At 41.5% G+C, this 121896-nt stretch overlaps 1 protein-coding gene and 1 long non-coding RNA gene across 3 annotated transcripts; one reads left to right on the forward strand and one right to left on the reverse strand.

The window, feature by feature from the left end:
- Window positions 1-13497: 13497 nt before the first annotated feature.
- Window positions 13498-107980, reverse strand: ITGB2 (integrin subunit beta 2). 2 transcript variants are annotated; one of them, XM_075180254.1, is made up of 16 exons: window positions 107894-107980; window positions 77869-77929; window positions 70047-70135; window positions 64821-65004; window positions 63926-64096; window positions 59774-60015; window positions 56548-56703; window positions 54126-54221; window positions 52596-52685; window positions 51438-51578; window positions 44702-44886; window positions 42612-42856; window positions 29785-29998; window positions 26305-26513; window positions 24109-24275; window positions 13498-13737 (listed from the first exon to the last, which is right to left on the reverse strand). In XM_075180254.1, exons 2-16 carry the CDS (start codon window positions 77924-77926, stop codon window positions 13666-13668), a joined length of 2319 nt encoding a protein of 772 aa, XP_075036355.1. In that variant the 5' UTR covers window positions 77927-77929; window positions 107894-107980; the 3' UTR covers window positions 13498-13665. The 2 variants fall into 2 exon arrangements, with proteins under 2 accessions (XP_075036355.1, XP_075036354.1); XM_075180253.1 differs by lacking the exon at window positions 107894-107980 and adding an exon at window positions 86373-86497.
- Window positions 28938-69686, forward strand: LOC142097961 (uncharacterized). The gene is made up of 3 exons (XR_012678283.1): window positions 28938-29020; window positions 56025-56108; window positions 69602-69686. It is a non-coding gene; the product is annotated as an uncharacterized LOC142097961 (long non-coding RNA).
- Window positions 107981-121896: the final 13916 nt, after the last annotated feature.

The following is a 121896-nucleotide window of genomic DNA, read 5'->3' on the forward strand; positions in this document are numbered from 1 at the left end:
CTCTATATATCTATATCTATATCTGTATACATCTATATATCTATATCTAGGGGCCCCGGTGCACTGCTTTGCCCGGGGGCCCATAATGTTGTTAAGATGGCCCTGCTTCCTGCAACCTTCTAAGGTGACCTATCCATGTCTATTCCTCTCCCATCAAACGCAGCATTAGCAGACCTGTACATAGTGATCTGGTGAGGAATGCTCTGTCAGGACTCTCTGTACTGACTTCAAATGCTGATAGTCCCTGGATGCAACTCTATGCAATGACACCATGGTGGTCTAAAGTAAGTACTGTGACTATTGATAGTGATGTCCTCATAGTTATCGATAGATAGTTATTTTGAGGTCTGCTAATGTTGCGTTCACAGTTGTAACCACAGTGTCTGTGACTACAACTGCCAGTGAGCAGGGGCACCAAGAGAGGGGTTGGGTGGGTACAAAGTGCCCGGGCCTGAGCCTCCCTTGAAGGCCGGGCAGCAACAGATTATGTCAGTCCCAATCTGTGATCCCAGCTGAACCTTTTAAAAGTCTGGCAAACTGAATGAGTATTGGAAATACATCCAGGTGATGCATTACATCAGTTCAATTGGGGGTATTGGATCACTAGGTAGAATAACATCTTCTTTTGTGGCCATGTGTTTATCTAAAATCACCTCCACTCATACTATATCAGGGATCTATAAAGTCTTAATAGATGATCTGTTCCAGTCATCACCCTCATACACGGGTCTCGGGGAGCGTGATTTAGCACCTTATATCTCACAATCTTCGTGGCCCAAAATCTATCAAAACATCCATAGCTGCTCTTGTGTTTCATTTGTGGAAGCACATTATAAATTGTTGAGCAGATGGTATAGGTGCCCCTCCACATTACATAAATGTCATCCACAGATGTCCTCAGTTTGTTGGAGATGTAATGGAGCCCCTGGCTCACTGATTCATATATGGTGGGAATGTCCGCGAATCTCGTCCTTTTGGAGTGAAGTGATTAGACTCTCGGAGGCCATAGTTAAACACGAGGTCCTTAGGGATCCTGCCTTTTGGTTGCTGTCTCTCTTATATTCCTACATCTAAATACAAGAAGTCACTTTTAAAGCATTCAAACAATGCGGCCAGAGCAGTCATAACAACATGTTGGAGGTCCTGATTCCCTCCTACGATTAAGAACTGGCTTAATAGAGTGGAGTTTAATATGTCCATGGACGATAATATTTTTTCTGCAAATGACAAATATTCAGATTTCACAGCCACCAGGTTCAGCTGGATGGAGTTCAAGAAGATTTGGGCAGCACAGTGGCCTAGTGGTTAGCACTTCTGTCTGACAGCACTGGGGTCATGAGTTTGATTCCCGACCATGGCATTTTCTGTGTGGAAATTGTATGTTCTCCCTGTGTTTGCGTGGGTTTCCTTCAGGTTCTCTGGTTTCCTCCCACACTCCAAAAACACACTGGTAGTTTAATTGGCTGCTATTAAATTGACCCTAGTCTCTCTCTCTCTGTGTGTGTGTGTGTATGTTAGGGAATTAAGACTGTAAGCTCCAATGGGGCAGGGACTGATGTGAATGAGTTCTCTATACAGCGCTGCGGAATTAGTGGCACTATATAAATAACTGATGATGATGATGATGAAGAATTTAAGCTTCCTTCCTCCCACCTCCCCCAAACTGTCGATAGGTATGCATAGAAAAAAATAATAACTTTTCTCTTTTATTTAGCATTGGGCTCCGTCAGAGATAGTCCTACTGGTTGCTCATTTGCTTGTTCGTTACTGCAGATCCCTACATTCCCCTCTGAAGTGTTTAAAGAACCTTAGAAAGCGTTCCCTTTACCCCCTTATTTTCCTCTTCTCTGCTTATGCTTTTTCCATTTTCTTTTATTTCCCTTCCCTTTTCCTGCTACCTCTCTACTTGCTGTGATTATTTTTTTTTCTCATTTATAATAAAAAAGAAAAAGGAGGAAGTGTTTTGTCTTTACTATAGTATAATTACCTATACCTAGACTATTGGTATATAGTTCTCGCATCTTTCTTGACATGTTTTCGATATGATTGATGTAACTCAATTTACAAATATTCTGTTCCTGTTTTACATCTGAATATTTCCTCTTTTCAAAATAAAGAATTTATAAAAAAATAAAAAAGTCTGGCAAAGTGACTTCACGGACCAATAGGTTTCTGGTTTGTGCTGAAGGTGCGTAGGCAGCCTAAGGGGGGGTCCACGTGGTCACACACCCCAAGAGCCTGTGTAGCCAGGGTTGCCCTAGAAGCAGGCGTCTCTGCCTGTGAGTATGTAACCCAGTGACTTGTCATTATTTGTACTTGGATTTTGTACAGGCACTTCTGCTCTCCACTCTGCTGCTGGGTTCATGCTCTGTTGCCTCAGATACAAGATCAGGTCCTGGGAATGGGGGGTGGGGTGAATAGTGGAGAAAGCTGCAGGAAGTGTATGCAGAGTTTGCATCATATGTGGTTGTGAGGGTCAGAGTTTCTCATCAGTGGGTGTGGGGTGCAGCAGTGTGACTGTATCTATACGAAGTGAAAGTATTGTAATATACTTTGTATTAAAGAGAAAGTACACTAAAAAAGTAAGCATTGGATAGCCTCAGAAACTTTTTCTCTCTAGGGGGTAAATGTATTAAGCTGCGAGTTTCCGGTGGGTATGAAAAGTGGAGATGTTGCCTATGGCAACCAATCCGTTTCTAGTTATCATTTTGTAGAATGTACTAAATAAATGATAGCTACTTCCACCACTTCTAACTCTGCTCTCCAGCTACTTAGCCCTCCTCCTCAAAGGTCCTCCACCCCACGTCCACTTTCGCTCCCTCCTCCCCCCTGGGGGTCTCCCTGTCTTCCACACCCCCTTCTTGGGCCCCGTCATTTTCGGATCTTCCCTCCCCCTTCCCCGCCCTCTCTAGCTGTGCATTGAGCGTACTGAGTTGCTGTGTTTACTGTACTGTGCTGTCTCCCATTGTATTGTGATTTTGTTTGTCTCTGTACGGCGCTGCGGATGCCTTGTAGCGCCTTATAAATAAATATTAATAATAATAATAATAATAGCTAGAATCTGATTGGTTGCTAGAGGCAAAATCTCCACTTTTCAAACCCACTGGAAACTCGCAGCTTAATACATTTAACCCCAGATATTTTTATTGAGTTAATTTGCAATCTTTTCATAATTATATAGTTGCCTACTTTCACGAGATGTGTGGGAAACTCCCGATTTTTTGGGAGCTCTCCTTGACTCCCGGGAGAGCAGGGCAACCTCCAGCAGCCTGCCCTCTTCGTTGGTGAAGTGGGTGCGGGTGGGACTAAATGCATCATCCTGGCCACAACGCATGTGGTAATACTCCGATATTGGTACTGTTTGAGAGGGGGCAGAGCCTAACGACACAATTCACGTGACCACACCCCCAATACGGAGTACCCTCCCGGACATCATGCTGCCAAAGTTGGCAAGTATGCTTAATTGCAGTCAAAGTGATTATAATATCTGAGATGTCACTATATCTTGCACTGGCAAAAGTCCCTAATTTCCAGGAAATTAGCGACTATGGGCCTGATTCATTAAGGATCTTAAATAAAGAGTTATCTTATTTCATTCTCCTGAACAAAACCATGTTACAATGCAAGGGGTGCAAATTAGTATTCTGTTTTGCACATAAGTTAAATACTGACTGTTTTTTCATGTAGCACACAAATATCAACTTTAAATTTCAGTGTACAAATAAGCTATCAAGTATTTGTGTGCTACATGAAAAAACAGTCAGTATTTAACGTATGTGCAAAACAGAAAACTAGTTTGCACCCCTTGCATTGTAACATGGTTTTGTCCAGGAGAATGAAATAAGATAACTCTTCATTTAAGATCCTTAATGAATCAGGCCCTATGTGCTTTTATCTTCAGTTACTACTTTCCTGTACAATTTTTAGCATATGCCCTTATTCTGCATGATGCATGCATTTTTATTAGAGATTTGCGCTGACCTCTGTGTTTTGGTTTTGGATGTGGTTTAGTTCTAAAACGTCTTCGTATTTTAGTTTTACAGATTTTGCCCCCAAAAAACTGAAAGCTTTTGGTTTTAGTTTTGGTTCTGGTTTTGGATTGAAATAAAAATTGTGAAAAAATAGGAAAAAATATGTGTTTTGAGCTGTTTTTGTTCCTATATTACTATTTATAGTATTAACATTAATTTACAGTAATTTACAGTCTATTTTATAATGATCTACTCACAACTATTCAAATTTTCATTAAAGTCTGCAGGGAGCTGGTTGGCTAAAATTAGTGACAGTGTAGAGGCAAAAATTCATGCCACCACCCTTTTTGCTTTCATTTTTTTTTTATTCAATTCTATATCTCACATTAAAAGTCAACGTTTTGGTCCTACATTTGGACTTTTGTCAAGACAACCACATAGAACAACAGAAAAGACAGATATTACAAAAACATGTAGTTACCTGACTTGTTATGCAATCCCAGATTGTCTTCAGCTGCAACTCATATCAAAGATTAATCAAAAGGTGATAGTCTGCATATCATTGCAAAATATATGAGACAATGGCTCCCTTGTATCTTCTATGAGGCACTCCAAACAATATGCATTCTACCCTGCAATCCATAACCGGAAGTGCCAAACCCGGAAGTAAACAAATCGGTTTGTACACTGTACAAGCTCCGATACGCAATGAACTTAGCTCAGCCGCGAGGTCTATTTATAGTATAAGAGGTTTTCCCATGACAGCGTGTCCCCCTGCTATAGTGCCACCCACCCTGGCTGGTTTGCCTAGAGCTGGTTATGTGGAAATTGGGGGGACCCCATGCAAATTTCCCCCCCCCGATTTTCGCGTAACCAGCAGTAGGCCGGCAGCACTAGGGTTAATAGTGGTCAGGCGGGGGGACCCCACAATTTTTTTTAAAAAACCTTTTTCTGTTTTTAAACTATTAACAGCCGCGGGGACCTCCGGCTCTATAGACAGACAGTATAACAGTGATGTGTTTACTAAACACGCTGCTAGGATGCAGCGCGTTGTATCTAGCGATTTTCCAAGCAAACTCAGGAGAGTTTGCTTAACCGCAGCTTCATACATTTGAGACTTGTATAGCTGGAGTGGCAAACAGTCATTACTTTGATCTGTATAGAATTGGGAAATAGCGATTTTGACCGAAACACATCTCTGGCGATTTTACATGAAATCTCAGGTTATACATCTGCGAGTTTCAACTCTCTCTCGAGAAAATTGTTGGATTTGAAGAATCGCACCTTGATACATTTACCCCCTAGTGTCTAGATCAGACACACTGTCTGCACCTACAGTGTAACTCCCATAATTCTGTCACTCTCAACAGTACATGTATCTACTGGGCTGTTGAAGTGGACAGACAGTGCTAGGTATGTTCATATAAAAATATCTGACCCACCTGCACATTTTGCGTACAGTGCTACTAATTATAATAAATACATTATGATGCGGTGGCGGAACTACCATTGGTGTGGCAGGTGCTGTGCATCGGGACCCATGAAGATAATGGGGCCCGCTGCACGGCAGATGCAGAGGGTTGGAACTAGCGAGCTGTGGGCCCTGGTTCCCTCCTCCCCGCTTCCCTGCACCGGGGCCCACAGCTCGATAGTTCCGCCTGATGATGTACTGCATGAACTTTATTAACATCCCTTGTGATATGGCTTTGCAGACATCTACAAGTATTTTACACCTGTTTAAAAGACTGGCAAAGTAATGCAAAACAGAAGACCGTTTTATAACCTGATTTGAACTGTTGCCCAGCACGAACACCAGTCTCTACTATCTCCACAGTGTCCTGGCAAGACATTGGCACTTCAGTTCTCTATAAAACCATATAAATAAATAATGCATACTATTATATTCATCTACTCCAGGTATATATATGGAATCTGTACTTGATAAAGACATTAACCAATACAAAGGTACAGAATTGCATAACACAACATAGGAGCACCACTTAATTATTGAAAAAATATTATTTATTCCTATTAACCGACTGCAGAGTTACGTAATTGCAGTTACGTAATTTGGTGAACCAATTTGCATTTTGTCTCAAAAGCAGCACAAAGAAGACAAGGGAGAGAAGTAGAAACATGGAAACATTACAGTGAGGTGAAGGGGCACAGGAGTTATGAGGGAAAATGTAAGTACCCAAAGAGAGGTAGGAACACGGGAGGCATTAAGGAGTGGTGAAGTAGCACAGGAGAGGTGAGGGTGAGGTGGAGGGACACATGGGGAGATATAGATAGAGCTTACTTGCCTACTTTTCAAACTTCTCCCCCGGGGGGTCATGGAAGGGAAGTCATGTGACAGGGGATAGGAGGGGGCATGGTGACACCATTGCATCACCATAGATCCGCCCCATGTTAGGAAATGCCAATATTCATGGCATTTCATAGCAGGGATGGGGCATGATGATGTGAAATTGCTCCGCCTCCATCACGTCCGTGAGGTTGCCTACTCTTCCTGGGAGTGCAGGAGGACTCCCTGAAATTTGGGAGCCTACAGTAAATTGCGGGAGAGTAGGCAACTATGAGATAGACAGAGGGTGATTAGCCTTGCATTATGTATTATGTTTTATATCAGGGGTCAGCAACCACCCGGCACATGTGCCAGACATGGCACGTGGACCACTGCTGTCTGGCATGCCGGCACTGCAGCTGCTTCAGTAAAGCAGTCGTTTCGGCTGTCATTGGCTGCTTTACTGAAGCAGTTCCCAAGTCTCTGGCATGGAAGACGTGTCTCCAAATGTAAGTAAGAGCAGCACTAAAAATTGAGGGGCACATCTAATTGGCATACTATGAATAGGGGGGACAACTATGTGGCATATTATGAATAGGGGGGGCAACTATGTAGCATACAATGAATAGGGGGGACAACTTTGTGGCATACTATGAATAAGGGGGACAACTATGTGGCATACTATAAATAGGGGGGGCAACTATGTGGCATATTATGAATAGGGGGCAACTATGTAGCATACTATGAATAGGGGGGACAACTATGTGGCATGCTTTGAACTGGGGGGACAACTGGGGCATACTATGAATAGGCGTCAACTATGTGGCATACTATGGGGGTATTCAATTGTTAGCGATTTTTTTTATTTCTCCGCCGTGTAAAAAAAAAAAATCACCCGCAGGTTTTTGACGACAATAGCGACCGTTTTGAATTAGCGCAGCGGGAAAACTCGTGCAATTCAATTAAAAAAGAGGGAACGCTGCCCCTGCACATTAAAAATTGTGTTTACGAGATTTTAGGGGAATGAAGGGGAGATTTAACGCGGTCATGTATAACACAAAACAAAGGTTTTGCATACATTTCCATACATTAGATTGCATTTCACATTGATAATATCTAAATTACAGTACTTTCTTTAGCATATTTTTTAATTGAACTATTTTTTACAATACAATCAACTATACCATGTCAAAACACATTACTACGTTCATATTTGTACCAAAAACATACATAAATATAATTAATTAGTGATTTATTTATTTATTTTTTTAATTTCATTATTTTTTCACAAGAAAATCAACTTACACAAGTTAGGCATTAGTCATATACATAATTTTAACATTTGTTCCACCTTTTTACATGATTTCAAAAACTTTTCAGAGGTTTTTTATTTTTAACACACCCTAAGGAGGTGTGAGATAAATCAGCATATTTTCCTGTTTTACCTGGCACTTTAAAAAACAATTGAATAGCTTTTAACGCAGCTGCCTCTCGCACACCGTATACTTTCAATAGACCTTTTACTGGAGCGCGAGAGGACCGCTTGATGAAAAAAAAAGTAGCGTTAAAAATGGAATTGAATTGCGGGTAAAGTTAACATGCTCGAAAAAACAGTGTTAAAATGACTTAACATAGGCACAAAAAAAAACTTGCTGACCATTGAATACCCCCCTATGAATAGGGGGGCACCTATGAGTCATACTATGAACTGGGGGGACAACTGTGGGGCATACTATGAATTGGGGCACATCTATATGTCATGATATGATTTGGGGGCAAAACTATGTGTCATGATATGATTTGTGAGCAAAACTATGTGGCATGATATGATTTGGGGGCACAACTATGTGGCATGATGTGATTTGGGGGCACAACTATGTGGCATAATATGATTTGGGGGCACAACTATGTGCAATAATATGAATTGTGGGCACAACTATGAGTCAGAATATGCATTGGGGGCACAATTATGAGGCATAATATGCACTTGGGGCTCAACCATGTGGCATAATACAAAGTGGGGGCACCACTGTGTGGCATAATTTGAACTGGGGCCATACTGTGTTCCATAACATGAATGTTTATTTGCTGTTCCCATTACTATTAATATGATATTAGCATCATAAAATAAGACATAATTAAATAAATATATATATCTTGTGCAAAGCGTGCAAACAGATGGCACTTCACACAGGTTTCTGCTGAACCACTTTGACGTTTATTTACTTGTCAGGATGGATAAACAGTCTTGGCAGTGGCTTCAGCAATCAAATTAAACATAGTCCCATAGCCCTAAACACTGGTCCCTAACTGATCACTGGCCAGTTGTTGGCTTCAGTCTCCCACACACAGCTCAAACCCAGCTTTTTAAGCTTACTGTCAGGCAGTGCTCTGGCTGATTGTTTAATTGACTTAGACCAGGTGCTTCACGTGTGTGTGTGTGTGTGTGTGTGTGTGTGTGTGTGTGTGTGTGTGTGTGTGTGTGTGTTTGCATTCATATGCTTGTGGGAACATTGACCTGTTTACACACCAACACTGTGGTAGCTCTGACTATAGTACAGAGAGCAGTGGAGATGAGTATGCCCCCGACACTTCGGAGGAGTGTGGTTCAGACACCAACAGTGATGCCCCGTTGCTCACCAGCGCAGCAGACTGCAGGTACCCAGAGATGAGTTCTATGTACGACCATTCTCGACCTTCTGCTAGCCGTGCTTTAAACACAGAGGCTCGGAGAGACAACGCGGTGTCTATCCAAACGCTATCCAGAAACAGTGATGGCTCCAGGGCATATAACAAAAAGCAGTACTGCCTGTACTGTGAGGAGCCCTCTTAAAAGTTGGCCAGCACATGGAGCATGTTCACAGTACTTTATGCAAAGTCAAAGTGTAAATCTCATGTGGTAACTCTGGTGACAAACCACTCCTACACATAGCCCTATGATTGTTCTGTCGACAGGGCATTAGGAAAGGGGTGTCCCTATACACCATGTTCCAAACATGGGTTCTCACTACACACATATATATATATATATATATATATACAAATCCAACTGCCACACCTGGGCCTGACTAGATTTTGGCTGGCACACTGATAGAAAAAGGTTGCCGACTCCTGTTTTATATTATATTAAATAGTGTTAAAAAGCACCTAATATTAATTTCTTTTTAACAAATCTTTTGAGCTTTGGGGGTCAGGATCACGACCATTCGCTTAAAATTTTCTAATCCACACTTTGAGCACTGTATATAAATATACAGCAACATGTGGGGACCATTTTTTCTTCAATAGTTTTATTGCTAACACCCTTTTTTTTTTTAAATGTCTTTATGCTATTGCTTAGGGTTCCCATTTCTGTTGTGAAAGATGTATAATGTCTAGAATGGTGCAACTTGAACTTTTCTCTTCTGTATTTATTAATGGCTATCACAGCACTGCTAATCTTCCCTCTATAAAACCAGTCTACTCTACAAACATTACCGATGGAAATAAGAGTCCCATATAAATAGGATGAAATTGATTGCCCATTGATAATTGATTAGTAACCATATAATTGTCAGTGTGGCATGTTTGTTTTAAAAGTGTCTGGATCGCCACCGTTGTGAAATAGATTCATGTATTATAACCTGTTTATTAATAGTGGCATGGAATCCATTAGGTAGCAGGTTATGTTTTTATGCCTGTTTTTTCTGCAACATAACTGTTCAGTGTGATTTTTGGTCAGAGTTCAGGGTAATAAACAGTTATGCTGTAAGGAACTGTGTGTGGCCTATGGCTAAAATATTAAATCAATGTAGAAAGCTAGAGTGAGTGAGAGAGAAGAGATAGATAGAAAATAGAATATTTTTTTATGTGGACTCAACTGTTTACTCGTGGTCCCCAGTCCCTTCTGCCAGCAGTGTATATCATACTTGTATTAAATATAACTGTTTTGAATGGGGAAACCCCTTCCTTCACCTCAAGTAACCCTATATCCTTTAGACCTCCCTAGAGCCTCCTGTAGCCTGCCCTTAGTTGCAGACATTAATGGGTATATTTACTAAACTGTGGGTTTGAAAAAGTGGAGAGCTTGCCTATAGCAACCAATCAGATTCAAGCTGAGATTTTGTAGAATGCAGTAAATAAATGAAAGCTTGAATCTGATTGGTTGCTATAGGCAAAATCTCCATTTTTCCAAAGCCGCAGTTTAGTAAATGTAGCCATAAAGTCTGTGGCTGCACATGAGAAGCACAATCCCTTCCAGGTTCAGCAATCTAGATAATGAGGAGAGTATGTGGGAGGACATCAGTCTGCTTAGAAGAAAGCCTTCTCTTGGAACCATTACAGACAATGATCATCCGAGTGAGGGATTCAGGGGGCTTCAGGTAGTATCTCAAGTATTTGCGAGGTTACACTTATCACTGTGTAATTGTTTCTTATCAGGAAGGAATGTGAGCAATATATATATATATATATATATATATATATATATATATATATATATATATATATACACAAGTTAACCCGTGCATGATACTCATGCATTCTAGTCAAATCAAGCTACTTAACGTGTTAAAAAGGTTCTTGTCATGCATTTGGGCCTAGCCCAGGCCTCCTCAGGGGAAGAGCGTTACTTCCCGACGCAAGCGCCCTTTTTTAACGTGGTTTTGTCCACATGTCACCACCTCATCATTTTTCTCCATCACCTCATCCTCCATCTTCATCGCCACATCCTTCATCAAGCTACTTAAGGTGTTAAAAACTCCCCACTGTCACCCCCGGCAACCACCAACCACTCCCAACTGTCACTTCTCCTTCAAGAAATATATAGGTCAGTGTATAACTCTGCCCAGCAGGTGGCGCTGCAGCTTGTTTTTTTTTTTTTACACACACGCCACTAGGCATTTATATAGTAGATAGATATATATATATATATATATTCCAAAGCGAAAAATAAGAGAGATCATTTTGTTACAATGTGTGCTGTTTATTTTTCCAGTACCATCACAGATATAATATTTGTAAATTGTAAGACAGGTAAAAAACATAATATAAACACGTATTCTAACTACATACATATTGCATGATGTCCAATTTACTACAAAATGAAAGGATTTTCTTTAGATACTATCATTGGTCTTGTCACTAGTGTGCAGGAAATTACTCAGTTGGATGAATTTGCAGTGGTTTCCTGACAGAAATTCTAGTCTACATGGTGTTTTAGCGGACTGAGACAGGTTAAATAGTGACTTTATATGGTTTATTAACTGATGCTTTAGAGAACAATTTTATTTTATTAATTTTTTTACATTTAAATATTCTAAATGTAGGAATGACCTGGAGTGTTGTGGCTCCTTTGTGCCAATCTGTTGCTTTCCCCCCAGGAGTTAACTTTGACTATTTGACTGACCGTCATGATAACTTTCCAGGTGCTTCACCTGCAGCATGTTCAAGCATTTTATTCACAGCATTAGTGGTCCGAAGCCATGGTGATTAGAACACCAGGACAAGGTTGGATTGTTTCTTTATGGGTTACTATGCAGGTGTTCTTTAAAGTCTGTCATGGCACACTGACCGTGATGAAAAGGAACCAAGAAACTGCTGAAGACAGCAGCATGGAAGTAGATTTGTTTTCAACATAGCTGCATCCCATATACTTAATATTAAAATACACATTTTTGGTGGAGGAGACCTTTATTTACTTTGACCTTTTCTTACAATTTTATGCTTAATTCTTCTTACTAGTAATGCATGTGAGGACTGATTGAAGCTTCACATGCAAATGCACAGATGCCTTTCAACAGGTCGTCCCTATTAACATAATATAATGTTGTCATAGGGAACGCTCTTTAAAAAGAGAAAGTACCAATGTACTTTTCCATTCAACAAACAGTGCTTATGTTTTAATGCTGTTTGAAGTGATGGAGAGGACAGGGCAGAAACCAAACCAAATGGTTCCTGGCCCCATCATTCTCAATATGTCATTGATAGTGGGGGGCACGCATCTTGGCCACCTTGTTTATGTACAGTAGGAGGGCATGGAGAGGTTAAAGAGCACCTGTTATCCCCAGACAATGGACACAGCCATTGTGTGGACTGACCCAATATTCATCATAATGCAACCTATCAACTCACTAGGGATTCATAATCTACATTCTCATGAATGTTGGCTCAGCCTAAAACATGGCTACCTCACTAAGAACATCGGTGGTGTCACTGGTTCCTAGTCATCTGATTTTCTTTCCTTTGCATAAACATTGATTCAACTCACAAAATAGCTGCTTCCGTTTTGTTTAGGTGACAGATGCACTTTTACCAACTGAGAAGATAAGTCATGTGACAGGGTTATTTTATAATATAATATAATGACAACCCTTCATATATCACACTTACACGGTTACATAGCAGTTTTATTTTGCAGAGAAATACATATGCAGTGCATAGCAATGTAATCTTCCCACATTGACACACTCCGCTCCGGAGAAACTACAGAGGAGAAGTAGACAGGCCAAAATGAAGCTGCAAGGTAGCCGGGCCTTTAGTCACTTTACTTTTATCAGTGCCACAGGCTCTTCAGTATTCTGAAACTACAATGCACTGCACACCCTGCCAGAGGACGTACGCTAGCGGTATCACCCAGGTACTCTCAATCTAACACCATCAGAGATGAAAATGAACAGAGATATGAACAAAATGGGTGCAGTCACGCTAACTAGGATGAGATAGTGATGAAGGGCTATAGTGGCAGAGGCACCCATGTACTGCAGGGGCATATCAGCACTGCTCCTCAAACTCAGAGTAATCTCACAAACAATAATTACTATGAATATGTATGCCTTCTGCTAGACTCCTGTACGTTTTAAAAAAAAGCTTATTTATAATATTTAATTTACTTTTAGTATAAAATTCTCACTTAGTAAATAAAAAATGAAACCCATTATGTTCAATTACCTTAAACAAGTAACTTCAGTACTAGACAATAATACATCTTATAATGTGTACAATAAGGCTTTGAATAATATGCTTGACATAATTTCAGTGTTTATACATAACTACATCCAGCATTTAATTCGGCATTATAAAGAAACTCTTGGGATGATGATTTTTTTTTCTTCACCATCCTAAGGTGTAGAGCAGAAGCCACATTACCTTGCAGTCTTCCAGTTAACAGGAGTGCTTAAGCTGCTTTTGATGGACAGGGGTGCAAATACTGTCCTAGGTTTTGCTTTCTAACAAAGCTGCAATGAAATTCAGAGTAAGACTGGATTATTTTTATATAAGAAAATATTTTGGGGGATGAGTTGTCCTTTAAGACTAATTTGGAAACCTATACATTCTGGAATGTTCAAAACATTTACACAGCGTTCAGCATAGACATTAATTAAGCAAATAAACCATTAGATCCTTCTCTCGTGTTTGCTGTTGGAACTGAAATCATTCTCCATCTCCGTCAAAGTTTGGATTCATCACAGTGGTGGTGGCGTTGGTGAATAACGGACTGACATTCTAAATAAACAGAAGGTAAGGAGAAACATTTAAACACTGGAATCATTGTGACGCTATTCTTGAAGAAAATATCATAAAAGTAAACAAATATAGGGGGAGATTCAATGGGCCGTAATGTTCTGCAGGACATCATTGTGTTGTCTGGTTGAGCACATTGCCAGCTATTACAGTATAGAATATCCAGTCATTTTTCCTATGTTCCGAAAACACATCACTAATCTCCCCATAGCACTTACATTACAAACAGTGTTTAAAAAGCCAAGTGCCACCGTTTAAAAATTAAAAAGGAGTGACAGATAAGACATTGGTAAAACTGTCCGAATCATGTTTATGTATATGTTGTACATCACAATAAGAGAATCATCAAACAGGTTTACTTTTACTTGAATTTTGGCACATACAATTAAACATATATAAAATTAAAACCTGATAAGACAAAAGTTTTATAGGCGATCCTGCTACAAGAACACCTCACCACAGATTTGTAGTAACCCAAACTGCTTTCCATTAAAGGATAACTCCAGCCAAATTGTCATTTTTACTCAAAGTTACTTTTCCCTTCTTGTAGCAGAACTTCGATGCCATGGACTCAGACAGGAGAACATACTACTACCATCAGCTTGCCCAGCCACAGACAAAAAAAATACAATATACATTATACAGTGTAAAGTATGTCAAGTCTTTGATACCCATCTGTAAGTCTGTCAGGGAGAGAGAGGTTCTCTTTAACATCGTGCTGAGACCTGACAAGCAGTCTTCCTCACACGGGTTCATTTAATCTCTGAGGAAACCACATAATATCAGTGGAGAAACGCGTCAGGTTTTAACTCTTTTAACTGTGATCAAAGGACCTGAACCTGATTGTGCTTACTGGATGGAGTGACTGAATGAGAGACCTAATTATATTTTGGATCCGCTATCATTATTTCCTAATCCTCTTCACAACGTTCTGAGTGGGGTAAGATTATTGTGGTGAGAAAAAAAGCATTTAACTGCGGAAGATAGACTTGATATGCAGCTCTAGTAGGCGGAGTTCCAAGCCGCTGACAGGACTTCAGGAGTCAGACGTTCCAGTTATGATCTATACTTCCCGAATGATATATGGACTGTTGTAATACATGAATGATCATGACTGTAAAAGTCCTTGTGATCCATATAAGACTGTGATATTGGTGTATGGATTATATCTAATCTGATCGTGTTTTGGAAAGTGTGGAATGGTCCCTTGATCTTATATAATAATCTATCCAGGATTATAACAAAGTATTGAATTTTTTTTCCCTGTATGTGCACTATAGGAGAGATTTTTATATATAATATATTATTACAACTGGTCCGGATCATTACTTTTATAAATTATGTTTTTTTATATATATATATATATATATTTATTTATATATGTGATATTGATATTTAATTTATTGTTTTTTGTGATTAAAATAAATGTTATTATATATCAATATAATTCTATGGTGGTATTTTTACCTTAAATAGGATCCATTTTGCGCTTTTCTGTTCTCTTTGCTTTTTCATTTAGAGTTGTATATACTGTATGTCAATTTTTTTGCGTAAAGTACGCATATCCATGCAGTGCATGCACACCGAAAAGGGCAATTTTTGCATCATTTATAGATTTGCCAGAATCACAGTTTGATACATATACCCCTAGATATAGTCACTCCTTATGAATTTAAATGTTTGAAAAATACCCTTCTGATTAGTTTTGTATTTGTTTTACTATTTATTAATAAATGTAATGCACTCAGACAGGTGAGAGCTTATACAGTGCAGCGTTCCAGTCAGCACTCAGCAGATCTGAGTAACAAATAGAGTGCAAAGCAGGTGAAAACCTAAGAGCTTGTTTCTGGAGTATGGCTTTTATTATTGTCTGGTACCTTGTATTTTGCCAGCAGCCTCCTGGTAAGACTGATTTGTGGCCTACAACCTATGATCTTTCTTCAGTGCAGTCCAAGTTTCCTTTTTGGGTCTTCTGGTGAAAAACCTAAAGGTGTCTATGTCAATTACCAGAAGAACTGATGTTTTTTTTTTTCCAACAGTAATCCTTACACAGTCTAGTGGACAGATGGAAGGTGTCAATCGGATTCTTAAACTTATTTTTCTGCACATCAATTTTCTCCTATTGAATTTGCACACAATCATGTTTATGAATCTCCATTCTTCATCATATCTGATGCTCAGTCTAGACTTCCTATCATTTCTATGCCTTGTGGGGTTTCTGCCATTGATGCTGCCATTTCAGATTGTCAAACCATGTGGATGATAGCAAATTGATAAAGTTTGCCCCAGAAGATCATATTAATAAAAAGTTGTAAGACTGCTAGGGCATTGAAGAGGCTGAATGCAATGACCACATATTCATAATGGTGTTGAAACCAGTCTTCCACTAATCACCTTAATTCTGATAACATTATAAACATTATAAGGTCTAAGTTTGAAAAGATGGAAGTCGTTCGGATGCAGCCATAGTGCAAAAAGAGAATACACACGAACCCTAGGAGGAGTGATACCATTGATAAAAACAATGGCACAATCAAAGGATGGTTTAGTTTTCTGTCTTAGGTTTACAAAAGTCATCACTAGACTGTGAATACTCAGGAGTAAGAAAGTTTTAAGAAATCTGAGGCCACCAAAGGAGTAGAATAAGAAGCATTACCTAGGTTTCAGCAAGTTTTGTGGTAAGTTATACCTATACAGTGCAGTGGAATGTCAGATCAACACTGAACAATGGCACATATCTAAAAATTTCAGCTTGGGGTCTAGTGATCCTTGAAACTAAAACTTAAAATGCAACAATGATTGAAAGTTAAGTGGCCACTCTTAACTTTTGTTTTAATGTTTAGTGATCAACCACTAGGCTGACCAGGCTGCAGCCTGGGGCGCTGGGTCCCGGGGGGGCGCTGCACTGTGGGTATTTTTTTTTTTTTATTTTTTTTTTATTTATTTATTTTTTTTCTTCATTCATTTTTTTTTTCGGGGTGGGGGGGGTCGCCGCTGGGGATCGCCGCGGGGGGGTGGAGGGCTCGACGATCAAAAGCATTGGTGGTCAGTGGTTAGCAACACACAGCCAATCGCCAGGCTGCCTGTTGCTGTGCAGCAGACAGGAAGCAGGACGTCTTCACTTCCTATCTGCTGATCTGAGGAGAGGAGCGACGCTGGCACAACTACAGGTAAGTGAAGGGGGGAACTGCCCTGCATAACTATAGGGAGGGGGGGGACTGCCCTGCAATATCTATAGGGAGGAGGGGAACTGCCCTGCATATCTATAGGGAGGGGGGGGGGAACTGCCCTGCATATATATAGGGAGGGGGAAGGGAACTGCCCTGCATATCTATAGGGAGGGGGGGGGGGAAACTGCCCTGCATATCTATAGGGAGGGGGGGGGGGGAAACTGCCCTGCATATCTATAGGGAGGGGGGGGGAACTGCCCTGCATATCTATAGGGAGGGGGAACTGCCCTGCATATCTATAGGGAGGGGGGGGGGAACTGCCCTGCATATCTATAGGGAGGGGGGGAACTGCCCTGCATATCTATAGGGAGGGGGGGGAACTGCCCTGCATATCTATAGGGAGGGGGGGGGGGGGAACTGCCCTGCATATCTATAGGGAGGGGGGGGGGGGAACTGCCCTGCATATCTATAGGAAGGGGGGGGGAACTACCCTGCATATCTATAGGGAGGGGGGAACTGCCCTGCATATCTATAGGGAGGGGGGGGGGGAACTGCCCTGCATATCTATAGGGAGGGGGGGGAACTGCCCTGCATATCTATAGGGAGGGGGGGGGAACTGCCCTGCATATCTATAGGGAGGGGGGGGAACTGCCCTGCATATCTATAGGGAGGGGGGGGAACTGCCCTGCATATCTATAGGGAGGGGGGGGAACTGCCCTGCATATCTATAGGGAGGGGGGGAACTGCCCTGCATATCTATAGGGAGGGGGGGAACTGCCCTGCATATCTATAGGGAGGGGGGGGAACTGCCCTGCATATCTATAGGGAGGGGGGGAACTGCCCTGCATATCTATAAGGAGGGGGGGAACTGCCCTGCATATCTATAGGGAGGGGGAGAACTGCCCTGCATATCTATAGGGAGGGGGAACTGCCCTGCATATCTATAGGAAGGGGGGGGAACTACCCTGCATATCTATAGGGAGGGGGGAACTACCCTGCATATCTATAGGGAGGGGGGGGGGACTACCCTGCATATCTATAGGGAGGGAGAGGGGGGACTGTCATGCATATGTATAGGGAGGGAGAGGGGGACTGTCATACAAATCTATAGGGTGGGAGGGGGGGGGGCTGCCATGAAAATCTATAGGGAGGTAGAGAGGTTGATATGTATGAAGGAGGGCAGAGGAGGGGGGCTGATATATGTGACTGGGGGAGTTTTGATGTGACGGGGGGGGGATAGCTAGCTAGCAGAGTGGAGGTAAGGAAAATAGCTGCAAGGGGGATGGATGCAGGGTGGGTGGTAAAGAAAATAGCTGCAGCAGCGGTTAAGGAAAATGGCTGTGCGGGGGGGGGGGGGGGTTGTGGTTAAGGAAAATGGCTGCAGGGGGTATTTTAAAAAATAGAGCAGCTTTGGGGGGCAGAATCTCATGATTGTGTGGTGGTCACATGGGTGGTCTCAGCAATCACTAGAATACTAAATATTAGTGAGATGGGGCTGGTAGAGGTTTGTATTTGATTGACAACAAATATTCAGATATTGCTTATATATGCCTGTCCAATGCGGTACTTTTAGCTGGCCTTAATGGAGTGTTTTGTTTTAACTAAAGGGCCTAATCATTCAGGGTTTGCATTATAATACATTTTTGCATTTTCAAAAAAGGACGCCAACTTTCCAGAAGCCAGCAAGAGGATAACAAAGTTGCAAGAGAGAAGAGCAAGGACAGGTAAGAGACAATGGCACAATCTGTCTAAATTTGAATGCTGGAGAATACACCTGAACATTCATATTCAGGAGTGTTCCTATACACCTATATATTCGGAGGAGGGGGGGGGGGGGGCGCTGCGGCCGTATTAGCCTAGGGCGGCCAGAACCCTTAATCAGGCCCTGAATGTATCTGTGCACTGAATAGTTAAAAGTACAATAACATTAACACCAAGTACTGTTGTTTTCTCCAAGCAATGCATGGATAATTATTCTACAAGTCAACCCTACTAATGAGCCACCAGAGATCTCCTGTCATGTAGCAGCCTCTCCTCTATGAACATACTGTAAAAGGGAGCTTTACCGGGATGCTATGCAGTCATATTGTTAAAGGGTGCTTATCCCGGATGCAATGCAGTCGCATTGTAAAAGGATGCTTATACCAGTGCATAATTCCTTGAGAAGCTGCTATTACTATCTGAAAGTACGAGGGTCCAATGGTGAGACAAATATACTAATAATGTAAATCTCATTAATATTGTAATGACCATTGAATACCTACCTTCATTAACCACTCAGAAAGGGTAGCTTCTAGTTTACGCCCAGTTCTTATTTTACTGTCTGCTCTATTTACTCTGACTCCCACAGAATAATACAGGGAATAATGCATATCATATCAAGAAAGGTTTTCCACAAAGTCTCATTTAAGATAATATGTATTCTAACAATAGGTATATCATACTTACCTACTTTCTTCAGCTCTCTTCCGGGAGCCAGCCAGTGGAGGGGGGCGTGAGGGGGCGGGGCGGCCAAAATCGCGTCATTTCGGCCCCGCCCCCTGTGACGTCATGACGCAAATTGCGTCATTTGACAGCGGGGGGCGGGGCTAAACGCCGCGATTCATCGGGAATCGCGGCGTTTGGGATCTAATTCTGCCCACTTCACTAGGAAGTGGGCACTTCCTAGTGAAGTGGGCAGAATTCGGGAGATTGCCACACTCGCCCGGGAGTCCGGGAGACTCTCGCAAAATGCGGGAGTCTCCCGGACATTCCGGGAGAGTTGGCAAGTATGAGGTATATTCAGTAACAGTCTCTTAACACAGTGTAGAAAACAATAGATTTTACATGAAATACAATGCATTGCCTACTTGTAAATGTGCCTTTCCTATCTGTGTATGAATGTATGTATCTTCAATTTCAGATTATGTGTGTGTGTGTGTGTGTGTGTGTGTGTGTGTGTGTGTGTGTGTATATGTATATGTTAGTAGTGATATAGAGTGTGCACAAGAGAAGAGCATGCACATAAGAGTGTGCACAAAGGAGGATAGACCACATGTCCTAACAACATGGTGGACAGACAAAGACATTGCAAAATGGAGATCAGACCGCATGGCCCTGACTCTGAAACAAAGACTCATATCTTTTAAAGTACTACAAGTGCACAACACACAGGTCTCTCACATGGCTCACACAGGAGCCATTTTGTCCACTCAATTCATCCAGCACTAAACTGCATTGCACAATCCACAATCTATTCATGTACAGAACTGTTTTGGTACAAAACTCCCTCATCTTAACTATGTCACTTTCTTATTTTCTATTTTTAAAACTATCTTTCCAATCTAAGTCAAAATCGCTATATTCTTTGACAAACATTCAATGCACTTATACTGATCCCATTTTCTTACAATTTCTATGCAATCTGCAAAACTTTCCCATACACATTACTTACATTTACACTAAACTTCATTAAACTAATCATTTACAATCAACTCACTTATTCCATTCAAATTCCAAAACCACACAATGCTTTTCTATTTTACTAGCTTCCATTTAGTCTTACAATGTCTGTGCAATCTTCAAAATTTTCCCATACACATTTCTACCATTTACACTATCATCATCATTTATTTATGTAACACCCCCCTAGTGGTGTTTTAGTTAAACCTGTACTTCTGTGAATTCAGGAGGGGTCACCTAGAGGGTAAGCTAAAAGTTTCTGAAAAGTTACATAAACTGGTTACCATGGTGATAACCCAGCCCAGCCTGTGAGACTAAGTGAGAGGAAGGAGGGGCTGTCATTAAGGGGGGATAGGAACTGAGAAGGGAGACACAAGAGGAGAGTTGTAGCTGGGGACCTGGGGTGGAAGCTCCCAGGCTCCCCCAGCATTGCCTGGAAGTCTGAGCATGGTGACTGAGCCAGGGCAAGGAATGTGTGCCCTGGATGAGGGGGAGAACTCCATGCCACTATAGAGAACCCAAGAGAGAGGGGGACACTTCGCATGGAAGAGGCCCTGGAGTGAGGGCTGCTACAAGAGGCCTGGTAGCTGTAGTGTCAGATCCTGAGGCTGAGAGTACACAGAGTGACGTGTCAGAGCACAGGAGACATCATCCCCGCAGAGGAGGGGTGAGCTGCAGTTGAGAGGTACACAGAGTGTGTCAGAGCTGCATGGAGGAGAGGCTGCCTGCCTATTAGCATCCATGCATGTGCCCCTGCAGAAAGGGTATCTGCAGTGAGTATGGAGTGTAAGAGAGACCAATGATTTATGTTACATAACATCTGGATAACATTAAGAACTGTGCAGGAGGAGTAATGAGATATATTTGCAACCATATTCGTATTGCTCATTAAGAACTGTGCTGGAGAGAGTAAGGAGCTGTACATATATTTCTTTATTGCTGCAACCATTATGATTATCGTGCTGGAGGAAGAGTGTAAATAAAGAGTTGAGTTTGTTATAGAGATGGTCTGGCGCCCAAATTATTGTGACTTCTATTACACTGCACCAAAGTGACATTACCTGTGTCCCACTAACTACAAAGAAACACCTGCATGTGCAGGGACCCCCTGATCATTTACACCCATGCCCATCAGCTAGCCAGGGCTTGAGAAGGAGGTGCACTGTGTACCCTTTGCACCCCACACTACACACAGTGACAGGGGGTTACATAATGGCGCCCAACGTGGGGTGCCATTATGTAACCCCCTGTCACTGTGTGTAGTGTGGGGTGCAAAGGGTACACAGTGCACCTCCTTCTCAAGCCCTGGCTAGCTGATGGGCATGGGTGTAAATGATCAGGGGGTCCCTGCACATGCAGGTGTTTCTTTGTAGTTAGTGGGACACAGGTAATGTCACTTTGGTGCAGTGTAATAGAAGTCACAATAATTTGGGCGCCAGACCATCTCTATAACAAACTCAACTCTTTATTTACACTCTTCCTCCAGCACGATAATCATAATGGTTGCAGCAATAAAGAAATATATGTACAGCTCCTTACTCTCTCCAGCACAGTTCTTAATGAGCAATACGAATATGGTTGCAAATATATCTCATTACTCCTCCTGCACAGTTCTTAATGTTATCCAGATGTTATGTAACATAAATCATTGGTCTCTCTTACACTCCATACTCACTGCAGATACCCTTTCTGCAGGGGCACATGCATGGATGCTAATAGGCAGGCAGCCTCTCCTCCATGCAGCTCTGACACACTCTGTGTACCTCTCAACTGCAGCTCACCCCTCCTCTGCGGGGATGATGTCTCCTGTGCTCTGACACGTCACTCTGTGTACTCTCAGCCTCAGGATCTGACACTACAGCTACCAGGCCTCTTGTAGCAGCCCTCACTCCAGGGCCTCTTCCATGCGAAGTGTCCCCCTCTCTCTTGGGTTCTCTATAGTGGCGTGGAGTTCTCCCCCTCATCCAGGGCACACATTCCTTGCCCTGGCTCAGTCACCATGCTCAGACTTCCAGGCAATGCTGGGGGAGCCTGGGAGCTTCCACCCCAGGTCCCCAGCTACAACTCTCCTCTTGTGTCTCCCTTCTCAGTTCCTATCCCCCCTTAATGACAGCCCCTCCTTCCTCTCACTTAGTCTCACAGGCTGGGCTGGGTTATCACCATGGTAACCAGTTTATGTAACTTTTCAGAAACTTTTAGCTTACCCTCTAGGTGACCCCTCCTGAATTCACAGAAGTACAGGTTTAACTAAAACACCACTAGGGGGGTGTTACATTTATATAGCGCCACTAATTCTTTAGCGCTGTACAGAAAACTCACTCACATCAGTCCCTGCCTCATTGGGGCTTACAGTCTAAATTCCCTAACACACACACAGACACACACAGACTAGGGTCAATTTGTTAGCAGCCATTTAACCTACCAGTGTTTTTGGGGTTTGGGAAGAACCGGAGCACCCAGAGGAAACCAATGCAAACACGGGGAGAACATACAAACTCCTTACAGATAAGGCCATGGTCGGGAATTGAACTCATGACCCCAGTGCTGTAAAGCAGAAGTGCTAACCACTACGCCACCTTGCTGCCCACTAAACTGCATTGAATGGTCTTTTTCTATGCTTACAGTGTTAAACTAATCACTTACTAATCACTTACAATCAAATCACTTATTCCATTCAAACTCCACATCTCAATCACTTTCTAATTCAGTCCCATCTAAGTATCAATCATTTTCTCGATATCCAATCCCTTACTGACAATAGACCAAAGTACCCTGTTACAAACTAACTTCCATTACAATCATTCTTATCACTTTCTAAGCACACTACCCATACAACCCTACACTAACCATACACTAACCATACAAACAACTAATACAACACAAATACCTATGTTACATGTTACAACAATTACAGCTTTATCTATTTTGAAAGTCTATGGACTATATTTACTAAACTGCTGGTTTGGAAATGGAGATGTTGCCTATGGCAACCAATCAGATTCCAGCTGCCATTTATTTAGTACATTCTACAAAATGATAACTAGAATCTGATTGGTCGCTATACGCAACATTTCCACTTTTTCAAACCCACAGTTTAGTAACTATACCCCCATGTCTGTAACTCCATGTGATATAGCAGGAGAGAGATTCCTTTGTGACTTCCATATCAGAGAAAAGAGAGAGATTCCTTTGTGTGTCTCTTTGTTTACACAGTTGACCCCCAAAGGTAGGCGGAGTTCCAGTACAGGATGTCTTAAGCGATGTTAATTAAGCATTGACCTAAGCAGCTCCTATTTCTTACACCAGAAAAACAAGTTTTGTAAAAGGGGGAGATGTGCACAGCTTAGCTGGCCCTATGTAGATCTGTGATACCTTGTACACAGGCGCACGCTATTGCCGCTCCGGTAATACTGCACAGGTGCAGTCCATGTCTGAAAACGCAGCAGGCATCATGTAATTAACTACTGTGCACATGCCAATCGGTGCATGTGCAGGCTGCGTTTAAAGACGCGCAAATTCACACCACGCCACAATGACATCATTGCAGGTAACGTGTTCAGGAGCGATCGCTCCTTCACACATACATACTGCATACTTACTTACATACATACATACATACTGCATGTCTATCTTTTTCTTATATTTTCCACAGCCGCACCCAAAATTTTTTTTTTTTGTCCATAGCAATATTTACATGAATTAAGACGATGGGGAGTATACTGTAAATAATTAAAAATCTTACAGTTTTCCACTTGGCTTGCTGTCTTTCCGTCTCAAATCGCTGGTACTCCTTTCGGTCTTTAAATTCTGTTACAAGCTTCCAGATGAACAGACAGATCACACCAAGAATAATCACACCTGCAATGGTGCCACCCACAATGGCAAATATGTTGGGTGCTTCTGGGCATTCTGTAGAAGAAAGTAAAAATACAACATATTGCTGGATGGATTGTTGTGTATTTTTTCTTTATGAAATAACCAACAGAATTTAAATATAATGTCTATAATATTAGAATTGTAACAGTCTTAAATTTTATAAATTGCAGCCAGATTTAGCATGGGGAAGAGTCACATTCATGACCGTTGACCTTCTTGGCCATAATGACACTTACGGTAGCCAGTTTTGCCTCACCATCCACCCCATATTATTTTCATAATTATATTTTAAAAAAAGAAACAAAAAATGTACTTCTCCCCTCTATATCTTTTGCTCAAAGCTGCTTCACCTCTGATTGAAATCAGGAGGAGCATGGTTTAGATGTATGGCAGGTTTACTCTGCACCATCTCCTGTATTGAGGAGCGTGTGTTGACATTGGAAGCTATAGGGGAGACAGGGAGCTTATAACTGGAGCCTGAAATTGCACCTGACAACTGACAACTGTACTCTGTCCCATGTATCTCCTGGTGGTAAATGTATGAAGCTCTGATTTCTGCAAGTCGCCGGAAATCTGTGACTTTGCAGGGGAAATTTAAAGAGGCGATGGCTTCTAAAGGCAAACTTGCTGTCCATTTTCATGACCCGTAGTTCAATTTTCAATAATAATTTTACTGAATTATTTACTTTGGAATTAGAGACTTTCACACAAATGGGCTAAGTATTACAACCCAGCATATGTCCTATTTTGGCCTGTTTGCAAACATTGTGTATGTGGTGGCTGTTGAGTTACCGGATTTGGTCAACATTCCTAACTAAAAGTTTGAGACAAAATTGACCACACCATTGATCGACCCAAATCATGTCCACATTTTACCACGCACATGCTCCCAGTTCAGTAGATAACAATTGTCTGTACATACAGGGTAGGTTTCTAGGCTAATATATATATGGTCACTGCTGGTCTACTGTATGTTAAGTCACACTTAGACCATACATAAATTCTCACATGCTCATTCTAGCTGTATTATTATCCAATAACAAGCAGGAATATAACAAAGATGATCAATGTTTCGTAGGGGTTCTCCCACTTAAGGTGCAAGATAACGAAGAAGGGGACGCAGCCTTTCCAAACTCCATGTGCCTTTTTTATACCATTGCTTGTCAAGGTATAATAAAACTGCTTGAATGACTATGTAAGAATGTAGTTATGGTCTCATGGTGTGCGAACTAGCAAATGGCACAATCAAAACAATTGACTTCCTTGTACTATTGAATTCCTGTGGCATGAACAAGCTGCAAACTGGGCCTTCTGTTGGTTGCTATGTTATAGTGTAAAGCTTGAAGTTACACATGGATGATTTGGTCCCGTGGTGTATGCAACTTTTAGATACGCAAACAGTTATGCGTTGGGTGGAATTATCCCTGCAACAACCAATACCTACCCCTTATAGGACATGACGACCTGCAACAAAACATGAAAAACAAATATAAACAGTTGTCTGCAGATGGGACGATCATGGTCACGTCATAATGCTGTAGCGTGGTTGGAATAGGAGTAGGAACAATGAGGCGAAATTCTGCCTGCAAAATCTCCAATATGCTGTGGCCAAATGCGGAAATAGACAAATATTTTATAGAACAGTTTGGACATTTACCTTATCTCTAGTGAAGTGAATACCTATTCTCTGTAATGTTACATGAAATTACATGTCTTCTGAACTCCTAAAATAATGCATTAGCAAAAAAAGCTTTATTTGGATAGTTATATTTACATTACTGTTACTGGGGTACTTGGTTGAAGATAAGGTAGTGCAGATATATGTTTTGTCAACTGAGAAAAGATGGATTATAGAAACGAATGAGTTAGACTGTCAGTTTTAGGTAATGGAAAGTTTCTCGTATCACTTTAATATTGCAGCTTTAGTGGGACTTCCAATGTAGAGATTCTCATATACCTATCATCACAATCTTTTCATAAAAAGCTGTACTAGGCTTCTCACAGCATACAATAATCAGGATGGGGCACTAAAAAGCACCCATATCCTCTTGTCATTGCTTACCTCTCTTTAGGGTGTATGTTATGGTGTATAGCTCCTCCCCATCCTCCTCATATATAGAATACTGCATCCAACAGTTATCAGAATCTTTTTCCCTGCAGAACGGTGTCTTTGTTAGCTGGTCCGTTCTTATGGCTGTGACACCAGGACAAACATCTGAGCAGTTCCTAGGGTTCAGCTGTCCTTCTTTTATATAACATTCAATACAGGGTCTGGTAAAAACAAGGTCATGTTTTTACAGCATTTAGTACCGCAGATAGTTAGCTTATTCATTTTACCAACATGTACATATTTTACACTCCTTTACCACAGCCAGAGCACCTACCATTGCTTTATTCCCCATTTCTTTACAGTTATATTTTCTGTTCTGACAGCACTCATATTGCAATTACAGCATACTTTAATCATTTGAAAGCACAGCAAACATTATTAATTTCTAAGGCACAAGATCCCCATTCTGAAAATGCGTGTGTATCACACCTAATACAGAGGATTATCTAGACTAGAGATGCTCAGGCTCGGTTCCTTCGAGAACCGAACACACCTGAACTTAGGGAATCCAAGTACCGAGCCGGCTCGCTACTGTCACGTGCCCTTGGAATTGAAAACAAGGACAAAACGTCATTGTGACATCGTCGGATCTCGGATCTCGCGAGTTTTAAATTCCTTTTTAAGACCCAACATAGCAAGGGGTGGGTGGAAGGACCCCCATTTTTCTTTTCTGCCACTGTGTCCTAGATGTGCTATGAACTGCCGTGTGTTTGTGTTATTGCTCTGTCGCTTAGCATCCAGCCAGATCGCTGCAGTATTTGTCCGAAAGTGTATGAAAATAATATTTTGACCTGTGAGGGGGTCTTAATTGAAATTAGTGTGAGGTTAATAATAATGTAGGAACAAAAGAAAGAGCAAAATTATGTGATTTTAGCATATTTTAGGATTTTTTTTCTAAAAAATCCAAAACCAAAACACGAAGCTTATCCAGATCCAAAACCAAAACCAAAACCAGTTCACGGGGGGTCAGTGAGCATCTGTAATCCAGACCAGGCCTGGCCAACCTGTGGCTCTCCAGCTGTTGTGAAATTATAAGCCCCAATATGCTTTGTCAGTAGATAGCCAGTCGATAGCTGGCAGAGCATGCTGGGATTTGTAGTTTCAAAACACCTGGAGAGCCACAGGTTGGCCAGGCCTGATCTAGACACAAGCTGGTTGTAGTCATTAAAGTCCCCAGTGCAAAACACCCACAATTTTCCAAGAGTACTACAGGCCAATGTATTATTACACTGATCTAGAAACAGCCTGGTGTCTTCAGAACAATTGTATTAGCTTAGATCATTTTCTTTCACTGTTCTATACATTTTCTGAATTCCATTTAAAAATGCTTAGCATGGAATTGTTAGATTTTTACCCTATTGTTGTATTATATGAATCATAAGGCTTTTTATGTTATGGTACAAAAAAAATATTTTTAGCATATATGCAAGCAGTCATCATACCCTTAAGGGCTAGATTTACTAAGCTGCGGGTTTGAAAAAGTGGGGATGTTGCCTATAGCAACCAATCAGATTCTAGCTTTCATTTATTTAGTACCTTCTACAAAATGACAGCTAGAATCTGATTGGTTGCTATAGGCAACATCCCAACTTTTTTATACCCGCAGCTTAGTAAATCTTGCCCTAAGTGTTATACTTCCTGATTATATTTAAATTGTATTCATGCAGTACCTTCATCCAAATTTATCATTTTTTTTATCTTAATTATTACATTGCTTTTAAGTGTTTTTATACAAGACTTACAAATTTGTTACATTTCCATTAAAATCTAGATTGCTCTACATCCCTTGGAAAGCTCCCATTTGTGTCCCATCTGCATTGTCTTTTAAATCACAGAGATGCCTTTTTTTTTTTCACAATTGCAGTAGGACAGGTGCAAATACAACTGTAGAGGGCAGGTGCACATACATGCTGCTGCTGCTGCTGACGGTCACCAGCACTTACTAACGGCTTCTGATTAGCTGATTCACCTAATAATATTATATCAGATATATTTTATCAAGCCTAATAGCGAATGTGTTTTTCCCTATCAAAGCAAATATTAACAAACGTTTCTTGTGCATATGACCTGGTTGTGTGTATGTGTAAGTGGGTGTATGTAGGCCTGACGTAAACCTTACGCATATGCTACAGGTGCAGAGCTGAACGCATTTTTTATATGGGTGATGCAAGACCAGAAAGAAAAAACAATAGTGTATTATCAGTTCAGATTAAACATGCATACCCTCCCAACCACAGGTATATGTGCGTACCAGAAAAATAAACTTGATGCTTATTTGAATGTAGTCCAGACATCCTTAGACGGTTGCTTATGTGGTGGTGCACATGTAATCTGAACTACGTAATAAGGATAATACACTATTTGCGGATTACATTATACAGCCTGTGGGTCCACCCATTGCCACTTTAAAACCGCAATTTTCATGATGTCCATTAAAAGTGACGTGATTTTTTACTTTATGGGTTTTGCAAAGTCGCATTTTACATTTGCAGGGGATTTTAGCTGCCGGAAATAGTAGTTGTCAGTTAGATGGTTAGTTGATATTATTATATTATCGCTGTTATACTCATCGTTATCTTTTTGTCAGTCTGGTGTGTGCCGGGTTTGTAAGTGCCGATTACACGACTACCAACGAGAGGGAGGATGAAGTGAACTACCACGGTTAGAAGTATGTAGACATTGGTTAATGTCACAAAATGAAAGAGTTCTAGGGGTAAATCATCTGAATAACTTGTAGAATTTACTAAAGAAATGATAACTAGAATCTGATTGGTTGCTGTAGGCAACATCTCCACTTTTTCAAACCCGAAGCTTGATAAATTTACCCCTTAGGGTTAAGTACATTGCTCTGAATAAAAATTCTTATCATATGGAAATTAGCTGAGATTGTAGTGGAGCTCTCTGCCCCCTCAGCTCTATATAAATTACCATTTGTTCTGCATAGGCTGGATACAGTCGTAGAACTGCAGTCGAAGTCCAGTGAAGCTAAAATTAAAGTTCAACCAGTATGAAAAGGCTTCTTTTAAAATTTACGGTTATATATTATACCAAGAATGAACCGTTTCTCAAATTATTTAAGGTTGTTATAAAGCTGAGAGCAAGTTGTTATCAGCCATTTCAGACACCAAGAGGCTGGCTGCAGAGCTGGTAACAGGCTTATTGACAGGAAGTCTAATGTGCTTATAAAACGCTTACACTTACATCACATCTTTTTCTCAAACACCTTCATTTCCATTAATCTCCTTCAACATTTACATATATATTTGTTAAGGTAACTGGTAGCTCTTTTATATAAGACAACTTTAGATATCTTGTTCCTTGAAAGAAGGTATTCACATGATCATAACTAGTTTAGACCAATGAATCAAGAAAATTGCACATAAAGACTTGCAAATCGCTATATTATGTAGGGAGCTCAATTTGTACACTTACCCAAAATGGGGGCAGAGGGAAGAGCAGCCAGGACATTCCTCACAGAGCGGTGGTATGTATCCTCCTTTACAAGTACATTTATTACATTCACACTTTCCACGGCCACTGCATATACTCCCCCTAACGTTCTTACACCTTTCTGTAGATCTTTTGCATTGACATGCGCTGCCTTCATATCCAGAATCACATGTGCAGGTGCCACAGTTACATTTACCTGTGAAGCAGAAAATCATGTGTTAACTAACGGGGTTATTAACAAACCAGTAAAAGGTGGAGGACCATGAATATATTTTGCACCAAAGAGCCTATTTGTCTGCCACACACACACACACACACACACACACACACACACACACACACACATCCCATCTATATTGTTGAAAAATCCGGTTAAGGGTGCTGTTCAACAAAACATAACATAAATCCTAACCTGCTCGGTTCTAACTAACATGGTTGAGAATTCCCTCTTAAACGGGGAAGGACCTAATGTCCCACACACCCAAAATAACATAACTATGGCAGTATCTCTCAACAGGCCTCTGACCTGTTCCCCAGGCAGTGAGAGACTGAAGGAACAGCCTTTTAACTGCACCTCACAGATGCAACTCCTAACTATCCAGCAACTGGCTGGCAGGTTGGAAGACCTGAAATGGGCCTATGAATGGAGCCCGCCCATCTCTCTCCATTCATAACCCCAGGGACTCTTACACTGACTTACTGAAGCCAGACCAGGGAGTGTGTGTGTTTGGAAATCTTATTTCCAAATATACATACTCTCCATGGAGTTTTAAAGCACATGCGACAGAAACCCAGGGCATATGTATCTCCCATTAACATCTTCCCCAATTTCTCTGTCATATATATACATACGTACATTCATACAAACACACATATATATATATATATATATATATATATATATAGATGTATGTACTATGGCAATAGTGGCAGTTTGGCACATACTAATAGAGGAAAGGCTGGTGGTTTCCCTGGGAATCTACAAGCTGAGGATGCAGGCAGGTTTAACTCTGTACACTTTCTCAAACACACAGCACAGGAATACAGGAGGAACATTTGGGCCTAATCAATTAAGGAATCAGCTAGTGCAATGCTTTGACAGGAAGCTTACATAGCTGGGTTAGTGCTGTGGGTGGCAATGTTTTAAACAAAATTTTGAATGAAGTCCTAGGGGTATATTTATTTACTAAACTGCAGGTTTGAAAAAGTGGAGATGTTGCCTTTAGCAACCAATCAGATTCTAGTTATCATTTATTTAGAACATTCTACAAAATGACAGCTAAAATTCTGCTATAGGCAACATATCCACTTTTTCAAAAGTAAATATACCCCTTAGAATTTAGCTAATTGACAATGAATACTGATTTCCCTGGATTTTATTGAACAGGTGTTATGGCATCGCAAGATAAAATTACAGATAACATATATCATTTATGCCCTCCTCCTTAATCTTAATATGCAAGTAAGGTTTTGGTCCAGTTAAGTATTCATCCATTTTGAAAAAGGATTCAGTGTTCGGACAAATCATAAATTATGGATTTGCTGCCTCTCTATAACAAGATCTTTCCCTATGTCCACAAAAAAACTGTGTATTTCACAAGTTAAAGTCACACATTACTTATTTATTTAGTATATGTATTATTATTTATTAGTTCTTTTATGTTTAAACCTATTATGGGAGATTTTAAAGAGTAGGCAATAATGAAAAATGTGAAGATATTATATACCTCAAAGCAGTAATATAATTGTCCTGGTGAAATTATTAAAATATTGTGTGGAAACACAGGAGATATGTGGTGAATATAAAAATCGCATATTAATTTAAAATCGATCCAATAATTTGTGGATATGATCTTTGTTGCTAATGAGATGTGTGGTGGATAAAAGAATGACACACAGAAACGGGGCAAATCTGACCCTTTATTGATCCAAAATTACTGTTACACAAGAATAATATTTTTGTTTAAACCTCGTTATGCTGGTCCCACATAGGGGTTGACAATATATTTTAATTTGACACAATTTCTTTCTGTAACACTTAATTTCAATCTATGTTAACAATATCTCAACACTATGGATTATGGCTATGTGTATTCGTTTAGGATAGTTTGATATAACTTTATTTTGATGTAAGAATTAATAAAGACAATAATTTAACACAAATATACTTATGTTTTGAGACTGGAGTGCCTTCTTATATTGACAACTCTTGCTTCTTGTTTTCTCTAATGTTTATTAGTTGGAAGAGCACCCTCTCACCTTAATCCACAATATGGCTACTATTATAGGTATGAGATGAGCCCTGTCCCTGTGCGGATCTATTTTTTCTTTGTTTTGGGCTTCAGGGCAGGATCCAAGAACTCGAGAGCTGACACCCTCTCCCATTCGTTTAACAATTCTGATCTCCAAACTACTCGAGAACCTAAACCCATCCTGGATCCTACTAGTATCGTAGCCTTAATGGGCACTTCCACCAAGACTTCCATCTGTTGGTCGTTTCTATTTGAGCCCTAACCTGCATACTAAGGCAGTTAAATGGGCCCACCACTTCCAGTTTACTGGCCATGCTGGAATGAAGAAGACCTTTTCCCTTCTTTCAAGATATTATTGGTGGCCTGCTATCCATTCGGATGTGCAACAGTATATCCAGACCTGCGATGTTTGTGCTCAGCATATAGTTCCCCAGCAGCTTCCTTCTGATCCTCTGCTCCCCCTACCCATTCCTGATAAATCATGGTCTAGCATCTCTATGGACTTTATCTCCGAATTACCTGTTAGTCATGGCTTTAATACCATCTGGGTAGTAGTAGACCCATTTTCCAATAAGGCACACTTCATTCTTCATTCTTCCCTCTGCACCTACCCTGGCAAACCTTTTTTTATCAAGGATATATTTCTCCTTCATGAATGCCCTCTTGAAATCATCTATGATCGAGGTGTCCAATTTATATCTAAGTTCTGGAAAGCGTTTTGTATGGAATTGAGAATTAGCCTTCATTTCTCTTCAGGATACCATCCTCAAACCAATGGCCAAACAGAGAGAGTAAACCAGGATGTAAGTCCTCTAGGACTCTTCTTAAGAATTTTCTCCTCTCAGAATCAGACCAACTGGAGGAACCTTCCTGCTTGGGGACAATTCGCTTACAATAATCCCTCTCACGAGTATACTGGTTCTTCTCCATTTGTTATCGTCTGTGAATCTGTCAGACGCCGTCCCTGCGCCTCCTCCTCGAGCAGGGACGGACGTCTGTCTCTAGAGCGCCCCGTTGCCAAGCTACGGGGACGCGTCTTCCGGCGACGTGGTGCGCAGGCGCGCCCGTCGCCATAGCAACGGGACGCGTTTTTTTTAAGTTCCTGTCGGCGGTCAGAACAGCTGACCGCCGATCCTCTGCCCACCAATGAGGAAGCATCACTTCCTATTTAAAGTCTGCTCTGACACCATTAGGGTGCCAGAGCAACTGGTTTATCTAGTCTCCAGCGTTCCTGTATAGTACTATCTTGTTTCCTGTGTTTTGACCCGGCTTCCTGACCTCGCTTTCGGATTCTCCCTTTGTTCCATCCTGATATTCTGGTTTGACCTCGGCCTGCTGACCATTCTCTGTCTCCTGATTCGGTACCTCATCTGCCCGGTTGGTTCCTGACTCTGCCTGTTTGACTACGTGTTTCTCTATATCTCGCAATATAGCTACCTGGGAGGGCCGCGACCTGCACATCGTTGCCGCTAAGTCCAAACTTCCTTGCGGGGGTCCCTGGTGAACACCAGCGGCGTGTTAGACTCCGCGCCTCCTGGTGTAGTAGTGCCAATACTTGCAGGTACTAAGGTCACGTCTGTGACAGTTTGCTCTGGCCATGTGAACCGACTCAGCTAATGAACCCTCTGCACGTGACCTTCTACTCCACTTGGCTCATAGGGTGGAGAAGCAAGAAGCGGAGCAGGCACAGTTACTTCACTGTATCCAAGGAGTCGCAACTCGTCTTGAGACCCTCCAGGTCTCCATGGCTTCTGCTCAAAATGTTCCCATGACTACCGCGGTAGTCGCCGCCACCTCCTCCTCTCCTGCAGTGGTTTCCTCTACAGCCCTGAGACTCTCTCCACCGGACAAGTTTGATGGCGAGCCTAAAAGATGCAGAGGATTCCTTAATCAGTGTCTTATCCACTTCGAGTGTAGTCCTGCATCTTTTCCCTCTGAACGCATTAAGGTGGCATTTATTATGTCCTTATTATCCGGACAGGCCCTTGCTTGGGCCTCCCCCCTGTGGGAGCGAGATGACCCTATGCTGTCCAACGTCACCACCTTCATTGAAACCTTCCGCAAGGTTTTTGATGAGCCCGGACGCATCTCCTCGGCTGCCTCCAGTCTCCTTAACCTCCGCCAGGGATCCCTGACCGTCGGGCAGTATGCTATACAATTCCGCACTCTGTCCTCTGAGCTCAGTTGGAATAACGAAGCTTTGGTAGCAACCTTTTAGCAAGGACTCTCAGACCGAGTTAAGGATGAGTTAACTTCCCGTGAGCTTCCCGCTGATTTGGATTCCCTGATTTCTTTATGCAATCGCATTGATCTACGTTTCCGTGAGCGGACTCAGGAACGTGCCACTTCCAGACGGTCCTCTACTCGCCTTGCTCCCATGTTTCAAAACCCGGTCCTTCATGAAGAACCGATGCAAATCGGCCGTTCCCGGCTGTCCGCCGAGGAACATCAACGTCGCTTCAAGCAAAACCTATGTCTGTATTGTGGAGATCCTGGTCATACCATCTCATCTTGTACCAAGAGACCGGGAAACGCCCCCTCCTAATCGGTGGAAGGGAGGCCGATTTAGGAGTTGGAGTTATTACTCCCTACACCATTTCTAGCAATGACTGCCTCATGCCCATCTCCTTGCATACCTCTGTCGGCCCCTTTGAGACCTCAGCCTTTGTGGATTCCGGCTCTGCCGGAAATTTCATCTCTGCCACTCTGGCATCGCAACTCCAATTAACTACTATCAAATTGCCTCAGCCGTTATTCCTCACCGCGGTAGATGGGAATCGGATCTCCAACGGGTCTGTTTCTCACGCCTGCGCTCCTGTTCGGCTGACGGTAGGGGTGCTACATTCTGAAGTCATCGAGTTCCTGGTTCTTCCTCATTCTGTCAACACCGTCATTCTAGGATTACCTTGGCTCAAGCTTCATTCACCCCAATTTGATTGGAATCGTGCGATGGTTACTTCTTGGGGCCCACAATGTTTTAAGTCCTGTTTGTCTGGTCTAAAACCCGGCCAGACCTCTCTTCCTTGTCATCTGATATCTCCACACGTTGAACTGCCACTTTCATATATTGCTTATCAAGATGTGTTTTGCAAAGCTGCAGCCGAGATCCTGCCCCCCCATCGGCCCTGGGACTGCTCCATTGAATTACTACCTGATAAACCTCTTCCAAAGGGCAGAATCTATCCCCTATCTCTCCCTGAGAACACTGCTATGACCACCTATATCTCTGAGAATCTTCAACGTGGCTTTATCAGGAAATCTTCCTCTCCCGCGGGCGCGGGATTTTTCTTCGTCAAGAAGAAAGACGGTTCCCTACGGCCGTGTATTGACTACCGGCGATTGAATGCCATCACCATAAAGAACAGATACCCGTTACCTCTCATCTCTGAGCTCTTTGATAGAATGGCTGGATCCAAGGTCTTTACTAAGCTAGACCTGCGGGGGGCGTATAACCTCATCCGTATACGCTCAGGAGACGAGTGGAAGACTGCATTCTGCACTAAAGAAGGCCACTTCGAATACCTAGTCATGCCCTTCGGGTTGTGCAATGCCCCCGCTGTTTTTCAATCTTTTATTAATGAGATTTTCCAAGACCTTTTCTACATCTCCGTAGTAGCTTATCTGGATGACATCTTAATCTTTTCTTCAGACTTGACCAGCCATCGTGATCATGTAAGAGAGGTCCTGTCTCGTCTACGAGCCAATAAGTTGTATTGTAAGCTTGAGAAATGTGTATTTGAGAAGTCACAGATTCCCTTCCTGGGCTACATCGTGTCAGGGTCCGGTCTACAGATGGATCCAGTCAAGCTATCTGCCATCCTCAAATGGCCTAGACCTATGGGTCTGAAAGCTACCCAGAGATTCATTGGCTTCGCCAACTATTACCGACAGTTCATTCCACGGTTTTCTTCTATCATCGCACCAATTACCGCTCTGACTAAGAAAACTGCTAATCCTCATGTTTGGCCCACGGAGGCCATCGACGCTTTCGAAGCACTCAAGAAAGTCTTTTCTTCCGCCTCTGTGCTTGTTCAACCGGATCAAGATAAACCATTCCTGGTAGAAGTGGATGCATCTGCAGTAGGAGTCGGGGCAGTTCTTTCACAAGAATCCATTTCAGGGGGACTACTGCCATGTGGGTTCTTTTCGAGGAGATTCACTTCCTCTGAATCTAACTACGGTATAGGGGATAAAGAGTTATTGGCGGTGAAGTCTGCGCTTGAAGAATGGCGTCATCTTCTAGAGGGGGCACGTCATCCTGTTACTGTATTCACCGACCACAAGAACCTCATCTATCTCCGGGATGCTCGGTGTCTCAACCCCCGGCAAGCCAGATGGTCCTCATTCTTTGCCCGCTTTAATCTCATTCTTACTTATCGTGCTGGTTATCTCAATTCCAAAGCTGATGCCCTCTCTCGCTCTTTTGATGTCTCCGATTCTTCACCCACTACTGTACCTCCACCAGTGTTTGAACCCTCCTGTATTGTAGCCATCACCCGTACTCCTCCTGTGGGTTGTTCTTTCCTAGTACCACATCTACGCTTAAAGGCGTTACGTTGGGCTCATGCCTCTAGGTTTGCCGGTCATGCTGGTACTGAGAAGACTCTCTCGCTGTTATCACGACATTACTGGTGGCCAACTGCCCGTACGGATGTCCAAGAGTTTGTAGCCTCTTGCTCTATTTGTGCCCAGAACAAAGTGCCTAGACAATCTCCCGCTGGATTGTTACAACCTCTCCCGATTCCTGATCGCCCATGGTCCAGCATCTCGATGGATTTTATTACTGATTTGCCACCCAGCAGCGGCTTTGACACCATTTGGGTCACAGTAGACCGGTTCTCTAAAATGGCTCATTTCGTTCCTCTAAAAGGCCTTCCATCTGCATCCAAATTGGCACAAGTCTTCATCAAAGAAATCTTTCGTCTCCACGGGTGTCCTCTGGAAATAATCTCTGACCGAGGTGTCCAGTTTGTGTCTCGCTTCTGGAGAGCCTTCTGCAAAGATATAGGTATTACTCTCAAGTTCTCCTCTGGATATCATCTCCAGACGAACGGCCAGACGGAGCGAGTAAACCAAGATCTAGAGGCGTTCCTTCGCTGTTTCTCATCTCTTAACCAATCTAATTGGAGTCTTCTGCTACCTTGGGCCGAGTTCACACACAACAATCATGTCCATTGTTCTTCTGGGTTTTCTCCTTTCTTCACTGTGTATGGGACTCATCCTACCCTCCCCACGTTCTCTTCCACCTCCTCCACGGTTCCTGCCGCCCATGCCATGACTCAAGATATGGCTAAGTTATGGGCTACCACCAAAGAGAACCTTCTGAAATCCGGACGGCATTATAAATCTTCTGCCGATCATCATAGAAGAGTTGTGCCGGCTCTCCAAGTGGGGGACAAAGTGTGGCTGTCCACCAGGAATCTAAAATTACGGGTTCCTTCCATGAAACTTGCACCTCGTTTCATTGGTCCTTTCCCAGTAACTCAAGTAATTAATCCAGTTACGGTTCGACTCCAACTCCCTCCACAGATGAAGATTCATAACACCTTCCATATTTCCCTCAAACCGCTGGTCCTAAACAAATTTGTTCATACCTCTACTGTTCCTCAGGCCATTTCCACTACTATGGGCAATGAATAGGAGATTAGCCAAGTTCTTGCTGAACGCAAAGTTCGAGGTCGGTTCCAATACCTAGTACACTGGAAAGGCTTCGGCCTAGAGGAGAGATCTTGGGTCTTTAAAGAAGATTTGCATGCCCCTAGACTACTGGCAGACTTCCTGAAACATCGTTCTGTACCCAGTGATTCCCCCAATTGTAAGGAGAGGGGTACTGTCAGACGCCGTCCCTGCGCCTCCTCCTCGAGCAGGGACGGACGTCTGTCTCTAGAGCGCCCCGTTGCCAAGCTACGGGGACGCGTCTTCCGGCGACGTGGTGCGCAGGCGCGCCCGTCGCCATAGCAACGGGACACGTTTTTCAAGTTCCTGTCAGCGGTCAGAACAGCTGACCGCCGATCCTCTGCCCACCAATGAGGAAGCATCACTTCCTATTTAAAGTCTGCTCTGACACCATTAGGGTGCCAGAGCAACTGGTTTATCTAGTCTCCAGCGTTCCTGTATAGTACTATCTTGTTTCCTGTGTTTTGACCCGGCTTCCTGACCTCGCTTTCGGATTCTCCCTTTGTTCCATCCTGATATTCTGGTTTGACCTCGGCCTGCTGACCATTCTCTGTCTCCTGATTCGGTACCTCATCTGCCCTGTTGGTTCCTGACTCTGCCTGTTTGACTATGTGTTTCTCTATATCTCGCAAGTAGCTACCTAGGAGGGCCGCGACCTGCACGTCGTTGCCGCTAAGTCCAAACTTCCTTGCGGGGGTCCCTGGTGAACACCAGCGGCGTGTTAGACTCCGTGCCTCCTGGTGTAGTAGTGCCAATACTTGCAGGTACTAAGGTCACGTCTGTGACAGAATCTCATTCCATATTGCCTGAATTCTCCCCGATATCTAATTTTTCTCTTGCAGCTGTAGAGTCCATAGCATGTGATTTTTCTCATATTTCGTCTTAGACCAAGGCTAAATTGTCTTCCCTATGCTCTAAGAAAAGTTCTGACCACAAACATATTGTGTTTCACATCACACAAGTAATCAACCCTGTGACCTTCAAACTACTTCTACACCCCTCACTCAGGATTCATAATGTCTTCCATATTTCTCTATTTAAACCCTTGATCCTAAACACATTTTTTAAAGAAACATCTGTTCTTCCTCCAATTAAGATTGATTGCTGGAGAAGAATTTGAGATCAAACAGCTTCTGGATTTCTGAACTCTCAATGATCATCAGCAGTACCTTGTTGATTGGCAAGGTTATGGTCCAGAGCGGACGTGCTAAACGGCCCGAACGCACAGCTTCACAAAAAAATAAAAAAATAGACATAAAAAAATAATAATACTTATTTGACGGTGCCGCCCCCTCCTCCATTCACACTGATTGTTGGTTGTGACATCATCACGGCCAACATTTGGAGCGAGGAGCACACAGAGAGGAGCCACAAGAAGAAGAGAATAAAACAGAAGAAAGAAGGCAATAGAAAGGTAAGTGTAAGGGAGCAAAAGCAACACGGAGGGCACAGTGGCAAGCATTGGGAACAAAACATTAAACTTTATTTTTGTTTTTTACTAATAATAATAATAATAATAATAATAATAAACCTTACAAAATTGCATTTGAGACTTTTTCTTTTTCTTGCGGCCCACATGCGCCACGTCTCCTGGCCAAATTCAAAGAAGATGTCGCCTCCTATAATGTCCTGACGAGGAGGGAAATCAAGGTGGGGGCTCTGCCATGCGCCGTCCCTGCTTACCTTTCCCATCGCAGGGGCAGACATCTTCTTTTCCTGTAGGAGGGCATGCCCATTGCCTGGCAACAGGATGAGATCCCTGCCTCTCTATCTGCCAGCCTGTCCCTGCTATGGCATATGCGAGCCCCTTGTCTGGCACCAGGAAGCGCTTCTGATCTCACCTGTTGGTGGTCAGTGACATCACTGACTACCACATTCCAAATTGAACTGTCTATTTAAGGCAGCCTCTGGCAATCTCTAGCTGCCAGAGTATTGGTTCACTAATGTCTAGCTCCAGCATACTTCCAACCCTGCATTTATCCATCTGCTTCCCGGCATTGACCTGTGCTGTTTGACTACTGCTGTTCCTGACTACTCTTTGGTTTCTGATTTGGTTCCAGTTTGATCATCTTGGTCTTAACCTCTTGATTGACTACTCTGTTCCACCTGCTGCCTCACCAGTACCTGACATTGAGGGCAGCGACTTGCATGTCCCTCTCAACAAAGCCCAAAACACCTTGAGGGGGTCCCTGGCGAACACTGGGGGGGGTGTTAGACTCTATGCCTCTTTACTCAGTTGGGCCAACTAAGCCAACATCAAATGCTCAGTGTTGTCGTGACAGGTAATATGAGGCCCGGCAGCTGCAATGGGGCTGGATCACATAGCAACTGCAATCCCGGTAGTTATACCCATGCCCATATGTATCTGCCCTAACGCAGTCAACTTCCTCAATCTAGTCCTACCAACTAAAGATTCATAAAAGTGGTGTTTCTGCTGCAGTTTTGTTTTAGAAATACAACCCCCATGAGCCTTGTAAAATGGACAGGGGTATGTAAATAAATATATAAAATATAAATAAATGCATCATTTTCATGCAAATACATGCATCAAATGCCTTCTGCGGCCATAGGCCATGCAGCCTACACAAATACCTAGCCGAAGGTACTGGGGTTAAGGCTGCCCCTGAAATCAGCCCAGTCTATCTTGCACTGGGGCTGCTTGGGAATAGGGAGGGGATGGATGATGCCCGTGTTTTAATTGTGTATTGATTTATTTTATTGTATAGTGCACTGTATATGGAAGAGTCACAATTGCTACCAGCTCTGAGCTGGTGAAGAATTCAAGTCCAAAGAATGCTTCTCAAAAAGGAGCCCTTTCCACCCCTTTATCTCATTATAATAATCTTGTTCCACAAAAGGAAATGTTGGTTTTGCTACTGCGCAAAACAGGACACAACACTGCGCCACTTCCGTACTTCAGTGGGATCACCTTCAATCTGCCTGTGCCAACATCTGCAAATCCAGCCATTTTCTACTGCACTTACGTTTGGAATAGTCCTCTGAGGAAATCGCAAGTGTACGATGAAACACGTCAGGCAAAGATAATTGTTTTCTATTAATACTTATGGGTCCCATGGACACACAATTCATTTCCATTATTGCTAATCCATTGAAATATTTTTGCCACCAATACAGATTACTGTGACAGACACATTTGCAGAGGTCTAACACTGGATCACGTGAGCAGAGCAGAGAGATCCAAGCCTGCTGTCGGAAATAAGAATTGAGACACTAAGGTACAGTGTACCACAGAGATTCGCCAACACGTAGCTATTTGCATCTCTATATTTGGTAAAAAGTGACTCACTGAATTTGACAGACTGGCTTTGTAGGTCCGTTGGTTCTGATATGATCAGCTGTGGTTATTACCTGACCTTTTATTATTGTGCCAAATAACATACAAGTTTAAGACAGTAATACAAATAGAGGAGACAACAGTAGAGTAAACAAAACTCTTGGTTTATTCACAACAGATGAACTGTGTCCTATTAAAGAGAAGACCCCAACAACATCTTTTCTAGAACGATTGACCACCAGTTATACTGATATATGCGCTATTTGGATACAGTTAATTGTCTTACTTTAAGTAGATCAGTGCACTGTTCAGAGCCTTATATATATTTTTTATATATATTTTTATGTATTTTTCAATATATGTGCATATATAGGTTGTGTATCTTATTGAATACAACATATATATACATATATATATATTTATATTTATATATATATATATATATATATATATATATATATTGTGGCAAGAGCCCGCTACTGCAGAAGCACACGTGAACCACTTCTTCTTTTTATGTAGCTTTATTGTCAGGATGGTTAAAATGTATTTGACACCGTATAACTTTCACAGCAATTATGGAGACCCTAAACGCTAGCTATACATAGACCAGCTCTCTCAAGACCAGCCAGCTTCCCCAGCGTTGGTCTCAGTAAACAAATGACACAATCAAGCTTTTATACATGATACTCCTCCCCCAGCCTTAGCTTGATGGGCAGGTGACACACCCACCTTCTCTTTAAGAGGAAACGCCCATCACTGGCTCTGTTTGCACTAACAGACACCATCCTATCTGTTTGCTGAGAGGAAGGAACTTTCAAATCATGTAAGTTAACCAAACTTTAAACTATACGTAAGTCTTTACCTGGTTTAACCTCAATCTAGGTGCATATTTGCGCCAATGTTTTATTCTGCTTGTGTGCATTCTCTGCATCTTGTCAGATAAATGCCTCCCTTTGTTACAATATATAATATATATATATATATATATATATATATACACACACATATATATATATATATATATATACACACACACATATATATATATATATATATATATATATATATATATATACACACACATATATATAAAACATGTTGTTTGTTTATTTTATTATCTTTTAATTTATAATGTGAAAAGATTTTTGCGCATCTTGCTTTGCATGTAATAAAGGTCGTTATTTGTTTTTAATTCCACAAACTCATCATTCAAGATAATAGTGTTCCACTTTCCAGCGCTGTTTTGGTGTCTGTGTTTGTATTATTTTCTACTGCAAACTTGTGTGATCTGGCAGACGTCTAGGCACATATGCGCAGATACGCATATGTGCCTAGATGTGAAGTACACAACTTGTCCATATTTGTACTTGTGCTGTGGAGCAGCTGTTTTGTCCTTATATATCTTTTTAAATGTGCAAAAAGTAAAGATTATATTTAACATACATACAGCTTTTAAGACCATCTCTTCACCACTGGTAGTAAACTGAAAGTGATTCCTTCTCATCCCACTAGGTGGCAGCAGCATACTTGGTTTGGTCATGCCAAAGTGACTAGTCAATAGAAATCAACTAATTTTAATAACTCACCTTGCCCTCCACACAGCTTATTATCAAACATTTCACAGTTCCAGTTGTCACACTGACAATATCTGCCGAAGGTTTTTTTTTCAGGGTCTTCATTTATGTGGCAGGTACACTGTCCACATATGCACTCCCCAGCTCCAGAGCACACAGCCGAACTATTGTCCTTTCTGCAACTTTGTTCCAGTTCCTGGCTTGTTTTCCCTCCAGTTACACACTCACAATTCTTCCCAACATGGCCTGTGTTGCAGCTGTGAATGAGAGAAATAGGGAATATTGGTTATATCTGGGGTAAGGACAAAATATTTGGCCACCCATTGCACAGGTCCAAAACCACAGTCATTCCTCTAGGTCTCCATCAAGTGGCGAAATACTGTTTGCTGCATAACAATGTAATGGGACTTATATTTTATCATTCTCTGTGTTCTGATGGTATTTATTCTAAATAGTCACAGAATAGCATCTAAACTACCTTGTTGAATGATTGACGCAGACACAATACTCATGTTTATAATCCAAAACAAAAACAATGTAATATATAATTATATTCATTGCAGTACCTGTCCTCAAGCCCTAGGGGTCTATTTATGAAGCCCTAAACCATGCGGCAACTGTTTTTTCAGCATGGCTTAGGCATTTTTAGGTAAAATGTTAATTTAATAAAAGCCTAACGCAGGAGATACCAGAGCTATCTCCTGCATTAGGCAAATTACTGCATTATTCCACAACCCCCATAATACTCAATGGGGACTGTGTTGTGGAAATGCACATTAAAAACTCTGGGTCAGAACCCAAAGTCTTTATTAGAAAATAGTCATCGCAGGGACAGCGTCCTATCAGATGAGCTGTCCAGACATGACTTTATTAGTAAATTGCCCCAATGCAATGACAGATACTACTTCATGGGGCAAAAAGTTGGTAATTATTAAATAGGCCCTTTAGTGTGAACAAAGCAGCTGCCTATTTTATTTATACTCTGTCCTGGCCTTGGTGTTACTTGCAGGACCACTAAGTCTGAACTACGTAATTCATTTTAATAGTCAACAAATCTCTATAAAACGTTATTCATTGTTAATTCTAATCCATTTAAAAGTGTATACCTGAAAATTAAATAAATACATGTAAGTGATTGCAGGCACAATTATGTTGGAGGGGACTAAATATCACATAACAAATATATTGTACAACAAAAGTTTATTTTATTCTTCAAGAATGTACAAATACTATAGTTTGATTGTCTTTGTTACTTAATAAGAAAGTCTGATTTTTGTTTTAAATTTACTAGCAACAGAATCTATTGGATTGTATTATATATTCATTATGTAATGAGTAATAGTAGGAAAAGAATAGTAACGTTAAACTCTTAAGTTAGAGAATGAGGACCAATAAGGATCGGGTATTCAGAATGTCAACAGGTTCATTATGTCTACGTGATTAAAACGGCAACATTGTGACTTTCGACAGGTTGTAAAGTTGACAGTCATAATGTCGACTTTAAAAAAGCAATGCACTGCCACCCGCCGGACCACCGGCACAATACAGTAAAAACAAAAATGTGCCCCCCCATCCTAAACAGCTTAACCAACCCTAGCGCTGCCAGTGAAGGCTGGTACTAGCAAAATCAGGGGACAAAAAGTGTGGGGTCCCTCTGTTTTACTGGTACCAATACTAGGCTTTCCAGCCAGGTCTGGTGGCACTATAGCAGGGGAACCTGCAGCGTGGCGTCCTATGCCAAAATGATAACCAACCCCAGGCTGGTCAGGAGAGCACACATTTTATTTTATTTTTTTACATTGCGTTCCTTTGTGTATTTTTTTTTTTTACTGTATTATTTACTGTATTGTGCAGGCAGGTGTATTGTGTCGATGGGTCCGGTAGGAAGAGGTGGCATTCTCTTTTTAATGTGACATTGTGACTGTCAACTTTACAACCAGTCAACAGCCACAATGTTGCCATTTTAACCATGGAGACATAACGAATTTGTTGACATTATGGTGTTGGCACAGGCTTATTGTCGACAGATTGATCACATCCCAACAATAACTCCCAGCATGCCTTGCCAGCCACTATCAATCATAAAGTGGACATAGTTTTACCTGCAGATGCCGCAAACAGTCGCCCCATTAGAGTTACATGCCCGAGGATCAGGTGCGTCGTTACATACACAGTCACAAGCGGTTGTGACACTCACTCTAACTGTGTCTGTAAATCCCAGAGCACGGATTTGGAAACTTTGATTTGGAAGGCACTTTGTTGCTGTCACTTTAACTGTAAATTTAATCTGAAAGACACATTGGATGTATATTACAGAGCAAAAAAGCCACTTTGGGATGCTTGAATGTTAAAAGCTTTGTGTTACTGATATAAACAATATACCTGAATACTTGATGTGTTTATGTGTAACTAATTTTGTCCAGCATGCTGTCTAATATGTCCTTGAACAAAAGCAAACATTGTAAACAGCCAATTAGAAGAATGTTACTTCCGTAGGTTGCATTACTTCAAAGATCAGAGCTTACATCATTGGCTTTTGACCTCCTAGGTAACAGGAATTGGGATGAGGCATTTCTGTACCTAAAGCAGACATTCAGAATTACACTTCCCCTCCCCCAACAAATAAGAGACATTTTCAGCACTAGCTGCCTTGGGTCATCATTAGTAAACTATATTTGTAAACACAGCTTCCAAATCAAACCTCTGTAAACTACATACTTGTCAACTCTCCCGGAATGTCCGGGAGACTCCCACATTTTGCGAGAGTCTCACGGACTCCCGGGAGAGTGTGGGAATCTCTCGGATGAAGTGGGCAGAATTAGGTCCGAAACGCCGCGATTCCCGGTGAATCGCAGTGTTTGGCCCCGCCCCCTGCTGTCAAATGACGCGTTTGCATCATGAGATCACGGGGAGCAGGTCAAAAATGATGCGCGTTTTGGAGGCCCGCCCCCCATCACACCCACCTCCCCCGCAGGTTCCCGGATACCAACATTGTAAAGTTGGTAAGTATGGTAAACTACATAATGCTGATGCTTCTTTCTACGGCACAATAAACCTCTTCTTTAACATGTTAAACTTATTACTGTATTCATGAAACTAAGTCACGGACACCGATTTAAATTTGGCAAATAAGGTCACAGTGTTAATTAAAATTGAAATGATGGCAAAGAAAGCAAAATGCAAGTTCAGCAAAACAGAAACCAAACGAGTGGATGGCCAACTGGCCCGGAATCCACTAAACCAAGGACATAATCCTTTACTGAATGGCAGGCGCTTAATCTGGCATCAGAGAAACTACACCCCCTCTAGGCTCACAATAATGTGCTCACATAACACAGGTCAAGGAGTCCCCCTACAAAAGGACCAAGAGCCACATTTACTTCGAAGGGAGCAGTGACATGCGGTAAATTGGGGGAAGTGCCGTATGTATTAGCCGCTGACCACAATGCTTTCCTGCCAACTGTGCCCCCTCTGTAAGGAGGGAGAGAAAAACGAGCAGAGAACAAATCACACATCGACACTGCAAGGAAGGGAGTGAGGGATTTTGTACAGCAAGGATTTCCAAGTGTGGAAACCTATATAGAGAATCCAAGGACCTCCCCTGCGGATTCTATTGGCTTATGCTAGGAAGCTACTAAAACTTTAACTCTTAAGAGGATAAGTGCATTGTACATACATACAAACATTTTACATTTAAGAGCGTTCGGCTTTCGGGTCTCTCTTGTCATTATGCAAAATCAAATGTTTGACAAACACACTGTATGCTGACAATTTGCATTATGTAGTACACACTTTTGGTGACAAACACAAGTCCCACAGTATTTTATATGCTGTGTAAGCTCCCAATTCTTCAAAGCATACACTTATCAACAGATATGCAGAGTGTAAGAGGTTTGGTGACAGAGACTTTACTGAAGTATACTTTATGAGTCATTTCTGCTGTTCCCTGTTTTTCTACTCTTTGCCTCACTCTCTCTCTATATCTACCACGCTCTTCCTCTCCCTAATCTCTTTTGTCTGAATACATATATTTTTACACTGTCATTCTCCTTTTCCTGTGCTGTTGCCTAGTTCCTATAGCTGCTTTTTCTTAATCTGCCAAATGTTAGCTTACAATCCATTTCCTTTCTGTATTGTATCTCTCTTCTTTACGCACTTTAGCCACTGTAGAACTTTCCCTACCACAAACTCAACATGTGCAGTTCCCTATATAAACCCTAAACAGAATGGTTATTGTGCTGCTTCCTTGGTTCCTTCTTTCAATCCGGACAAAGAACTGCAGCAAAAGTCCGGCCATATCTCGGGTGCTCGACTGGAGCCCAAAACCGTTACCATTAGAGGTTGTCCAACTGGACTTATTAGTCTGCTTGTGATTTCTTTCCTTCTCCCATGATCAGGGCCTGATTAACGGTTCAGGCTGCCCTAGGCTAAGCCCCCTAACACCCCCTCATCTTCCATAATATGTTAATATACAGTAGGTAAAAATAAACTTGTCTTTAATTTAAAATCCAACTTCATACACCCGGCTAGCTGTCAGGGTTCCCAAGGTAAGACCACGGAGAGAAAGTAGGTGAATGAAGTGGTTTTATTAGAGACACAGGTAATACAGGTTCAGGATGCAATAACTGGTAAGGCAGTAATATTACCACAGATATTAGCAGCAGAATAGACAATACTGTAAAGCGATGGTGAGAAGCAGTAGTCAGCGGGTAGCAGTGTGGATACCTCTGGAAGAGGAGAAGAGATAAGTAGCCTGCGGCTTGCAGGGTTGGATACCTCTAGAAAGGTGATGAGACGAGTAGCCTGCGGGTTGCAGGGTTGGATACCTCTGGAAAGGTGGGGAGTAGAGTAGTCTGTGGGTTGCAGGGTTGGATACCTCTAGAAAGGTGGTGAGTAGTCTGTGGGTTGCAGGGTTGGATACCTCTAGAAAGGTGGTGGAACAAGTAGCCTGCGGATTGCAGGGTTGGATACTTCTGGAAAGGTGGAGGGATGAGTAGTCTGCAGGTTTGGATACCTCTGGAAAGGTGGGGTAGCATGGTGGCAAAGTGGTTAGCACTTCTGCCTCACAGTACTGGGGTCATGAGTTCAATTCCCAACCATGGCCTTATTTGTGGCAAAATCGCCCTTGCGTGTTTTGGTTTTGTTTGGTTTTGTTTTGCAATTTTGTTTAAAAATCAATTTTTTTGGGCCTAAATTAACCTAATTTAGTGCTCCTCCTGTTTCTTGGATAAGTAAGGTAATTCTAAAGCTAATAAATTAGGAAAAAAGTAGTTTAATCCCTGGTAGGCCATCCTTAATTCTGCACACAAACCTGATTGTCTTCCTCTCCATCTTAGCCTATTGGCAATGCAGCCATATTCTTTGGATGTATATTACACCCTACACTTATAGTTAAATCTAAAACGAAATGGACAAAGGCACTTTGGTTTCTGTCTGCATCAGCCCCCCTCCACTTGTAGTAAAATAGAAAAAAAAACATCCGGTATAGACTGTACAATAAAAATAGAAATGGACAAAGGCAGTTTGGTGTCTGTATAGGCCCCCTCCTCCACTTGTAGTTAAATAGAAAAGAAGCAGCCTGCATAGACTGTCCAATATAAAACAAAATGGACAAAGGTAGTTTGGTGGCTGTCTATGAGCCCCCCCACCTCCACTTGTAGTTAAATAGAAAAGAAGACGGCCTGCATAGACTGTACAATATAAAACGAAATGGACAAAGGTAGTTTCGTGGCTGTCTATACCCCCCCTCCACTTGTAGTTAAATAGAAAAAAAGCAGCCTGCATAGAGTGAACAACATAAAAGGAAATGGACAAAGGTAGTCTGGTGGCTGTCTATGACCCCCCTCCCTCCACTTGTAGTTAAATAGAAAAAAAGCAGCCTGCATAGACTGTACAACATAAAAGGAAATGGACAAAAGTAGTTTGGTGGCTGTCTATGACCCCCCCCCCTCCACTTGTAGTTAAATAGAAAAAAAGCAGCCTGCATAGACTGAACAACATAAAAGGAAATGGACAAAGGTAGTCTGGTGGCTGTCTATGACCCCCCCTCCACTTGTAGTTAAATAGAAAAAAAGCAGCCCGCATAGACCTAACAACATAAAAGGAAATGGACAAAGGTAGTCTGGTGGCTGTCTATGACCCCCCCTCCACTTGTAGTTAAATAGAAAAAAAGCAGCCTGCATAGACTGTACAACATAAAAGGAAATGGACAAAGGTAGTTTGGTGGCTGTCTATGACCCCCCCCCCTCCACTTTTAGTTAAATAGAAAAGAAGACGGCCTGCATAGACTGTACAATATAAAATGAAATGGACAAAGGTAGTTTGGTGGCTGTCTATGACTCCCCCCCTCCACTTGTGGTTAAATAGAAAAAAAGCAGCCTGCATAGACTGTAGAATATAAAAAGAAATGGACAAAGGCAGCTTGGTATCTGTCTGCCTCAGACCCCCTCTCCACTAGGAGTAAAATAGAAAACTATTCAGCCGTTATAGACTGTAGAATATAAATAGAAATTGAGAAAGGCAATTTGGTATCTGTCTGCATTATCCTCATCAACATCATCATTAGTGCCCTCGTCGCCTACACAAATCTCCCCCTCATCCAATTCTAATTCCAAAGTGGCATCCTCAATTGGTGTATCACCGGCTACACTCGGGCTGTTCAGGCACACATCAGCAGAACTGCAGAAAGGGCCCTTCTTTATGGGTACACTAACAGAATGCTCACGGTTACACATACCACTGGTGGATCGACTCTCCACAGGGATTGGTGTCATTTCTGATTCTGAGCATACATTATCCTCTAATGCCTTACTGTTTTCTTGCAGCTCAGCTTTCACGCGTAACAGTAGTTGTGCACCACTTTTAGACTCCAAATTACTTGGTCTTGCTTGGTCACGAGTGACCGTACAAGATGAAGGCTCAGTAACATTTCTTGATATGCCACTAATAGAGAAAGGCAAAGGCCTCATTCTTTCTTTGCCACTGCGTGTGTAGAATGGCATGTTGGCAATTTTTTTTTCTCGGCACTTTTCCTCAGTTACACTTCTTTTTCGCTTCAACACGGTTAATTTTTTTTTTTTATTTAAAAAGACTGTGTACTTTTACATAGGCTTTACCAGATGACATACTGGGAACACTACCATGAGGACTGGTGCCAGCACCTGCTTGCTGATCCTGCTCATATGTGGACTGCTTTTAATCCATTTTAATGAGGCCAAAGCACTTGTAGTGCAAAATATTCAATATATACTGCTGTTAGATATGACTTTTTACAGCCAGAAAAAATATTGTTTCACACTGGGGAATATGGGACACCCCAAAGCACTTGTAATGCAAAATATTCTATAGATACTGCTGCTAGACATCACTTCATGCAACCAGAAAAATGATTGTTTCACACTGGGGAATATGGGACAACCCAAAGCACCTGTAGTGCAAAATATTCAATAGATAGTGCTGCAAAATATGACTTTTTGCAGCCAGAAAAATTATTGTTTCACACTGTGGAATATGGGACACCCCAAAGCACTTGTAGTGCAAAATATTGAAAAAAAAATGCCTCCTCTATCCTCCTCTCTTCAATTTACACAAACACATTTTATTACATTGCTGTAATACTGTGCACCCATCATGGTGCATCCAAGTCAAATGTCTCACATGCTCACTCTCGCACTGACACTGCAAGTAATAAAAACAGTCCCAGTGTGATGTTTACACGTTTGAACTGCAACATTTTCAGAATTTTCTGCCTCTCTGCCCACCTGGGCACACATATAGTTTGCAGAGGCATCTTTAAAACATAGTTGCCTACTCTCCTGGAATGTCTGGGAGACTCCTGAAATTCAGGGACTCCCGGGAGAACTCCCAGCAACCTCCCGACTCCTGTCCCTTTCTTAGCAAAGTAGGCAAAGGCGGGCCTTAGAGACGCGACTAACGGTGAATTGTGTCTTCCGAGGCCCGCCCCCTTCTGCGATAGGCTAAAAATTGTGTCATTTTACAGAGGGGCGAGGTCTATTGACATAATGCCACGACCCCAGGACACAACTGTGAAATCTCCCCTCCCGGAGGGCAGTTTGCTGTAAAGGCACAAAAGTATGAGTGCATCTTGAAGTGTGCTGGATAGATCTCGTGTAAATGAGTGCACAGAGTTTTCATGTGTCCAAATCCATCTGCCCCTTCCTTATTATATGACCTAAAACATTAAAAATATCTGAGAAAAAAATCAAGACTTCAATGAAGATAAAGAGCGTCAGATGGGATTACACAGCCATGTGTAAAACCACATTTCTCTTGAACGTCAAATAAGTCACTTGTGTGAGATTTTGATAAAAGATTATTTCTCAAATTGGTGGTAATCCAGTTCTTCTTATGGGAAAGTCATTACATTACATGCGGCTGTACGTGTTACATGCAGAGGAACACAACACAAAAGTCATTATATATTTCTTAGGTATTCCTGATGTTATTGTCTAACAAAATCTAATGAAGTCACAAGAGAAAAACAGCTAGAAAAAATAATAAATAAAGCAGTAAAAAAAACAAGATGTCTTGTATAATGTACACCTATTGTAGCAACTGTGGATTATACTGTAATATTTTGTCTGTATTCATATTATATCTTTGTGTTTATGGGGACACAATAAAAATATAATGGTACCCAGTTAACTCCTCATTGTAATTCAGAACAGTAGGCAGTGGTACAACAAAACACAAAATATGGCATAACAGATATTTATATTTGCACAATGCATTGTAAAACTTCATGTTGCTCCAACAGACCCATTTCTTGTTAAGCTCTCATAAGCTTGTAAAAGGGAGCGTTTTTTGTCCCTGGCTCACCTCCTCATTGATCTTGACATTGCTGCAAGTCCCCTTTGCTTTGTTTAGATTAGAGATGCCATTGGAGCAGTAAGAATCATACTGAATGTCCAGGAAGTCTGGCGTAATTCCATGATCCAGAATGACCTCAGAGGACAGGTTCTGTGAATAGACCAAGCACATTCGTAAAAACACTGGATAACCATATCTTTATAATGTATGGGGGTATATGTATCAAGCTGAGAGATTTCCGGCGGGTTTGAAAAGTGGAGATGTTGCCTATAGCAACCAGATTCTACCCATCATTTTGTAGAATGTAAGAAATAAATTATAGCTATAATCTGATTGGCTTTTTAAATCAGCCGGAAAACTTTCAACTTGATACATTTACCCCATAGTCTCCATCACTACATCTCTTCAAAGTTGCTTTATTGTAATGCACATTTTATTATATAATTAAGTGACAATATTGTTGGGAACGGACAACTTTTACAGACAATCTAGCTGACAATCTCTTGTAATGTAGTTTGCTGATGGCATAAAAAGTTAATTGATTAGGGCCATCTACATTTGATTTTTATAGGCTAGTTTTTTTTTTGCAACCTACAAATAACTATTGCTGACACTGAGAGGTTAAAATCAACCATTAAAAATTCTATATACACAACATGTTAAAATCTAAGGAGTATCAGAGCAAAATCAAAAATTGGCATTGCCCACTGATAAAATATATATCAACTGTACACATTATAAATCTGAAGAACTTGTCCAATATAGAACATGACATGCATGTAGCTGCTGATTAATGTTTTGTAAATGTTTGCTAGACATAGGCAGAACTGCTCAAGCACTGAACAGCTGGATCTATGTACAATTTAGCCCCAATTGCAGCTAAATTGTACAGAGTGGTCCCATTCAGCACTTGGACCAAATGGTAGAATCACAAGACACAAAATGAATGAATGTGATTGGCCGTAGCTACACACTAGTGATTGCAGTCATACTCATTTTCCCGTCAGTCCATTTTATCATCTGATTGATATCAATCTATTGTTAATTGTGACTGCCAATAATTGCGGGCCCTTATCTAAGCAGTTATGTGCAGCCAATTGGTCTAAAAGAACTGGTCAGCCAAATCAATACATGTATGGTCAGTTTAATTAGCAGTGTGTTTCTTACCTGATAAGCCTCTGTGATCAACTGGACAACATTGCTGGAATCATTAGATAAACCTCCGACCACAGATTTAGGAATTAACTTACTGAGATCCTGTAAAAACAATGTAATATTTATAGTGTGAAGAAATGTAAAAGTAGCATGATATGCACATTATTAGAGCTACCAGCAAGCAAAATACTACTAATTTAGACTTGCGTGAGCAAACTCATTTTTGCTAAATAAATTCCCTTGTTGCTGGTGTGGAAATCATACTGCATTTCATACTGAGGGGCACATTTATCAATATTCACATTAAGTGAAAAATAGTTTTCAATCCTTATCGCAATGATAAGGATTGAACTATTTCTCAAATTTATGTACAACCCAGCACAGAAACAGCAGTTTCGATAAACTGCTGTTTCTGTGATAAAAAAAATCATACTTACCCCGCCTATTCGGAACGCGATGTCCACGGATCTCCTCCAGATCCTCTTCACTTGTCTTCTTACAGCAATTGCGCATGTGCAGTTCATTTATGATAATGTACATTATCAAGTACATTATCAAGACAAGTTACCGGAATTTATTTTTTTTCGGAACTTGTTAGATTGCGGATGGGAGCAGTCACCATACTGTAGAATGGTGACTGCTCCCAAAAACGAAAAGGAATGCAAAGCAGCAGATATCCACGATATCTGCTGCAATGCAGCCTTTTTAAATATGCAGGACACAAAGAGGGACATGTAATTTACGGTAAGTGCACTATCACAATTTGTTAAATATGCCCCTGAGTTACAGTTCATAGAGGCACATGTGCATGTCTGTGAATCCAAGACAAAATGTAAAGAGAAGTGTTTTAAAAATGTGTCCTCTTTGGCCAGTTCAAATGAATGTTGGTGTGAGGTCTGAGACAGTTTGTGATGGACTACTGAATTAGAAAATATTGATGCAAGGAAATAGGTACAGTTTAAAGATAAGAGTTTGTTTCCTTTTTGTCATTGCTTAACTCCGTCCTGACATCCTGCCACTGCTAAACCTCATGAGCTTGTGGAAAATAAAATTTCTGTGCAGTATTACTTGATAAACAAGGTTCATCTTTACATGAATTCTCACTATGGCCTTCTACATCTACATATTAATTCACCCAACTGCAGACACAGATACATACATACGCTCATGTGACAGGAACTCACAACATATATACATGGAAAATCAGAACACAATTAGCCTCGACCCCTATCCACTATAGCCCCACACCGGTCCACCTAAAAATGCCCACTTTGGTTCAAAGCATTGCAATTTTTTGTGCAAGCTCTGCCCTTTTTGAGGTGCCGAATTTGGGGCTGTACTGCCAATATCGGCACAGATGGGAGGTATGGTTAAGGTAATCAGAAAAATGTAAGCATGCCACCCACTAAATTTTCTGGAAATAAAACAACAACAACAACAACTTTATTATATTATTTTCAGTTAAAAGAGATAAACAATGCAATTATCTGCAGCTCTTCTGCCCCCTCCCCCAAAAGACATATTATATTATCATTCGCTTACCTGGTATGTTTTCACCATATTTGATGTGACTGCAAACACAACCTGGATGTTATTGTTTGAGAGTTTCTGGGCCAACTGTCCGACTGATGGGTAATCCTGTTTAAAACCATAAAACCATAAATCTTCCAGGCTAAAAACAAGTGCATTACAATAAAGATAAAGAAAAATGTTCACGTTCTTTCTGGTATTTTGTGTGGCTTTGCAAAGAGTATTTATAAGCACACCTTCTGCCTATACCAAGTAGAGGAAGACAGTTTTTTCACTGTTAACAAATTCTCATGCATATTGGGTCAGCCAAAAAAATGTGTATCCATGGGGGAAACAAGGGAAGAGCTTGTTCCGCACTCCTGGGATTTTGCAATAACATGGTATCTCTATTGCATTGCTATATATGTGTTATTCCTTGTTTTGACTAATGTGATATTTTATTTATTGGCCTGCTGCAATGAATTGGTGCAGTGAGAGGGGAGCTGGGTACCATGACCCCACACACTGTGCCGCAGGCAGCATGATTGCGCTAACACTGTGCATACAGTCCCTTTGAGCAGAATACTGCCCTGCTGGTGCCTGCATCATCATCATCATCATCTATTTATATAGCGCCACTAATTCCGCAGCGCTGTACAGAGAACTCATTCACATCAGTCCCTGCCCCATTGGAGCTTACAGTCTAAATTCCCTAATATAGACACACAATCACACACAGACACAGACACTGACTGCATTGCTGTGGAGTTTGGAGGAGGAGTGGGGTTGAAGACACGCCCTCTCCATGATCTGGCCATGCCCCCACGGTGGCACATATAATCCCTATATCTCCATATATTGAACACAAGATGGTGTAATTTCCATAATTAATGTAGCAAAAGACTGACGTTTTGTCCTCAAATAAAAAAACAAAGTGCCATGAAAGTGATAGCTTTTACTAACCAAATAAAAAATAAAATATTACTAGTCTTCCTGTATCCTTTTGCTTTGTGTGTGGTAATGAGCATTCACTTTCTGTTCCGTATCTCCAGTGGGACAGTTTATTTCTGGTTATCTCACTTGCTATAGGATTGTAGCACTTATCAAAGAATGAACTTTTCAGGTAATTAAGGTGTTGGCCCCTTTCCAGTGTGTCAGGACAAGTACATCGGTACCTTTAGAGCTAGGCTATGAATAGTAGATATTTTTATGGTTTTTGGTACAGGGCACTAGCATATCTACCATGGCTGTAGGACTTTGATGGGGGGAGTGAGGGAGGAATGTGATAACTGATGTCCCCTTACTTGTGCTTGGTCTGCACCCAGAGTCACACAGCCAGGCAGGCATAATACCAATGGATTTTGGGTTATAGGAATCAAAAAATCACGTTTGCAACATCGGCACAGCTTTTTCTGCCCTGATCTCTCTTGCAGATAGGCTAGGTCAAATTTTAAAATGCACCTGGTACAGGGATGTTTGTTCTGCATTATTTTTAGTTCTTTTGGTGGTATCCAAGAATTGTATTTATTGTACAATTTATCTTCCTATCCAGTCTGCTCCCTATACAATATATGGTTGCATATTGATATGAGCCGAGTGCTGTTCGGCCTCTACATAATAAGTCTTCAAAAAAGTATTTATTGCTATTCCCAAGCAGGAAACTGCTTATGAGAAAAATAATATTAAAATGATACTATACCCAGAATATGGTTCATTCATTTAATCTTCAATTTTATCCTTTGTACTTTCTGTACTGTGATTAAATATTGATTTCCATGTTTGGTAGATTTGTCCTTTAATAGTTGTTCAAAAATATGTCCTCCTATAATTTCCCCTTATTGCATTTCTTTCTATCCCTCTTCTTTATATCCCATATTGTATTGTCTTATTCAATATTCTTTATTCATCCTTTTTATGACATTTATCTCACAGAAAAACTGGGGTTCCTGGTGATCAAGAGTAATGAAATGGAAACTTTGGACTGATTACCAAAAATCTAAATTCTGTTCTGATTGGGTATGTATCAGTACTTTGTACTGCATTGTCTGTCTGTATTATTATTATTATTATTATTATTATCATCATCCTGATTCTTTTTTGAGTGTTGTGTATGATTGTTCGTGTATGTTCAACCTATTAGCATTGTTATTTCACAATAACTTGTCATATCGTAAAAAGCCATTTAGGGGTATATTTACTAAAGTGCGGGTTTGAAAAAGTGGAGATGTTGCCTATAGCAACCAATCAGATTCTAGCTTTCATTTTGTAGTATGTACTAAATAAATGATAGCTAGAATCTGATTGGTTGCTAGTGGCAACATATCCACATTTTCAAACTCGCAGTTTAGTAAATATACCCGCTAGAGTGATGAAGGTCATCAGTGTCTAATGTCAAGGTTCTACCAACGAAGAGAAAATAAATTCATTGTGCCAGGTCACAAACTATAACACTTACAAACTCATTACTCCTCTTGTACGTATTGTCTTCCAGATGACATTCTCCATTATTTGGGGTCAGAATAGCTGCAAGTTTCCCATCTCCAGCAATATGGAAGCCATCATCTGTGGCATACACCAGAAGCCTTGTGACATTCCTCCACCCAATCTTCTCCTGTGTAAATAAGGAAAACTATTAACCTACACCATCTAGAATTCTGAGTACAGATGAATACAGATAGGTTATTACCTAGAGATAGGAACTTGGTGGAGAGAGTAGAGGGGGTTTGATAAGTGATATGTCAAATAACTGGAACATAATCAGATTATAACTGTTAATATGATAAAACTGAGATATATTGTACTGGAACCGTGGCTAGATTTGTTTGTACAAGAACTTAATGAATGACCAAAGAATGACCGTACAAATTATTTCATACCTCCCAAAATTTAGAATCCCCAAAGCCTCATTCCTGTTCTGCCCAATCTCCCCCACAAATAGGCAAATTTGGGTAAAACTAATACCACTTTTCTGTTAAGCCACTCCCCCTTTTGGGATGTCCAGCCAAAATCAGGACAGTTGGGAGGTATGTTAATGAATCACTCTGTTCTTACATTTTTGGATTGAAGGATAATTCTGAAAATGCACATGATGGTAACAATGTCACATTAAAATCCCACCTGCTACCACATTATGACCACCCCCGTCATTAATTTAAGCTTTTCCATTTTTCCCCCCCAAATTCCTGCCTGATTGTCTCTTAAACTAACCACGAGAGTCAGGGGATATTGGGGCTGTCTCTATTACACGTGTCAATTTTGTTTGTTTGTAGACATATTGGTAGAAATGCCACTAAAAATGATTTCCCATAAAAGTGGTCTTAGAAGGGGCATATGGTATCTTATTGAAAGTATCAGCCCAGCTCCTGACATCAGAACATGATAAGTTTTCACCCCTACAGATGCAGCTATCTTGGCCCACAAATCCATGTGCTTCCCTGTACAAATGGGAGCATTTTCACAAAAAAGGAATATCACATCACAAACCATTACTTGCACGGTAGTTCTGCAATTCTGCAAATGATTCAAATATAAATAATAAGAATGTAAGATATACTGTACATACCTCCCAAAATGTGGGAATCTGGTATCTGGGCAAGAGGTGTGGCCACATCACAATGGGGGCATGTCTAGTGCTTTTGAAGCGCTAGGCTGCCGAGTACTGTGATTTCCTCCAAACACCTCCACCTGTTTACTTTGGGAGGTATGGATATATGTATGATAGAACTGTTACAATGCAAATACCATGGAATCTACGGCTCTCAATTATTCAGAACAGTCAGATTTGTCTCAATCCTTTCTCTAGGGCTCGTGGTTCACAAGAGGCCTACAATGTTTTGCACAGAAAGATCATAACCAACACATACTTTGTGTGTGGCCATCTCCCTCTCTGTAATAAACTTCTTATAGTTCAAACTCCTGCTTCTCCGTAAACGTTACCATTACTTTGCGATTTGGTGGAAATATAGGTGCACTTGTGGCAACCAAACTGTGCTGCACTTCATAAATGACTAGCGATAAATGTATCAAGTTGTGATTTTGAAAATCCAGCGATTTTCTCGGGCGAGTTTAAAATAGTTGATTTATTAACTGGCGATTTGGTGTAAAATCGCCGGAGAGGAGTTTCTTTCAAAACCGCCGTTTTAAAAATCGCTGCAAATCGTGGTCCCGATATTCCCCCACTCTTGCTATACAAATCGCCAATTGTATGAAGCTGCGATTTTGCAAACTCACTCGAGTTTGAATTCACAATTGCCAGATACAACACACTGCCAAACACATCACTGTTACACTGCAGGGCAATATTAATATAACAGGAGGCATAACGGAATTTTCAATAAACCATCTTTTTTGTTGCAGAAAAAACGATTATGAATTTTATTACGGGGGACAATTTTAGTGGTTCAAATGTAATTATAGATTAAATGTAAGTTTTTTTTGTTTTCTTAGAACTGGCTGACTGTTTCATCAGCAGTGGGCCAATATGTATATTATTATGATGTCAACACTTCAAATTTCATGATGGGGAAACCATTAAAAGTACAGACTTGTGACACTACAAGTGCTCATGTGTATGCTGACACTTGTAGTGCCACAAGTCTGTGCTCTCAGGAAAATGCTCTCGGGAACATCGCAGATTGATACATTTACCCCTAGAAGTCGTTTATAGAGTGCGGCACAGTTTGGCTGCCACAAGTGCACCTATATTTCCACCAAATCGCAAAGTAAAGGTAACTTTTACGGAGAAGCAGGAGTTTGTACTATAAGAAGTTTATTACAGAGACGGAGATGGCCACACACAAAGTATATGTTGGTTATGATCTTTCTGTGCAAAACATTATAGGCCTCTCTTGAACCATGAGTACGGTAAAAATATATGCTGATTTTTGCTCGCACTTCTACGGGGATTTCACTAAAATAATATGTGCAAGGTGTCTCTGCGGCCATCCCGGAGACACATTGCGCGCACTTTTTTTATAATTGTATCTCCCCCCCTATGACTCTATTTTGAGTTGCTTGTATCTTATACATCTGTTGGAAAGAAAATTATCAGGCCTATGGAATGGGCAAATATGCACCTTCTAAAATCATATCTTTAAAATAGGTGTAAATCAAATTTAGACACATCTCTAAGTGGCGTGGTTGACTTGTGTCTTGACGCCTCTACTTTACTAAACTTGCACATGAGCGTCTCTGACTCGCCTCCCCAAGCACAAATATGAGCTGCGCTCAAATTAGTATTATTTATTATTATTATTATTATTATTATTATTATAGATTTGTAAGGTGCCACAGTGCTCAGCTGCACTGAACAGTGGAGAAAACATAAAACAGAGACATGCATGTATACAAAATAAATGCAGTTATGAAAATAAAGGCTATGGAGGGACCTGGTCATGAGAGGGCTTACATTCTAATAGGAAGAGGACACAGATGAAACAAGAGGAGTGAGTATGGAAATTTGTACAGTTGTCCATGACTGTGGCTGGTATAGGTGAGGTAATTTCTTATACAGAGATGGATTTTCAGAGAGCATTTAAAGATTTAAAGGCTGTGGGAGAGTCTGGTAGGTAATTCCATAAGTTTGTAGCTCAAACCAAAATACCAATGCTTAAATGCAAATTGTCTTACATCCAGTTCTAAAGCAGGTCATTAATATTTAGAAGATAACAGATGTAGCTCACCCCACAAACAGCCACTTGCATCATGGCATCCAGACCTCCCTCTGGGGAATCCAGGTTTCCAGAAATGTTCTGCTTCCCAACCTGATCTTTAAACGTGTCTCCATTTCCCGTGAGATTGAGGATGTGTTTGAAGGAGAAAGGAGGCTGGCATGAATCAGGTTTGTCTGGGCAAGGGTTCTTCAATTGCTCTGGGTGGGTGCTCACAAATGGCAGCACAGTCTTGTCCACGAAGGAGCCAAAACCTGAGTGACATCAATAATATATTTTCAGAGGCAAATAACTTTTTTCCCACTTAGTGTAGATACAAATGGGTACTAGTTTTGTTCCTGTGGCACAGACAGATCAAGCTGCCACCACAAAGACCTGTGTGTATCTGCACTGAGGGATATGAATTGTCAGACAGAGAAGCGGAAAGTCCACTTACCAAATATATTTACCTCTCTGTCCACACCTGTTGCTGTGTAGGCTATGACAGAGTTCCTTATGGGAAATACTGTTTTTCATTGCAAACATGGAAGGCGTCATTGTTTTAAGTTGCCCATGTTATTGGCACTTGCTCTCAGAACCTGCAAACCTCCACTAACCACTTACTTCCCTCTGACTGGAGATTTGTCATGCCCAACTGACCAGAAGCATATCTGCCATCTATTTCTGTTTGCCGTTACTTATACAACTTAGTTCATGTTCGTTACCCAGAAAAGACAGGCATGTGTAAGGTCAATCTTTTCTTAGCGTGCCTTACCAGTTTATGGTTGCTGCATACTGTAATTGATTTACGGTATTGCAAGATTTTGAAGTCCAGAAATGTATGAAGCAAAGTACTCTTTCCTTGGTTGAATAAGTTGCTTAAGGGATTTTTAGTTATAAGGTTATGTGTCATTTTTCACTTGACAGGCTGAGTAGGAGTTTGGTATAATTTATTTGTTAATGAAGTGTTGTATGACATTGATGTAAGAACAATACTGTGTAATTAGGTCTAAGAATGGTGGGTGGGTTTGTATTCTTCCTGGAATGATTTGAACCAGCACTCCTCATTTTCTTTTATTCATTATCCTATGAGTAATAACCCATTAGAAATTATAAGCTGAAGTGTCAGGTGTTGAACAATAGAATTAGAGGCCATTCCCTGGTTATTGTGTGCCAACATATATAAGTGGCAGTAAAGTGTTGGCTCTTTGTTGAAGGTGTGTGACTGGGTGTTCCATGTTCTGTTCTCTCAATACCCTAGAAGTGTTGTAATACTTATTCGATGCACCTTGAACTTTGCATTAGTGTACCTTTATTTCTTTAAGTATTCACTATCCCACTTTTGTTGAATTTCTTATCACTCTGTGATGGAGCAGCTTTTATAGCTCAACAACCAGATATAGCTTCTACTTGGAAAAAGGACTAAAATAACTAATCTGATCTTGACAAAACTCAGCGCTGTCTGCTGACCCCACTTCTCTTACATTTTTCTCTAACTGAATCACTGGTCTAGGATGTTCTGATGTCTGGCATAACCAGCACACCCCATTCCTGAGAGTATCATGCCATTCTTCCTTGAGGTCTTCTCTCGAACCACTCCCCTCTTGTGCTATTCTTAGAAGGGGCACAGATCCCCCAAATGCCTTTTGAACACTCAATCCTCTTTGGTAGATGTTGTTTCCCCCAAAGTCTGACATAGAGGAGGAGTGGTCTGAATACTTTGGCACCAACTCTGGATAAGTCTATCCCTGATAGTGTGAGGGGCTTTTAAATCATTGGCTAGGGGGCTGTTATATATGATATTAAGATAGTTATATTATTAAAAGGGAGACTGAATAGGGTATGGTTGCTATGGAGTTATTGACAGGAATATTGTATACTCCCAATCTACAGGCTTGGTGGGTGGCTTAGAGGAATGATATTATTCTGCTGAAAAGAAGGCCATTTTTCTGTAGTAATCATTTTGGAAAAAAAGGATCACATGAGTACTTTTACTGACCCTTCCGTCTCGGGAGTGTACCATGCCTCCTGCTATCAAATATCTCTGGAAAGGTTTATCTGTATTCCTTAAAAGATGGCACTTTTGCAATGCTATCAGTCACTATATACCTTCACTTGATTCTGAGATTTACATATCGGTCCTATACCTACAACATATTTCTATGGCCAAGAAATTATGTTAGATGATCTTTTGACTCTGCATGAAATTTACACTATTTTCGACTTTTCCAAAAAGAATACACCAGGTTGGGGTGGCCTCCCATTGCATTCTATAAGAAGTATCGACAGGTGATGGGGGCACAACTGTTGCATATGTACATAGGCAAACCGCTCAGCCAAGTCTCACCCTCTGTGCTAAAGTTTGCCAGCCCTCCCCTGTCTTTGAGGGTCACAACATGTGATCCCCTGGCTGCAGATTCCAATTCTCCTTGCAAGGATCTTGGAATGTAGATCAAGTAGGCCAATAGACTTGGTGCTCCAAAGGAGCCAGTGCCAGCCAGAGGCACAGAGGGTAGACATCCTAGCCCAGCCCCTACATACCGTCTGTGTTAGAGGACCTATAATAGTTCTTCTCAAGGCTTGCAAATATTACACTTTATATGGTTCACACAGATCCCTTTCTTTACTTATTAAGGACTTTAGAATTATGGTAAAATGATGGACAATAGGCTAAACCCTGTTATTACTTCAATAATCCACTTTAATCAGACCGGCTTTATGCTGGATATGGCCACTCCTCTGAATTTTTAAGAAATGTTAATTGTAATATTGAAAATGTTAAAAGAATTATACCTTTAGCTGTGTGTGTTAGAGCTGACTCCAATATTCAAGGTGTGGAGGTGTGCAGTCCAAGATAGACATAGGGCAGAGCTATTACTGCCCAACATGCCCATGCGTTAAGGCAGCTCTGGCCACAGTCACCAGCAAAGAGGTGCTGCAGCAGCTACACACTGCACCCAGTACCAAACGGACCTAGGTGTTGGTGAAGGGGCCAGGTGGTGGCAGCTACTATTCTTCTACAACTGTGGGCACTTACACTCGCGGTGAGTGTCTGGTTGCCAAATAACTCCAGGAGGAGTGGTCAGTGATGTCAGATTTTTGACAATAATTGAAGCCCCAAGACAAGTCTGTAATACCAACCCCCCGACAGGGTGCAAAGTTAGCTTATCCTCTCTTCTATAACTTTACCATAAACAAAATCCAATATCAAATATGCTTCTGACCTATTTTTTCTTGTTTCATACTATTTTAAGTATCTGTAAAAACAGTAAACAAAATACAGTAGCAGGATTTTTTTTCATAAAAAGTATATAATCAAAATGCATTCTGACGTTTTTATTGTATACAATTATATGTACATTAACACTGCAATTTACTGAAGTAAGAAATGATAGTTTAAATAGAATTGAAATGTGAGCAGCTCTTACTTGTGGGCTAAACATCTTCATGAACAGCTGTAGCAACAAAAAAACCCAACACCCTAAAGGCATAGGTTTTCATATTTTAAGTAGTTGTGAAAATGACCTGGTATACTTTATTCTATAAAAGTTGTCCCAGAGCAACATCATTGCAAATCAATAATACATATAATATCATTTTTATTTTTTCAAAGAATGTAAAGTATTTATTTTTACACATAACTTTATAACTGTATCCTGATTTCCCTAATTACAGAGGTCACCTTGTGTACCCCTGTCTGAGCTATATTGCATTCAAATACTATTCAATGTATCTGAAAGTCTGTCAGACAGCTTGAAATGATGATTGCAAGAGCAGTTAACATGGACTTTCAGGGCAAAGCAGTTAGAATGTAGAATGGAGCATCTTGTACTATTTTTACGTTTGATCTGTCTTGTTCTCTCTCTCTCTGCTTTGCCCCAAATGTCTACGTGAATGACACTCGTAATATTCATCAAAGATTCCTTTTTCAAGCTCCAATAGGCATACTGTCTGCTGGCTTTAAATGGAACACAGACCAGGCGAAGGAACAACACAGGGTAGCCACCTGCAAATGAGTCCATTAACACTAATATATTAAAGCTAAAATAGTACGTCCCTCTCTACGCTGATTTGCGCTGGCTTTCTCTGAATCTACTGTATATTACCAGTCTTTGTGGAGGGGTTAATGTAGGTCCCATACATGTGATGTTTTAGTGGTAAAGTCAATATGTGAAGAGTACTTACCTATCTGAGCTGACTTGGTTATACTATTTAAGGCAAGAAGTAATTGGTTTCCCAGCTTTTTCACATTCTCAAGATCATCATTCATGGAGAAAGAAAGGTCCATGAGGTAGTAGAGGTCTACAGGATACCCTTCTGCCCGTTTAAACTTCACTTCAAACTCCCCACTCATACCTGATAATATTACAAGCACAGTGTTAGTTCTAATGCACAAAGAGTTCACTCACATCAGTTCTCTGCTTGTGTTCCCTTTCCTGGAATTATTTTATTACTATCATACAGTGGTATTTAAAAGCAGTGACAAATCCTTGTTACACACTAATCTTTCCGTTTTACATCTTGAATTCTTTCATTTTAGGGGTTATATTTACTAAACTGCTGGTTTGAAAAAGTGGAGATATTGCCTATAGCAACCAGATTCTTGCTGTCATTTTATAGAATGTACTCAATGAATGATAACTATAATCTGTTTGGTTGCTATAGGCAACATCTCCACTTTTTCAAACTTGCAGTTTAGTAAATATACCCTTGAGGCTTATATACAATCTTCCCATGGTTTCCAATGGATGAATAGACAATTAGGAGGCACAAACCAATGTAAAAGAAAAACAAGTAAAAAAACAAACTATTAAAGCTATGAAGTCCCTTGAACGTTGCATGTGCTTCTCTACACTAGCAGTGGCGGATCCAGGGGGGGCGATCGGGGCGATCACTGTACATATGCAGCCCTTCTTGCATACTCAAAACAGCAGAGTGTGGGCGGCTGGAGGATGAACTGTGTCACTGGCCGCCCCCCCAAATTATGCTATGGATCCCAGCTTATAAGTGTTGGATCCCTGCTTTTAACATTCTCACTTTTGTAAGGTGTTGTTTTACCTCCATTTATGATGTATTTTACCTGGTCGCAATTGCAGTACAATTCGTTTGGGCGTCAGCTGTACCGTGCCATCTAGAGGTTGTGAATAGTTAGACAGCGGGTGACTTTTAGGGTTAATGATATCTGTCTCACCACAGCCTCGCTCAGCCAGCACTCTCACGGTGTCACATCGCACTGAGTCTGGCTCACCCGCATTGGTGAAATTCTGTACATGTAAAATTAAAAGAAATTATTTAGATTTACAGTTACAATATGTTCTCAGTCCATATTCCCATGTACGTTCAGTAAAGCCTATAAGCATAGGCTATTTCCATCAGAAAATACAATTTGGTTACAAATATATATTTATTTATATGAATAAATAAAAAAGAACTGATTATACACAACTAATTCCTTTTATTCGAGAGACTCTATGGCATCCGTAACTATGGGTAGCTTACTTTTCCCGGTTGGGTTGAGACAGGTAACAAAATACATGCCCTGGATGTTATATAATGACGCCCCTCCGCTTGCCCTGTGTCTGTGAGTGACTTCCCAAGCTTACTGTTCAAAAATATAAACACAACAAGACAAGAATTGGACTGCCATGAAGTCTCTTGAAGAAAAGGAATTAAAGGTAAATAATCCATTCTTTTCTCCTTAGGACTCCATGGCAGTCACTATGGGATGTACCAAAGCTATACAATAGGGAGGGCCACGCAATGAACAGAGTCAGCCAGACCTGCTGCAAATTAAAGATTATTTATTTCTTCCACACTGAACATCTGAGGCTCATAGGATATTAATGACTAGTGAGAGTATGAATAAATGACCGTCCAGCTGCTCTGCAAAGCTGCACTGTTGCAACCTTGCTTGTCCAAGAGGTTGCAACTGATTGCGTTGAGTGGGTCTTGAGGATCTCTGGCACCTTTCTACCCTTACTCTTGTAGGCTGGTTTAATAACTTCTCTGATCAAACTGGAAATGATTTGATTAGAGGGAGCTTATGGCTGGGCCCACGAGGAGCTGTTCTGTCCTCCTGAGCCCTTTTGTTCTAAAAAGATATATGGAGATTGATCTAACAAGATCCAGTGAATGACGTTTTCTGTCACTTTCATCTTTAGGCTGTGGAGGAAAGGATGGCAGCATTACTTTATGATTAGTGTAGAATCTAGACACCACCTTAGGTAGAAATCTGGATGAGCTCTGAGTACTACTTTTTACAAGTAGATATTGAGAAAGGGCTTTTTGCATCATAGTGCTCACAACTCCCCCACTCTTAGAGCAGATGTAATTGCTATTAAAACAACGACGTTCGGTGTCATCCACCTCAAGTAGACTTTCTGCAGAGGCTCAAAAGGCTCAGACATAAGTGCATCTAGACTAGAACTAAATTAAGATCCCATGCGACCACAAAAGGCCTGATGGATGGATGCATGGAAGAACTGAATAACCACATTTTGTCAGGCTAACTTGGTACATAAGAATTCGGTCAATGCTGACACTTGTACCTTAAGAGCACATGCCGCATGGCCTTTACTGACACTATCCTTGAGGAAGTCAAGGACCTGTGGAACGCCAACTGTTACTGGTTTCAATCTAGAGCCACACCAGGCAATAAACTTCTTCCAAATGTGATAAACATATTACAATTCTTCATCCTTGCCTGTAATAAAGTGTTGAATACCTGTTTGGGTACCACTTTCATACTGAGCAGATACCACTCACAGTCCATGACAACGAAGGCAGCCTCTCTGGATTTAGATATAGAATTGGGCATTGGAATAGTATATCTGGCCAAAGAGGCAGAGGCCAAGGCTGTTCTCTAAGCATTTCCCATGTTTCTGGAAATCATGGACGACGAGGTTAGCATGGAATAATTGCTATTATTTCTACCTTCTCTTTTCTGATCTATCTTTCAACGCTGTATTCTCTGATTTACTCTCCCTTCTTGAAAAGCCCAAAAGGATTGCTTAGAAGTAGTAGCCATATTTAGCCTGCCCGGCTTATACACCCGACATGCCTGAAGTGCTGATGAGCAGAAGGAGGGTACCTAGACCTTCTATCTGGCGGCATGGGTTAGACCTAGCTCCAGAGGACCTTTGTATAACAGTGCCAAACATATCACCAAAAAGCAGGGATCCTGCAAATGGAAATACACAGCCTGGTTCTCCATGTTTGAACCCTATGAACTCTGACACGTTGCGTGCCCATGCACAGACCACCAACAACCAGAAACTGGCACCAAATTCAAATGTACTAAACTAGAACCACTGTCTCATGCATCCGGGCAGACAGCTGCATCCATGGCTTACCGCATTGTCTGGTCGAGATTCTTGGAACAAGGTCAGCACCTACCTACAAAAAAAACAAATTCTAGAGGCAGGAAAAAAAACAAATGAAGAGGAGGGGCCGCCTTATATACCATCTAATTGGGAAAATGAAGCTACCCATAGTTATGGCTGCCATGGAATCCGAAGGAGAAATCTTAATGGAACAGTGAACCAAAATATACAAAAGACTGGTGAAATGTTTATTAGCTAGACAAAGCTTGACAAAGTATTTCTCAGACAAGAAAATATTCTAGATACTAATTGTAATACCATTATCTAGAATGTCACTGTTACCCAGAACAACCAATCAGATCTTTGCTTTCATTTTCCAAAGTTACCTGTGCACCAGCTGCCCTAAATGTCCTTCTATTATTTTGAAATAAACCCTATATAAATATAATGTTCATTTAATAATATTTATTAATCTAATTTTTGAAAACTCCCTCTTGTTTTATTCTTTGTGGCATCTACATTGTTTATTTATGATATTTTGCAGCATAACAGCACAAATTTTATGAGGTTTTCAACTTAAACAATCCTCTCTCCTATAAATTTCATGCATGTTGTAAGGTGTAATAAACTGTACTGGATATAGTAATGAAGTTCTTTTGTGACGTAATACATTTATGTAGTTCTATAACATACATTTTTGTTAAGCTGGCTTAATACTTTCAAATAATATATCTATCTACTTCTATCTCTATATATATATATATCTATATATATATATATATCTCTCGCGTCACAATGTTTTGCTGTTTACGATGTTTAAAGAACAAGAAGAAACACTCTTTATTTTCTAATAACATATATTTATGATTAACTAAATCTTTTCACTGTTCTACCCTTTGGAAAACAAAGCACATTTTGAGGAGAGTTGCACCTTTCTTCCTCACTACAGTGTAAAGTTGTCAGTCAAATAGGGACATTTTCCAGTGACAAATCTTTATAAATTGGTTCCTGGTAATTAGTGGATTAATTGGAAACTATAGCAACAACAGACTGCTCACACCTGGGCTGAGGATTATTTCCTACAACCACTATCTTCCCGTCCTGCAAGCTCAGGTGCGGTTACAAACATTGCTTGGAGAGCAGCAGGGAATCCTGACGGAGGGGACAGCTTTTATACTGCTGGGACATGTGTAACCTGCCATTATAGCTCTTTACATACCTGGACCATCCTACTGACCAGCCTACCAACAGCTGGGGAGAGATGTAGGTGAAATGGTTTGTGGCTGTGAGTACACACTGATACCATATAGGGGCATGTACTATAAAAAACTACTGTACTGTATGTACACATAGCCAGTTGTTTTCTCCCCTTATTGTATCCCCTTCTCTGCACCAACCTAACCAGTTTCCGCACAACTCTTGTTACAAGCTTCAGGATTGACTCCTGTCATGCAGTTTTTTTTTGATGCATTTACAAGGCAAATAGCCTATTTGAGACTGTGAGCCGTACTGTACACCTCCTAGAGGCACCCAGACTAGAGAATTAGCAGACGCCACACCTGTCGTCTTTATATCTATACAGGTTCTTACAGCCAACCGCCGCTGTCATGTCTCCCAAAGCCACCAGCACTAAATAGGCCGGAGCAGAAACTGCCAGAGATGGACATGAAAATGGAAAACTTCCCATTGGTCAATTGTGCAGGTGTCGTCTGCCAGTGTTAACCATAATGTCAAACTGGTTAGCTGAGAATTTAAAGACAACATAACCAGAGGCTCTCTAAACTGGAAGAATTGCACTCTGAAATTGAGGCTAATACCTTGGCCCAAATGCTACTTTTGGAATCCCTTTACAAGATCAATGACATCCAAATAACAATCAGGTAAAAAAGCAAATATGGATCACCCTGCTATTTTCTGCCACGCTATTAAAGCAGTAATTAAGTGGGCCATTATTCCAGACATCACAGCATACTGGAAAGTACAGTGCAGTTTTCCAGACAGAGCCATGTCCACCCAGGAGCACAAGGGTAAATATCAGGCCAACAAAAGGGAGCCTTGTTACTATTATATGACTCGTGAAAGCATCACCGGTTTTAGGCAAAGCAAACCTGGGAAAATGCTTGTCAGGCTGGTTAAATATAATAGTAGCAACCCTAAAACTGTGACAATAATAGATGCACAGGGCATTAAAGCCTCGGACCCTGGTAAAATGGTAAACATACATAATTATAAACTAAGTTGTAGAAGGTCAGTGACTACTCAATGTAAAATCACCTGGGTCATCCATATCAACCTGCTGCTGTCTCTGACTTAGGATTACTCATGTGGAAAATGTACCTAACATGTATTGTTATGTAAATAAAAATAGTTCTGAAAATCCACATTTCTACTGTTTCATTCTTAGAGTAAATATTCCTATATGATACAGATCTGTAGTTTTTCTCCATCAAACTCAATACCGTGTAACTTGTCACTGTGCCGTTAAATAATGTGTAGCTTTATCATCACTATTCTTCTAATTGTGTTCTTTATTGCTCAGAGTATGCAGTCTAGGCCTAGAACAACAGATATCATCAAGTAAGAGTTTACCAGGCTTTTGTATAGACACAGTGGACCAGCTCTCATCCAGGTATGACATGTTCTTTTATTTTATTAACCTATAATATTAACATGTTAGGTTAAGATTTTCTTAAATATTAACCCGACATTTTATTTTGCTGTACTGACTACACAATACTCCCCTATATTTACAAAGACAGAAGATGAAAATTTCCTGATAGTGTCCCATTAACATTGTTTTTCCTCACTGAGACGTTACACCAATTTAGAAATAGCGACATTGTATCTGTGTATCTAATAGCACTTGTATACATCAATATACTTTTGTATGTACCTGATCAACATGATGTGCCACTGACATAGACCATCGCACCACTTCAATTCTAAAGTGCTTTAACACAACTTTTAAATGTCTACTAACTCACCTCCTTCTTACACCAAGCACAGTGTGGACCAGATTGGATACATTCCTGGCAGTTGTTTGCTTTAGTCTTAGTGCATACTTCACTATAAACTGTAACAAGAAAGAATGTTTCAGTATTATTACCGTATTTACAATCTTTTTTTATGTTTGTAAAATATTTATAGCGGTTATTAAAAAAGAAATGTACTATACAAGCGGGTTGTGGAGTCATGGGGACAGTGGAACATTTAGGGCAGCAGCTCAGGGGCTCAGACCAATGGTGGAACTACCACCATTGTGGGGGTGCAGTGGCTATGGGGCTTGGAGGTCAGGGGTAGGGGGGGCTCTGTAGTCGCTGCACCAACAGTAGTTCCACCACTGCCTGAACCCAGGGCCGGATTTACCGCTAGGCAACCTAGGCACCTGCCTAGGGCTTAGCGGGTCTCGGGGGGCCCAGCACGGGACACAGGAGCAATTAAAAGAAAAGTAAAAAAAATCCGGCCCCTCCCCCGACTCGCGGCATTCCCCCCACCCCTCCGCGACGGGGGGGTGCCGTGAGTCGGGGGAGGGGGGTCTGGTGCTCCACGATCAAATGCATTGGTGGACAGTGGTTAGCAACAGGCAGCCAATCGCTAGGCTGCCTGTTGCTGTGCAGCAGACAGGAAGCAGGACGTCTTCACTTCCTGTCTGCTAATCAGAGGAGCGACGCTGGCCAGCACTACTCAACTACAGGTAAGTGAGGGGGGACTGCCCTGCATATCTATAGGGAGGGGGGAACCTGCCCTGCATATCTATAGGGAGGGGGGGGAACCTGCCCTGCATATCTATAGGGAGGGGGGGGGGGGGAACCTGCCCTGCATATCTATAGGGAGGGGGGGGGGACCTGCCCTGCATATCTATAGGGAGAGGGGGAACCTTCCCTGCATATCTATAGGGAGGGGGGGGAACCTGCCCTGCATATCTATAGGGAGGGGGGGGGGAACCTGCCCTGCATATCTATAGGGAGGGGGGGGGAAACCTGCCCTGCATATATATAGGGAGGGGGGGAAACCTGCCTTGCATATCTACAGGGAGTGGGGGGGGAAACCTGCCCTGCATATCTATAGGGAGGGGGGGGAACCTGCCCTGCATATCTATAGGGGGGGGGGGGAAACATGCCTTGCATATCTACAGGGAGTGGGGGGGGAAACCTGCCCTGCATAGCTATAGGGAGGGGGGGGGGGGGGAACCTGCCCTGCATATCTATAGGGAGGGGGGAACCTGCCCTGCATATCTATAGGGAGGGGGGAACTGCCCTGCATATCTATAGGGAGGGGGGGGAACTGCCCTGCATATCTATAGAGTGGGAGGGGGGGCTGCCATGAAAATCTATAGGGAGGGAGAGAGGTTGATATGTGTGAAGGAGGGCAGAGGAGGGGGGCTGATATATGTGACTGGAGGAGTTTTGATGTGACGGAGGGATAGCTACCGAGTGGAGGTAAGGAAAATAGCTGCAGGGGGGATGGATGCAGGGTGGGAGGTAAGAAAAATGGCTGTAGGGGGGTTAAAGAAAATGACTGCAGCAGGGGTTAAGGAAAATGGCTGCGGGGGGGGGGGGTGGTTAAGGAAAATGGCTGCAGGGGTTATTTAAAAAATAGAGCAGCTTTGGAGGGCATAATCTCATGATTGTGTGGTGGTCACATGGATGCTCTCTGTGGTCTCAGCAATCACTAGAATACTAAATATTAGTGAGATGGGGCTGGTAGAGGTTTGTATTTGATTGACCACAAATATTTACATATTGCTTATATATGCCTGTACAATGGGGTACTTTTAGCTGGCCATAATGGGGTGTTTTGTTTTAACTAAAGGGCCTAATCATTCAGGGTTTGTTAACATTTTGCATTATAATAAATTTTTGCTTTTTCAAAACAGGACGCCAACTTTCCAGAAGCCAGCGAGAGGATAACAAAGTTGCAAGAGAGAAGAGCAAGAACAGGTAAGAGACAATGGCACAATCTGTCTAAATTTGAATGCTGGAGAATACACCTGAACATTCATATTCAGGAGTGTTCCTATACACATATATATTCGGGGGGGGGGGGGGGCGCTGCGGCCATATTACCCTAGGGCTGCCAGAACCCTTAATCAGGCCCCGTGTGTGTGGCCACTGTCTGTGTGTATTGTCTGTGTGTGTGTGGCCACTGTCTGTGTGTATTATGTGTGTGTGTGAGGGGCCACTGTGTGCGTGTATTATGTGTGTGTGAGGGGCCACTGCGTGCGTGTATTATGTGTGTGTGTATTATGTGTGCGTGTGTGAGGGGCCACTGCGTGCGTGTATAATGTGTGTGTGTGTGTGAGGGGCCCCTGCGTGCATGTATTATTATGTGTATTATGTGTGTGTGAGGGGCCACTGGATGCGTGTATTATGTGTGTGAGAGGGGCCACTGCGTGCGTGTATTATGTGTGTGCGAGGGGCCACTGTGTGTGTGAAGGGGGGGGGCGGCCCAAACCGATATCTTGCCTAGGGCCCCATGAGGTGTAAATTTGGCTCTGCCTGAACCCACTATTATCTCAGAGCAAGAGTACTGAAGCTTAAACAGGAAAAAGAGCAGTGGGGACCGGACCACATTGTCTGTCCAAATTTTTGCTAAGGGAGCCAGCTCTGTAGTGTTGCTCCCCTGGCTCAGACCTATAAGGTTCCCTAAATTTCTCCTAGTGACACAATTCTACAAGAGATAGACCAAACCTGGGGTGAAGGACTTGCTGTTGATCCACATGAACTTAGTTGACAAGAGATTATTGCACTTTATTGCAAAATACCTTGAATATATTTGCTGTATATATTATAACACTTTAGGATAGAGGCTTTCTCTCCTAAAGTGTGTTTTCATGAAATACTAACGGCACAAGTTGTCTAGAATGAATATTAAAACATTATAGAAGTCATTTACAAAGTGCAAAACATCTGCTGTGTAGTGCGAACCCAGCGTTGGACCCATCATATGTCTCCCTTCGCTCAGGTGCACCCAGAATTCCACTGAGGTGCATGGTTTTACTGAGCGAGATGCTGGTGCTTGTGGAAGAGCAAAGGTTTGCACAGGCTGAGAAGAGGAGTTTGAGGAAGTGGGGTTTCCTTACAAAGTACTAAGCAGGCGGGCCGATGGCCAAGTTTTATAGAGCAGCGCAGAAAGATTTTGCTTTATGGAGCAATGTTATTGAAATGAAATTAAGAGAAGGAGAAGGGGTATTTATTATTTCCATGCTGTGCATAGGGCATTTTAGTATTGGCTTCCGGCAGCTGCCAGGGGGAGGTGGGCGTGCAGGGGGCGGGGCTCCGAAAATCGTGTCATTTTGGCCCCACCCCGTGATGAAATGACGCAAAATGCAGCGATTCCCGGTGAATCGTGGCGTTTGAACCGAATTCTGCCCACTTTACTAGGAAGTGGGCAGATCAGGGAGATTGCCACACTCTCCCGGGAGTCCGGGAGACTCACGCAAAATGTGGGAGTCTCCCGGACATTCCGGGAGAGTTGGCAAGTATGGCATAGGGGTACATGGACATTTTTAAATGATTTGTTGCACAAACTTAGAGCTGGCGGTCTTTGGGTCTATATTTGTAATGGTGGCCCTGGGCGTAACTAGAACCTTTTCACAAAGTTCCCTGCTGAGCTTGGACATTGCAAATGGTAGCAGAGCCACAGACCAGCACGAATGGGTCTGTAGGGTGCTAGGTGAGGAAGAGGAGTAGGGTTGCAGAAGTGGATGGTGCAAGCTTCTAGAGTAATTTACTGAATATATATTTAAGTGCCTAATAAAGATATGTTGTGTGGCAAAAAGGGCAGTTTGCCACAGATTTTAAGGGAGAGGTTAATAATTCCTGTGTCATTCTGAAGACTCATACTGCAGACAGGGTTAATTCTCCACACTCCACACACAGAACACAGGTTCACAGGCGGTGTGATTGGTTTCTGGTTTAGGTAGTTAGTGCTGGGGAGGAAGCATAAATAGCTGAGTTTTTGTTGCAAAAAGTGGTTCAGCAAACCTGTGTGAGCATTCTATGTTTGCAGTGCTTGTCACAGTTGGTAAGCAAAAGAAAATGAGAAAGAAAAACAAAGGAAAAAAAGTAGGTGTAGGTGAAGAGCTAAAAAGAAAGGAGATAAATAAGGCAAGTGAAAAAAGAAAAATAGACAGGCAAAGAGGGAGGGTGGAAGGAATGGACGTGGGAGAGTAATGTGGGAACTTACCCATTGAGAGAGAATAGATAGATAGGTCATACTTGCCCACTTTTAAAGCCTCCCCTCTGGGAGATCCAGGAAGAGAGGTCATGTGACAAGTGTATGCGGGAGTGTGGTGGATCCGCCCACTGCTATGAAATGCTGAAATTCACAGCCTTGTATAGCGGGAGGCAGGGCTTGATTACACGAACACGTGTCATTGAGCCCCGCATCCACCACAACCTGGGAGGGTGCATTCTCTTCCAGGAGTCTGGAAGGACTCCACGAAATTCGGGAGCCTCCTGGAAATCCTGGGAGAGCAGGCAAGTATGAGATACGAGGTATGAGATATGAGGTAGTACTGTATGTAGATGAGTGGAGATAAGTCATAGTCAAAATGGAGGGTATGAGATGGAGAGGAGTAGAATGAGATAGATACAAGGGGCCTGATGCATAAAGGAATGCAGTACAGCTATAAGTACGCTCTGTCTATAGGGTACTTGCTGTATACAGACAGACATAACATGCTGCAGGATATGCACAATCCATATGTGCAATGTAAAGTCCCATTAGAATGAGTAGAATAAAAATTAATACATTAACACCTGTTAATACTATAATCATATTCTGGCACCCATACATGTAGTCAACAATATCAGTTGAAACCAGAGGGAAGAAAGGGTTGCGCTCTACTTCTAATGTTGCAAAAGCTGCACTAACAAAGGGTATCCGTCCCTCAGAGTGAACAATAGAAAAACTAGTTAGGTGCTCATTGACTGATAGGATGAACGCTAAATAGGTATGCCAAAATGTAGTTAAGGGCCCCAGTGCAGATGTGGTTCACCAATAATACTGATTCATCTATTAATTAAAATGTTTTATTGCACATACTATATAACACTAAACAGAACTAGTTGATTCCTAACAATGACCAATGGTCACTAACTAGTATATCTAATGGTGTTCTACCATTGTCCAGTGGAACAATTAATGTAGGTCATACCATATTGATTACAGAAGATACATGATATAAATACATATAAAAATGAAAAAATATATAATAATACAAAGTGGAATATAATAGAGGTAAAAAATATATAAGAAATCTATATAAAAAACCCAGCCAATCAGCAAATGAATAAAATGTCCACTGAGAATCCTCTAGTAAAAAGCAGTCCAATGAAAATGATCCCATACAGTAATTGGTGTCTCAGATGGTGTAATCCTCTTAGAGGAGGAAGGATTATGAGGATGTGGTTTTTAACTCTCATTAGTGTGGCATAGAGTTCTTTCCTCACATTGTCAGCGGTGTTAGACGAACATATCCACAAAAATCTTTTGGGTAATGTAATACTTGCTGTGCATGGACGTTGACCGGGTACCCGGTAACTTCTTCGGCTAGAGATGCTTGGCGGCGAGGCAGGTGTCAGCGTGCGGGGGTCTGAAGACTCTTGCGTTCCACCGTGGAGAGCAGACGTCACTTCCGGTTGATATGTCCGCAAATAGAATGGCAGGGGCGTGTTCCAATGCATTTCATCTGAGATGGACTTTCTCAAGGGTGAAGTGAACATGTAGATCATGTGTGGGTATATATAGTGTTCCCAATTGCTCATACATATCCGATTGGCTGGAAATTGTTGTATAGTCCTGTTTTTCCACTTGGCTGTCCAGTTGTAAAAACATCAACATGCAACTATACGGTTTTTTCTTTTATTGGAATTAAAAAGATCACCAATAACTGGAGAGGAGGGAACCTGGTACAAAAACTGAATAGGGAAGAGACTAAAGTGATATATAACCTTAAAATATTGATACCTAAAGGACTTAATGTCGAATTTGACCTCCCTATCTACTGAATATGGTGGAATTATGGAACATATCTGTAACCCCCTGTCACTGTGTGTATTATGGGATGCAAAGGGTACACAGTGCACCTCCTTCTCAAACCCTGGCTAGCTGATGGGCATGGGTGTAGATGATCAGGGGGTCCCTGCACATGCAGGTGTTTCTCTGTAGTTAGTGGGACACAGGTAATGTCACTTTGTGATGCAGTGTAATAAAAGTCACAATCATTTGGGCGCCAGACCATCTCTATGATAAACTCAACTCTTTATTTACACTCCTCTTCCTCCAGCACGATAATCATAATGGTTGCAGCAATACTCTCTCCAGCACAGTTCTTAATGAGCAATACGAATATGGTTGCAAATATCTTATCACTCCTCCTGCACAGTTCTTAATGTTATCCAGATGTTATATAACATAAATCATAGGTCTCTCTTACACTCCATACTCACTGCAGATCACCCTCCTCTGCAGGGGCACTCACATGGATGCTAATAGGCAGGCAGCTTCTCCTCCATGCAGCTCTGACACACTCTGTGTACCTCTCAACTGCAGCTCATCCCTCCTCTGCGGGGATGAGGACTCCTGTGCTCTGACACGTCACTCTGTGTACTCTCAGCCTCAGGATCTGACACTACAGCTACCATGCCTCTTGTAGCAGCCCTCACTCCAGGGCCTCTTCCATGCGAAGTGTCCCCCTCTCTCTTGGGTTCTCTATAGTGGCATGGAGTTCTCTCCCTCATCCAGGGCACACATTCCTTGCCCTGGCTCAGTCACCACGCTCAGACAGCCAGGCAATGCTGGGGGAGCCTGGAAGCTTCCACCCCACTCTCTCCCAGGTCCCCAGGTACCATCTCTCTCCCTCTCTATTCCTATCCCCCCTTAATGACAGCCCCTCCTTCCTCTCCCCTAGTCTCACAGGCTGGGCTGGGTTATCACCATGGTAACCAGTTTATGTAACTTTTTATAAACTTCTAGCTTACCCTCTAGGTGACCCCTCCTGTATTCACTGAAGTGCAGGGTTTTACTAGAACACCACTAGGGGGGTGTTACATATCTCTCTGAGATTCCGCTGTCATTTCTTGGGCACGTGTACTCACTTTCCGCCCATCTGGTCACTAATTCCACAGGGAGGCACATGTGGGACATACGATCTACGGTCTTATCCCCCTGGCTCTGCCCAAACCCATTCGATCTTGGAAGCCAAGCAGGGTGAGCCAGGTAAGTAACAGGATAGGGGACTACCTGAGAACACCTGGTTCATCCTATCAGTCAATGAGCGCCTAATTATTTTTTTTATCACTATTAGTTGGCACTAACACCTGCTCTGCAGCTGGTGCAAATGATAATGCTAAAAAACACGCACCTCAGAGATGCCCAGATATTGAATTGGACGACTGTGCATGCGATCGACCTTGCTTACTGTACATTGCCTATGTGCACCCGTCCCCTTCATTCCCCCATTCCATCCTTGATGTCATAGGCAATCAGAGGAGTCAATTGCGTTTGGACATGAATTGCGTGCACTTTCATTCACTGGCGTAATGTCCGTCACTCAAGATAGGGCACACAACGGTACTTATGTCTGAAGATGAATCATTCCCTACACATACAGTATATTTTTCTTAGACAACTCTTTTGCTGGTAGCAAACTCTTAAGCATTAAGGAGTATAGTTTTGCCATGTAAGTAAGTATGCTGATCAGTTAAGAGTTGGCCGTCTATGCAATGTTTCATTTCATTGGAATGTGTAATCACTATTCAGACTAACATGCCATAAAATAACACACACACATTAACTTACCAAAACTGGAAGTGAGAATTACAGTTTGTATCCACAGGAAAATAACATACCAGGACATTTCCTAAAATATAAATATAATTGATTAGAACATTGTCTATCACTACTGTGATCAGTGAGTCTATTTTTGAAAATAACTATTGCTAATAATTATGTATGCTCTGCCTTACTCTTTGTGATGGTGCCATGTACACACTTCAGAATTGCATAGAAATCTTGTAATAGATGAACCAAAATATAATATTAGTACCGAATACATATAATAAATGGTCTATATTTATCTTGCCCCGAAATAGTATACACAAAACTAAAATGGTCTAATTCAGATATTGATTCTAGAAACCTCTACTCCCTCTTAAAAACTGTGGGTTATAGTCTGTAGAGCATGACTTCAAAAGAAGCATCTAAATAAACCCAGATCTGACTAGTCCAGGGACACATATTAGAAAACTGTTAAAGGGCTTAGCAATGCCACAGGCAGATGCTGCTTATCTGGACTGTTGTGCTTTAGGATAACTTTTATTTGGACAGACACACAGATAGAGTGACTGGATCACTCTGTGGCCTGTTCGTACCATTGGCAGATAATATCCACTCACAGGTCACATAGCAGTTATCTGCAGACCATATTTCTGAACAAACCACAAAAACTGATTAACTGTAACAGATAATTCTCAGCATGCTGACCATTTTGGTTCAAATAAGCTCTGATATATAACCAATTTGCTGATATTGGCCCTGTGGTTGTGTAGCTATTTTTACTAGGTTCCATCCACTGGCCATAAACAAACTTCAGTGGATACTGAACCATTGTTTATAAATAACATGTCAAAAAGAAAGATATTGGGGGCTCCCTTCTTCCAGCAATGGAAGTAACGGTTAGGTTCAAAGTAGGGGTGTGTACCGGCCACTTTTGGTGTTTTGGGTTTTGTGTTCTGATTAGCTTGAGGTTTTGGGTTCTGATTTGTTTTGCCAAAACACCCCACGAAAGGTTTTGGTTCCGATTTTGGGTTTTGGGTTCTGATTTTTTTTTAAAAAAGCATAAAAAAGTGCTAAAATCCATATTTATTTATTTTTCACTCCTACACTATTATTAACCTCAATAACATTCATTTCCACTAATTTCCAGTCTATTCTGAACACCTCACACCTCACAATATTGTTTTTAGTCCAAAAGGTTGCACCGAGGTAGCTGGATGTCTAAGCTAAGCGACACAAGTGGGCGGCATAAACACGTGGCCCATCTAGGAGTGGCACTGCAGTGGCAGACAGGATGGCAGTTTGCAAGAGTTTGCTAGAGGTGCAAGATGGAATTGTCCTTGGGAAATTAGCGCAATCCGAGCCCGCTCATCTCTAGTTCAAAGTGAGCCGGCTAAAAGAAAAGAGCTTCTTAGGCTTTGATGCTGATTATATTGGGGTTTGAGGATCAGAAGAAAGCCCTTCTCCTGCATGTAGTCCCTTGTTTGTCTAATATATATATGAATATAGCTCTCATAGTAACTTATTCACTGACTGCTGTCCCAAACATTGTGTCTTTCTCCTTTTAAGTTGGAGTTGTCTGTACCTCATTTTGATTTATATAACACATATCCTCTACTTATTGTACATTGCCATGTAACAAGATGAGTTGTATAATGTTAAAGTATGTGCTAATACCCACTGAGGAGCTACAAGTGAGGTAAATATGCTAATTACCATTTAATAACTATTTATACCTAATATCATTAATTATCCACTCACAAAGGTAGTTTCCAGTTTAACCCAAGCAATACTATTTCTTCTCTGTTCTAAATTAACTCTGTGTTAAGCTGGGTACACACTACACTGTTTTCGTCCAATAATCGGCTGAAACAGCCGACATACGACCGCTCGTTCAAAAGTCGGGTCAGTGTGTACAGTTACACAATGGTCGAAAATCTGCCCAAATGGACGATTGTCGCCTCATTTGGTTGGTCGTACCGTTTAATATTTTCCTTCCAATCTCGTTTCCGCTGTTTACTGTGTATAAACTTCCGACCGATCCACAACAGTGAGTACGAAATTACAGTCATTGCTCACGACAACATGGCTGTAAAAAATCGCTAAAGGAACGTCCGCTCTTCCCTTTATAGGCCTAAACAAGGCTAGTGTGTATGCAGTGTGGACGCATATGCAGCTATGCAGATTGTGTGGTTCTGGCACTTTTGCTCACCTGCGCATGGAGAGGCAAGACAGGAGAGAGAAGGGGCATTCTAACATAGGCTGAGTACAGTGAAGGTGTGTTTGCATAAATGCAGCTCATGTAGAGCTGCAGAAACACACAAATCTGATTGTTAGGAGGCGTATACACGCTGACAATGATACGTGGTAATCATATCCTGAGATGTGTTTGGCTCTGCAGGTAGATTACGCTATTTCTCTGTGTTTTTTTTGTAGAGTAAGTTATGCCCATTTTGCCAACAATTCTTTATCAGCCCCAATACACATAGTTTCCTTACAGCCACTTATACACAGATCTTGCTATACATACATACAGTATGAATAAATGACAATATACACTTAGATACACTGACACAAAACAAGGACAAGGATGCTTATATCAAGAAAGATTCCACACAACTTAATTTGAAAAAAAAAAAATATATGTATATATATATATATATATATATATATATATATATATATTCATATTAACATAATCTTAAATAACAATCTTACACATAATACAAAACAGTATTACAGATGGTATAATACATAATCAATTTTCCATTTCTCTGGCTAGTTTACCTGTTTTTTATATGTGCATAAATAAATTTACCTTAATCATGTGTGTTTGTACTTGCATTCCTATACTTGTGGGGATATTGACCTGTTTACACACCAACACTGTGGGAACCTTGTTTGTAGCGGTGACAAAAAATGAGGTCCCCACAAAGCTCAGCATAAATATCTGGCATGTTCCTGCAAGTCACTTTTGTTGTCCACAAATGTACATGTGTCTGACACGGAAGGGAAAGTATGTGCACACCACTATATGCACGTCCTACTATGAGCAGAAAAAGGAGGAGATTGCAGCTTTCCTGCCCTTTAACACCAAACGAGTATAAGTCAACAGTAAAGTTGGGATAGTGGAGCATGACACAGCCCACTGATGGCTCTGACTATAACCCGGAGAGCAGTCAAGATGAGTATATCCCTGACATGTCAGAGAAGAGCGGTTCAGACACCAGAGGTGATGCCCCATTGCCCACCGGTGGAACAAAGCGCGGGTACCAAGAGATGTGTTCTATGCACGACCATTCTCGACCTGATGGCAGCTGTGTTTTAAACACAGAGGGTCAGATACACAGCGCAGTGTCCATCCAAACGCTATCTAAAAACAGCAATGGTTCCAGGGCATATAACAAAAAGCAGTACTGCTTGTATTGTGAGAAGCCCCTCTCAAAAACAGCAAGCATGTTCATAATAATGACACTGAAGTGGCCTGAGCCATGAAATTCAGTGAAAACAGAGACGGTGCTCCTAATACTAGTGTCCAGCATAACAGTTTCTTCAAGAATATTACAGGTTATCGTGATTTCTCCAACAAATTATGCATACACTTGATTTTCCCAAAGTATAATAATCCCTTATTAATTATGATAAAAAATTGAAAAATGAAAAAATATTGCTATTAACCAAACCCCAGGTAGACATTAACTCTTGGTGCTGGAGAGGGGGGTGGGGGAAGAGAGGCTTAGTGGGGAAGCGGGAAATGATACTTGTGTGTCCACAATAGGAGAGAGAACACAGTGCAGTGCTCCAATGATTCTCTGTGCCCTCAGTGTCCACATGCACACGTGTGTATGCACTATTAGTAAGCCAGGTGTGACAGCATCACAACTGTCTGGTACACACAACGAAGTCTGTGCATGCATCTTCACAATGATGTAATTGGGGAGACGTGTTGTAGGGCCGGAGGCATTTCTTCACAAACAATAATAATAATATTAGCAATAACACTTTACTTTCCTAACTTGCTTCTGGGTGATGTGGGAACAAGATATAAAAAGTGGGTGGACAATGCCATCAAGCTCCACCCACCTCAGAGACATGACACAATTAATGTCATCACACCCTTGCCTCTGTGTCTGCTGAGGTGGACAGGGCTTGAAACGTTTTGTCCCTGCCCACCTTGCCATAAGTAGGCACTGTCAGCAGGAACTGCCTGCTCTCTCAGGAGCTAGGAGAGGTCAGCCTCTAATTCCAGACTCACTGGCAGCATAGGCAGTTAATAATCATATCAAGATATAACTGTTTCTGCTTTTTTGTGACTTTGTGCCTGACTTTAGACATTGTAGCATACTTGCCAACTCTCCCAGAATGTCTGGGGGACTCACGCATTTTGCAAGAGTCTCCCGAACTCCCGGGCGAGTGTGGCAATCTCCCAAATTCTGCCCACTTCACTGGGAAGTGCCCCACTTCCTAGTGAAGTCGGCATAATTAGATCCCAAACGCCGCGATTCCCGGTGAATCGCAGCGTTTGGCCCCGCCCACTGCTGTCAAATGACGCATCATGCGTCATGCCGTCACAGGGGGCGGGGCCAAAATTTCATCATTTTGGCCGTCCCGCCCCCCTCACGCCTTCCCCCCCACTGGCTGGCTCCCGGAAGGGAGCTGAAGAAGGTCGGCAAGTATGCATTGTAGACACATCAAAATAATCACCTTCCAAAAGGTCTCTGTAAGAAGCTACAGTTTGCTTTTACTGCTAAGCTGTAGGAAGCATATCCAGATATGTTAGTAACCTGAGACATTTTATCTCAATTTGTATCTGTTTGGGAAAAATGCAGGTGATAGTGTGCATCCTACCAGGAACTGTGCGTCACTGAGTGCCCTACCTGTGTCTCCCATTTAAAATATTTTCTTACAGATGGAAATACTGAACACATGTACCCACAAATTAGTGAACCCCTCATATTTCCTTCTTATTTTACATCCTGAGAATATCGTGGACTGTCGCATACACAGATGGTAATGAAGTAAATAAAAGTAGTACTGATGCATCCTCAGCCAACTCATCCAAACAAATATAATGGGTGGCATATATCTGCTAGTTATGAAGAATGTGAAGCAATCTGTGTCTACAGATTATAGTGATATAGCCTCCAAAACGAAATTACATTTGACAATTTCAGAAGCTGCATCTGAAGTTCTTTGAAGATGTGAGAAAGTGTAAACTACTAGATGCAAATGCCATGCAGGCACATAAAAAGTGTACAAAAATTGTCTGCCTCTCCAACCACATTTGTGAAGCACAAATCGACGTCTACTCCACCCCCCACGTCCTCTTGTTGGTTTCCATCACATACACCCTTATAAACAAGTGCCAAGAGAGTTCCTAATTCAAGAAATAATAAACATATATTATGTTAAGGGCCAGGGAGTAAATGTATTGACCTGCGATTCTAGCAAATCGCCGACATTCGAAACTTGCCTTTAAACACATTGACGTTTTAAATTTGGCTGCCAAAGTTGCTGAATATCGTCGATTAGCTAGAATCGCAGGTTAAGACATTTACCCCCAGATGTCATAGCAAGCTGAAAATTGCAGGTTTGAAAATGTTTCCAGAATGACATGGAAACATGGCAATGTACATAGAATGTGCACAAAGAGCTAGTAAAAACAAACATTGAAATATATCCTTTGTTAGAAACAAGATGACTGTTCCATAAATACAATAGAACATGTTAACTGTACATATAGCGTTGTTATCCCTACTGATGTTGATGAGGGTTTCATGAGGTAGCTGCTGGAAGTATCACATAGAGGGGAAGATACAGCTGGATACATCCTAGAGCAGTCTCCCTAAATGCACACTTAACAAAAATGATAGTTTTAGAAATGATGCTTTCAAGACTGTCGAATCTGCTTCATTGTGGGAATTTATGGCCTGTGTATAACCAAGACCACATGTACCTAGTTGTTGTACCCCCTACACGAAATAACCTGTTCATTTTAGGCACCTTTAAGCACCCTCTCTATCTGCCACTTGCTGGGCTATTTTCTATAGCACTGTAGTCAATTCTAAAGCAGATGTGACTCATTCCACACTAAAAACGTTAAACCCATTCTGTGCTATTTACACTAACACTATGTAAGTATTTCTCACTTTGAGTCAGAAGCAACTGGCACCTAACTGGCAACCACTAACTTCACGCTACCAGCATGAAGTTAGGTTGTTTTCCCTCGTATTACCAGACAGGCTGAATGCTGCTTGTTACAGTCAAATAAATAGTACATGCTAATGTAATATCACATCCACACACATATGCCCCTTATTTACTTTCGTCTTTTACCCTCATTCCACTTTCTTTCCTTTTTTCCTCCAGATGGCACCACTTCCTAATAATGTTTCTTTCAAACACTGCAGTACATGGGCGGCCTTTGTAAACGCCGGGCCCTGTGCGATACCCATTGCACCCCCCCCCCCCACCCCACCCCCATTCCACTGGAGGAGATGTGGCTACTGCTTTTTCCTTTGTCCACCACATCCTCTTTCTGTTAATATGTCCCCTGAGTCATTATAGGTCTCCTGTGTCCCTCATCTCACACAACACAGGTACAGCAGGTGCTCTCCACCGCCCCACATGGCCCTATCCTTTCCCACAACTGTCCAAGTTATTCATAGGAGATGAATGTTAAATCACACACAAAAGCACATAAAAATAATGAATGTTTTCTATAATCACACTGGAAAACGTGAAATCACTACTTACACAAAATAACATAAACATTTACATGAGTGACGTTCAAGCTATAAAGGATCCTTCACATACAAACATTTTACATGAACTAACGTGCAAATATTACCACAATGAAACTACACTCAATTTAGGATGCAGCCCAATCTCCTACCCCTTTAGTAGCATCACTTTCAGTCAAATCAACTGCTTGCTTAAAATACTGCTCGTTTTGAATAAGTTATGGGTAATATGTTTATTACAGGTGTCAATATTGTGTGTGAAGCATTTTTTTACTTTGCTGGAAGTGTGTCTGATAATGGTCTCGTCCACCTAACAGTGACATGAAGGTGCACCACGTATCCTATTAAGACAACATTTGATCACCACCAGCTCTATCCTGGTAAAAAAAAATTGTCCTACTACGTACTGAGAATTGCCATGTGACTCCATAATAACCGCTCTACCAGTTATCTATCTGTTTTGTACGTTTCTGTACTGCTCTACAAAACAAAGGGCACCAATGTACCTAATCCATAATCCACTAGGATCGCGCTCATTCCACCCAACTGGTCCACTTTGCCTGTGCAAACTGCTGCTCCACCACAAATAATGCCATCTTGCTCCAAAATTATACATGCACAGGGGAAAATTGTGGAGCACAATTAGTCCAAAGCTGCCCTGCTCTGAAGAAATGTCAGTTTGGGCTTTGTAAATGGCCCTCAGGTTCTATGTCAGAGGTTCTGAACCTATTGAGGGAAATTCAATAAGCTGCAAAGTGTCTCACGGACGTTCTGGAAATACTTCACGGCGGAGATTTCTGTAAAACCTCAGCGCATTTTCCCTCACACCCCAAAGAGGTGCCAGGAAAAATAAGCAGATAGCTTTACCGTAATTGCTGGCGATGTGCGTGGCGCGATGTCTGTGCGCCACATCATAGACAATTGAATTTTCCCCTATGAGTTAGGAAAACATGGTTGTGCAATTAATTTAGTGTGTGCCTATAATCCTCTCTAAGCAAACTTACCAAGTAATAAACTTACTCTCAATATTTTAATATTATTAATGTGTACAAGTCTTAAGCCAAATATACTACTTTACAATAATGTACTATATAATAACATAATAATATTAATGATAGTCTATAACAATAGTCTATACTTGTAGATTAAAGAAAAGTAATTGAAATACATTATTAATTAAAGACTGAAATATGGGTGCCAAAGCTGATTCAAAGATATAATTTGGCCACCCTCTTAAAAAATAAAAAAATCACTGTTCTACGTAATAGTTAATATAATTGTGTTGGAATACTATTGTGTTATTTGGAATGCAGCATTTTAAATGCATTAACATGTGTTATAAATCTATTTAATATAGAAAGGAAATAAACATAGAATGTATATAAATAACATATTCCTATAAGAAAAAGGGTGAAACAGAGCTGAAAATTATCTAAATGTTATTAGTCTTTTAAGCTATTAACACATGAAAAACTGTCCATTTAGAATTTGGAGCAAATAAAATATCAAGTTTTTAAATTCCTTACATTTTGACCCCCACCGCCCATCCCATATACCCCACTATGGTAAGCCAATTGCCCCAGCCTGTTTTATTATAGTATCAACGCAGCAGTTACAGACTAGAGCAGGCTGGTAGGCATACTATATATTAATATAATATGGCAGGCTTTTTTGCGTACAGGTATTGTATTTGTTGCCATTTGCACCTGCAATAACAGATTTTTAATTATTTAACTGTTTGGTATACCTTTACTGTTTTGTACATGTATTTAGAAACACACTTACCTTGGTTGTTTTGTCTTCCCATCTGATACCTGCCCTTATAAATAAACTTAATTCATTTCGAACAAATATCCTTTGAAACCTCTCTAGACCACATACAGTGTGTTTGCCGTTTGTATTTAAAAATATTTTCACTCTAGTCTAGTACTTATACCTTCCTCTTTTTCATTTCCTTTGGTTAGAGCGGCATTAGAGGTGTGTCTTCGTCATATAGTCAAACCACTTATGTGCTTCTGGAATTTGTGTAAGATATGACACATTACCACCCACCCACATAAATACTTATCAGAAAGCCACACAGAACACTGTTCAACTTCATAGGAAGATATGTAGAATGTGACTCAAAGGTAAGAGTGCTTTTGTATATCAATGTGGTATGAATCTCAATGCTGTAAATTAAATATCTTTGCACCACTGAAAAATAAAAAGCCTCACATTTCCTCACTTATATGCATGTTTGCTAAAGATTGTTCTTGAAATCCTATCCTGTAAGTACCAAACTATACAGGTTTATGTAGAGATGAGCGGGCTCGGATTCCGCTAATCCGAGCCCACCCGAACAGTGAGGATCCGAACGGGATCCGAGCACTGTTCGGATTTTTCCGGCGGGCAAAAAAATGAAAACGAGGCTCTGTCGTCCAAGTCTCGCGTCGAATCTCGCGAGGGGTGGGAGGGAGGGCCCAGCACAATTCCATCTTGTACCTCTTTTTTTGGCATCATGTGCTCAAGCTACCTCGGTGCAACCTTTTGGCCTAAAAACAATATTGTGAGGTGTTCAGAATAGACTGGAAATTAGTGGAAATGATTGTTATTGAATGTTATTGAGGTTAATAATAGCGTAGGAGTGAAAAAAAAACCCACAAAACTGGTTTTTAGCACTTTTTATGTTTTTTTCTAAATAAATCCGAATCCAAAACCTTAAATCTGAACCAAAACCTTTCGTCAGGTGTTTTGCGAAACAAATCCGAACCCAAAACCTCAAGCAAATCCGAATCCAAAACACAAAACACGAGACACCAAAAGTGGCCGGTGCACATCCCTAGTTTAATGTATGAAGGTCATGTTAGATGCAGTTCTTTCACACAAATATTTTGTTGATGTTCATATTACAGATGGCATATCTGTTAATTTTGTGTTGAGAAAATGTTAATGGTCTGTTTAGCTATATGTTGATTTGGTTTTTAAACTGCTTACCCATGATTATTGCTGAGGGAAATCCAATAGGCCCCTCTATGAAACACACCTAAAAAGATTAACCTCAAGTATTGGAATTCAGTGTTACCTACTTTTCAACTTTGACCCTTGGAGCTTAACTTTAGTTCACCCAGGGTTAGACTTGAAATAATGGCACCATCAACAGGAACAAATCTCAATCTATCCTACTGACTTAAGGAGTAGGGCAACACTATTTAGAAGGTCTGCAGAAAAGGCTTAGGGCTAGATTTACTAAGCTGCGGGTTTGAAAAAGTGGGGATGTTGCCTATAGCAACCAATCAGATTCTAGCTGTCATTTATTTAGTACTTTCTACAAAATGACAGCTAGAATCTGATTGGTTGCTATAGGCAACATCCACACTTTTTCAAACCCGCAGCTTAGTAAATCTAGCCCTCATTTTTGTATTGTTTTTGTTTTTTTTCTGCTTTGCAGTGCCTAGTTCTCAATCTCAATCTGTGGAGAAGAAAGTGTTGGTCAGAATTGTAAGATCACCTGGGAAAAGCAATTACTAACATACACATCACATTCTTGTATTCCTGGTTATGCATCTATGTATGCAGCTCAGCCTAGTGGTGGGTAATGTAATGAAAATAGCTCACTATATGCCAGATTGAGTAAGAAATCAATTTTTGGCTACAAGATCTTTTTTTATTCTGAGTTATAGGAAGTAGCCTTTCAAAGCAGATTCCCCCAACCCAAGTGGCTTGCCCTACTAAGAAGATACAAGAGACCTGCAATTTTAAGTCTAATTTTTACACAACTGTTACTTATCCACTTATTCTACCTTCTCATAACATTTGGACTCATAGATCTCACTGGAAGTAGGGGCCAACAGGCCCCTAAAGCTAGGTGTCAGTACTACAAAATTAAGTGATGGTATTGACTATTTACATATAAGCTAGTAAGTATCCTGGTGTGCCATCTCTAAGGTAGGCAGCAGCAAACTCTTATTCATGATATGCCCAAGAAGCAGTTAACGTGACAAAGTATATATCTGCTGTAAAGACATCTGTCAAGAATAGCCAACTCAATGACGATTGGTTTCCAAAAAGACTGACCCTTTGTCCCTTCACAACACAGGTTTTTAAGCAAAATCAAATGGGACGGCATTCACAGGGGTAGTGTGGATGCTAATATGGGGGTGGAAATGTTCCCAGGGTGTCACCTAGGGTTTGTTTAAAACTATTCCTAAGTTGTGACCTGTCTTAACTTCTCAAATATATCCCAGAGAAATAACTCCCCTGTCAATGAACTGGTCATAACCTCCTGCACATTTAAATACAAAACATGATGGAATTATAACAATATGACATACATCTCTCAAAGGCATGTGACTACAGCTGTTCCCTGTTACCTATAATTCACAACCGTGGTGTGACTTCTGCCACTCAGTATGGAGTGGCATACGGATTTCCCAAAATATGAAATATGAAGGCTCTTTCTTTGAAGTTCATATTTCTATTTACCTGCATAGAGAGCAATCATGTGTTGTCTTTGTCTGCAAGGATCTCACCCAGGCACATGGCTTTCCCGAATTTACACCTAATGGTTATTTTGTTTTTACAATACCTACTCTGATGAGGAAATGGAATACATGATCAAAGACAATGGATGTCTATGTTCTGCATATCTTAAGTTGGTTTTCTCACAGAGGATCTGCTCAACCTAATTACCTCCCACTGGGCTAATTGACCAAATGTTTTAAAAAGGAAGCAAAACTTTTATCTGAGGGAAAATCATGTTCACTTCTATGTATCAATGTAATATTTTATTTGGGGCCCTCATCCTGACAACATTAATGTGTTTCATAAGCTTGGAATTGCACGTGGGACAGTGCAATAAGCTGTGTGCTTCCGATCATTCTGGTAGAAAGATTGTTGGGGAAAAGAGGAGCCCTACAGATTCATGCTACCCTTCCAGAAGGCAACGTTTCTTTTGGGTGAGCTGCATTCATAATAGTACATTGAAGGGACGTTGAAACCTACCAGTATATAAGCTGCTTGGTAATCCCCACAGATGCACTTGTGCCTTTTTGAGGTGTTAACCAAAATTTTTATCTATTTATTTATTATCTCATCTAGATCGCAGGTCCTGCCGCATGGTGTTTAAAGCACTGTGGATGTTATTTTACACCATCAGTGGTGTTAATCTCTGGGTGAGGAGACTGGGAAAATAAGCAGCTTACATTGCAAACATCCCATAGATTGTAAGCTTGTGAGCAGGGCCTTCTTACCGTTATGTCTGTCTGTATTGTTTTATTACCGTGTTTGCACCCAACTGTAAAGCGCTATGGAATATGCCAGTGATATATAAATAAATGTTGATAATGATATGCATGGTTGCAAACTCTTGGACATTACAGGGGTACCATTTGTTTTTCAGAATATTAGATTGTGTTGCATGAATTCTAATAACAGTGTACTATCACTGATTTTCCACATTATATATATATATATATATATATACCATTCAATTAGCTTGCTAAGGAAATACCTCCATCCCTTTGTTCTTTTTTTCAGTCCCACTGACCCTCTTATCCTGCAGAGGCACTCTGCGGGGTGCTTCATTGTCATAGCATACACATTGTGCGATAGGAGCAAATCCAGATAGACTGTGTATTTTTCCACATTGGCAAAATCATTTTGTGCCGCAGCAAATTTAAAATGTGCAGACATATTTAGAGTTGGAAGCAGGATGTGCATCCTAGCTCAACTCTTAGTAGCACTGTAAAAATAAAGCTATAAAGTATTTGTGTTCTTCATGCAAAAGAAGGCAGTATTTCTCTATATGCACAACAAAAAATTGCATTTGGACCCCTTGCATTGCAACATTGTTTGTTTAGGTGCAACGATGAACAAACCAGCTGGATTGAGTAAATATAAAAAGAACAGAAAAAGTAGGTGCTTCAAAAGGATGCTGCCCTATCCTCGCCCAAGAGGTACACCCTAACCTCAAAGAAATGTATATGCTAAAAAATATGGGAATAGAATATAGGCGCTTCCTATAGAGAAAAAAGAAACTCTAATAAAAATATGTGAAACAAAATCATCTAAAAGATATACAAATAAAAAGATATAAGATCAAAGTTCAAAAATCACTAAAATACACAGGTGCTACTATATACGTAGGAACCAATCCAGCTGGTTTATTCTAAAAAATATGGGAATAGAATATAGGTGCTTCCTATAGAGAAAAAGAATCTCTAATTAAAATATGTGAAACAAAATCATCCAAAAGATATACAAATAAAAAGATATAAAATCAAAGTCCATAAAACAAAAATTAAATGTTTTTCAATATGTCCTTCTTGTTGGTTACCGTCCCCTTATAACGATAGTCACAGGATGGTGAGAGTATAGATGGTGTCTAAATATCCAAACAAAGTAATTAATTGTACCAGATGTTCATCTCTGCTGGGCTTTAGGAACTTAGGAACCAATCCAGCTGGTTTATACTAAAAATAAGGGCATAGAATATAGGTGCTTCCTATAGAGAAAAAATAAACTCTTATAAAAATAACCATGATAGAGAGTCCCCAGTTGCACAGTAATGCGTTTAGACTAACATAGTCTTTTTCAAGGTGATGCAGAGGAATATACTGGGAGGCATTTATAACAGACTGGGTCCAATAGGAGTTGACTTCCTTGAACAATAAGATGTAAAATCTAGCAGTCACATGAACACAAATAAACACAGCTGCTCACAGCATAGTCGAAACGCGTTGGTGTGCAGCAGGGGGCTCTCTCTATCATGGTTATCCCATTGTGTGGAAGCCATTATCCATATCTGTATCCCGGGCTGCGGTCGCATGTTTGTTTGGCTCCATTTATCTTTGTCATGTGGTACAAAGGACACTGTGATATTTATATATATTTATTTGCACTCCAAGTGAGTGCTTCAATAAAGGAGTTCTGTTATTTTAACGTAACTGTATTACACTATATCATTTTTTCATTATTGTATGTGATTATCCACGTTCCAGGTTCTCCTTGAGATCTGTGCTATGATGACTGGGATCCGGTGTATATCATCACGCTGTTGATAAGGAATATTGGCTGCTGTTATTCTGAAGTTCAGCAGAGATCATCACTCAGCAGTTTTTCAGATGCGATTTTAATCTTACTTTCTGGTACGAAGGATATTGTGTCAATTTGTTATTCATTTACACTTCACGTCAGTGCTGTCAACCAATGAATTGTTTATTCCAGTTTTTAAACGGAGTTACACTTTCTTTTTATTGCATGTGGTTATCCATAAAATGCTAAGAAGAGGCTGGGTGCAAGTAGGAGGGAAATGTACACACACAAAGATAACAACAATGTGTGGAATTTAAACTCTTAGTAATAAGGTGCATCAATTCCTATGCCACTTCTATATGCATAAAACCTTTTGATGACAAAGTTTTTACAACCATAATAATAATGTCCAATCCGTTATATTCACCACCAGGGTGGGTAGCCACGCTTTCTTTGTATAAGTTCCTTATGTTCTCCTCACCGATGATATTACATATAGGAGAAGGAAAAGAAAGAGGGAAAAACACTCGTAGTGTAATATCGTTTGTGCTGTTTATTCAATAAAAGATTAAAAACACTCACTCTAGTGGATATTTTGGTAATACTTTTGCCAAAATTTCACCTTTTTTGGCAAAGGTATTACCAAAATATCCACAGATTGTGTTTAGGAAGGCTCCCAACTTGAAACATAAATTGGTACATAGTCATCTGCCTCAGATTCCATCTAGAAATGATAACTGGCTTATGGAGCAAACTAAGAAACCAATGTTATACTATTGCAACAGCTGCCTTCCATGTAAAACGTCTAAAATTAGTAGCACTAGGGCAATACAGGAATTTAAATTGAATGTAAAAAATGAGACCTTCTGTATAAAAGAAAGACTAACGTGTAATACTAAGGGAATAATATATTTGATTACATGCCCATGTGGGCTACAATATGTAGGGGAACAGTGAGGAAGCTCAAAATCAAGATGACCGGGCATATTCACAACATCAGGTTAGGCATTGAAACATATAGTCTATCTAAACATTAAAAAGAGGTTGACGATCAAGATCCATCTGGAATGAGATTCGTTGCTGTCAGGCAGGTTAAGAAAGATTGGAGGGAGGGGGGTACTATATAAAAAGACTAAATTGTGAAGAGTCCAAGTGGATATATAAAATGAGAACATTGACACTGTGACAGACCCGGGCCTTATATTGAGAATATCGTGCCAACCCGGTCTGTCCTCAGTGGGCCAATTGAACAACCATGGCCCACTCTGTTATTAAATGCCGCCCGGTGGCCAGATCTGTTATTACTGTGGTATCCAGAGAGGGAGGGGAGAGGCAGCTCACAGGAAGTGTGAATCAGCTGTGGACCCTGTGACATCAAAAAGTAGTGGAACGGGTTAAAAAAAGGAGGGTCAGGACCTTATCTAAAATCAGTAGGGGGTCTCTCCCTGTTTGCTAACTATTGTTCTAGCAAGTCTGCAACACAGTCTGAATGGCACCATCACAGCAAGGGGTGACCACTGATGTCATGCACTATTTCCACCCCGGTTACCACCCAAACTCTTCACACCACCAATCACAAGAGGACAGTGAGTGGGGGGGGGTGGTGAGAAGGGACCAAAAAGGAGCTGTCTGGGGGATGGGGGTTGTTGTTGGAGAATCTGGAGACAGCAAGGACCTGTTAGAGAGTAACCGTATTCTCGCAGGGCCTTAAAGGAATGCTTGAGGCAGGAGCTTCTTGACAGAGATCGGACAGTGTACCTCTAGGACTGATTCTGTTACCACTCCATCGGGAGACACTCGCAGATTCTGGGGAATTGGTGAGCCTACATCCGTAGGGAGACTGATATCCAGGGTCCCACCAAGCTGGTGGAGAGTTGGCCGAGCGGCTGGGAGCAGCAAGATACACAGACCCACCTTAAGGATCAGAAACCCTGGCCCACTTGGATTGTCAGCTGTGGATTTTATTACCAGGAGTTTGGGCCTGCTAGGACTCTGTGCTTGGAGGTAACCTGCTGGGGATTTTGTTGGGGAGTTTTACTTGCACTGGTGATTTTCCGACACTTGATATATTTGGCGGGGGGAACAAGTTTCTCCTTGGGGAGCACTGTTGTATTTTACTAAGTGTGTGCACTTTGTTTAATAAAAGGGATTATTATTTCTTTCCTGTCTCCTTACCTGTGTGACCTGTGAACCTAGAGGACCGGGTATCTAGAGAGCTTTGGTAATAACCCCGGTGTCCTCACAATTTTGGTGGCAAGCAGTGGGGTCACACAGTCCCAACGTTTGGGTAGAGCGCAGGGACTCGTATCCAGATACGGTCAGGCTCTGTAAGGACACAAGGCAACAGTCTGTCAGCACCAGTGTTAGTAAAAAAAAAAAAAAAAAAAAAAAACCCTAGCTAGGAAGTCAGCAGGAATGGCCACAGAAGCAGAGCAGATCAGCTTAAAAGCCACAGAGAGATTCTATATGAAAGCAAGGAAACAACACTTGCAGGGGTTCTGCAGAACCAAAGGGGTGGACTTTGATGACACAGACGTGCGTGAAGTTCTGGTGGCCAAACTAATGGAATGGGAAAAGGCCCACCCTGAGGAGATGGAAGAGTCAGAGGTGGAAGAGGAGGAGGCCAAAGACCAGCCACAGAGACCCCCTAGTGGGACACAACCCAGACCACCGTCCGGCACTCCAGCAGTGCTGCAAGATTGGCTGACAGCACTGGGGGAAAGGGCAACCCTGCATGAAAGGGCAGCCGTACTCCAAGCAATGTTGGGGGTAGCATATGAGGTACCCCAGATTCAGAGAGTAGAAGGTCGGGGAGAGGCCCGGTTGAGACCTCAGCTGGGATATAGTGGAGTCCCAATTTTTAAAGAGGCAGACACAGACATGGATACCCATCTCCAGGTTTTTGAAAACTTGATGGGAGTCCATGGGATTGAGGAGGAAGAGTGGTCCAAATATCTGGGACCCAGCCTGACTGGGAGAGCGCTGGAAGCTTACCAGGCTCTAAGCCCTCACGAATGTGGGGATTATGGTACAGTGAAAAAGGCACTGATGGTAAAATTCCAGTTAAATGCAGAGATCTACAGATACAAGTTAAGGACTTTGAATAAAGGAGGGTCACAGTCGCACCAGGAATTTGCCAGCCAGCTACAGAGGGCCTGCGAGAAATGGATGGAAGGGAAAGGGGCCCGCTCCGCTAAGCAAATTAAAGAGCTCATTATGCTGGAGCAGCTGACTCTAAAAATGGCCCCAGAGATCCGGGAATGGCTGGCGGACAGAAAACCTGAGACCCTGGAGGAGGCAGCAGGGCTAGCTGATGAGTATGTGGTGAGTCGACCAAGATGGAGAGCCCCTAGTATGCCTAGTCAAGCAGCTGCAGGGAGGGGGAGCCGAACAATTCCAGCAGGTCTAGTGACACCGGGAGCCCCCTTTATTAGAGAGAACTCTGCCCGGAATCCAAGAGATGAACCAGCCCGATCCAGACCCTGGGACCTGAATCCAAAGAGGTGCTTTCGGTGCAACCAGGTGGGGCACTTCCAGAGAGATTGCCCCCGTACCAGAAGTCCGATCCCAGGAGCCAGAGCTGCACCAGTGGCCGCTGTACAGTATGCCCCAGGAGATTTTGAAATCGGCATTGAGGCCGAGCCACCCTGTCCTGATGTGCCAGAGGCAAGGGACGGGGTGTATGTGGTGAACCTGATTTTGGGGAAGGGGAGGCAGAGCCCTAGGAATATGCAGGGTCATCTACAGGACGTGTGGGTGGGGGACTGCAAGGTCCAGGGGTTGAGAGACTCAGGAGCATCCCTGACCCTGGTGGAGCCTGATATAATTAAAAGATCCCAAGTTATGGAGGGACAGCAGGTCCGGATTTCCACGGTGGGGGGCCATCTTGCAGATATTCAGGTGGCCCGGGTACATTTGGATTGGGGGGCGGGATTTGGAATGGTGGAGGTGGGCATTCTGGATGGACTACCAGCAAAAGTGATTTTGGGGAATGATTTGGGCCAGGGATTGGTCACTCACTTTGTGCAAGCTGTGACCCGCAGCCAGAGCCGAGCACAAGCCACAGCAGCACAAGAAGCCGCAACGCCAAGGAGACCACCAAGATTAACCCCGGCAACCAGAACCAAGGAGCCAGAGGCAGCACCGTTGGTGAGTAACCCAGAAATATCTGATGTTGTACCAGAAATTGATTTGGGGGAGGAGGACAGAAGGGAATTTAGGAAGGCCCAACAGACTGACCCATCCCTAGCCAAACTGAGGAGTGCAGCAGACGCTGGGGGAGGGGAAGTGGCAGGCAGTAAAGTAGTGTGGGACAAAGGACTGTTATATAGGGTAGTCACCCCCACCCTAGATCAAGACCCAGGGACAGAAGTGAAGCAGTTGGTAGTACCATGGGCTTACCGGACCCATTTATTAGCGCTGGCCCATGACATTCCAGCAGCGGGGCACTTTGGGACCAGAAAAACGTTGGCCCGGTTGTTGCGGACTTTTTTCTGGCCTCAAGTCACCCAGGATGTGAAACGTTACAAAGCCTCCTGTGACACCTGTCAGAGAATAGGGAGAGCCCCTAAGAAAGTTCCACTACAATCCCTGCCTATAATTGAGGAGCCCTTTGCCCGGGTGGCTATAGATATCGTAGGTCCATTAGCCATCCCCAGTTACACCGGAAAAAGATTCATCCTCACCCTGGTGGACTTTGCCACCAGATACCCAGAGGCAGTAGCCCTGTCGTCCATAGACGCAGAGCATGTGGCCCAGGCTCTGGTGGACATTTTCAGCCGGGTAGGATATCCCAGGGAAGTGGTTACTGACCAGGGGACCCAATTCCAAGGGGACCTAGTCCAGACCCTATGGGAAAAGTGGGGCATTAAGCCCCTACGAACCACCCCGTACCATCCCCAGACCAATGGGTTATGTGAGCGTTTCAATGGAACGCTGAAACACCTCCTGAAGGCATATGTACAGTCTGAAGGGAGAGACTGGGACAGGGCCCTGCAGCAGCTCCTGTTTGCATACAGGGAAGTACCCCAGGAGTCCACCGGATACTCTCCTTTCGAACTTCTGTATGGCCGGAGGGTACGAGGCCCCCTAGACCTGGTTAGAGAGAGCTGGGAAGGAACATTCCAGGCCAATGAGCAGCCTATCCTTAAATATGTAGAGAAGATGAGGGAGAGGATGAAGAGAGTAGCGCAGCTGGCGCAAGGCCATTTAAAAGGAGCCCAGGCAAGACAAAAAGAGTGGTACGATGCCCACGCTCAGGATAGGAAGCTGAACGCAGGACAGAAGGTGATGGTGCTAATCCCAATGAGACGGAATAAACTTCAAGCCACCTGGGATGGCCCATACAAAGTGGTGAGGCAGGTAGGGCCGGTTAACTATGTAGTAGCGCTGGATGATGAGGAAACCTGGCTGAAAACCTTCCACATCAATCGACTAAAAGGTTATGTGGAACGGCAAGTGGCAGCAATGGTGGTGTGTTGTCCCCCCATGGGTCCCACAGAGGTAGACCCCCTACTGGAGATGATAGGGGAGGTGAGAGAGGAAAAGGGGGTGGAGACAGTGACAGTGGGGACGCAGCTAGGAGAGGGACAGAGGCAGGAAATGAGGGAGGTACTGGAGAAGGAGCAGGCCCAATTTACCTGTAAGCCCGGTCGTACCCACCTAGCCACCCACCATGTAGACACGGGGGAGGAGAAGCCCATAAGGCAGGTAGCATACCGCATGACCCCCGCTGTACTGGCCCAAGTACGGAAGGAGATAGAGGAAATGCTGGCCTTAGGAGTAATTAAGAAGTCAAATAGTCCATGGGCTGCAGGGGTGGTATTGGTCCCGAAGAAGGATGGGACCACCCGCTTCTGCGTGGACTACCGTAAACTAAATGAGGTCACCACCACTGATGCTTATCCCATGGCCCGAATAGATGAGCTACTAGACAGGCTAGGGGCAGCCAAGTTTGTGTCAACTTTGGATCTGAGTAAGGGCTATTGGCAAATTCCCCTCACCCCCGAGGCTCAGGAGCGGTCAGCCTTTATAACCCCACTGGGATTGTTTGAATGTACGACAATGCCGTTTGGGATGAAAAATGCTCCAGCCACATTCCAACGGATGGTTGATGACCTGTTGGGGGGGTGTCAGGAATTTGCCCAGGCTTACTTAGATGACATTGCCATCTTCAGCCAGACGTGGGAGGATCACTTAGTGCAGGTGTCAGAGGTCCTGAGGAGAATCAGGCAGGCAGGGTTGACCATTCGCCCAGACAAATGCTTCATGGGCATGGCAGAAGTGCAATACTTGGGGCACCGTGTTGGTGGGGGAATCATACGACCTGAACCGGCAAAAGTAGAAGCCATTGTTCAGTGGCCCCGACCCACCAACCAAAAGCAAGTACGAGCGTTCCTCGGGATCGCAGGGTACTACAGAAAATTTGTGCCGCAGTATAGCACTGTTGCCAGGCCCCTGACTGACTTGACAAAGAAAAAATACTCTAGACGTATAGAATGGACCCCAGAGTGCGAGGGAGCCTTTGACGCTCTGAAGGCAGCATTGACCCAGTCCCCAGTGTTAGCAGCCCCAGACTTCAAGAAACGATTTCTGGTACAGACAGATGCTTCAGGGTGTGGACTCGGTGCTGTGCTCAGCCAAGTGGGGGAGGATGGGCATGAGCACCCAGTAGTTTATTTATCCCGAAAGCTGGTGGATAGAGAGGTAGCCTATGCCACCATTGAAAAAGAATGCCTGGCCATAGTGTGGGCCCTAAAGAAATTACAACCCTACATTTATGGGCAAGAGTTCACAGTAATTACAGACCACAACCCCCTTTACTGGTTACAAAGATCTGCTGGGGAAAATGGGAGGTTATTACGGTGGAGTTTAGCATTACAAGGTTATAACTTTACTATCTCGCACAAAAAGGGAAAAGACCACTCAAATGCGGACGGACTCTCCAGAAGAGAGGAGGAGAACCCTTCATTAAGGAACCCACCGTGCCAAGGAGAACATCTGGAGCCCGACCACCAGACTCCAACTGTCCCCTTGATTTAATAAGGGGGAGGTATGTGACAGACCCGGGCCTTATATTGAGAATATCGTGCCAACCCGGTCTGTCCTCAGTGGGCCAATTGAACAACCATGGCCCACTCTGTTATTAAATGCCGCCCGGTGGCCAGATCTGTTATTACTGTGGTGTCCAGAGAGGGAGGGGAGAGGCAGCTCACAGGAAGTGTGAATCAGCTGTGGACCCTGTGACATCAAAAAGTAGTGGAACGGGTTAAAAAAAGGAGGGTCAGGACCTTATCTAAAATCAGTAGGGGGTCTCTCCCTGTTTGCTAACTATTGTTCTAGCAAGTCTGCAACACAGTCTGAATGGCACCATCACAGCAAGGGGTGACCACTGATGTCATGCACTATTTCCACCCCGGTTACCACCCAAACTCTTCACACCACCAATCACAAGAGGACAGTGAGTGGGGGGGGGGTGGTGAGAAGGGACCAAAAAGGAGCTGTCTGGGGGATGGGGGTTGTTGTTGGAGAATCTGGAGACAGCAAGGACCTGTTAGAGAGTAACCGTATTCTCGCAGGGCCTTAAAGGAATGCTTGAGGCAGGAGCTTCTTGACAGAGATCGGACAGTGTACCTCTAGGACTGATTCTGTTACCACTCCATCGGGAGACACTCGCAGATTCTGGGGAATTGGTGAGCCTACATCCGTAGGGAGACTGATATCCAGGGTCCCACCAAGCTGGTGGAGAGTTGGCCGAGCGGCTGGGAGCAGCAAGATACACAGACCCACCTTAAGGATCAGAAACCCTGGCCCACTTGGATTGTCAGCTGTGGATTTTATTACCAGGAGTTTGGGCCTGCTAGGACTCTGTGCTTGGAGGTAACCTGCTGGGGATTTTGTTGGGGAGTTTTACTTGCACTGGTGATTTTCTGACACTTGATATATTTGGCGGGGGGAACAAGTTTCTCCTTGGGGAGCACTGTTGTATTTTACTAAGTGTGTGCACTTTGTTTAATAAAAGGGATTATTATTTCTTTCCTGTCTCCTTACCTGTGTGACCTGTGAACCTAGAGGACCGGGTATCTAGAGAGCTTTGGTAATAACCCCGGTGTCCTCACAGACACCATCAGGATTAAATAACAAATGTATATTTTACAATATATTCTCATTAATTAGGGCGTTAATGACACACTGAAAATTTTTTGGGATTTATAAATAGATCTGCACATGTTTATGTTTAAGACCATATTGGGAATTATGTCCAAAAATGGAAATAAATAAATTAAATATAGGTAAAAACATATAAACAATTGTATGGAATGTGAGTGGAAACCGATGTATAGGAATCTTTATGGTAAAGACACTGTATGTTGAGCTGATTATTGTTTTTATTTTTTGGCAAATGTTGGAAGGAATGCACTCCCCTATGAGAAAAATATCAGTGTAATGAGGCTCATTGAGAAATTTGATAGTCCGAATTCACGGAATCGCTGGCATTCTATTGGTCAGTCGATGGTTTATTAGGCACACATATCCCCTAATGAAGTCACAGGATGTGACGAAACACGTTGGGACCAGGGACCAATTGAAACAACCCACATAGCGGACCACGCCCCTTTGACGTCACGGAGTCTCCTTTTGTGCTTTAAAGCCCGGGACGGGTGATTACATCTGGGACGCGAGTGTGTGCTACTACCGTGACTTACAAGGAGTGAACGTGGAACTAAATAAAGATACCTTTAGATGAGCCCATTCACAGTTAAAATGTGAGTGTTTTTAATCTTTTATTGAAGATTAAACAATGGAATGTTTAATATGATATTACACTGTGAGTGTTTTTCCCTCTTTCTTTTCCTTATCCTATATGTAATATCATCGGTGAGGAGAACATAAGGAACTTATACAAAGAAAGAGTGGTGGTGAATATAACGGATTTGACATTATTATTATGGTTGTAAAAACTTTGTCATCAAATGGTTTTATGCATATAGAAGTGGCATAGGAATTGATGCACCTTATTACTGAGAGTTTTAATTTCAAATATTGTTGTTATCCTTGTGTGTGTATATTTTCCCCCTACTTGCACCCAGCCTCTTCTTAGCATTTTTTGGATTCATTGTTTTGGAGTGAACAGGCTTATCTCCATGTGAGGCAGTGGCAGCATCCTGCATTCCCTTCCCCAAATTCCCTGGAGAGCGCTAACCGACCAATATTTGCTGTAATGTGGTTATTCATGTTTCTGGGTCCCATCGAACTTTAAGCTCTGGCCGTCAAGATCTGTTGTTGATCATCACGCTGTTGAAAAGAAGTTTCGGCTGTTGTCATTTTAAAGCCCAGCGGAGATGAACATCTGGTACAATTAATTACTTTGTTTGGATATTTAGACACCATCTATACTCTCACCTTCCTGTGAATATCGTTAGGGGAAGGTAACCAACAAGATGGACATATTGAAAAACATTTAAATTTTGTTTTATGGACTTTTATTTTATATCTTCTTATTTCTATATCCTTTGGATGATTTTGTTTCACATATTTTTATTAGAGTTCCTTTTTTCTCTATAGAAACAGGGCCGGTGCTAGGGTTCTCGGCGCCTAGGCAAAATTTCAAGGTACCACCCCCTGCCAGTGATCATGTGTGAGTGCGGGCGCGGCCCGGGCGCATCCATTAAAAAAAATCCAAAACTGGAGGCGCCATTCTGCCGCTGTACTCTGTCCCAAACACCGCTGTAAAAAGAGAAAAGGAATGTAATAGATGGAATACTAAATAGGCAAAGTCCAATCCAAAGAGATACCAATCAAATGAATGTCCAAAACAAGAAAAACTCCCGTCGGGATAAAATGTATACCAAATAGGTAATTCAAAATGTGCATGCACAAGTGATAAAAGGTCCGTAATAGTGAAAAATAAATGAAGTACTTACAAATGAAAAAAGATAAAAAGGTCCCTCATGAAAGTGGTGACAGTCCAGGATCTTTACAAACATAAAGAAGCCCCATATGATAAGTTTTTTCTTTCAAATGAATGCGGTGCACCGCTGACTCCGGCCCGTTGAATGGGTCTTCTGTGATTTCCTGTGATTTGGAACGCAACGTGCGTTCCAAATGCCAAATTTCCGGTTTGTTCGGCTGGGACACAAACTTGCGCTCGCGTTCTGCTGTAGGTGATGTAACTGTAAAGTTCTCTTCCTCACCAAAACACCGCTGACTAGATTAGAAAATGTAGTCAGTGGCGCCCTGCAGGTAGCGGCGCCCTAGGCAACTGCCTATGGTTGCCTAATGGAAGTGCCGGGCCTGTATAGAAAGCGCCTATATTCTATTTCCATATTTTTTTAGCATAAACCAGCTGGATTGGTTCCTAAGTATATAGTAGCACCTGTGTGTCTTAATGATTTTTGGTATTTTGCAGAACATGTAGCAGCATTTGGTATGTAATATTCATTTGCACATGAAAGACTGCTGAGTTACAGAAATATGCATAAAAGCATAGTCAAAAGCAGCACATAATATGTATGCAAATCATAAGTGTTCTTTGTTGGTTGCAAATGTTGTGAGGTGTGTGTATAATTTTCCATTTGTCATCTGTGTATTGTGTCTACAAAAATCAGTTATATAAACAAAACATATTGTGCCATCTACATGAAAACCAGAAAATGCTCATATGCAGCACAATTAATTTTGTGCCCTGACACATAATTTTGTTAATAGAGTGTATAAAATTTAGAGTTGGGCCCCAAAATTAATTTTGCAACAATTTTGTAGCACATTGTCTTTTTTGTCAAACAAATGTGATACAAAAGGGACAATTTTGTAATACAAACCAGAAATTCACTATATGAACTTGGAAAAATATATGGAAGTGAACTAATGAAAAGCTGGAACACAGAGTGAACAGTTTCCAACAGTCCTGATTTTTGTGTGGCATTCCTGTTTTTCGACACCCAGAAAAGCATAGCTTACCAAGAGTAGAGGTTTTGAGAATTTCATAATGACCATTATATAATTCTGCCATTTTCTACTATTTGTTACTTTTATTTATTATTTATGCTCTTTCTTTAAATTGGGAGCTGCAGATTTTTTTTACACATTTATTAAACAGTTCTAAATTAATGTTGTTCTAAATTGTCACAAAGTGAGACATTCTAAGATAAAGTGTAAATGTTGTAACTATGTTGCTCATCCATGACATCAACATTTCAACATTTGTCACAGGGAGTCAATCGAAAAGTAGGAAATGTTGCAAGACTGTGGGTAATTATGGTGTAAAAGACAATAAAAAAGAAAAGAAAATAGAACATTTTTACACAAAAGATACTTTTCTAAATATAACCATTTGTTTATACTTAGGATTGCAAGGTAAGCTAGTGTTAAACATGTCAGGCCTAATTCATTAAGGAAAGTAAATGACGATACGTACCATATTTTTCATAAAATTTTTCTGCGCAAGCAGAGACCTATCGCATGTACTATACACAAGTGGACACAAGTGCATGCAATACATGTTCTAACGCAAATAACACTTCCGGCAGCCTACGGTTTCAATGGCGGAACGGCGGAGGGTAGGGGCACATGCGCGTAGGCAATGTACAGTAGGGCAAGCCAAGGTCAAGTGCACGCACATCCATCCATATCATGCTCTGGGCATCTCTGAGGTACGTGATTTTTAGCAGTATCACTTGAACCAGCTACAGGACAGGTGCAAGTGCCGTCTGATAGTAATAACGGTCACCTATGCATGCCAAAACATGTGTTTGCAATTATGATCAACTGTATAAATGCATTTTATGTAAAATAAGGATTAATAACATCCTGATATATGTATTTCACGGGGGAAAGCAATTAAAAAAAATAAAAGCTTTTTTTTTATTTTCAGTATTGATTATATTATTAACAGGTGTTAATGTTTTTAACAATGTGACTTTACATTGCACATACGCATTGTGCGTATCCTGCAGGGTGTTGTGTCTGGCTGCATACGGCATGTGCCGTGGAGGCAGAGCGTGCTTATATCTGTATTCAACTCAAACGTTTCTTGAGATTCTCTTCTTGTTAAATACAAGCGTATCCACGTGCAATATCCGTCCATTTTTTTAAAAAGGGCAAATTCCGTTCACTTTGCGTTTCATAATGAATCAGACCCGACATGTGAAATTAACTGCATGACTTTAAAGTGCCACTAAATACCCCAAAAAATTTTTTCAGATAAGAACCGTGAAGGTAAAATGCAGTGTTAAGTGTTCAGCTGCTATTCAACTGCAGCATTACCGCCACACTCTACTACAGACAGCTGAAGCTCCTCCCACATTTGTAGGACAGTATCCTGATGAGACATGACACATGTCAAAAAAGTTAGACTGAGTTGCTTTGATATCACTAATCCTGCTCCCATGTTGGAATCAGCCTATTCAACCTGCAAAGCAATTCTACCTAGCTACACCTGACTGTCTGCTTGTTTCTTTATTGGCAGCCTGCTGTGGAGAAGTGAGAGAGAGACTGGTGGACATATTTAGTTAAGTAATAACACTCCAGTTATTACATGTATATTATCAGTACTACATAGTCATGTCAAATAGTGGATTCACTTCCACTTTAACTGTTAGCATTTTACAGTCATACAATTAGGTGCATATACTGTATAAGTGGCTGTGGAGAAAAACTGTTTTATTTTTTTTCCATACACACACTCTGCTGGTTTTAGGCTCCTAATAAGGAAATCTTTTCAGATTTTTCTTGAATTTTGTAGAGAATTAACAAACTGCTCTAAAATAAGTGGGAATGGGTTTGCCCGAATGTGGATGCCCTGGGTGGACCAGCCAGGATTTGGCAGAATGGATCAGGGCTTATTGTGTCCTGATTATGTTTTTCTAAATCAGATTAATAAATGCACCTTAAAGCTCTTTTGAAGCGAGGTCAAATTACTTACGTAATTAGTTGCCTCGGCAAGTTTTTAATAATAAATCATGGTGATAAATGGCTATATAAAATCAACCCTCTCCCCAGTAGACCTGTTAGTAAGTGTGCAAGAATCCTTATACTATTATGTTAAGTATATGACCAGGGCATGTGTGACACAATTCAGCAACAACGTTTGAGCCATTGTCAGATGTCAGATTTCAAATATCTGAGTGTCAGAAGGCTAACCAGTTATTGATTTTGAAAATAATGCAAGCAAGTATTTTGGTGCCTGTAGCTGATTTCAATTCCAATCTTAGTAAATGTAAAATTGCATTGAAAGACTTCACATTTAATTAAATGATTATCAGGCTTATTTCTTAATATTCAGCAATAGCACTAGTTTTCTATTGCCGCTTAACGCTTAGAAAACGTCTTATCTCTTTAATTTATCAATAAAACCTTGCAGAGGCGTGCATGACGTGCATGACGTGGCTTGCCGAATCACGTATCAGCAGTGAAACTGGACTGGGACTTCCAGCTCCACTTTGTACAAAAAATCCCCTATCGCCATCCTGACATGGCATTAACGATAGGAGGACAGTGGCGATACAAGTTAAAGTGAATTTCCCATGCATTGAGGAAGCTTTCGCCTGACAGACCTGGTTAAAGCAATCGGTGGAAATACCAGCCAAAAGCTATGACTGGCAGGGAGCATTTGATAGGATAGGGGGAAGCCCAATCTATGGCGAAAACACCCAGTTTTTCATTTTCTAGGAAAAGTTGGTATAAACTCTATTCTGACTTAAACACACAGGGCCTGATTCATTAAGGAATCAAAACTCAGACACATGCCGTATTTTGTATAAAATTTCTCTGCACTTCTTCAGAAATGGACTGAGTGACTGAATGCAAGTGCACGCAATTTATCTTCAAGCGCAAAGGACATTTCCGACAGCCTACACTTCATGGGCGGAACGGGGAGGGGAAGGGGCGTATACACATAGTCAATGTACAGTAAGGGCATGCCAAGCTCATAACTGTAAAAATGCAACTGTAAGAATGCATTTTATGTACAGTAGGCATTAATAATGACCTAATAAATGTAAAAAAAACCAACTTTTTTTCCCCCAATTCATTTTTAGGAATGATTATATTATTAACAGGTGTAAATGTATTTAATATTTTTTTTCATGTACAATAGAGAAGAATAACATACTGAAATATGTATTTCATGAAGGGGGGGAATGAGAAAAAAACTTTTTTTTACTTATATTATTAGCAGGTGGTAATGTTTTTAATAAAATAAAAATCCTGTGCGTTCTGATGGGACTTTATAGATACATATTCATTGTGCGTATCCTGCAGTGTGTTGTGTCTGACTGCAAGTGCCCTATCATCATCATCATCATCATCATCATCAACATTTATTTATATAGCGCCAGCAAATTCCGTAGCGCTTTACAATTGGGAACAAACATTAATAAGACAATTCTGGGTAATACATACAGACAGAGAGGTAAGAGAACCCTGCTCGCAAGCTTACAATCTATAGGACAATGGGAGTTAGAAACACAAGGGCACGTGCTACATCATATTGCACAATGGACCAGCTAGAACGCAAAGGTAAAAGTATTGAGTGGGCTGTGTGTGTTGCAATGTTGGTCAGAGGGTTGTTGTCTTGCGTTAGCTGTGTAGAGGATGGTAATAGGGTAATCTAGGGAAATTAAGATGGGGGTTGAGGAATATAATAAGCTTGTCTGAAGAGGTGGGTTTTCATTGAACGCTTGAAGGTTTGAAGACTAGAGGAAAGTCTTATTGTGTGTGGGAGTGAATTCCACAATGTGGGTGCAGCCCGGAAAAAATCCTGTAACCGAGAATGGGAGGATGTGATGATAGGTAGAGTGTACCTATACACGTGTTTAGCTAGAAACATTTCCTCAGATCCGCTTGTATTTGAATACTGCGTACTTGTGTGCAATTTCCATCCAATGCAAAAACAAAAATGCAAATTGTGTTCTTTGATGAATCAGGCCCACATATTGCAATATGTATTTGAATCATCAAAGTCCTGGAAAACTATAAATAAACTTTACACAATCAGCATCTAATATGCATGGGATTGATGAGCAGGAGGAATACGTGGGTACATCGGTTATTCATTTCTTACGTTTAATTCATACAAACTATACACAATTAATTTGAACTGAGCTAGAATGTTTTATCAGCGGCGTACATATAGACATTCCCCCAAACTATTATGATTTTTTTTATTAATATACAAAGTATAAACCGTGAAAAAATACTGTGATTGGGAACTGGACATCTCTAAAATGTTACTTGGCTTTCAGTAAGGTTTAAGGTTTCCATATTTTGCAACTCACCAACTGATTTTCAAACACACAATTATTGTGTGCACAATACATTACGTTACATTACTTTCATCCCGTCCCCATTGTGGAATATGTTTGATAAATAAATAAAAATGGTATATTACAACTTGACTGCTGTGTTATTCCATCAAATAAAAGGCATTTTACATCAAAAAACTATTTTCTGTCACAGGTACAATACAGTATATAACAGTTTAAATCCCCCATTAGGGTATTTGTTGGAAAAACAAGGGTAACTTTAAAAAGACAAATTGTCGCTGTGACCCTAATTAAATGGCAGAGCTGTGTAGGGAAGTGAAGAATCGAGGACAGTAAACGTTCACAATATGAGTGAAAGAGAAAATAATGGGAAGTGAATATATAGTGTTAGAATCACACCCAGCTTGTCTGAATTTAAGTTTGGATGAATGGACTCACTAATCTCTACTCATATGTCATCTTTGCATGACATCCAGCTTGTCATGAGAGTGCATCCCACATGCCTTGTCATGTTTTAGCCCATATACCTCTCTCATTTTAGATGGATCCCTGTATATCACTATAATTTCTAAAACTATAAGGAGAAACACTAATCTTTCACTAATCTGTAAAATGAATTGAAGGTTAAACTAATAAAGGGTATAAAAATGCCTTTCTCTTACACAATGACCCAACTTGACAAGCTAGTTCCAGTATTACCGAATTAAATCTGAACTTATTTTAAATAAAATGTCTTATTAATCACTACAGTAACAAATAACATTGAAAATATGCTGGTCAATCACAGAAAATGTTCAATTTTCTTATGCGCTTAATATCCACTTTAGTCCAATTAGTGGATATGGTTGATTATGTTTTCTTTCAGTCTGCCAGCAATAGAAAATGAATTTACAACAATCCCCAAAAATTTTGTGCATGAAAAATGATGCTACATCCCACTAATCTACATGTGTTACGACCTGCCACTGGCATATATACAATATAACTGTATCTTAGCTACTGCAATGGAAACAAGTTACCAGCCATTACCTTCTGAGATGATGTTTAGGACCTCAGCAGCTGTCCTATTCTTGCTTTAGGCAGTATGATCTTTATTCAACTAAGTCCTGAAAGCGGAAGGTAGAAAAGAGGAAACCAAAGCACGGAAATAATGAGGAAAGAACTGCTTCACAATAAAATTACTATATGAAAACCCTTCCCTTGACTTAAGTAATGCACATTTACACATATACATTTCCATTACAGCTCTAACTTATTGAACTGGAGGAATGAACAGGGCTCTAGTAGTTTTCAAGACTAAAAATAAAAACAAAAAAGAGATTAACAGGCGTTAGAGTAAAAAGAAGAAAATGATATAGCTTGGATGTAGCAATATGACAGATAAACAATATAGGTATGAAATAAGAATTACATGTATGTGATATGGAGGCTGAGGGTCTAAATAAAAAAGATTGTCTTTATTCTCACAGACCATATTGCTAAAATTATAAAACCATGATAAAAATAACACCATACAGAATCGCTTGTGCATGAAGTAAAACAGTATCTGGATGAGGATAATAATAATGTCCAGGAGTGGTGGTTGGATGCTGTCCGTATTATTGAGTCAATAGCGTAAACCAGTATTGCATAGATCGGTTTAAAGCTGATTAACATAGGAGAATCGATACTTGCGATTAGTCCTGGTATTGAGAAACGAAGCGGCCAGTGGATAAACAGTCTATTTCCAACAAGAAAGTTGCACAACAGATGCGGTCCCGTATGGTTCCAGTCGAGTGAGAGGCGTGCGTTCCACATTGTATGTGGACAGCTTAAATTTAAAGCGGCGCTGCCTTGTAAAGGGAAGTTTCCTTTTACAAGGCAGCGCCGCTTTAAATTTAAGCTGTCAAGTCGCCGAACTCCCGCGAGTTGACAAAACCGGACGATAATACATTTACCCCTTGGTTTCTTAACATGTGTTTTAATCACATTTAATTGTATGACATGGTTTATTGTGATGCATTTAAAACACATTTTCATTGTTAAGATACCCATTGATGTAACATGTAGCAAAGTTGTGACCATATTCAAATCCAAGCATATCTCAAGATATGTTTCAGTTTGAATCTGGGTGTAAATACACTCTGCCTACACAGTACTTGCTGTACGTAGACACACATAACAGAATGCAGTTTACAAACCTATGTATAATGAGAGGTCACATCAAAATGCATAATGAAAATTGATAATGAAATAAAATAACTACTACCTCTTTTTTCAACTAAATACTAGCGGGGGCCTCTTTTGATCCTGTTACCACCTGGGCTAAGATTGTGGTGATCCCAAAACCTGGTAAGGACCACACTGTGTGCACTTGCTATAGACTGATATCACTTTTCAACGTCGACCTGAAGCTCTACACTAAAATACTGGCCACTAGGATAAATCCGCTCCTGCCATCCCCCATTCATCTCGACCAGGTGGGTTTCATACCAGGTAGGCAGGGCCCGAATAATACCAGGAGGACCAGTGACTTGATACATTCCATCCACAGTTGTAAAATCTCCTCCCTGATAAATGCACTGGACGCCGAAAAGGTGTTTGACGGCATCTCTTGGTCATTTATGGGTGGAGTCCTCAAATTGATGGGCATCTTTGGTAGATTTTTGATATAGATCCCTATTGGCTATCATTTCTGCTAATGGCATTACCTCGACAACATTTGGGATTTCAAATGGCTGGCGGCAGGGGTGCCCCCTCTTGACGCTCACTTTCGCCCTTATGATAGAACCTTTGGCTGCCAGGTTTCGTGCTAACCAACAGATCTCTGGTATTAAAGTACATACCACAGCGCATAAGCTGGTGCTATATTCCGATGCTGTTGTACTCTATGTTGTTAACTCGGTTACCTCCACCCTCTCCTTTCTGGCGAACTTGATTTATATGGCTACTTTTCTGGTTCTAAAATCAATCCAGATAAAACAGAGGTTCTGGACTGTTACATATCCAGCCCAGATAAATATTCCTTGGAACAGATCTTCCACTTTAATTGGCGACACCAAAAGATAAGCAACCTCGGAATCTATATTACCAACTGAGTAACACCAACCCAAGTTAAATCTGATTTAACACGTTGTCTCACTGTCTCATCTTCTCGATAGGCCACATCAACGCAATCAAAATGAACATACTCCCCAGGCTCCTCCACCTGTTACAGACCCTTTCTGTCCACGTCTTTTCGAACATATTCAAATTCCTCCAATTCTCAACTTCACAGCTTATCTGGTTGGGTAGTTGCCTTCGAGATCGCCTTAAGGTTCTACAGAGGTCCTCACAGAGTGGTGGCCTAGACATCCCAGACTTTAGACAGTACTACCATTCTGCCCACCTTGCTCAGTGTGTCCTCTGGTGTTGCTCTAACTCCCGTTGGAATTGGTTCAGCATTGAAGCTGAGGGTCAGGGTTTGCTCTCTCCCGTGTTTATCCTATGGCTCCCACGGGCCAGCCTCCCGAAACAGGCTTTGCTCCACCACACTGTCTCTCACTCCCTGACAATTTGGTACTCATTCTCTCAGAAATATGACCTGTCTCCCCAACCCTCCCAGGTCATTACACTTTTTAATTCCCTGGACATTCCACCATGCCTCACACCCACTATGTTCACCCCAAGCAAGGGGTTAGATTTTTAAGCGACATCACTCACACTTATCTCTTCCCCCAGTTTTATTGTGGGAAGAGATATCTAGGATAAAATTAATGCCCCTGCCAAATTTTGCTACCAATATCTACAAATTTGTAATTTTCACAACGCAATCAAGCTACGGCTCACTGCTCATCCTTTCACCTCTTTCGAATCCCTCTGTCTGCATCAGTCCTCAATGGGAGGTTTACACTCTAATTGGAGCTCTGCCCTACCATGCAGGGCCAGACTGACCCCCATGAACTGGCCTGGTAGAGAGACATTAGGGTGGCTCTTGATGCTGATAATTGGTGTGAGTTTCCATATGCTGTAAAATTAAATAAAATATCTACAAAGTTTTATATCGCTGGTACTACGTGCTAACTCACCTCCAAAAACATGCTATCCAATGCTTCAGACCTATGCTGGAAGGGCTGTTCCTTGGAAGGGACATTCATTTATATTTGGAGGAACTATCTAAAGCTGGCTTGTTTCTGGCTTCATTTGTCCAAGAAATCAGTGTCCCCATGGATCCTAAACTCTTTCTTCTTCCGTTAGGGATCCTTGCAGCCAAAATAAACTCATCTGACATATCTTAACGGTGGCCTTATGCCAGCTTGCAGCTGACTGTTAACAACAGAACCCTCAAATCTTTAATCAATCAGCATGGCATAGTGTGATGAAGGGGGGCTAAGTGAAGGGGGGAAAAGCAGCATGGAGGGTGCAGTGTGATTATAAGGAGGCACTGCATAGTGATGATGAAGGGGCACAGTAATATGTGTGTGATGGAACACGGGCCTTGTGGAAATTTAGTTTGTGTGAGAGATAGGTGGTGGCTAATTAATAGGTGCTAGTTTGTGAGGCGATGGTGGAGCAATTTAATAGTGGGGACTATTAATTTAAGATGGGGTGGTTTGGGGGCTATTGAATGTGGAGGTGAGTTTATTTATTAAATGTGAATATGAATTATTTAATGGCAGTGATGGCTGTAGGAAATAGGTATATTTATGAAATGTAAATACTATTAATTGTAATTTGTACAGAGTCCTGACCTGCCACTGTAGCCTGTGAAACAGTAATGGGAAGACAAAAAATGTATAGGAAAGTGATATGAAGTAAAGGACATTTGATAACACTATTTGGATAAATCACAATAAAAAAAATTACAGCAAAATCTATTATTGCTGGAAGCAAATTGTGAATCAGCTCCATATAGGGGAATAAACCTTCGGGCTCACATCGTATCTATCATGGGGGGTGGAAGATAGAGAACAACTAGATCCCTTCAAAGCAAGCCCTGCGAAGGGTAGCCAGTGTGGAGCAAGCAGAAGGCATCACATATGTGAGGATGTCACACATTATATAGAGCCCATTTTAAAGTGCTCTCTCAGGCAATTAAGAGCCATCAAGTTCAGTCAGTGAATCTACTTGGTGGCAACTGTAGCAGCTTCTTACCCCTGTCAACTCCATGGGCTAGATTTACTAAGCTGCCGGTTTGAAAAAGTGGGGATGTTGCCTTTAGCAACCAATCAGATTCTAGCTATCATTTTGTAGAAGGTACTAAATAAATGAAAGCTAGAATCTGATTGGTTGCTATAGGCAACATCCCCACTTTTTCAAACCCGCAGCTTAGTAAATCTAGCCCCATGTCTCAAACACGAGATATGATCAATGGGGCTACATTTAAGTTGATGATTCATGGAGCCCACTTCAAGGAAATATATGGCCACCGATAAGATTTTCAAATCTAGTAGAATGAGCTGTTGTCATCTACGCTTTCTTGATGGATGTTGGGAAATTCACTCTTTGAACATATGGATAGGTCTCAAGAGCACTGTAGAACATGGATTATGAATCCGTTTTCGCATTTAAATCTGTATCAAACCTTATAGATCCTATTTGATCCTGCATGTTTGAAAGTTATTCTCTCACAAAAAGCAGGCCCCAAGATGAGGCTGCAATGAGGCCTTGCAAACAGGCCAAAAAAGAATATCTGTTCTAATCATATTTATCTAGTGGAGGTACGTGGTGACAGACTGAGGGGGGGTAAGACATGGATTTGCCACTTGTAATGTGTTTATAAGGCTTGCATTTTCTGTGAGCTGTGTGATCTATGCAGGACAAGCTTCCCGATCTAATGGAGAGCTGTAATCAGGGCCTGATCAGCCAACAGGCTGACCAGGCTGCAGCAGCGCTGTTTAGTTGAAAAAAAAATCCTTTTTTTTTTTGCCCGAATCCACCCACCCGTCCCCTCCCGCCCCACCCCGCCCCCAAATTCCTACCTTATGCGGTCCACCCATGTGTATGGAGTCCACCTATGACTCCATACACATAAGCTGCAGAGGGCATAAAAATTATAAATTGGCTAAGGGCTGGGGGTTTAATGAACTGACTGTCAGGGGTTCATAGATGTTAGTGTATGATTGTAAATCATTTTCATATCTTTTATTATCTATATATGCCTGTACTAAGGGGTTGTTTTATTTTATCATAATGGAGTGTTGTAATCATTCAGGGTTTGTTAACATTTTGCATTTTTGCACATTTTCAATACAGGACCCCAAGGTTCCAGCAGCCAACTGACAACAATACGTCAAGAATAAGCAAGAGAGGACATCAGGTAGTCTACGCTGCAAGATCAGGTAAGAGAGAACAGCAAAATCTGTCTAACATTGAATGTGGATTTTTACTTAAGTGACATTTTAATGTGTTTTCAAACTGTAGGCCTGATTCATTAATTTAAGGAATTAAAAAAATAAGTAAGTTTTCACTTGAAGAAAACCATGTTACAATACAAGGGGTACATATTAGTTTATTATTTTGCACATAAGTTAAATACTGGCTGTTTTTTAATGTTACACACAAATACTTGCTAGCTAAATGTTTACACTGCAATTTAAAGTTGACCTAGGACATGACCTACCCTAACTATAAACCTGACCTTACATTTTAATTTACACCCCCCACCAATGCAACATGGTTTTGCCCACGCGCAAAGTTACAATTTTTGGGGGATTTCCTTTCCTCAATGAATCAGGGCCTGTGAACAGCAGTAGTGAAGGATTTGCGTTTATTGATGTCAATAATAATATATATATATATATATATATATATATATATATATATATATATATATATATATATATATATATATATATATACATACACACACATACACACACACACTGGTAAAGTGGGCTGGTAGACTGTCTACTGCCTTAATTGTAAAACTGTTCTAAGTTTCCACTTTGAACACTGTGTATAAATATAGAAATATAGGTATTGGCTGGGGCGGAAGGCGCGCCGCCAGGGGGGGGGGGGGGGCAGCAACCGTTGTGTTAGCCTGGGGCGGCTGGAACCCTTAATCAGGCCCTGGCTGTAATGTCAGTGCTAGGGGCAAAAACTAAAAAATAATTGCTTATGTGTAAGTTGCCTGCCGAAGTCAAAAAGGATTTATACAAATTTAAATATTGTGAGGGGTGTGCAGCTGAAGAGGACTGAGCACAAGCTTAAGTGACTGCCTGTGTCTTTCAGAGATACGCTCTACTTCTCTGTGGCCAGAGCAAGCTTCCCGTCACACCTCCAAGTGAACCAGTAGAAAAGAAACAGCTCGATCCACGGATGTCTCAACCTGTAAAGCAGAAAGACCATTAAATTAGTTGCTGGTGAGATAAAGAGAGCAAAGGAGGATATCATTAGCAATTTAGCAGTGATCGGAGAGATGTGAATGAAAAAGAAACAGAAAGGGGCGAAAAAATGGGTAAGTAGCAGTGATGAGGCATTAACAAAGGAACAGAAAAGATGGGGAGCAAGTGGATATAAGTGAGATGGAGCAGAGGGACTGATAAAATCAGTGAACAGCAGATAGAGAAAATATGTGGTAAGAGAGACATGGTAAATGATCAGCAAGAGGGAGAACAGGTGTAGAGAAAAGGTGAGAACCTACTGGGGAAAGGAAGAGAAGTAGTGGGAAACAAAGCTAAAGGACAGAGATTGTGGAGGAAAAAGGGACAAGGAGGGGAACTAAAGGGACACAAGAGGAGGTGGCTGGTGGAGAAAAGCGTTACAGAGGGTAGAATAAAAAGAAGCTATGAGAAAAAGAGAAGTACAGTTATTTTGTTAGTTACTAAATCAGACATTCAGTCCGTCAAAAGAGGAACAGGGAGAGAGTGAGAAAAATCTATTATAGCATTGATTAAATAGAGAAATAAAAAAGAGTTACTGACAGCTGGACTGATAGAAAAGAAATTGCAAAAAAAGAGAGATAAAACAGAAAAATTTAGAGACACAAGAAATTTTGTATTAAGAAAGTGAGTTATCTAAACAGTTAGTGACAGGATTTCTGCTTGGTGAAGACAGATTTAGTCAGAACCAAGATCTAGATAAGGAAACAAACTGACAGGTAGCACATTAGAGTGAATGAAAGCACCAGAGGAAGTATTAGAGATTGTGAGGTAAAATAGATAATAGCAAATATAGATCAGTCTTAGTAGAAAGTAGAACAGGGAGAGATAGGTAAAGTGATAGGAGGATTGAGGCACCAGGACAATAGTGAGACTTTAACCGCCACTGGTCCAGCGTTCAGCAAAGGGGTCACTATGGCCAGCTACCACATTCCGGAATTGACCAGTGCGATCCGAAATATTTACGTCCTGGCTGGGTGAAACACTTTGTGGTAAATTTATCAAGCTGCAGGTTTGAAAAAGTGGAGATGTTGCATATAGCAACCAATCAGATTCTAGTTATCATTTATTTAGTACAGTCTACAAAATGACAGCTAGAATCTGATTGGTTACTATAGGCAACATCTCCATTTTTTCAAACCTATAGCTTGATAAATTTACCCCTTAAACGTTAGGCCCGAACGGAGAGAGGCTAATTAAACAAATTGCTTACATTTCAAACTAAGAATTGCATATAGCTAGAACTGAAGAGAAACAAAAAGTAAACACTATATAAAACTGAAAAGTGAATATATATTGAATATGTATTTAACCATTGCCAGCCACAGCTTGGTCAGCATGGGTCACAATTTACCAAGGAAATCAGGCCAGCAAATATACTAAATGAGCACTTGGGGGCAGATTCCATTCCTCACGTTGTGTACAAAAGCTGACACTCACTCGCCCTGGGGTCTGTCACTTTGTCTCCCAACTTCTACATTGTCTTTCTCAGGAGCTCCCCTTACCTCTCAATATGAGGCCTCCCTGTCTCGCTTCTAACCACGTCCCTTATATTAGATAAGAGCATCACACAGCTTACAGGTACCAGACTCTTTGAGCTCCGGTGTTCTGTCTTCCAATTCTCTATTCTTTAGGCAGGTTGATTGGACTGTCTCAAGCTTGGCATGACCACAAATGTACTTGATGTGTCTGCAGGGCTGCCGAGGGGGGAGGGGGAGGGGGTACTAGATACCCGGGCCCGGGCATGCCAGGGGGCCCGACCCGGGCCCTAGCGCCTGCATCCCTCCTCTCTGCTCCATTCAGTCTGAATGCCGGGTGTAACGTCATCATGTCACGCCCAGCATTCAGACAGAATGGAGCACAGGGGAGCAGGGAAGACCAAGAAAGAAGAGAGAAGAAAAGGAAAAGGTAAGTAAAGGGAGGAAACTGGGGGGGGGGGGAATGGTGATGGCACAGAGGGGTTAAAAAACGGGGTGGCATGGCACAGATGGGTTAAAAAACGAGGGGTGGCAGCATGACACAGAGGGGTTAAAAAACGGGGGGGGGCAGCATGACACAGAGGGGTTAAAAACGGTGATGGGCAGCATGACACAGAGGGGTTAAAAAAATGAGGAGGGGCATGGCACCGAGGGGTTAAAAAAACGAGGGGGGCATAGCACACAGGGGTTAAAAAATGGGGGGGGCAGCATGACACAGTGGGGTTAAAAAACGAGGGTGGGGCATGGCACAGAAGGGGTTAAAAAATGAGGGGGGGCATGGCACAGAGGGGTTAAAAAATGAGGGGGGGCATGGCACAGAGGGGTTAAAAAACGAGGCTGGGGCATGGAACAGAGGGGTTAAAAACAAGGGGGCATGGCACAGAGGGGTTAAAAAATGAGGGGGGCAGCATGACACAGAGGGGTTAAAAAATGGGGGGCATGGCACAGAGGGGTTAAAAAACGAGGGGGGGCATGGCACAGAGGGGTTAAAAAATGAGGGGGGCAGCATGACACAGAGGGGTTAAAAAAATGGGGGGGCATGGCATATAGGGGTTAAAAACGGAAAAACGGGGGGGCATGGCACAAAGGGGTTAAAAAATGAGGGGGGTATGGCACAGAGGGGTTACAAAACAGGGCAGCATGGCACAGTGGGGTTAAAAAACAGGGGAGCATGTCACAGTGGGGTTTAAAAATGGGGGCAGCATGGCACAGTGGGATTGAAAAAGGGGGGGGAGCAGCATAGTATAGTGTGATGAAGGGGAGCCAGGTGAAGGGGGCAAAAGCCGCATGGAGGGCGCAGTGTGATCATAAGGCATGGCGATGATGAAGGGGCACATTGCTGTAATGTTGGAGCTGGAGGAAGGCCTAAATATTAATTGTGGGTGGTATTAATTTAACGCCAGGGTTGTTTGGAATGATCTAAATGTAGCCATTTTTTCCAAATAGGGCCCCCAGCATTCCAGGATCCAGACAAGCCGCAACTAAAGAAACCTGCAGCCACAGGTGGTGAAAGTGAGAAGAACAGGTAGGAGAGAGCAGGACAGTATGTGAAATGTTGTGATTCTAGTAGGGACAATGGCAACTTTTGGTGAGTGTTGTGCCCAATGTAAGGTCCAGGCCAAGACTGAACTCTTTGTGTACACACTGCATTCTTTGTATACTACACTGTGGTGCTAGATGTCCTGAAAGTCAGGAGTGCTTGGACATATGTGACGCTCCGGCGAATTCAGAGCCTAGTGATTTTGATGTGTTAGCCATGCCCCAATGGTGCATTTGCCACGCCCCCAAACGCATGACCACACCTCCGTTTTTTGTTTTTTTTAGCATACTCGACTTTAAGGGGGGCCCCATGAATTTGATGTACCGGGGTCCTGAATTCCTCTTGGCAGCCCTGTGTGTCTGTCTATGACTCTTGCTAGTAACCCCATCTGAACTAGTAACACCATAACACTTTGGTCAGCATACCTCCAAATGGCCACTAGATAAGTCAGGCTGTATCGATGGCCTTGAATTTGTACAAAAATCCACTTAAAAATTGTTTAGACAAATCTTTCATTATGCAAAATACTAACAAATTATGTATCATAAAAATATTTTAAAACTTCACCTCAGTCAGTCAGTTTACTGTATGTACAGGAGGCAGCGAGTCAGGTGGGATTATATCAAAATAATTATATTACTTATTTCATATATATTCTAGTTTTAGAGCAGCGTGTAAGTTTACAGTATACAAATAGTTTTTCATTTCTCTCTTGTATTTGAACAGGAATAGTTGCAATGTTGCTATATTGAAAATAAGGAACTGGTACAGCAGACTAGGGCAAGTTCATTTGTAGTAATAATTTTCAGACTATTATCTAACTAAGGAAATGGGAGAAGGAAAACATGGTATTAGAGACATTCACATTAAAAAACAATATCTGACTTATACATACAGGGCCTGATTCATTAAGGAAAGTAAGGCAAAAAAAATGAGTAAGTTTTCTACTGGACAAAACCAAGTTACAATGCAAGGGGTGCAAATTAATTTATTATTCTGCACATAAGATATATACTGTCTGTTTTTTCACGTAGCACACAAATACTTGATAGTTTATTTAGACACTGAAATTTAAAGTTGATCTTGGACATGCCCTACCCCAACTATAAATCCGTCCTCAGATTTTAAATTTACCTCCCCCTCCAAAACAACATGGTTTTTCCAAGGATCAAAGTTACTCAATTTTTTTTGCCTTACTTTCCTTAATGAATCAGACCCCCCAGTGTGTAAGTGTCACACAGCTGATGACAGTCACAAGAACCACAGTGACTAAACACCAATAATCTACTGGAACACCAGAAGCGGAAATGACCAATGCATACAAGCCATTGAGAAAGTGCGTTTGTACAAAACGCTTTTGACCTCTTGGGAACTGTAAGAAACAAATACATAATATCCAGTTCTTTTAAGACTGTCATTGCCTGTGTGCCACTTACATGTAATGACACAGGAAATTCTGAAAGAATGGAAGGTTAAATACGGTGCACAGATTGTAGTCAAACACACCTGAAAAAGGATGCCCTTTTTGAACTAGATGGGGTACAAATAAATTGATATAGGGCATGGAAGATTTCAGTTATGAGGATAGACTGTTTCAGCTAGATTTGTTCAAACCAGAGAAGAGAAATATGATCACTATATACACTTAGTATCATTATATTAATCCACCATGCAGAGCCTAGGTTCCTAAAGTGTGCGCCGCGGCTCCCAGGGGTGCCGCGGCGCTGTCACAGGGGTGCTGTGGCCAGGAGGAGAAAAACAAAAAAAACGTACCAATCCGGCGGTGCCCAGGACCCAGAATCCTCCTCCCTTCTCACTGAATGTTGGGCGTGACGTCATCATTCCAGACATTCAGTGACAAGAGGCAGGAGAGAGGATGCTGGGTCCCAGGCACCGCCGAATTAGTAAAACAGAAGAAAAGACAGAAGAAATAGAAGAAAGAAGGTCAAGTATGGTGAGTAAAGAAACGGAGAGGAATGGTGATAGGAAATAGCAATGAAGGGGCAAAAGAATGAGGTAGGGGCAGAGCGAGTGGATGCAGAGTGTGTGATGAAGGAGGACACAGTGTGAGTTAGCTGTCAATTATTATTTGAGAGAAATATAATTGAGAAAAAATATATAAAACTATTTCTTTCCCCTGGATTTATGTTTATTATTTTTGCATACAACTAAATAAGTATTTCTGTCCTGACCTAAATACTTATTACGTTTTTTTGACCCAACTACTTATAAAACGTGACTGCTTGGTAATTATTTTGGAGGGGCGCCTTGAAAAAATTATGGAGACTCCAAGGGTGCCACGAACTGCGAAAGTTTGGGAACCACTGATACAGAGAATTCATTGGAAATCTGTTCTGAGGTCCCTGCAGAACGGAGATGGACAACCCGATATTCTTCAAGGGTTGCATGTGCACCCCTTTGACACTCAAAAGGGCCACACATTACCCTTGATCTCAATAATAAGTTAAAACAATACATTTTATCAAAGAAAAATAGGCATTATAATGTAGGCTAATTAAGCTATAACAAATAAATCTGACAATCCGAAGTGTTCTGGATGACCAGATTTCCACCAATTTATGAAAGTTAGGTGTGAGTCTGGAACAGGCACAAAACAATTCTGTAGAGAGGTATTCATCCATTATCCTGTCGTGCTTGCTGGGGTTGAAGGGTAATAATTGGACGAAGGTGGTAATCAATCATTTCTGTACAGTAAATTCAGTTGCATTGCGATTAATACGCAATGTAATTATTAGCATTCTGTTCGCAATTGCGTGCGTGCAACAATGTAAACGCTAGTTATAAATAATATCACTTTCATACACAAAATAGCAAGTCCAGAGATGTCATAAAAGAACCAGTTTAGAGGTAAGAGTCTGAAAAAGGACACTTGGCCACCTCAAAGAACAATGACCAGAAGAATCAACCAATGGGACGTTGAGTTCTTGGGAGGTCATGACCCATCGACCTATGAATGTGGAGCTTAATACTTTGTGTATCTTTGTGATGTCACTGCTTTTTACAAGTGTACAGTGTATAAATTGTTCACCTCTGGCTTTGGAAACCAGAGTGTTCTTATTGAAGCTTATGTTGGTGTCAACTGCGCTAGCGTATGCATACCAAACATTGCCGTTTGTGGAACCAAAAATTACACACAGCTCTGCAACACACTGATGCATAACAGGGCCTCCATAAAAAATGTTACCTTGATTTAAGTAAGTAGGAATTACACAGCTATTTCCTGCAGATGAGGGAGGGAGATAATGTGCTGAGGATCTCAAAGGGTCTGCTCGCACTTTGTGACCTGCTTGCACTGTGTGAAGGTTAGGTGGAAGTTGACCGTCCCGACAAAGAATACGCTCAAGTTCAGTCTTATTCTCTGATTTGTGACCTTTCAAGCTTCACCCACTGACCAGAAAGGGCCAGTGGGGCATGAATTAGGAATGAGCTGGGGGCTCCACGTGAAGGCTCAGGGGCCACCTGTTGCACTTCACTCCTGCAGGAAATACAAGGTCATCCCTTGCAATTGGAAGAAAATAGATGGAAACATTTTTTTACCCTCTTAAAAAAATTGGACTATGCATTGTTGTAATCTTTTTGCCATCATTTGTTTCAAGTATTTTTTTTCAGATGAAGGTTATGTTCTCTATTCACAGATGTATTTTTTAAATGTAAACAACGTCATAACTATTTAATTTGGCTTACATGAGGCAGTATGATCAGCATTTTATAAGACAATAGTTAAAATTAGTGGAGAGCAGGGGCGGACTGGCCACATGGCAAGTTTGGCAAAGAATTTAGAACTATGATGGGAAACCTGATACATTTCAAGGGCTCTTCAATCTTTACAAGGGCCATAAATTACCCTTAATGTTAAGAATGAAAAACAGCCTGTAAACGACCTCAGAATGCTCCTATCACTCAACCCAAAATTACACCACATGCTACTCAGGCTGCTATTGATCCACAGACTTCTTGTGGCCCAATGCTGATTCAGAGTAAATGGCACTTTATAATGTATTGTACAATCTATGCTAAACTGTTTTATATTAGGTGTAAAATTATTATGGAGTATCACTGTCCCTGTAATGTATTATGTGTATCTAATCGTATATGGTTATCTATTATTTTTTCCATTTGCTACTAGCTCCTCGTTTACAGTCATAATTGAACCCCAAATGCCACTAAATTACCTCTAACGCAAACCTCAAACTCTCATTCTCATTGAGTACTTCACTCCATATTTAACTTACAATTACAATGACAAAATAAAACCATTTATTTTGGCTTCAGTCAGAATGGAACTCACAGCCCCACATTACAAATGCAACTACCGCTAAACCAAACCCACATCCTCATTAGGTTCTTAACTGTATTTCTTAAGTCAAAAATAAAAGTTAATGTGACTCTCAAAATGACTCAAAAATATGCAGCAAGGACAATTCAGGACCAGTGCATCAACCTGTGTTAGATACAATTAAAATGGGGGTAAGAATTATATTTTTATTTTAGAATAAATATGCACAAAATTACTGAAAAATCCATATTTTTAGGGGCTACACACAGTTACTTCATGAAAAATTCAGTTATTTTGTTTGTTATGAATTTGTGAGGCATAGAGAACAGTTTATTTTGTTTAATTCATGATCACATACTAAACAGTCTTTAGTTGCA

Source organism: Mixophyes fleayi, chromosome 7, assembly GCF_038048845.1.
Source record: "Mixophyes fleayi isolate aMixFle1 chromosome 7, aMixFle1.hap1, whole genome shotgun sequence".
Lineage (NCBI taxonomy): Eukaryota > Metazoa > Chordata > Amphibia > Anura > Limnodynastidae > Mixophyes > Mixophyes fleayi.

What these genes read in the sequence shown, in the direction of transcription:
- ITGB2 (XM_075180254.1), bottom strand. Translation starts at nt 77,926, where the DNA reads ATGTCCTGGTATGTTATTTTCCTGTGGATACAAACTGTAATTCTCACT. An exon ending in ACTGTTTGCGGCATCTGCAG is followed by an intron (nt 42,857 to 44,701) that starts GTAAAACTATGT and finishes TCTCATTCACAG; the next exon opens with CTGCAACACAGGCCATGTTG. An exon ending in AACATACACCCTAAAGAGAG is followed by an intron (nt 24,276 to 26,304) that starts GTAAGCAATGAC and finishes TTTCTTCTACAG; the next exon opens with AATGCCCAGAAGCACCCAAC.